The 117492-nt window shown below is 30.1% G+C and overlaps 9 protein-coding genes, 1 long non-coding RNA gene and 2 pseudogenes across 14 annotated transcripts in view; 7 read left to right on the forward strand and 5 right to left on the reverse strand.

The window, feature by feature from the left end:
- LOC119611458 (choline kinase A2) overlaps positions 1-4503 on the reverse strand; it is a gene marked incomplete at its 3' end in the record, with an annotated part of 9498 nt that extends 4995 nt beyond the window's left edge. The window contains exon 1 of the mRNA XM_037967035.1: positions 4138-4503. Within this exon, the coding sequence (XP_037822963.1) occupies positions 4138-4158 (21 nt within the window). The remainder of the gene's footprint in view (positions 1-4137) is intronic.
- A 2804-nt stretch (positions 4504-7307) lies between these two features.
- Positions 7308-13127, reverse strand: LOC119611455 (cytochrome c1). The gene is made up of 3 exons (XM_037967033.1): positions 12797-13127; positions 8513-8844; positions 7308-8390 (listed from the first exon to the last, which is right to left on the reverse strand). Exons 1-3 carry the CDS (start codon positions 12820-12822, stop codon positions 8233-8235), a joined length of 516 nt encoding a protein of 171 aa, XP_037822961.1. The 5' UTR covers positions 12823-13127; the 3' UTR covers positions 7308-8232.
- A 2925-nt stretch (positions 13128-16052) lies between these two features.
- LOC119611456 (adenylate cyclase type 3) lies at positions 16053-28371 on the forward strand. The gene is given in 27 exon segments (XM_037967034.1): positions 16053-16076; positions 16841-17775; positions 18666-18864; positions 18986-19145; positions 19248-19516; positions 19578-19689; positions 21815-21826; positions 21828-21943; positions 22130-22218; positions 22221-22287; positions 22700-22818; positions 22821-22837; positions 23140-23345; positions 23406-23454; positions 23456-23539; positions 23541-23566; positions 23639-23843; positions 23909-24149; positions 24239-24311; positions 25333-25402; positions 25404-25409; positions 25470-25695; positions 25753-25835; positions 25909-26256; positions 26314-26421; positions 26480-26672; positions 26675-28371. Coding segments are annotated over 26 exon segments (3471 nt in total). The 5' UTR covers positions 16053-16076; positions 16841-17507; the 3' UTR covers positions 26800-28371.
- Positions 28372-31102: 2731 nt separating this feature from the next.
- LOC119611452 (cullin-2) lies at positions 31103-37901 on the forward strand. The gene is made up of 9 exons (XM_037967030.1): positions 31103-31246; positions 31465-31589; positions 31667-32353; positions 32413-33028; positions 33087-33204; positions 33269-33378; positions 36513-36881; positions 36957-37070; positions 37195-37901. The coding sequence occupies exons 2-9, from the start codon at positions 31471-31473 to the stop codon at positions 37324-37326; spliced, it is 2265 nt and encodes a 754-aa protein (XP_037822958.1). The 5' UTR covers positions 31103-31246; positions 31465-31470; the 3' UTR covers positions 37327-37901.
- A 4567-nt stretch (positions 37902-42468) lies between these two features.
- LOC119611451 lies at positions 42469-48675 on the reverse strand. The gene is given in 13 exon segments (XM_037967029.1): positions 42469-42605; positions 42665-42748; positions 42813-43252; positions 43327-43868; positions 43926-44236; positions 44294-44488; positions 44548-45052; positions 45109-45498; positions 45500-45552; positions 45627-45831; positions 45905-46124; positions 46948-47130; positions 47223-48675. Coding segments are annotated over 13 exon segments (3267 nt in total). The 5' UTR covers positions 47225-48675.
- A 9491-nt stretch (positions 48676-58166) lies between these two features.
- On the reverse strand, positions 58167-66446 carry LOC119611450 (liprin-alpha-1). 4 transcript variants are annotated; one of them, XM_037967025.1, is made up of 17 exons: positions 66280-66446; positions 65490-65766; positions 65324-65425; positions 65002-65241; positions 64872-64943; positions 64676-64780; positions 64186-64353; positions 64002-64121; positions 63641-63781; positions 62328-63061; positions 61387-61570; positions 60701-61320; positions 60436-60638; positions 60266-60373; positions 59820-60139; positions 59623-59739; positions 58167-59536 (listed from the first exon to the last, which is right to left on the reverse strand). In XM_037967025.1, the coding sequence occupies exons 2-17, from the start codon at positions 65736-65738 to the stop codon at positions 59447-59449; spliced, it is 3573 nt and encodes a 1190-aa protein (XP_037822953.1). In that variant the 5' UTR covers positions 65739-65766; positions 66280-66446; the 3' UTR covers positions 58167-59446. The 4 variants fall into 4 exon arrangements, with proteins under 4 accessions (XP_037822953.1, XP_037822955.1, XP_037822952.1 ...); XM_037967027.1 differs by having other exon boundaries at positions 58871-59536; positions 63653-63781; XM_037967024.1 differs by lacking the exon at positions 66280-66446 and adding an exon at positions 65848-66229 and having other exon boundaries at positions 58871-59536.
- A 1714-nt stretch (positions 66447-68160) lies between these two features.
- LOC119611454 (homer protein homolog 2-like) lies at positions 68161-71221 on the forward strand. The gene is given in 9 exon segments (XM_037967032.1): positions 68161-68316; positions 68929-69217; positions 69293-69353; positions 69416-69438; positions 69440-69780; positions 69848-69926; positions 69992-70267; positions 70807-70944; positions 71009-71221. Coding segments are annotated over 8 exon segments (1182 nt in total). The 5' UTR covers positions 68161-68311; the 3' UTR covers positions 70915-70944; positions 71009-71221.
- Positions 71012-72924, forward strand: LOC119611447 (the record flags this gene model as incomplete). The annotated part of the gene is made up of 1 exon (XM_037967023.1): positions 71012-72924. A coding segment is annotated over one exon (489 nt), but the record flags the coding sequence as incomplete, so codon positions are not given.
- A 79-nt stretch (positions 72925-73003) lies between these two features.
- Positions 73004-74802, reverse strand: LOC119611453 (protein Aatf-like). The gene is made up of 2 exons (XM_037967031.1): positions 73354-74802; positions 73004-73290 (listed from the first exon to the last, which is right to left on the reverse strand). Exons 1-2 carry the CDS (start codon positions 74685-74687, stop codon positions 73188-73190), a joined length of 1437 nt encoding a protein of 478 aa, XP_037822959.1. The 5' UTR covers positions 74688-74802; the 3' UTR covers positions 73004-73187.
- Positions 74803-79565: 4763 nt separating this feature from the next.
- On the forward strand, positions 79566-80764 carry LOC119611460. 2 transcript variants are annotated; one of them, XR_005232066.1, is made up of 3 exons: positions 79566-79917; positions 80097-80289; positions 80718-80764. It is a non-coding gene; the product is annotated as an uncharacterized LOC119611460 (long non-coding RNA). The 2 variants fall into 2 exon arrangements; XR_005232065.1 differs by having other exon boundaries at positions 79568-79913.
- Positions 80765-80924: 160 nt separating this feature from the next.
- Positions 80925-86262, forward strand: LOC119611459 (annotated as a pseudogene).
- Positions 86263-95007: 8745 nt separating this feature from the next.
- Positions 95008-116467, forward strand: LOC119611449 (annotated as a pseudogene).
- The last annotated feature ends 1025 nt before the right edge of the window (positions 116468-117492 follow it).

Here is a 117492-nt window from a genome sequence, read left to right on the forward strand (position 1 = left end):
AAGATCAATTTCAAAATGTTTGCTACCATGATTAAAAAATAAACTAGATAACATTTAACTAACATTGAATTTTTGTTACTGTTTTGGCATTTCAAGTTGATGGACAAAATCTAAGTGGGTTTTGATAATGTTTAGTTAATTTTAGATTAGACTAATTTTATTAGTAATTTCTTTAAATACATAAAAGAAAATAATGTTAACAACTTTATAGTTAAAAGAGCCGTTGACTAGTGAAATCCAGCACATATATCATAATCGTTTAAACTAGCTATTCTTATAGCGAATTTTAAACTATGAACATACATTTTTTTTTAACATTTTTATTTTTTTCTAAATTATTAAAAAAAATCCTTAAATTGCACTAAAATCAAGCTTTTCACTTGATGGATCCATACTTGAATCAAGTATTTTGTACTTAATTTAAGTAAATCTTGCTACGACACCGTTTCAGATTGTTTTATGTACGATATTCTCAATCAAACCATTCTCAAACCATTTATTTTCTATTCCAAACCACTGTCTGTTTATTGTTTGGATAAAAATTTACAAAAAAATAAATTTTAATAATTGTAAAGCTACCTTTTTATAATTTGTTTTTAATCACTTTTCCATATCAAATAACAGAAAATTAATAACAAAATTCATTTGAATTAAACAGTGTGTGAATCATTTCCAAACAACTTCTATTACGTTTTAACTGAGACCATATTAAAACAAAAAATTGTAAAACCCCAAGTATTAAACGTAAATAACTGGCTAGCTGATTTAAATTTTAAAACAATAATTATCTTTTAGTCGTGTTAAACACGTATGTATGTAGTATTATTGCATCCATCATTAATCATATTTATTTATTTCTTAAAAACGTCTGTGTAAAACAACCCGGTATTTTAAAAGTCTTTGACTTTTAAAAAGTATGTACATAAAATATATTGTTGTTCGTGTTCAGTCAACAATGTTGTTATCAGTAGGGGACAAAAGGCCGTTATCCATAGCGCTTTCAAGCAATCTGGCGCGATTTGCTGGTGAAAAAATTTGTCCCATAAACAACTAAAGATAAAGTTCATTGTATGAAAAAGATTAAAGAAAAAATCTAATAACTAACATAAAAAGTTTATATGAATTATCGCAACAAATTGATAAAGTAAATCACCAACTACACTAGAACACATGCCTTAAACAAATGTATGCCTCTAGACTATAATCGGTAATAATTTATCGAAAGAAAAACTATATACCTATTAACATTATTATATTATAGTACTACTAAATTATCTAAGAATATATTCGCAATAATTGAATACATATGCCGTCAGAGATAAGGATTTTGAAACATTGTTGTATAAGTACTTTATTAGAAAGTTATAAAAAATTAGACTGGAAACAGTATAGAACAAGCAAAACGAATAATACAAACATTTAAAAGTATAGGTTTATAACTACAAATGCAAAAAAAAAATGTAATCTTTAAATTATATCTTTTAATTTGAAGTTAATAGCAAAATAATTTTACCCGGCACGCGATAATAAATTTCTACTTTTATTATCGTTTATTTTACTTATCATTCGCGCAAATTTCTTAGTTCTCACCTTGATTTGTTAAGGTTTTAACATATGGAAATCATTTGTTTTCTTATAAAAATTTTGTGGAATTTTTTTACTAAAGCTTTAATCAATTCAAAATATGTTTTTTTCGTAAACTAACGATAATAAACGTATTTATGTTTTCGAACTTTCTTAGAAAATATTGAAATTTGAGAGTTTCAGATAAGAATAGCGCGAGACCTAATAGTTTTTTTATCAATCTTTAATAAAATAGATTTAATAAAAAAATTCTAGAGTTGTCGAAAGTAGCTATGAAGAAATGAATCATATGTTTTTTTAATGCGTAAATTAAAGCAAATTTCAATTTTACTGATCACATTTCAATGTTTTTTTCCGGGAAAATTTCTATTTAAATATAAGTTATTCATTTCTTACCAGAATCACTTTACAATGACTAGACTATAGACTAGACTATAGACTAGACTATATACTAGACTATAGACTAGACTAGACTAGACTAGACTAGACTATAGACTAGACTATAGACTAGTCTAGACTAGACTATAGACTAGACTATAGACTAGACTATAGACTAGACTATAGACTAGACTATAGACTAGACTATAGACTAGACTATAGACTAGACTATAGACTAGACTATAGACTAGACTATAGACTAGACTATAGACTAGACTATAGACTAGACTATAGACTAGACTATAGACTAGACTATAGACTAGACTATAGACTAGACTATAGACTAGACTATAGACTATAGACTAGACTATAGACTAGACTATAGACTAGACTATAGACTAGACTATAGACTAGACTATAGACTAGACTATAGACTAGACTATAGACTAGACTATAGACTAGACTATAGACTAGACTATAGACTAGACTATAGACTAGACTAGACTATAGACTAGACTATAGACTAGACTATAGACTAGACTATAGACTAGACTATAGACTAGACTATAGACTAGACTATAGACTAGACTATAGACTAGACTATAGACTAGACTATAGACTAGACTATAGACTAGACTATAGACTAGACTATAGACGAGACTATAGACTTGACTATAGACTTGACTATAGACTTGACTATAGACTTGACTATAGACTAAACTATAGACTAGACTATAGACTAGACTATAGACTAGACTATAGACTAGACTATAGACTAGTCTATAGACTAGACTATAGACTAGACTATAGACTAGGCTATAGACTAGATTATAGACTAGACTATAGACTAGACTATAGACTAGACTATAGACTAGACTATAGACTAGACTATAGACTAGACTATAGACTAGACTATAGACTAGACTATAGACTAGACTATAGACTAGACTATAGACTAGACTATAGACTAGACTATAGACTAGACTATAGACTAGACTATAGTCTAGACTATAGACTAGACTATAGACTAGACTATAGACTAGACTATAGACTAGACTATAGACTAGACTATAGATAGACTATAGACTAAACTATAGACTAGACTATAGACTAGACTATAGACTAGACTATAGACTAGACTATAGACTAGACTATAGACTAGACTATAGACTAGACTATAGACTAGACTATAGACTAGACTATAGACTAGACTATAGACTAGACTATAGACTAGACTATAGACTAGACTATAGACTAGACTATAGACTAGACTATAGACTAGACTATAGACTAGACTATAGACTAGACTATAGACTAGACTATAGACTAGACTATAGACTAGACTATAGACTAGACTATAGACTAGACTATAGACTAGACTATAGACTAGACTATAGACTACATTATAGACTAGACTATAGACTAGACTATAGACTAGACTATAGACTAGACTAGACTATAGACTAGACTATAGACTAGACTATAGACTAGACTATAGACTAGACTATAGACTAGACTATAGACTAGACTATAGACTAGACTATAGACTAGACTATAGACTAGACTATAGACTAGACTATAGACTAGACTATAAACTAGACTATAGACTAGACTATAGACTAGACTATAGACTAGACTATAGACTAGACTATAGACTAGACTATAGTCTAGACTATAGACTAGACTATAGACTAGACTATAGACTATACTATAGACTATACTATAGAATATACTATAGACTAGACTATAGATTAGACTATAGCCTATACTATAGACTAGACTATAGGCTAGACTGCAGACTTTCAGTTCTGCATTTTAAATGTTTTCATTTACCAGACAAATCCTTTGTTTTTTTATTTAAAACCACTTCCTTGTTTTTGCTCAACCACTGTGCTTAGTTTAATACCCACTTTCATTCTATTTTCGTAATAACAAAAAATGCTTTTAGCTTAAATTCGAAAAAATTTTATTAAAATGCACCTATAAACCATCCTAATATAATGATAACCGGCGCTTTGTGTATTTTAATCGATAACATTCATATTTTTCAAAAATCATAAAAAAAAACAAAAATTTAATAATTACAACGTAAAAGTCTAAAGGAAATTTTTTTTAATAATTACAATTTAAATTATGGTAGAATAATAAAAACAGCAACAGGGGAAAAAAACTTACCGTCTGTAAGGCTGATGACATGTTTTATGATTTGTTTTTGTTTGTTTTAATTTAAAATTCTATTTAAAAAGCAAGAAGACGCGTTGGATTTATATTGGTGGGAATGGTGTGATTAACATTTAATTAGCAAGGGTATATTGTCCGTCTGCTATTGGTAGTAGTTGTTGTTGTTGTTGTTAGTAAATAGATGACTTTTGTTGGTAGAGGGAATTTGAACACTTGTGTCACACACGTATTACTAAATAAATAAATATTTTTACTTCAATTAATAATTTAACGCTTTTTGTTAGGTTTAAAATTAAATTTTCTTTCACAACTGTTATTTGTTATTAAGCTGAAAAAGAAAATCTTCTGTTTTTTTTTTTACTTTTATATTTAAAAATGTTATGTTAATTTGTTGTTTGTGTTTTTTACTTTTCTAATTCTGTTTTTTTTTTTTTTTTCAAAACTTCTCTGAGTAATTATAAGCGTAGCACATGCACTTGTCTACGTTGTTAATGAGCAAATGACACTGATATTTTCGAGAAAAGCAAATCAACAGTGTGAAATAATGAAATAAAATTGAAAAAAATATACATATAAAAACCCGGACAGGCGGCGACCACTTACTCAGAGCAGCCAGCAACACATACATTTACCAACTGGTTTGCTATCGTCTCCTACTAACAAAATTGTTTTGTTATCATTAAATTGTGTTCGGAGAAGATAAGAAATATTAAAACCATACACTCCCTCCATATATAACATACATACGCAGTACATATGGTAGACAGGAATTTGTTGCTCTCTTCTCAGCTCTTTAAAGAAAACGAAAAAACAGTGAAGGAGATAAGCTAAATTTAAAATTGTTTTAATATGAATATTTAAAAAAAAATGTTCTTTCTTTCTGTTGTTATTTGTAAAATGTAATTTTTTTAAATTGTGTTTCACTGAAACAAAATAATATTGAGATTTTATTTTACTCAATAATTTTTATTTTGAATACAAATGTTTAATTGCTCTCTTAGTTTTATTTATAGGGTAATTATATATTCAAGGTGTAAAAATAAATAAATTACTGTTAAGAAACCTTAATAATGCAATGAAATTGCAAAAAAAGTGCATTTACACTGACTTTGAAGGCAACGGTAGACGAAAACAAAACAAAACTAAAACTCAACTGCAAGCTATGTTTTGCTATAAAATCATAAATTTTCAATATTTTTAATTTCGATTACGTTTCCGCATTCAGTTACGCTTCGAGCTAAAAGATGTATTCCAACAAAAAACGGAATCGTAAGAAAAATGTATTTCATTTCAATGCTTTCCGATGGCTTATATTCAGCATTACGAATACTAAAGTTGCCAAACGGAAAAAACTTCAATTCAAATCGAAACGCAGAATAGGACTAAATGTTAAAAAAAACTATCAAATAATTATTTAAATATATGAAAATTTCATAGCATAACTTAAGGGATTAAGTTTAATAGTCATTTAAAATAACAAAAAATTTACACCAAAAACTCGTTTTACCAGATTCTGTATATCAAGCGGCTTACTCTCTAATATGATTTGAAAATTAAAGTTTTCAAATATCATTAATTTTAAAAGTTTGAGTCAAGATCGTTGTTGTTATACATACTTGATTACTTTGAAAACAGATTTCAAATTGAAAATGTACGAATTCATATGTTTAGTGTATACTATATTTTTAAACGAAGATATTTTATTTTGTTTAAGATTCTATAATAACTCATCCCACAAATGAGTCCACGAATCCACGCAGAATAGATTCGATTCTAAAAGAACAAAACTTGGAAAATGCATTTTAGCATTTTAAGTTACTATTTTAACACGATGATGGCATTGGATGGAAGTACTTACCACTCTCTCGGGAAAGGGAGTGGTAAAACTATTGTGCGTTAAGTGTGATGTTAGTCATCCGTGATCGACAAGATGTAAATGCAATAGAGTGCTAGCCTTGACTTCACAAGTATAGTTATGTTGTTTGTATTAGAAAGTAAGCAATTTCACAGATAACGACAATTCACTGGAAATTTAAATACAAAAATCTTCGTTCCCATGAGAGAAATTTTCCGCAACAATGGAAAAAAGGTAGTCCAACCAAAACTGGAATAGTAAAAAAACAAGCAATTCTATTTCTGCATTTCGATTACATTTCCGCGGTCAATCACGATCATTAGATGCAATGTAGTAATGTATGTATATTCGAACAGGCCCGTTTTTTATATCGAATTGAAAACGTTTGGTGTCAAAGAGAAGAAACAGTTTTTGCTCCTGACGACCTCTGTATGCTTTGTAATAGGGATGAAAATGTTGGAAACGTGACAGACGCTTATCCTTTTTGTTGGTTATTTGGTGCAATAAAAATAGGATAAATAGCTTAAAAATTTTGTCGAATTACCTTTTTAAATCTTATTCATAAATCATCAACATCCAATTTAAAAATCCAGTTAAAACAAATTCCTGAGCATCTAAAACAAAATTTACCAAGAAACGACTGTTATCAAACTCTTTGTAAGACCTCTGCTGTGGATTTTAAGTATCAAGTAGTGGATTTCGGAAATCGTTAAGCCGACTCCCTTTTATCTATAAAAATAAAAATACAAAAATTAAAAGAAAACCAAAAAACGAAAACTAAAAACATTTCTTTCGAATCGAAGAACAAAGGCACAATTACATGTACAACGAAATGCGAAATTATTTTTTGCAATCGAGATCTCTTGAACTCGGTCCCAAAAGTTCAGACTTAAAAACATTCGAAGTGGTTCGTTAGACATTCCAAATCGTGTTTTCATCGAAACAGAATTCTTCTAATTTACAAAACCAAAATCGTTCCTTAAAACTATGATCTCTTCCAGTACAAAAAAATCATTTTCTCCATTTATAGGTATAAATATTAAGTAAATTTCTATATTTAAAAACTACAAAGAAGGAAGTTTTACTTAAAAACTAAGTACGAATTTGTTTTTAGTTTCAATAACTTCTTGGCATTACAATTAAATATTACAAGACATGTTTGGGTTTTTTTCAAATATTTTTTGTTTTATTTTTCAATCGAATGTATTTTATTGAATGTTTTTGTTTAAATATATTTTTTTTATTATTTTTACAACTTTTTAGCCTTTTACTTCTTGTCTGGTAGGTAGAGTGGTGTAGTTGTTTCAACTGATGATGTGTTTTTTATATTTATTTAAAAAAAAAATAGTACAAAGAAATCTGAAAGTCAACTATATTTTAAAAAGGTCTTGTTTGGAAAGACATTTTTTAAAATAACTAAAAGTAATTCTTAAAAATAACATGCCTCAACACTAAAACCCCCATCACATTTCCTGGCGAAAAAATGCTAAGCACTCACAAGGAAAACAGATGTTAGATTTTAGGTTTCTGGCACAGGAATTAATAAGAAATTCGAAGTGAATACACAAGTATAATTTAAAATGTATGTATATATAAAAAAATTGAGATATGACGACAAAAGTGTAAAATGAATAAATTTTTTAAAAAAGTTCTTTTCTTTCAAAATATTTTTACAACTTCTGTCTCTACAAGAGGAGATTGTATTGTTATTTCTTTAATATCTTAGGATTATGTATAGGATTTTCTTCTTTTTTTCGTTTTTTTTTTTTAATACACATGCACATTTATCATGAAAATATGACAAAGTACATTTTAGTTTTAAAAAAAAATTTGTTTTTGTTTATACATAAAAAACCTTATAATCAAAATGAAATTTGGAAATTTGAAATTATGTATTTGGATGCTGTGCTGCTCTTGCGTCAATAAATCATATATTATATATCGCCGGCGATCACATCATTTGTTTTTTTCTTTTTAAATAATGTTGATTGATTGTTGGTTTGATGTTGTTGTTTCGGTTTGTTGTTTTTCTCTTTTTTGTAGTAGGTAGTTTACAGGTTTTCTTTGCTTTTTGTAATTTTTTTGTAGGATTTTTTAAGTTTTTAATTTTTTTATAATGTTAATGTAAGTAAATTATTAGAATTAGTTTTTGTTTGTTTGTTTTTGTGTGTTATTTTTTTAATATATATTATATATAGTAGAGGGTAGGTTGTTGTGTGTGTTTAATTAAGAGATTAAGCCGCTACTTCAGATGCCTCCGCACCGTTTTGGACTTCTTCTTTTGAGGTCTCTTCCAATTTGGCCTTCTTTTCAGGTGTCACTTCAGCGGCATCGTCTGTTTTAGCTTCACCTTCGGTGACTTTCCTCTTAACGGCCTCAGCGGGGGCAGAATCTATAAAATGAAAGATAAAACGATTTATAAGAAAATTTGTTTTAAAACTTTTCCTAAGGTATATGAAAGTGGAGGAAACTAGGTATAAGAGGAATATAAACAATAAATATTATATAATTTACCTGTAGAATCACCGTTAGCTTCAGTAGCAGCAGCAGGTTCTTCTACACCATTTTCTTCAGTTGTGGCTGGCGCAGATTCTTCAGCAGCAGCTTCGGTGGCAGCAGGAGTTTCAGCTTCGGCAGCAGCACCATCTGTTTCGGTTTTTTCAGCTGCAGCAGCTTCACTGTCTCCGTTCTCCTTGGCGGCTTCTTCGCTGGGCTTTTTCTCTTCAGCAGCTGAAGCCTCACCATTTTCTGTGGTGGTTGCTTCTTCAGTAGCGGGAGTTTCAGCAGCAACTTCTTTTTTGCCAGCATCAACCTCCTCGGCGACTTTCTCAACAACGGGAGTTTCTCTGCAAAAAAAAAATAATTTAAACAAAAGGGGAAATATAAGAAACAGGTGTATAAAGAAGAAATTGAAAACAATTTATATAGAAATTATGTAAATTTGTTCTATTTTATTGATATGCTAATTATGTGCAAATTAAATTAACTAATTTGACATTTTACTTTTGTTGCTCGTTTGTATTTTTTGAAACTTAACAATCTCTTTTTTCTATAAAATGAAATGGGGCGATCGTTTCATTATTTTTTTTAGTAAAAATGTCTACTTTGTATTTATTATTTGAGATTTTCCTAATTAGTATTCTATAGAAAAAATAAATTATGAAAAATGTAAGATCAAAAGATTTCAATGTTGTACATATTACTAATAATATGTTAACCTAATATTGCTATGTTATGGTTAACATTTATGTTAGGTATGTAAACTTCCTAAAAATCTTATTTCAATAGTAAAATTCTTAATTAGTTACTTTATTTTATTTTTATGAATCATAATTTTTAGTCTAACTTTAGCAATATATTATATTAGGCACAATTGTGTTTAAAACAAATTAATGAAATTATCAGCACATTTGTCTTATTTACTGCACCATGTGACAGCTTGCACTAATAATTTGCTTTATTTTACTGATACTTTTGGTATTTCTTTTAGGTTTTGTTGTTGTCTAAACACAAAAAAATGGCGATAAAAGAAACGAGATAGGGTTTTTTTGACAGCATACTTTCCAAATTAAGTTGCTATGATTAAAAAAGCATATTGCCAAACATTTTTGCGTACTTTTTTTGTTGCAAATGTGTATTTTAACCTTAATTTTATAAATTTTATTATAAGTGTTTTAATAATTAAAATTTTAAATATAAGAAATGTTAAAATAAAAATATACCTTGAAACAATGATAACATAATGAACTTTTAAACGGAGTAGTGGCTCAAAGCAATTAAATTTGACTAATTAAGTGGCAGAGAATCTTAGAAACCAAAAGAAAATGTGATTTTTTAATAGTTTCTAAGCAAATAACACCATTTTAACAGTACTAATTTCTATTTTCTGAAGGGAAAATTCTATACAAAAACCTTTTTTTAAAGGAAATGTGTTGTAAACAATGTTTCCTTAAAACCATTTCTTATAAAAAGGATAATGCACTTTAGAAAAACTGTTATGTACAAATTTGTCTACATGTCCACATGTCTAAATGATACGCACATATTTCTGTGAAAAAGTCCAAAAGTTTAAATCTAAGATTTACTCAAACGAAGATTAATTTGGAATATTTCAACAGTGAGTAAACAATTCAAATTTCATAATAGTATTTAAATTTTTAAGAAAATCACGTTTAGTTTACAGTGGAATTACAAGGAAAAAATTCATGTTATAGCTCAGAGAACAATAAATTGAAATCATACCATATAGGATGAGTAACGAACTTATATTTAACAAAACTTTTAAATTAAGTCTAATCCCAATACTAGAAACCCTACAAAATAAACAGCAAGTTTAAAAAGAAAACCTAAAAACAAAAAGCTCAAACAATGTAAACTAACATTAAAAAACTTTACTTAAAAAGCTAACACACAATGCCAATGATTCAAATCGTTACAAAAAACAACAATAAATTACAACAATAAACAACAACAAAAATTACCCCGAAAACAAAACTACAGAAATAAAGATGTTAACAACACAAATTAAATAAAAAAGAAACAAAAAAAATTACACACCGCTAAAAATAGAAAAAACAACACACATCTGCCAGTTTTACGATCCATTTTACACAAATCGACCGACACTTCTACCGTTCGTCACTTTTATTTAAACACAACATGTGTGTTTTTTCAATACAAAAACAAAATACACAGGCGAAAAACACAAGGCAAAAAACATGACTAAAACACACATACACACAAGCGACAAATACACACATTGCGAAAAAGCGGTTGGAAGCATAAGGGGTGATAAACGTGTGTAAACACACAAATAGAACAAAAGAAATACTCTAATGACAATTTGGTTGAATCAAAAAAAATGCAAAGGAAGTAAACAGAGAGAAGCATGTATAATTAAGTGCTGTTGTTGTTGCGTTTTTATTCTAGAAATAATTAAGAAACTTGAGGTAACAAGGGGAACTAGAATAAATAAAGCAAAACAATAAAGAAGGTAAAAACAACGAGGTTTTAGCGCGCAAAAAACTTTAAGAATACAAAGGTAAAAGGGAGAGTTTTAAAATATAAAGGAGACGAAAAAATAACGGACTTTTTATTAAAGTAACAAAAGAAAGAAATGAAAGAATGCGAAGAGGAAACTTTTTTCAAGTTTCGAAAATATTAACTCCATAGAAAAGAAAAATACTTAAGGCAAAAAAATACTTAAAAGATTTAGATAAAACAAGGAAGAAATAGCAACAAAATATAAATAAAATTATTCATGAAATAGGTATTAAAATATTAAGATATTTTTTGCCAATTTATTTGCTAATTAAACACAAGATTGTTCTGGATATATTAAAGAAAATGTGTATACCAACAGAAAATGGAAAAAATACATATTTTCAGTAGAGCAAAAAGTTTTTTTTAGTTGTTTGTTCAGGAAGTATAAGAAGAAATACATTATACAAAAATACACACAATATGCATACATATTTTATAAATTCAAAAAACCATGACAGACCAGACAAGCGCGCTCTTTTCTAACAAAAACTGGAAAGTTTATTGCGTAGAAGTAACTTTGTACAAAACTACTACCTCCTCCCCCCCAAGACGATACGATACCAAGCAATAAATTAAACTTAACATTTTTTTCTAGTTCCAAGCACATTATTAAACAAAACGAAAGTTTTCTCACACTATACTTATGCTACCTATTATACATTGTTTTTTTTTTTAAGCCGGACACATATAGCAAAAAATGTGTTGGTTTTTTTAACCGGCATTAAAGCGGCCAATCAACCTCAACTCTCTATATTACCAAAAATATACAGCAGCAATGTCGAAAACTACAAAAACAACACCACAGACTCTGATGTTTTTATTACCTTACCCCACCGCGCCAAAATCAAAAAACCTTTTCAAAAAAACCAACCAACTTCTTTGTTTTCTTCTACACAACCATGGTTGTCACAACCAGGGATGGAATTTTAGTACATTTGTTCTTTTTTACATAGAAAAAAATTCAAATTGATTATACTCTTCAATAGAAACTTGACATTAGACTAGTTGACAGACTAGTCAACAAAACAGTTCATGGACTTGCCAATAGACTATTTTAATAACTAATCTACCAACAAATTTACAGAGTAATCCATAGACTAGTCAATAGATTACTTTATGGACAAGTTCAGTAGATCATCTTAGAGATAAGTCTATAAACCATAAACTAGTAGACTAGTTAATACCTAAAATTTACCATCTTTGTAAAAAAGTTAACTTTAAAAAAAATTCAATTTCCCATGCCTGAGGATAACCACCGCAAAAAAAAACAACGCTTGTTTGGCGTCTTTTTCCTACTTCTCCGTTTTCTCTACATCTTTTATAGACCATTTTTTGCTGCTTTTTCACATTTCGAAGAACATATTTTTTAAACGAAAAAAAAAAATGCCGCTTTACTGCTTATTACATTATTGTTGTTGTAGTATATATAACAGCAAATACGAAAAATGAAGCAAAACGAAACAGCCATATTTTACTACACACACGTCTTGTATTTAAACAACACTAAAGAGTAACAAAGACAACACGAGTAAGTAAAGAGACGCCGTAAAATTTTTTCGCAAATGCCGCTGTTTTGTGATACAGACAAAATTTTTAAAATTTTCATCGTTTTTTTTTTTTTTTTTTTTTTTTTTGCACACCAGACTAGATTTTTTCATTTCATAATTACAATGAATTTTTTATTAAAATTCTTTATAAAAACTCTTTAATTAAGCAAATTTTATTTAGAACTTGTAAAAGGCATTTTGTACTCACTTGTTTTCTACAGCAACATCGGCCATTTTGTTTGGATTTATTTGTTAAAACTCGTTTAAAAAATGTATAAAGAGAACGTTAGAAAATTGTATTTTATTGTTTAATTCACAAATAAAACACAATTGCAGTCACACTTTTAAAAAAAGAACTTTGTTGTTTTCTTTGTAAAAATGATTTTCTCTTAGTTAAGCACACACAATATTAGTTGGAGTACTCTAAAATATTTATTTAAAAATTAACTTGTACTTTTTTTCAAATGCTGTACTGACCACTGCACACGTCTTTACTGCTTCGCTGATTAACGCCGAATGATGATCGAATTTTTGTTCGAATTAATTGGCGTCGTTGAGTTTTGCCAACAATGTTGCAAAAAATGCTTTTGCCTGCGTTGGGATGCGTGTGCAAGAAAGAGATGGTGAGAGTATGGTAAACAGAAAAAGGTAATTTCTTGCAGTATTCAAGCAGGTAAAAAAAGCGAATATTGTACCTTAAGGAAATTGTGGCGCCATCTACGCTTGAAATTTGAAAGGAAAACAATATTTAACAAAGTGCAGAATAAAAAGGTTGCCATCATGATTTTGTGGTTGAAGGAAAATTAAACTGCAAAATGTGATAAAAAACTGCAAAATCTATTAAACAAGAAATGTTTTAAAACAAAAACTTTTTATAGAAAATTTTTATATCCAAATTTCCTTTACACAACGGATTTACAGCTCATCTTAAGAAAAATTGTTATACGAAAAATATTACATTGACAAAAAATGTTTTACACAAAACTCTTTAAAACAACCTGTATACAGAAAACATTTCTATTTCGTTAAACTTTTATTGTATAACAGTTTTTTCCAAAAAAATTCCTTTAGGAAAACAAAATATATTTAGAAAAGCGGTAATACTATATAACTTGCTTTGGTTTTAAAAATGCTATACTCCATCTTTTATAAAATCTTCAGAAAAATTCAAAAAAAAAACTTTATACACAGAATTGTCAAATTCTTTTAGAAAATCAGTTATACAATAAAAAAAAATCCTGCAAGAAAAAAGCTACTATAAAGACGTGAAAAGCTAATATAAATATTTTGGTAAAAGAATTTCAAGTAAAAAGAAATATACAGAAAATGCTTAATAATCTGACTCATAAACTAGTGTTTACTGTACGTTAATGATATTTTTCCCACCAACTGTCTGGCAACACTTTGTACTAGTGTTATACTAAAATGACGTCAACGCCATCTGTTTGTCAGTATATATAACGTTTATTTTCGTAAATCATCATCATCTGCTCTTCTTAATCCAATTCGTTATAGAAAGAGAACAAAGTAATAAATCATGATAAAAACACCAGGTGTTTGTGTAAGTAACCGTTGTTGTTGTAAATGCCTTACGCAGGATGTTCTTTTTTAGACAGGACAGATGTAATGTTGTTATTGTAACGACAAAATTAGATTTTCTTTAAAATGGAAAATTTCAAAAACAACAACAAAAACAATACAAACGGGTCATGTTCATGTACTGTGTTGTCAATGCAATGATTTTTTTATGCATTGTTTTTTAAAGAATTTTAGACAACTTTTATTAAGAAATTAATCAATTATTATATTAGTTTTGTTTATTTATTAGTAGATCAAAGTTTTTTTAGTTGAAAAGTAGTTTTTACGGGTAAGAGATGAAATTCGACCAACAGTTTATTATTGCTAATGTTTGCAACATAAAAAGCAAGTTTAGGAAAACTGTACTTTAAAAAATAATACAAAATTTCGCTTAAAAGTAACAGTAAAACGTGGTCATAAGGAAGATTAATCAAATACTAATACTAAGACCCTTTAAAATGTCTTCTTCCAAAAAGCACTCTAACTACTAAAGGAAAATTTCAATTATTTATCGTCTTTGGTCTAGTCTATTGACCAGTAATCATGTCTATTGAATATTCTTTGGTCTAGTCTATTTGTAAGATTATTGATTAGTCTATATGTACATATGTATATAGACTAGCGCCTATGATTAGTATACAAGCTAACATTTGTAATGTAATATCGTAGGAGTACCGCAGTATTTCTCGATTCCAAAAAGATCTGAAAAAAAAGTTCAAAAACATCAACAAATATCTCTATCTAAATAACCATGAAAAAATACCATTTAAAGTTTATTTAGTCATTTTGTTCAAACGGTGTAGTGGTTTATATGGTCAGATAAACCCAATTGAAGTGTTTTGTAAAAATCTAGATTTCAGTAAAGATTTTGAGTAAAAATTTATGTAATTTATAAAAATACCCACAAAAAAATAGATTACCCCGCAAACGCGTTTACAAAGTACTCTGCAAAGGACTAGCACTGGACCACACTAATCCCAAAACTACTTCCTTGCAAAAATTATACACAACATGATCGTATGTAATGCGGGCCAGGATCAAAAATTAACATGTTCCATATCTGCATTTCATAGGACCACTAAACGGATCATGTACTCTAATAATGTATGAGGAGAGTAATTTTACCACATTAATTTTTTATGAAAAAGCAAAATTCTGAAACAATTTCAATTTATGTATGTATATCGGTTTGGAAATCAACTTCTAACAAATCTGTATTCTGAAAAACATGACAGTTACTGTAATATTCTGAAAATAAAGGTTTTCAAAAAGGATTTTCAAACAAAATGAAAGGAAATACAACAAGGCACAATAAAGATCATGCATGTAATACTTGCAGCTGCCTAATTCGGCATTCTTAATGTATTTCTTTTTAAAAACTGCAGTACAAAAGGAATTAACTTAAATTCAGGTAAACATTTTCTTAAATAATATGAAAATTGTTCGTGTTTATACCGGACACATGCAAGTATCTTCCTATACAACACAACCCGCCATTCCAGCCTCTCAAGGGAGTTTCATTTGTTTGGTAAATAATAGATAGCAGTTAAAAAGGTAAATGGCAATGACATTTCTGTCAAATCTCAACAATTTGACACATGTCATTTGGCCACACACATATCCATATGTAGTTTAAGCTTATTTTTCTCTTGGGGCAGAGAAAAAAGCTGCATATAATAAATGTATGTCCTTAAAGCTTTACTTCTTGACTATTTTATCGGAAGGCTGTATTCAAAGGAGCTTTTTTAGTCTTCTTCTGGTAATAGCTTAGAAAACTATAAAAAATATGTACTCAAATTAAAACGGACAACGAAAAGTAAAAAAAATCACACACAAAAAAATAATAGAAAAAATTTAAACAAATAATTAAAGTGGAAAATAACAAAAAAATATTTATTAAAATGCTCAAAGTAAAAGAATTAAAGAAGTTATCTTTAAATTAACAATTGAATGAAAAGAAAGTATGCATATTTTTAAATACTATACACAAATTATATTTATAATATAAAAAATAATATACAGCACATACACACTGCTAAATAGAGGATGGTGTGTATTTTTAGCAAAAAAAAATCTTTAAAATTAACAACGGTTTTTAACAAAAAAGTAATAAAATTTGTAATAAAAAAATGCTAATGAGCCCCTGATTTTTTTAAGAAAATAAATGCAAACTCCTAAAATTTATAAATGTGTATAGTTGTTGTATGGAGGATATTACTTGTTGTTGTAATCATAAAACAACAATGTTGTTGTTGTTGTGAAAATTCATTTCCAGCTTCCTATTGAAAAAAAGAGGTGTACAACAACGGCCATAACTCGATAACAAATTTAAGTTTAATTAACAGTTTTATTACAAACTTTGACTAATAATTAGTTTCTTGAACAGTTGGGGCAGAAAAGAACAAAATCAAAACCAAAAAAGTACACAACATAAACACACACAGGATCAAATTTTTAAAGGATTTTTGTGTGTGTATGCATTTCTTGTGCACATTTCCTTTTTTTCACCAACACGACAGCACGCACAACCATACACACCAGCAAAACAAATTACACACATACATACACGCACTCACTCACAGCTACATACACACAAAATAACTTTATTCCCCATTATCCTTTTTTTATTCATTTTGTTGGTTTATTGAATATTTTGGTGTTTCTTTTAATTCAGGTCCTTGAGCAACATTAAATTGTAAATAATGTATGGTTTTGTGCCAAAGTCAAAGCTCTCTTTTTGTTTGAAGTTGTTGTAAATAATCATTAACAATACATACAACACAACAACAGCAAGAACAATAACAAAAATGACATTAAACGTTAAAAAACAACATGAGGAAAGAAACCGTTATAACAGTAATAACTTCTACACGCAGTGAGTGTTAGAGAGAGTATATTAAATGAGCACTTGTTCAAACAGTAAAAGAGCACAAAAATCTTCCTTTAAATGAGTAAAAACTTCCTTATATTTGTTAGAAAAGCTTTTAAATGAAAACAAAAACAAACGCATAAACAAAAAAGCGCGCCTTATTAATAAACATAACAGTTATTCTCACACAATAACTGTCAGTTAGTCGTAGTTTAACCGCTATTCTTCTCATCACACACAAAGTAAACTCCTTTATTGTTGTTTGTTCTCAAATTAACAGGAAATTTCGTAAAACAAAAATAAACAATGCCGCAAAATTGTAAAGAAAAGGTTGTGATTTAAAATAAAAAGAGGATAACAAAGTGTAACACCAAAAAATTAGCAACAACAACAGTTAACCAAAATCTTAACAGCAATACTAACTAATACGTTTAACAATTTATAAAATTTAAAATAAAAACGAAAAAGCGTTATGTCTGAAACAAAATTAAACAATTGCAATAATATTGAAAATGGTGTGTCGTCCTTAACTTCCATAAATAAAATAAAAAATAAAGATGAAAATAATGAGTCCCCGGAAGGACCCACCGTTACATTGCCCCACTCCATTTTAAATAATTTATTTACAACATTTTATGTCAATCAAAGACGCGAAGCACTTAAATGGTTCCTCCTCGCATATCTTTGCTTTAGTATTTATACACTGGGCATACCGGCGGAGCAGTCGTTTCAGAATAGAAGTAAGTAAATATTTTTAAGGTTCTTTTAATAAAAAGATATAATTTTAATTTATTTAGTTTATTCATATTAAGTAATGAATAGACAGAACTAGGAAATGTTCTAAAAGCAATTTTTTACGTCTTAATATTTCGGTTCTAGTTTAGTTCTAGTACAGTTCTAGTTCAGTGCTAGTTCAGTTCTAATTCAGTTCTAGTTCAATTTTAGTTTAGTTCAATTTTAGTACAGTTCTAGTTCAGCTCTAGTTCGGTTCTAGTTCAGTTCTAGTTCAGTTCTAGTTCAGTTCTAGTTCAGTTCTAGTTCAGTTCTAGTTCAGTTCTAGTTCAGTTCTGGTTCAGTTCTAGTTCAGTTCTAGTTCAGTTCTAGTTCAGTTCTAGTTCAGTTCTTGTTCAGTTCTAGTTCAGTTCTAGTTCAGTTCTAGTTCAGTTCTAGTTCAGTTCTAGTTCAGTTCTAGTTCGGTTCTAGTTCAGTTCTAGTTCAGTTCTAGTTCAGTTCTAGTTCAGTTCTAGTTCAGTTCTAGTTCAGTTCTAGTTCAGTTCTAGTTCAGTTCTAGTTCAGTTCTAGTTCAGTTCTAGTTCAGTTCTAGTTCAGTTCTAGTTCAGTTCTAGTTCAGTTCTAGTTCAGTTCTAGTTCAGTTCTAGTTCAGTTCTAGTTCAGTTCTAGTTCAGTTCTAGTTCAGTTCTAGTTCAGTTCTAGTTCAGTTCTAGTTCAGTTCTAGTTCAGTTCTAGTTTAGTTCTAGTTCAGTTCTAGTTCAATTCTAGTTCAGTTCTAGTTTGTTATAGTTTGGTTCTAGTTTAGTTCTAGTTTAGTTCTAGTTCAGTTCTAGTATAGTTTAGTTCAGTTCAGTTCTAGCTCCAGTTTTAATTAAAAGTGTTTTGTATTTTTTTCCAGCATGTTACATTATATTCGATATAATAGCAGTTAGCAGTTGGTTGCTTATGTTTGCGGCCAGCAAATATGAGAGATTCAAATTGAAAAGGCCATTTTATATAGCCATCTTAATAAGCAGTGCTCCAATAGTCATATGGACATGTTTTATAATACATTTTATAACATATTCATTCGTCCAACAAGTACCAATATCCGCAAGGTTTGTTTGTCAAAAATTGTGTGTGTAAAAATGTAAACATATTTAAGCTAACATGGTAATTTTATACTATTTTTCCAATATTTTGTTTACAATTCAAAAATTCCTCCTGCGTATGATGTAGAGAACTCTTGGGATGGGCCATTTTATTTAATTTTCTGGTACCAGTAAGTTTACCCGTTCCTTTATACTACACTGGATGTTTTATGTGTTTTACAACCTTTTTCGGTTATTATGCCCTCATCTATTTGTCGTCACGTGATGATCCCATGTTCAACGAAATGGTAATTTATAATTTTTCTTAGTTTTTTTTTTTTTCAAAATTAAAATGTCGTGTTTATTTTCACTTAATACGAAAAACAATTTAAATTAATTTGCATTTAAAGTTGCTGGCAAACATGGTTTTGGTTTCGGCGGCTTTAATTATTGGTCTATTGTACTATGACATGAATGCTGCCAAACAAAGACGGGCATTTTTGGAGGCCAAGAAAAGTCTGGAGGTGAAAATGATTATCGAAGATCAATCAGCAGAACAAGAACGTTTGCTATTGTCGGTATTGCCAAAGCACGTTGCCGAAAAAATGCGTCAAGATTTGGGTTCAACGAGTTCAGAACCCTTTAAAAAAATCTACATGAGTCGTCATGAGAATGTTAGGTAATTGTGTTTTTAAATAAATTTAATATAATTTTAATTAAACTTCGATTTATTTTTTTAGTATTTTATATGCAGACATAGTGGGTTTTACCGCCATATCATCTACCTACAGTGCTCAGGACTTGGTTAAGATGTTAAATGAGTTATTTGCCCGTTTTGATAGATTAGCAGAGGTAAATTTTATTAAAATTGTAAGGTTTCCATTTACATTTTCATACACTTCTATAATATGTATACATATGTATGTATGTATGTACATCGCTTGTTTATGGTCTTCAATTTTATTTATCCTTATAGAAGTGATATGTTGTTTTATACCAAACAAAATTAATTTGTTTTATTTTATTTAACTTTTGTTGATTTAATATTTATGTGGTTGACTGACTACCTGCCTGGTTGGTTTATTTTATTTCATTTCGTTTTATTGTGATTTGATTAACCTTTACGTTTACCTTTTATTATTATATACTTGTAATAGTGTACATATGTATTGTATTAAAACCACCAATCAGGGTTATGATTAATGTGACCAACTTTTAATCCTTTGAAGATTTGTTAAGTTCTAATTAAGTTCATTTTATCGTTCAGTTCCAGTTCATTTCTAAATCAGTTCTAGTTCAGTTTTAGTTCAGTTCTAGATCAGTTCTAGTTCAGTTTTGGTTCAGTTCTGGTTCAGTTCTAGTTCAGTTCTAGTTCAGTTCTAGTTCAGTTCTGCTTCAGTTCTAGTTCAATTCTAGTTCAGTTCTAGTTCAGTTCTAGTTCAGTTCTAGTTCAGTTCTAGTTCAGTTCTAGTTCAGTTCTAGTTCAGTTCTAGTTCAGTTCTAGTTCAGTTCTAGTTCAGTTCTAGTTCAGTTCTAGTTCAGTTCTAGTTCAGTTCTAGTTCAGTTCTAGTTCAGTTTCTAGTTCAGTTCTAGTTCAGTTCTAGTTCAGTTCTAGTTCAGTTCTAGTTCAGTTCTAGTTCAGTTCTAGTTCAGTTCTAGTTCAGTTCTAGTTCAGTTCTAGTTCAGTTCTAGTTCAGTTCTAGTTCAGTTCTAGTTCAGTTCTAGTTCAGTTCTAGTTCAGTTCTAGTTCAGTTCTAGTTTCAGTTCTAGTTCAGTACTAGTTCAGTTTCTAGTTCAGTTCTAGTTCAGTTCTAGTTCAGTTCTAGTTCAGTTCAGTTCTAGTTCAGTTCTAGTACAGTTCTAGTTCAGTTCTAGTTCAGTTCTAGTTCAGTTCTAGTTCAGTTCTAGTTCAGTACTAGTTCAGTTCTAGTTCAGTTCTAGTTCAGTTCTAGTTCAGTTCTAGTTCAGTTCAGTTCTAGTTCAGTTCTAGTTCAGTTCTAGTTCAGTTCTAGTTCAGTTCTAGTTCAGTTCTAGTTCAGTTCTTGTTCAGTTCTAGTTCAGTTCTAGTTCAGTTCTAGTTCAGTTCTAGTTCAGTTCTAGTTCAGTTCTAGTTCGGTTCTAGTTCAGTTCTAGTTCAGTTCTAGTTCAGTTCTAGTTCAGTTCTAGTTCAGTTCTAGTTCAGTTCTAGTTCAGTTCTAGTTCAGTTCTAGTTCAGTTCTAGTTCAGTTCTAGTTCAGTTCTAGTTCAGTTCTAGTTCGTTCTAGTTCAGTTCTAGTTCAGTTCTAGTTCAGTTCTAGTTCAGTTCTAGTTCAGTTCTAGTTCAGTTCTAGTTCAGTTCTAGTTCAGTTCTAGTTCAGTTCTAGTTCAGTTCTAGTTCAGTTCTAGTTCAGTTCTAGTTCAGTTCTAGTTCAGTTCTAGTTCAGTTCTAGTTCAGTTCTAGTTCTAGTTCAGTTCTAGTTCAGTTCTAGTTCAGTTCTAGTTCAGTTCTAGTTCAGTTCTAGTTCAGTTCTAGTTCAGTTCTAGTTCAGTTCTAGTGCAGTTCTAGTTCAGTTCTTGTACAGTTTTATGTCAGTTCCAATTCTAGTTCATTTATAATCCAGTTCCAGTTCAGTTTTATTATATTTTTTTATATTTTCTTTGAAATGTCCTTAGAATATATCTTAAGGAGTTATAGTTCTCCAATTCCATTATATCTGGTCACATTACGTATACACCTTGAAAGAGCAATCCTTTTTTATTTGTTTATTTGCGTACTATTTTGTGTTCTTCTTATTTCACTGTTGTAAATTCTTTTTATTTTACATTTTATGTTGCAAACATTTAACAGGCGACAATGACAAAGGCTATAATTGAACGGCCATTTAAAAAGCAGTACCAGCACTTAGTTAACACTTTTTCACTTTATTTCTTCTTCTTTCTTGTCTCTGCCACTTTTTCCTTTTTTCTAACGTGGTGCTGCTGTTCTTGCGCGTCCTAGAAATATCAACAAACTACGTATAAAAATTCTAGGCGATTGTTATTATTGCATTAGTGGAGCACCAGACGAAAGACCAGATCATGCTGTGCTTTGTGTACACATGGGTTTGTCGATGGTAAAGGCTATAAAGTAAGTCTGCTATATAGAGACGTCGACTAAAATAATTTTATAAATAATGGTTGTTGACGATGATGTTGACAGTATGTTTATTCGGGGAGAGTGCACCTTGTTGTTAATGAATGAACACAGCCCATATTTTATAGTCTTGTATTAAATTTTGTATTTTTTTTTTCTTGGTTTCTTTGCCCATAACAGATATGTGCAGCAAAAGGCCAATTCACCTGTTGACATGCGAGTTGGTATACATACGGGTGCTGTTTTAGCCGGAATATTGGGACAGCGTCAGTGCAATTTGATGTATATTCAAAGGATGTTGAATTAGCTAATAAAATGGAATCAAGCGGAAAGGCGGGGTAAGTTAAGACAGTAATTAGGTTTTATGTTTAACACAAGCAGTATAACTATGTATTTTCTGGATTGTGAAAATAGTGTTTAAGTAGTATTTATAACAATGAAAAAATTACATTGTATAACTGAGTTTTTATAAATCATAAGAAGGAGTAACAAAAGGGATAGAAATACATTTCATTTATGGAAACTCGATTAATTTTTAAGAAAATTACTTAGGTTTTGAACAATACTGTAGTGCCATCATAGTGTTAAGGACCTAAAACTTTTCATATGTATATCCTTTATTTTATTTCAGTTCGATTTGGCACTAAATTATTAAATAATAATAAATAACAAACAAATTTATGAAATGCAGTAAATTTCTTTTAATTAATTAAATATCTTGCTTATTTCCACCCCTTTTACTATTTTTAGTCGTGTTCATATATCTGACAAAACTTTGGCGTATTTAAGTGGGGAATTTGAAGTGGAACCAGCATATGGAGAGAAACGTGAGGAAGCCTTACGTATAGCTGGCCTCAAAACTTATTTTATAAAAAAGTTCTGAAGCCTGTAAGTGTCATGGTTGCAAATGGAAGAAATATTTAATACACATACATACAACATCTACAAATAAAACACTTTACAATAATAAGAATAATAATATGACATACAGACAATAATAAACTTTCAATGATTTCTTCCCTTGGCAGGAGAAGAAACTGCGACAGACAGAGAAAACAAACAAATGAAATATAAAAAGAAAGACTGACATCTTTTCATATCACTCACTACATATTTAATGTTATATTGTACTTTTGCATTATTCATTTATTTATTTTTTTGTTTTTTAACCGCATACCATCCACTTATAGTTTGCCTCCCCCAATGCCAAGAAAATCAACGAAACACAGAACGGCAACAACGACGATAATGACGATACTTTGGATGAGGAACTATTGGCTGAAAGTCAAGAGGATAAAATTAAAGATACACAAGCGGAAACGGAAGAAGTTTGTGATAAAGCCACCTTATTTAAAGAGGAACTACGTAATGTTTTACGAGATCGTGACTATTATGCGTAAGCTGGATGCTAGCAAACTTATAGGAACTTTAATAATACAGTTTTATAATATTTCAGACACATTGATCAAGATACCGATTGTTTGTTGAAATTCAAACTTAAAGAATTTTGAGGAAGACTACACAGCCTACCGGGAGCCCTACTCTTCATTACCACTTATATCTGCTTTAATAGTACAATCTATGGATATAGTTTTATTCATTTTTAATATTGCCCAGGTGGTTACAAACAATATCTACAAATACTTTTATTATTTTCATTAATTATGTTTAATTCCTATACAATTTTAGATCTCCCTTACATTTTGTTAATATAGCCGCCCCTTTAGTACCCATATTCATGTTAGTTTTTATAAGTGTAGCAGAAAGTTTTCCCAAATATTTGCCGGATTTCTTTGTCAGCATTAGTAAACGTTACAATGATTTTACTTGTGTAAGAGAACTAACCGCCATTATTATAGTCCTTACCATAGGCCTAAGTAATGTAATCGATGAGGTAAATAGTTTTATTGAAAATATAAACATATTCTAATTATACTTATTATTTTTCTCTATTAAAAGTATTTCTTTGTCGCCTATATAAAATCAGAACATATTGTGAGTGAGAGTGTTTTTAATAAAACCCAAAGTGAGGAAGATTTTCTGGTGGCCGAACCCATGATTGATGCTACACCCGATCCTTTGGATAATGTCATGTATCCCTCCTATTTAAGCAATTTTTGTGTTTTAATATTAATTGCCACAACTGTCATAGCACAGCTAACACATTTTGTAAAAATTCTCTTACTGACTCTAATAACAGGTACAAATTTCAATTATTTGAAAAGCCAATATGATAGATTCCTAGAAATTTAAAACATATTTAAAATGTTTGTTTTCCTGTTTGCACAGGTTTACACTGGTATTTTAATATTTATGTCCTCAACGATTTATATGCATTGGAAGATGATTTGGCCTTCAATCCGTAAGTATATATACTATTTAAAAATTACTCATTAACAAGTTATGTACATACGTATGGAAGTATGTGTGTATGTACATATTGTTGTGGCTTGTGAAAATTAATAATATTACAGGTAGTAAATTATTTATTACAATATCATGGTTTAAAAAAGAAGAATAAAAATTCAGTTAGTCTTTGGTTTTGTCATTTAAACTTGTGTATAACTGCAAATTTGTCATGGAAATTACAATACAACAAATTTTGCAAATAATTGAAATCCTCTACCAAAGTTTTCATTAAGAATAAGGATGGAATTTCTGCAATATTTTTCACAAAATTGCAAATATTAGATATTAAAAAATATGTACATAATCATTTGTTTTAGGGAATATTTCCAAAATAGGCCATAAATATCAGTCGGTGGACTGATAAACTAATCTATAGTCTATACTTAATCTATAGTCAGGATTATAGACTGATCTACATTCAAGACTACAGACTGATCTACTAAGACTATAGACTGATCTATAGTCAAGGCTATAGACTGATCTTTAGTCAAGACTATAGACTGATCTATAGTCAAGACTATATACTGATCTAGACTATAGACTGATCTATAGTCAAGGCTATTGACAGAACAATGGGCAATACTTTATACTGATTTATAGTATAGACTATAGTGTAAACTTTAGTTTGATCTGTAGACTATAGATTGATCTATAGTCAAAACTATAGACTGATTAATATTCAATGCTGTAGGTTATATGTGTTTAAGACTAAATACTGATCAATAGCCAAGACTATAGTTTGATTAATATATAAGACTATGAACTAATCTAAAATCTGTACTATATATGTCAAAAATATATAGTCTTCTTACCTATCACAAGTTTTGGAAACTTTATATGTGTTAATTTTAAATTCGAATAAGGATTTTTGGATAGATGTAGATTTTGATCTGTAATCACAAACATCTATAACAATTTTTCAAAATTGCTTTCACTTTTTTTATTAATAAAATAAATTTCTTTTAATACTACAGAATTGTATCAACCAGCCATATTATGTCTGCTGCTTTGGTATTTATTACCATATCCTTGGCTTTCTGGGCCCCGACATGTTAGTACCGGTTTTGCATTCACTTTTTTAAATATATCGTTAACACTCTTTATCTTACAGATGGATCGTGAAGATCGTGTCATATTTAAATGGAAATTATTGGTTACCGAACAAAAAGAAAGAGCTGATGATATGCGCAAACGTAATGAGGCATTAGTTTATAATGTTCTGCCAGTACATGTAGCCGAACATTTTATGAAGAATACAAAACGTTCACATGATGATCTTTACTCACAAAGTTATGCAGAAGTGGGAGTATTATTTGCCAGCATGCCAAATTTTTCAGGTATATAGAAAATTGTTTAAATAAGCTAATAGTTAAATAGCAATTGATTTCTTGCAGATTTTTATTCTGAGGAAACTGTTAATAATCAAGGTTTAGAATGTTTACGTTTTCTAAACGAAGTTATTTCCGATTTTGATGCAGTAAGTTTTTGTTTAGGAACTGAATAATTATTCAATTGTACAATAAACTCAATTCTTTTCATTTACATTTTAGCTTTTGGAACTCCCACAATTCCAGGATATTATTAAGATAAAAACTATAGGTTCCACTTATATGGCAGCTAGTGGTATTAATTTAAATCGTGATATTAAGCCAGGCGATCCCATAACCAAAAGATGGGCCCATTTGGCTTTATTGGTGGAGTTTGCTTTAGAGTTGAAGAAGACATTACAGGACATAAATGAACAGTCCTTCAATCATTTTGTTTTGAAGATGGGAGTAAATCATGGACCCATAACAGCAGGTGTTATAGGTGCCAGAAGCCACATTATGATATATGGGGGAAATACGGTAAATGTGGCTTCTAGAATGGAAAGCACAGGAAAAGCAGGAGCTATACAAGTAAATTGTTGAAAAAGAAAGAAATAACTCAATTACATTACAACTTATACCTTATAGGTCACCGAGGAAACGTGTAATATCTTACAAGAATTTGGTTATTCTTTTTTGCAAAGGGGTTTGGTCAGCGTCAAAGGAAAGGGACAATTAATGACCTATTATTTAAGAGTAAGTTTGATATGTTTTATTTGAAATTTAAAATAATAATACTTTTCTCGATATCTAGGGTAAGTCTGATAAGAAAACATCTGAACATCAAGTTGAGTATAATGCTAATGAAACTGATACTCCTGTAACTCCTAATGCTGCTACCAATCGTACAGATGATATACCCATACAGCAAGGTATAATTGGCAATATTGTCAATCCTACACTCGAGAGTGAGGTACATCTAAAACTCGATGAAACAGATGCAGATATTAAACTCCTCTATTGAATATCAAAACAAATGCCAACTCAAAGTCAGCCAGTCCAATTAAGGATTGTGCAAATGGTGAAATGACTACGGAAGAAGATGCTTTAATAACTACTGAAGAAACAATGTAAAATCTGTGACAAATTTTAAATTTTTAGCTCATTATAATATAATTAATGAAACCAAAAAATGCCTGATAAGGCAGTTAACATTCAAATTACAACAAAATTATTAGCCATATGCAGATTTAGATAGTAGATATATTTTTGTTTCTTTATATACTTTTCTAATCATATATACAACCTTTTTCTTATACCTTTCCCTCTCCATTTTTCTCATATAGTAGTTGAATCCGTAACAGTATTGCATATTATTCTATGTAACGATATTTTCCGATACCAAAAATTTTTATAATTTTTTGAACATTTTATTGTTATTTAGTTTTATTAGAACTTGGCCTAAGTTAACAAAGAAAACAAAAAATCACTTGTTGTTTAACAAACAAAAAAATTTAAAAAAAAATGGAATCTATTAACTAAGTACCTAAAGTATCAATATCTTGTTTTAAAGTCTTAAATATAAATTAAATAATTTTTTTAGTGAATTAAATATGTATAAGAGAATATGTACATTATGAAATATAGAAATCACTTTAGTAGAACTCTTTCCTCTCCACTCCATTCTCTCTCACTCACTCCAATTTATAAAAACGTAAAAAAGGAAACCACTAAATCCCACCTAAATCCATGATCTGACCATAATAAAAAAGGGTATAAAAAATAAAAAAAATATTTCAGTACACACAGCGAAAATTTGGAAAATATTTTAAATTAACAAAGAAAACAAAAGCTTATTTAAACATGGCGTATACATATAACAGTACATATTCGAATATAAATGTTGAAAACGAAATTCAGTAGAAATTAAGTCTTAACAATAGTTACTTTCTCAACGAATAAACTATTTACAAAAACACACACACACACATTTTCATACACAAAAACTAATTTTGCTACAACAACAAAAATTCTCCCAAAATGTTTAATACCCCTTAACATTTGCATATAACAATTCATCAGGACTTGAGCATAAAGTAGGCCAATAGAGTAGAATGTTTAAAAATTAAAGAAAACAAATAGAATTTAGTGCAAGTGTATACTGAGGGCTAAAAATTAGTTTTTGTTACCGTAAAGTTAATATTGCGTTTAATTACAAAATTCGTTTCTTATCGAATTGTTTTTATTTTTATATTAAAAAAAACTGCTTTAAGCCAAAGACAATCATCCGACATTTTATAGTTTTATTTTAATTGTGTTCATAATTTCGTCTTAAAATAAGTTTTCATTTAAACCACCAAAACCCACCACATTTGTAAGTTTAAAAAAATGACTTTTGCATAAACATTGTAATATTACCGATATATAATACTATTATTTAATATATTTAACTCGTATATATTCAACAACATCCATTTTAATAATTATACTTCATATTTAATTTAAATTATCATCTTATTAAATAAGTTTTGTACAAATATCTAAGTATGTATGAATGTGTGTTTTAAAATTAGTATAAAAATCATTTAGACAAATTTTACTATAAATTGTTTAGTTTAATTTCTTTTAGTTTTACTCAAGTATAGGACTAATTAACTATAATTTTAATAATAAAAACAAACGTAGTGAATGTATTCAAATGTAAAACATACTAAATCTATTATAGAAACTTTAATTAAATATACCGAGAGTCGTATGCTGAAAATATGACCTCGACCATAAAAGGATTTTGTTTTAATTTTTAAAATAATCATATTAATAGATTATTTTTCAATAATTTGATAAGCGTTTAATCATCTTTATTTGTTAATTATGTAGCCATAACGGCAGATGTTATAGGTGCTAGGCGGGAAAGTATTCGAAAAGAGGAAACGATACAATAAATCAGAATTTAAAAGAAAAAGTAATTGTATATTCAAGCATGGCCACCATATGATACCCTACGTCAGTAATTATGACAAAAAGGTGATCTTCTGAATGAGGTGTTCTATGAAGGCAAGTGTAAGTATGGTAGAGGGAGTTACATTTACATTAAAGGTATGTAAGATATTAGTGTTTGTAAATATTGAAATATTAAACTTCAAGCCATTTTCCAAGGAGCCAGGGTAAATGAGGCCCTATAATTACTGCAGTGAAATTTAGATTAATATAAAATTAAGTTGTGCCGATTTTTGTAGAGATACTAGAACATTTAATGTTATTTATTATGAGCTCAAAAGCTCTATTTGGGGTGTTAAATTGCGACCTGTTGGCACAAGATTTACATAGTGTAGAAAGTAGAAAGTGATACTGCAAGAGTCGAAATTCGGGACTGATTTGGAGAAAGCTTGTTTTTCTTGACAAGCTTTCGAATGAGTTGCTTGCACCAATTGAATGTATTACTTCGGACTGTTTCCAGGTTGTGCGTTTTTTGTTTTTATATACCTCTAGTTATGTTGAATTATCTATTGGGGCACTCGCTTAATTGTCCGCACTATTTCACGGTATATACATACCTATGCAATCACAGTTTATTTTAATAATTTTCACTTTTTTTAATATTTCTACGTAAAATATTTGAAAAAAAAACTCTATTGACATTTTTAAAACAGAGTTGTATTTGACAATAAAATAGTTTTGGAAGTTGTTCAAAGAATTGTGCAAGGCGAATTCAGATAAGGTGGTGGCAGTTCTGCAACAACAACATTTGACATGTATTTTGTTTTTGCATTTGGTTTACGTAGATGTCAAAAACCATAAGTACGGCGAATTCATTTCATGAAAAATTTTTCTAAATTTTTTATATTTTATTAAAAATAAAGATAAAGATATCAAAATTTGTGAAGAAAATATATTCTGAATTGAATAATGTTTGTTTCAAACGAATTCTATTCCGGCAGATTAATTTGCAAAATTTAAGTCAGTGCGTGAAGTTAAGTAAAACTTAATTTTTGTGAAAAATAAACATAAAAAAGTACATATTCATGAAAATATTATATTACGAATGAATGAATATTTGTTGCGAATGGATAATTCTACTCCGGCCGAGTAATTTTCAATATTTGTCCATAATGTAGCAGCCGCCGGACGGGTAAATACTTCATATGGGTTTTGTTATATAAAGCGTTCCGGAACAAACTTTTTTTAGTTAATCTCTTTATCTACACAGTGTATATATAAAACAATATTGTTTAATTTGTTAACATTTAATAGATTTAAAAATTAAAAGTAAGCTTCCGCTGTTCGGCTAAATTCTTAATATGTGTTTCTTTTTTTTTAGTTAATCACGTTATCTACACAATGTTAATATAAAATATAAAACAATATTGTTTAATATGTTATCATTTAATAGAAAAAATATTTTTCCTAAATAACATATTTGTATACATACCAATTATGCCATTATAAAATATTAAATAAAAATATTAAATAAAATGATATTTGTTTGCGAGATGCTTGGTATTTTTAGATTTTTTACATAAATAATTCAAAATATTAACGAAGTTTTTCTCCGTTTAACGGAAATTTTTAAATATAAAATGTAAACAATAAAAAACTGTGACAGCTACGTAAACCAGGCGAATTAAGAAAGAAATTATCAGCTGATTGAATAACACCACCTTATCTGAATTCGCCTTGGAATTGTGGAAGTGTTGTTTTATACATATTAATATTCAAATAATGGAACTTTTATTTAAAATCTGAAGAAACATTTTAAAAACTCAAAACGACTTTTTTATTAAAAAGTTAGCAGATTGTACATAAATAAGTAAAGAAAGTGGTATTAAGCCAATAATTCGTTATTTTTTGTTCTTATTTTGGTAAAATGATCTACAATTTTCCCAATTATTGAAGTGTACATTTTTTAACTTTTTTGTCAAGTTTATATTTATATAACTCCAATTAGAAATCGAAAAACACAGTTACGGAAGTTGAGTTTTCTTTAAAAGTTATATTGAATTATAGCAGATATAATAATTTGTGGATTCCGAATATATCTTGTAAATAATATTTTTTGTACAATTTTTTAAGATAATCATCAAAGTCAAGATTCAAAAAATTTTTCAAGTGTGAGGAAACATAAGCTCTTACTCCAAGTCCATATATAAATCTAATAATTTTATGCACAATAAATTTAATTCTTTTTTTTAGTAGTCATGTTACAACGTGTATAAACCTCAATACAATAATTAACATGTGACATAAGTAAAGAATTATTTATTAAACAAATTTAACGTAACGATATATTATCAGTTTAAAAGAAAAATATTCTCATCAATAAATTCCTTTAACAAAAAACATATGCTATTTGAATGCATTTCGTCATTTTAAATCACAATCATAGTCACCCTGTTATTTTTGTTAATGACATTTGAGTTGGTCGGTTTTCGTCGAAATAGATTTTATTGTTTTTTGACAGCACAATGACAATTTGTTAATGAAAATTTTCGACGAAAAATTGCAAAAAAAGAAAATAATCCAAAAGTTTTTCATTAAGTGTTATTAAAATTAAAAAAATTATTTATATAAACAACATATAAAAGTAAGTGAAAAACAAAAACATTCTTTTTCAAAACAGAAGAATGAAATTTTTTTCGGTAACGTTATCAATTACTCTACATATTTTGCTCAATAACTCGATTGTGATGAGAGTGGATGTGGAAGTCTCAGGGTTATTGGGAAATAGAGTGATTAGAGCAATTTGGCTTTAATTTTTTTTTTATAAAAAGGGAATTAATCAAAGTATATGAAAAATTTCAGTTGAAGATGTCCTTAAAACCTAAGAAAGTAAATTTCAATGAAATCTGGACTGATTTAAAGAGTACAGCTGAGGCAGTCATAAAATTAGATAAGGTGGAAAAAAATGTTTGGAATACCAGCTTTACGTGAGTATTTTGTTATGTGTTGCAATAATAAAGATAAACAAATGGAAAACTTTCTAATTTTGTTTTTGTGCTTGCAGAAATGTGTACAATTTATGTGTGGCCCATCCCGAACCATTTGCAGATCTCTTGTATGAGGAAACTAAACAATTTCTCAAGCAACATGTAGATAATATGCTGCATACACGAGTTAATCCTCCCGGCATGGAGGCCAACGAAGGTGAACAGCCGGATCTGTTGAAACGTTACTACGATGCTTGGACCGAGTACAGTAATGGTATTAAACATCTGCACAATCTCTATTCCTACCTAAACCAACAGCATATCAAGAAACAAAAAATCTCTGATGCCGATGTTGTTTACGGCAATCTGACCACAGAGACTTATGAACAAATGGAGATTGGAGAATTGGGCCTGGATATATGGCGCACAAAAATGATTGAACCTCTAAGTTTTGATTTGGTAAAACACATTTTGGATGGCATCAAACAAGATCGTGTAGGCAGCACTGGACTGGACGAAGAACGCGTTAAGATTATTAGTGGCGTTATGCATAGTTTTGTTGATGTTCAGGCCTACAATAAGATGGGCTCATTGAAAATCTATCAGTGGCTATTCGAGTGTCCATTGCTATTGGCCAGCGGCGAGTATTATCACACCGAAGCGACAGCTTTGCTGGAAAGATGTACTGTTAGTCAATATATTGAGGAAGTCATCAAGATTTTAGATGAGGAAAATAAACGAGCTCAGAAATTCCTACATTCAAGGTGAGTTAACTACATCAAAGTTTGAGCATATTCGATCATTTTCTTTATATTTCTATTAGCTCTCTACCTAAACTCCTTAAGCAATGCGAAGAGAAGTTTATTAATGAACGTTTAGATTTCTTGTATTCGGAATGCAAACAAATGGTGTCCCAGGAAAATCGTAAAGATCTACGCAATATGTACATCATTTTAAAACCCATACCAGACCATTTAAAAGGCATGCTTATACAAACGTTTCTAGATCACATTAAAAACGAAGGACTAGAAACAATTTCAACTCTTAAGAGTGAAAACATTCACATACAATTCGTCGAGGACATGTTGAAAGTACACCAGAAATATACTCAATTAATTGCAGAGGTGTTCGAAAATGATCCCTTGTTTTTGAGCGCTTTGGATAAGGCGTGTGCTAGTGTTATCAATCGTAGACCCAGTGATAAGCAACCCTGCCGCAGTGCTGAATATGTGGCAAAGTACTGTGATACACTGCTCAAAAAATCAAAAACCTCTGAAGCTGAAATTGACCAGAAACTGACCAATAATATAACGATATTTAAATATATTGAAGATAAGGATGTCTATCAGAAATTCTATAGCCGTTTATTGGCCAAACGTTTGATACACGAACTGTCGCAGAGTATGGATGCTGAAGAGGCCATGATAAATCGTTTAAAGGTAATTGAAGTGATATTTGTGTACATTTTCTTTTTGTTTATTTAATTTTTATTTGCAGCAAGCTTGTGGTTATGAGTTTACTAACAAATTACATCGCATGTTTACGGATATTTCATTATCGGCCGATTTAAATAATAAATTTAATAATTACTTAAAACAAGAGAATATAGATTTAGGTAAGAAGGAATAATTTATATTGTGCAATAGCATTTACTTTTAATTTATTTATTTTATTTTTAGGCATTAACCTTTCAATAAAAGTTTTACAAGCTGGAGCTTGGCCTTTGGGTCCCACACAGGTTGTTATACCCTTTGCAGTACCACAAGAATTTGAGAAAGCTATAAGAATGGTAAGTGGTCAATTAATTTTTGTTTCCGAAAAGTTGTTTTGTTTGTAAACTACCTTTACTTCGAAAATGTTTATATTCTTCGAAAAATCACCTTTTTATACCCTACACCACTTTAGTGGGGAGGGTATATTGGATTTGTGCTGATGTTTGTAACATACAAAAATATTCGTCCTAGACCCACCTTAAAGTATACCAATCGGCTTAGAATCGTTTTCTGAGTCGATTAAGCTATGTCCGTCCGTCCGTCTGGCTGGCTGGCTGTCCATGTAAACCTTGTGCGCAAGGTACAGGTCGCAATTTTCAAGATGATTGGATAATTGGCACGCACGTTTTATTTGACCCAAGGACGAAGCCTATTGAAAATGGTTAAAATCGGTCCATTATTTCACCTAGCCCCCATAGAACAGAACCCCCCGAAAAGGGCTTCTGAGCTCATAATTATGTCAAATATACAGATATATCGATAAAATACGGCACAGCTAAGTTTTATAGAAGTCTTGATGACCCTTCCAAATTTCATAAAGATCGGGCCCCATTTGACCCTAGCTCCCATACAAAGTCCCCTTCAGAAAATTACTTGAATGTCCCAAATTAACTTATAAACACAAATATCGCGATAAAATTCAGCACAATAAAATATTATGTAAATATAAATATATTCACAAAATTTTATCGGGCTTGGTCCATATTTGCCCCTAGCCCCCATATAAAGCCTCTTTCAGAAAATTAGTTTTTCATCCATAAATTGCTTAAATGTATCGGAACAAGGGAATATTGAAGATAAATGCTTTATTATGAAAAATAAATCACATTTAATATTCATAACTGGTGTAGGGTATCATATGGTCGGCCACGCCCGACTATACTTTCTTACTTGTTTTAAAAAGAAGACAATTCTTTGAATAATATTTTTTGTTCGAAAAAAATATAAATACATAAATAATTTATTTTTCCAAATTACATTTTGTTCTAAAAAATTTCAGTTTGTTTAAAAAAATTAATTTTTTGGGAAAGGTTCCTTTTCTTCGAAAAATTACGGATTTTTTTTAATGAAAAATTTCGAAAAATCAAATTTTCCTAAGTTTTGGATTTTTTTTTTTTTTTTTTTTTGAAAATATATTTTTTTAAATTTAGAAGATTCTTTGAAAATCAAATTTATTTTGATTTTTTTAATTATTATGGAACCTATATAAATAAAAGTATTCTATTTAAATTAATATATATTCGAGTTTTTCAAAATTTTCAATCTTTCCTTTTTCGATATTTTATTTTTGTATATAAAGTATTTTTTCGAATATTTTTCAAAATTTTCTAATTTTCTTCGAAATTTTTTTTTCGAAAATATAAAATTCTTTTAAAAAGGATATTTTCATCAGTGTTTATCCGTCAAATCTGGGCAATTAGGGCATTCTATAGTCTAGTCTACAGTCGAGTCCATAGTCTATTCTATATTCTAGTCTACAGTCTAGTCTACAGTCTAGTCTACAGTCTAGTCTATAGTCTAGTCTATAGTCTAGTCTATAGTCTAGTCTATAGTCTAGTTTATAGTGTAGTCTATAGTCTAGTCTATAGTCTAGTCTATAGTCTAGTCTATAGTCTAGTCTATAGTCTAGTCTATAGTCTAGTCTATAGACTAGTCTATAGTCTAGTCTCGTGAAACATACATATATATGAAATTTTGTCCAATCCGGTGCCTTAGTTCCTGAGTTTATCGATTACAAACAAATATAACTCTTTTACTTGTATAAATTAAACTATAATATCTAAGTAGTCCTACTAAAATTGAATTTCTTAGCACCAAGCCTGACACACTGGTTCATATATGGGCAATTCCATGAAAAGGTAAACTACGACTGAAAAAATAAAACCCTTATAACTTCTGCATTTTTGAAGATAATTCAACAAAATTTGGTATATGATCTTCTGTAGCATCAAAGACGAAGACTGTTGAAAATTTTTGAAATCGGTCTATTTTTACACCTCGGCGCCATACAAACGGAATCGAAAATATCACTTTTTAGCTCATAATTCTGTTAATTATAATACTATCCCTTCAAATCTAAAACGTTTATAAGCCTAAACCTTTATGCCGATTTTCATAACGATCGGACCTCATTTGATCCATCCATTCAAAGTTTAATTTCAGAAAAACACTTAAACGTCCGTAACTCACCTCTAATCACTAGTATTATGATAAAATTTGGCACAAATAATTTTTATATGAATTAAAATCACACCCTAGAATTTTATGAGGAACGGTCCATATTTGACCCTAGTTGCCATATAACTCCAGTTTTTTATTTTTATCTATAAATTGTTTAAACATGTATATAGGTCGGACATGTCCGACTACACTTTCCTACTCCAAAATATATATTTTATAACCTAAAAAAATCAGGAGAAAAATCTGTCACATATGATGTGTCACGTACGATATTTAAATATGTTCATTATAAAATTATATTAATTTCTTTTTTTATTTAAAAATTATGGATTACTAATGAAAAATATGTCCCATAGTGTAAGAAATTAAAACAAAAAAGATACACCTACAGAATTCGCAGATTTTCGTAAATATTTACATGTACTTTAAAAACACTTCCGTTTTTTGTCACGTATGATATCGCTATATTTTAATCCATATTTTGGAAAACAAGGTTCCGAATGGTATGACTCCTTTTGCAAATATATTATTCTATAAATTGGACAGAATGACAAAATTGTTTTCCAAGTACTCCTAATTTTACTAAATCTATACCACTCTGAAGGTGTGCGAATGTCACATACAACCGTATGGAATTGCCCATATGCTCTTTAAATTGTCATTTCTATTAAGTAAAACTATCAGCAGTGCAATTTACCTGATGTTTTAAGCAAATATAATAAAAATTGTTATTTCCCTATAAATTTTTTCCGGTATTTCCAAAAAAATATATATTCCCGGGAATTCCCGGGAAATTTTTTCCGCTTAGAAACCCTAGTTTGTAGTTTAATCTAAAGTCTAGTCTAAAGTGATTAAATTTGTTACATGGTTTAACGGTAAATGATGAACAAATATTGGCAACACTGATTTTCATCTAAAATCCCCAATATCACCGAATAATCTCATTAATTACTTTTTTCTATACTTACAGTTTGAAACCTTCTATCACAATTCATTTAGTGGTCGTAAACTTACCTGGTTGCATCACATGTGCCATGGTGAGTTGAAATTGGGCTATTTGAAAAAGACCTATATTGTGACTATGCAAACCTATCAAATGGCCATGTTGCTGCTATTCGAATCTTGTGACTCAATGACCTGCAAAGAAATACAAACTACACTACAATTGAATGCTGAAACCTTCCAAAAGCATATGCAATCATTGCTTGAATCGAAAATTCTCAATGCCAGTAGTGAAAATCTAGATGATAATACGAAAATTGAATTGAATTTAGATTACACAAATAAACGTACCAAATTCAAAATTACATCAGCTTTACAAAAAGAAACGCCACAAGAGGTAGGTAGCTAGCTGCTATAGCAAGTTTTTTTTTTCTTAAATTTTGTATGTTTTTATTTATTTTTTACTTTGCAGGTTGAACATACGATAAATGCTGTTGATGAAGATCGTAAATTATATTTACAAGCAGCCATAGTGCGCATAATGAAATCTCGTAAAGTTCTTAAACATAATGCTCTAATACAAGAGGTAAGTGTGCAATTTGCATTATCATACCTATTACATATGTACATATATATATATATAAACAATGTGTAATATAAATGTGTTTTTGTTTTCTATTTATAATATTATTATATTTATTTTGTTGTAGATATTATCGCAGCCAAATGTTAGTTTTACACCTAGCATCACAATTATTAAGAAATGTATCGAATCATTGATTGATAAACAGTACATAGAACGAACTCCCAATTCAGGTGATGAATACAGCTATGTGGCATAATTCGACCTCAAGTATATGTATATGTCATCAACTACCACCACCACCACCACCAACACCACCCAGTCACTCACTTACGTTTACACGAACCATCATGTGGAGAGATATAATTTTCCTGTATGATATTAAAGAAAACAAAACCACAAAATAATAAAAACAAACAGTGAAAAATAAGAGAAAAATTTTGCCAGCAAACTATTTAAAATCATGTAATAAAGAACTCACCCTATTTCACTTAACTACTTCCCCCCGCTCCTTCTCCTTTCTAGCTTAGTTACCCCGTCCTTTTAAAGTTGTTTTTCATTATTTTAAGACGATCGCTGCTTTTTATTCCTTAAATTAATATGTTTACTATTGTTGTTTTATTTTTTTCTTTTGGCTTTTAGCAGAACTAGAAAAAAAAAAAACAAATTATTAAATAACACATTATTGATTTTATTTTATATATACAATTTAAAATTTAAATTCAAATGGTAATTATTAATTATAAAACAAAGAACATTTTTGAATTGTTTATTAGTTATTGCTTTTGTTTTAGCCCAAAAAAATTGTCCAATAAAACAAACCAGAATCTATAAGAATTGTGTTTATTTTTACTTAATTTTCTTCTTTTTTTGTTTCATTTCTTTTTTTAATTTAATATTAATAATAATAATTTTTAAGTGTGTTTTGTTTTTATTTTGTTCGTTTTTTTTTCATGCTATAATTAATCAATCAATCCATTGTGGTTATAAATTGTTTATTAAAATGGGTTCAATATATATATAAAGAAAGAAACAAATGTCTGTCTCAAAATGTTTGCGTTTTAGTTTTGAATGTTGTGTTTTTTTTTCTTACTTTTTTTGTTTTTCTTCTTTTTTTTGAAAATAAATATTAAAACTAAAATAAATAAAAAAGAACTACATACATATTAAATATGTTTATTAAGTGGTGATGATTATCATTTGTTTTTGAAAAATATAATACTATAAATAAATATATTATATGAACATTTTTTGTATAATTAATTTTTTTAATAATAAAAAAGTTAAACTTAACTTTATTCTCTTGTCTTGGAATTATTTTCTAAGGTGGCACTAGTTTTTTTTTCTTTCCTTTTCATCTTTACAGTTTTTTTGCTTTAAATCATTTGCATTTAATATTTAATGAATTAAAACAAGTCGTTTTTTAACTAACTTTTTGTTTGATTCTTTCATTTTGAGGGTTTTAATAGAAAAAGTGAGCATTATGTTTAAATTGAATACTGTTGTTTTTCTTTCAAATAAATTCCTTAATTTTTCTTCCTTTAATCTATCAAATATAAAGTGTTTATTAAATGTGTTTTTTAATTAATTTCTTTTTATTTATATATAATGGTGTTTTATTGTATATTTTTTTTTGTAATGTATTAATTGAAAAGAATTGCTTTCAACGTTAATTTTTTTAATGATGTGATGTTATGTAAGTGCTGTTAAAAACAAATATAAATTTAAAAAAATGGCAATTGTGCTACTCAAAAAAAGGTGAAAATTTTTTGAAATTTTTTCGGTATTTGTGAAAAATTTTCTTTGTAATAAAACTGAATAGTCTTGTATATAGAACAATCTAAAGCTTGAACTGTAGAGCACTGTACAGTCTAGACTCTAAAACCGTCTATAGTTTGGGCTAGACTATTGAACAGTCTATAGTTTAGAACATAAAACAGTCTATAGTTTGGACTATAAAACGGTCTATAAAACAGTATATAGTCTGGACTATAGAACAGTCTATAATATGGACTATAGAACAGTCTATAATTTGGACTATAGAACAGTCTATAATCTGGACTATAGAACATTCTATAGTGTGAACGGTAGAACTGTCTATAGAGTGAACTATAGAACAGTCTATAGTCTGAACTATAGAACAGTCTACAGTGTAAACTATAGAACATTCTATAGTGTGGACCATAGAGCAGTCTATAGTCTAAACTATAAACTGTCTGACTATAAAACTGTCTATAGTTTAGACAATAAAACATTCTATTGTTTGGACTTTAAAACGGTCTATAGTATGAACTATAAAACAGTATATAGTCTGGTCTATCTATATAGACTATATACTATAGTCTGGACTATAGAAGAGTCTATAGTCTGGACTATATAGTATGAGCTATGGAACATTCTATAGTGTGAACTGTAGAACAGTCTATATAGTCTGAACTATAGAACGGTCTATAGTGTGAACTATAGAACATTCTATAGTGTGAACTATAGAACAGTCTATAGTCTGAACTATAAAGCTGTCTACAGTTTGGACTATAGTCTATAGTTTATACCATAAAACAGTCTATAGTTTGGACTATAAAACGGTCTATAGTCTATACTATAAAACAGTCTATGTCTGTACTATAAAACAGTCTATAGTCTGTACTATAAAACAGTCTATGGTCTGGACTATAAAACTATCTATTATCTGCTCATGTGGAATAGTCTTTAATCTGGATTATAGAAGATAACTATAAAATCGAGTCCAAAGGTGTTATAACCGGAAAAAAGAAAAGGAATTCATTTCAGTTAAATTGTATTAAAGTGGTAAGTGTGTTGTTGTAACAGTTTTTTTTTCAAAAGATTTGAATTTTCTCTAATATTAAAAAAACGTAAAATTTGAGTAACACTTTTTCATTATCAGTCACTTGTTAGTTGACAAAGATATTTTTTAAATTAATTTTTTGTTTTTATGTTAACATTTTTAATTGTTTTTATTTTATTATTATTATTTATAATAAATGCATTATTATTATCATCGTCTCTTACTGAGGTATACTTCCTTAATTAAATATGTTTTAATATAATTTTTTTGTTTTTGGGTGAAAAATCTATTTTTTTTTTTTTTTTTATTTAATAATTTTACTTTTATGCTAAAATTGTTTTCATTTAATAAATTGCAAAGTTTTGTTAAATCAACGACTAGTTTTGTTTTTGTATTATTTCCATTAAAGCAATTTATTTCATTTTTATCAATAAACTTGTGATTTTCTTTAATTATTTTTAATTACATTTATAATTCATTTTGGCTTTTTGTCATATTTATATTTATTAATTTATGTAAATAATTAAGATGAAAAAGAAAAACAAACACGTAGTCTTAGTGCTTTCACGTTTATTTTTAGACAAAAAGCTTTTAATGTTTTATCTTATTGTTATTATAACAATTAATTTATTTTTTGGTTGTTGTATATTTAATTATTCAAACACTATAAAAAGTAATCATCTGTATAATACATTATTTTTTCTCCTTTGGAGCTGTCAATTTGAAATACACACACACTTATTGCACAAAAAAATCGATTCAACAATTTGTTAAAATATCATTAACAGCTCATTTTAAGCTTTTTTTTTTAAATATTTGCTCTAATATATTTTAATTTTTGGGTTTTATTCTTTTTAAGTTCCTGTAAATTTTCAGAATACAATACTTGTTATATTTAATGTTTTTTATTTTATTTTTCTTAATTTCAATTATTTTCTTTCTAGCCTTAATAACTGTTATTATTTAAACCAATTTTTTGTTAACTGTAATTAACCCAATGTCTTTCTATAAGCTTTTTAAGTTGACTTGAAAGAGAGAGGGAAATAGACCTCAATTTTTATTCTCAGTTTTTTTCAAATTTTATTTTGAATTTATTAGTAGTTATTTATTTTTACATTTACGTATTTTCTCATTCAATCTATAAAAATATTATATTTGTGATTGTAATAAATATTCTTCAACGATTTCCATACCGAAAGAGAGTGGAAATGGTATTGGAATGAACCTATTTTATATTGTGGTCTAAAGAAGCTTTAGTAAAACGATATTTCGATAACAATATCCACTAGCACTAAGCTATACATTATCTAGACTAGAGAACAGTCTATAGTCTGGACTATAGAACAGTCTATAGTCTGGACTATAGAACAGTCTATAGTCTGGACTATAGAACAGTCCATACTCTGGACTATAGAACAGTCTATAGTCTGGACTATAGAACAGTCTATAGTCTGGACTATAGAACAGTCCAAAGTCTGGACTATAGAACAGTCTATAGTCTGGACTATAGAACAGTCTATAGTCTGGACTATAGAACAGTCTATAGTCTGGACTATAGAACAGTCTATAGTCTGGACTATAGAACAGTCCATAGTATGGACTATAGAACAGTCCTTAGTCTGGACTATAGAATAGTCCTTAATCTGGACTATAGAATAGTCCAAAGTCTGGACTATAGAACAGTCTTTAGTCTGGACTATAGAATATTCTTTAGTCAGGACTACAGAATTCTCCTCCTGGAAACTATGAACACTAAATAAAAGATCTCTAAGAAGTCTTTGTTTAATATATTAATATGTATATAATTATCATCTCGAAAACTTGTGGTAGATAATGATGCTATATTTGAATTCGGAATACATCTGGGGTCTTTTGCAGATACCATACTGCTAAATAGACTTTGCTATCTATAAGGATTCAAAATGTACTTTATATAGTTGTAAAAAAGTGCTACAAAATTATTGTTCTTCCAAAATAAGTTAAAAAAATTATAATAATATAAAATTTACGTCTGTATTTAGTATAGATATTTTAAAATTCGTCCATTGCCAGGAATTTAATTTTAATTATTTATGTATTTTTAAAAAATTGTTCAACATTATTCCAAACATTGTTTGTAAGTAGTTAGAATACATTTACGTTACGTTAGAATACATATACGTCTTGCGACTTCTACGTAGTGTACACATTAGTTTCGTTATTTATTCATTAGTAAGTGATTGGTAGGTTTTTTTTTAAGTGTGTTTTTGTGTTAAAAAGTTTTGGTTGACAAATTGCATATAATTTCAGTCTTTGAGATTCCCGCCTTTGTGCATTACATGTAGATAAAAAAGAGTTAAGATATTCTTTTTTGGTTTTCTTTTTGTTAGGATTTATAATAACTATTATACTATAAATGTATACGTATGTATGTATTTAATGTTATGAATTGTTTGGTAATGTGTGAAATAAATTTTACGTTAAGAGTGAATGTTTGTTTGTTTGAGGGAGAAGAGGATGTGCTTAGACTTTTTTGTTTGTTGGAGGGCATTTGGTTAAAAATTCTCATATATAAAAAATCTAATATAGTAGTAGATTAATAAAATAGTTTAGTATTTACTGATCCAATGAAAAATGTTTCGTACGTTTCCATAAAGTTTTAAATATGCCTTTTTTCTTCGGCTTATCAGCGGTATTACTTTGGCCACGTTTTGAGTCTTTTGTTGTTGTATTTGCAGTGCTAACAGAGGAGCCTATAAAAAGCATTATAAGTAAATAAACATGATTTTAATATCAAATAATTTAAACTTACTTCTTTCGATATCTTGATAATAATGTGCCTCTAATGCATGATCGGCTGTATAAGCAGACTTGCTTCTTTTATCCTTATTTGGTTCTGTTGGAGAGGAAAAAAGGAGATTTACTTCTTTATTCCTTATAAATATTTGATGTTTACTTACTTTTCTTGGTTATTAATAAACTAGTAACTCTACGTAAAGCTTCTCTGGGTGATTTATTTAGAAATGATGGTGTCAAATTGGGTGGTAGTGTTAAGGGTTTCCTTGCCTGACCTGTGCCGGTCATACCAGGAGTTCCATCCCATGGTCTCATGGTTGAAATACGATCTATATTCTCTGTAGAGGCTGGACGCATAGAACGCTGTTTAGGATACCAGCCCCGCTGTGGAGCGCCGGCAAGTCTAAGCATTTCATTGGAAGCTAAAGCATGATTAATGGAACGTTGACGACACATAGCCCCACCGAAAGTATTACCACCCGATATGCCCACAATTGAATTGCCCATATTAATGTTATTGGAAGTACTGGATCTAGGGGCCGTGCGAGAACCGCTGGGAGTATTTTCGTTTTGGCGTCTATATGGAGTACGGGGTATGTCACAGCTAAATAATTAATAAAAATGAATGCCTCAAAATATCAAAATTAGAACTATATACATATATTCCAGATAACTTACCCACGAGCAAATATTGGAGTTTCGGGTAGACTACAGGATGTTTGTAAACGATGTTCCTCTCTGGGGGACTGTTTTAAACTGCGTTTAGTTCCATAGGATACATAACGTCTGGTGCCATAACCTCCACCCCCGCTACCTTCGTATGAAGGTCCATGAGAACTAGTGGGTGTTGTCACACCACTGCCATAGCCTCCCATCATACGCGGGGATTTCCGTTTATAATTCGAATCAATTGACCAAGATTTCATAGTATTCGATGAATGACCGTGACGATGCGGTGGCACGGCAGGTGGCAAATTCTCAAATGCTGTTGGAGGTGGTGGTGGCGGAGGTAAAGGCAATTCATCAGACATATGACGGTGAACAGGTCGAGATTTTTCACGTTCCTTTGACCGTTGAGGACGTAATTCTTCTCGCGATACTGACTGGGTATGAACTTCTGCAGAGGTTTGCACAAAGGGTTTGACAGGCGGTTTTATATCATCTTCGCCCACCGAAGTATCGTCTGAGGGCGAGGGTGGTAAAGGCAAATCATTGTAGTCCTGAAACGAAATATAACTTTAAGAACAATTCTTAAAAGTTAAATCTCTTAAACTTACAAAAGTATCCGGGTTGGAAGAGGGCGGTGATGGCGGTAAGGGTCCGAATACATTTTGTGATAATTTCATTTCTTTGGCACTTTCCGATTTATGTACTCCAGGACGAAATTCTAAAGGACGTTTTGCTACAGGCTGTCCTGCTATATCAGCCATGCGTGCCACGGCAATTTCACCACGCAAGAGAGCACTAATATTGTTTTCGATTTGTTTCAAAGGAGCACAACTATAACTCAGATCACTTAATTGCTCCTCATCTTCTTCCAGGGTAGGAGCCAGATCTGTGTGAGGTGTGGTAGAAGTTGAACGCAGCTCTGAAAAAGTGTTAACGTTTTTTTATCAGCATTTTTGTTTATATTATTTTGCCTTACCACTAAAGTCTGCTCCTTTTATGGCACCATTTGATGACTGCTTAAAAACAAACATATTTGTGGGATCTATGACACTGGCTCCCGAAGACTTAAGATCAAAACCACTGGCCTCGTCATGGCAAGGAGTTCTTACAATATTAATAGATTCGGAACTAGTACGACCATCCAATGATTTTAAGCTGCCTTTTTTGGACGCTTTAATTTAAACACATTTAAAACTGCGTACAACTGATAATCAAATTGATTTAACTTACTTTCTATATTCGATTTACTAAGATGCTGTATGGGAGACAGATCCTTTTTTAGTGAATTGTGGTGAGCATGATGCGATTCCAAATTCAATGATAAACGCTCTCTAGGAGAAGTTAATGGTTTTCCTATATCCAAACTATGTCGTATATTGCCATCTTTTATAATATCACATGGTAAAGGATCTTTTCTCATATCATTCGCCATATATTTGGCACGTTCTGATTCAGAATCGACATCTGGTTCACTTTCACTTAAACCATCTTTGGATGTATCATAATTGGAGAAAATATCCATAGCTCGGGGTGGCCGTTTAGTGGAACCACGTCGAATGATAAATGTACCCTTGCCCAGCATACTTGATTGACGGAAAACGCAGGAATTTAGAATTTCAGAACTTTCTTCGAAACAACGAAATTCTTCCTCATTATTAGCAACATTTTGTAAATGTCTGCAATCATCTTTAGATGATTTCAGATTACCCTGTTTTGTATGGGCCGTCGAAGATTTCTAAAAGTATTTGTTTAATAAGTATTCCCTCAGCTTTTATGGAGAGATTGACATACCTTTTTTATTTCACGTTGATGTTGTTTCGTTTTCTTTTTGAAATCCTTGAAATGAATTTCCCAAGCTATGCCCCTAGGTGTCAGTAACGTTGACTCCGAAGAAATAGTTATGCCTGAGGGATCTTCTGCCGAGTCTTCAGACAATTCTTCCTCTTCTTCATCATCGTCGTCTGTGGTATTTTTGAAAAATTTATCCAACGTATTATTAGAAGAGGAGGAATTGGTTTTATGATTCTGATTATCAGAAGAGGTTCCAGTACTAGCTGGTGAACTTGAAGACGATGAAGATGAAACCGATGTGTTACCTGGATTAAGAATATGACAAACTTCCTTGTGTTTATCTACGGAAGCTTGTAAACGTTTTGGCCGACTATTACGCGCCCCAGCAGGGGCCATCTTTGGGACCGGGATATATGGTTACAGGATGCTCATTTAGTATGGGTTCTAGGGCCATGTGAATCTCTAATCATTATTACGTTTAATATTTTTAAAACTATTCAAATTTTTCAATTACTTACCGGGCAGTTTGGCAACACGTCCCTTTAGCACTGCTTTGTGAACAGCACTGATATCAATACCCAGCGCATTCCTTTCACCATTACAGCTGCCAACACGTAGTTTTAGGTCACCAACTGTGTTGGTGGTACGTTGTCCACAACATGGAAGACTAGAATAATTAGAATTGTTGCTTGGTGCCGTTGAGTTTGAAGTACGTGCCTTAGGCTGTGAAAATTTAATTTTGTAATTGTTAAGTTTTTTTTTCCTATAGCCATTTAATCGACGTTTTACTACTCACTAAAGTTGTTTGCACTATATTACTAACGTCTGTTATATTGGCATTGTTAGTGGGCGTTGTGGCTGCTGTTGTTTTCGATTCGATAAATTCTTTGCTACAATTGCCATTTGTCTCAAAACGAGCCAAGTCAACAGCATCAAAACTCTCGTTAGGCGTCACGGTTGGAGCACAACTTGAACTCGTTTGGGACATTTCCTCCGAATCGCGTTTCTCTTTCATGCTGGAAAAAAGTGAAGAATTTAAAAGCAAGTTCATTCGTTTAAATTTACATTTGAAATTGTGAAGACAATAAAAAGATTTTAAGAACATTTGTCTTGAAGAAGCTAATCTATCTATCTATCTATCTATCTATCTATCTATCTATCTATCTATCTATCTATCTATCTATCTATCTATCTATCTATCTATCTATCTATCTATCTATCTATCTATCTATCTATCTATCTATCTATATATCTATATCTATCTATCTATCTATCTATCTATCTATCTATCTATCTATCTATCTATCTATCTATCTATCTATCTATCTATCTATCTATCTATCTATCTATCTATCTATCTATCTATCTATCTATATCTATCTATCTATATCTATCTATCTATCTATCTATCTATCTATCTATCTATCTATCTATCTATCTATCTATCTATCTATCTATCTATCTATCTATCTATCTATCTATCTATCTATCTATCTATCTATCTATCTATCTATCTATCTATCTATCTATCTATCTATCTATCTATCTCTATCTATCTATCTATCTATCTATCTATCTATCTATCTATCTATCTATCTATCTATCTATCTATCTATCTATCTATCTATCTTCTATCTATCTATCTATCTCTACTATCTATCTATCTATCTATCTATCTATCTATCTATCTATCTATCTATCTATCTATCTATCTATCTATATCTATCTATCTATCTATCTATCTATCTATCTATCTATCTTCTATCTATCTATCTATCTATCTATCTATCTATCTATCTATCTATCTATCGAAATTACTGAATTTAACCAATAACTTACTTTTTGCGACTAAGACTCATGTAGCCATCATCTTCTGATTGATTCTCTCCATTGTTTTGTAATTGTGGCCTCAATGATAGATCCTCAAATTCGGATATAATATCATCTAGTACTTTAATGGGTTCGGGTATTTCATCAATAGGAAATGTAACAGCATCTAACATTTCCTCCTCTTCGATTTCCCTTTTGTTTTGTTGTGTGTGTATTTAAAGAAAGAAAATCGTTTAATCTCGTATACATAAAAAAAAAACAACAATAAAAAATACTAAACCTACATTTGTGGTTCTGTTTGGAGAAATGTTCAATAGAATCGAAAATATGATACTTTTGCTGCTGCGGCAGTTGATGAAATGATTGTTGTTGTTTTTTCTATCGAGATTTAGTTACTACCGTAACTATAAATCGAAAGTCCATTTATTAAAGTTTGAATAATAGTTGGCCTCTAATGTTTTTGATGTGTTACAAGGTTGTGAATGATTGTGGGAGCATTATCAATAACGGATGCACTTGTCATTTAAAGTAAAGGACGTGTTGTCTACTTTAGTTTTTGCAAAAGGATTACTTTTTTCCGGTTCTATAAGAACTAATTTTCTATACACTTATTATTTCAATATTTTTTTTTTTTTTTTGCTTTTTGCAGTTTTAAACTTAATAAGAAGAAGGTAATTCGTTTTTCGTTTAATACGTTTTAAATTAAATGTTGTTATGATGTCGTTGTTGTGGATTTTTATTAAATTAAATTGAAAGTTTGTTCAATTGTATTATTATTTTGTTTTTATTATTTTGTTTTAATTATTGAAATCTAAGCAAACATCAGCAGCACATTGACGAATACGATGACTGGCCGCTTTGAAGTTACAGAGTCTGGCATCGATTTTTCATACTTCCCTACATATAGATGGATAGATATATATGTATGTATGTATGTAAGTATGAATATTGTATATGTACTATAGAATAGTATCTGATGGATGATGAGTATTTCAACAGCGGATGTTTCAATATATAAGTATGTATATGAAGTATATGTATACAAAGTTTTTTCTTACTTATACAATGTAATTTTCTTTTTAGAAAAATTTCAAGAAGAAAACTTTAATAATTTTTATTTTGTTTTTTTAGCTTTTGTTGTTGTTGTTGTTGGTGTTAATTTGTTTCATTTTTCATATTTGGTATCTGCGTATCTCTATGATTGCAGTAGAAAGATGTAAGAAGTAAGTGTATTGTTTGTTATATATCATTTGAATTTTTTGTATAAATTATGAGCTTTCATTTTCAATTACGTTCACTCACTTTGCTGTGTTCTGACTTCTGATGATTTAGTTTTTTTCTTTCTTCTTCAATTTTTTTCCAACAGACTGTTTCTCTTCATGCAAATGTTTTAATTTTTTGTATTGGAATTGGAATAAAGTATAAAACATTTTCAATTCATTATTTTCGGGCCTACATTTTGTGAATGTAGTTTGCTATATGTTTTTTGTAGGTTGTTTTTAATATCGTTTTTATTTAAATTTTCATTGCAATCATAACACTTTTAATGTGGGTTTGTTGAATTTTTCTTTTATTTTTTTTATATATTTTATAAATTTCAATATATTTTTTGTTGATCTCACGCACAGACACTTGTGTATGTATTTGATTTAATGTCGTTGTCACATCGTCGTCATATAATATAATATTCCGCTTTTGATTCGTCGGCAATCTTACTTAGTTGGAGGTATTATTAGACTGAAGTGTGTTTCAAAGTTGAATCAGAATGCAAAATAGAGTCGGTCTACTACTAACAAGCAAACAAACAAACAAACAACCATTTCCAACCATTCATCCATCCAACCAACGAACGTACGAACTAAGCGACATTAGTCGATAGAAACATTAGCACCATACAATAAGCACTCATCAACTGACAATGTGTGAGCGAAATTATGAGTTGTAAGCACTATAATGCGGAGATTTTACTTCTTTTTTCCCCATTTTTTGCTATATATTTTTCGGTTCATTTTCATTCCTTCTTATGAAGTAACAATTTTCCCTTTGGGACTGTTGGGATAGCAAAAAACAGCAACAACAACAACAAAAACAATACATATGTTTGGGATATACTAAACTGTGAAAATACCTTACACGTGAACTATAAATCAATGAAATTAAAACACCACCCCCTTCCACCCTTATTGGGCTTTAAATGATTTCAATCAAACCATAACTCTGGTTTATTAAACCTTTAATGTTCAATAACATTGATGTTTTATGAAAAAGTTTGGAATTCTTTTTGAAAATCTTGTAGTTTTAGATGTCATAACATCGGAACAGTTTCAGATTTGAGATCGAGTAAAATATGTATATTGAAAGTTTCATTTTTGTGATTTCGATACAAGAGTTTGATTGATCACCAATTCCCGATTTGTGATTAACCACAAGTAAATTTGGAATTCATCTAAAATCATTAAAAAATTAGTACCAATAATTTAGATTGTTAAATTAAGAATTTTGAAAATTGATTAAGTAGCTGGACATCTCGAATATCCGATTGATAGTAAAACTTTCTTTGCAGAAATCATGAAGATTAAGCCAAATCTTTCGAAATAATGTATTTAACATACAAATTCGAAAATTGTTGTTTATCGAATCGTAAAATAAAACCACCTCAGTATTAAATTAATGAAATCAAACTGAAAATCTCAATAATTTCATTGGGTAATATCATTTAAAATTTGAAATATATGATTTTTTTGACAAAATATTTGGACAATGTTATACCGCTTGTTAGATCCAATATAATTGCTTGATAGTTTCAGACTTCACAGTAACAAACATAGGGTTTAAAAGTACAACTACAGTAGGTAAGGATGTCTGGAAAAGCGTCATCAGATTGCATTGATAAGATGGAAATGTGTTCTAGAAGTTTAATCATTCCTAGTTTGCATTTCAATTCGAATCGAAAATTTCACCATATGTATAAAGAAATATGTAGGTTTCAGATAAGTATGATGCATTTCAATGATTGGCACTGTGAGGACGTTTAAACATCCAAAACACATCTTCTATCGGGAAATCATGCCGTTTTTTATATGATCTACAATGTCGAGGACATCGAGTAAGTGGAGAAAATATATTCGTAAAAATAATCATAATATTCTTGTTATTTTCGATATTAATTCGGTAATTCCCTTCAAGTATTGTAAGTCATCCGCAGGATAAAGTTTAAAGTCATATAGGATTGTTTTCACAATGCGGCTTTTTCCATACGACAGCTCGAACACGAATGCGCCATCAATATGTTGACCCAAACACTACTGAGGTGAACTGACAGATAATTGGATATATTGCAAAGGTATTTGAACATCATCTTATATTTTGTTATATCAGGAGAATAATGTTGTTTAATGACGGATTAGATTGCATTAAGAAAGATAGCATTTTAACATGGAATATACCGTAGAGGGTTAATATACCTTAGAGGGTTAAAATTTGCACAACTTATTACAAGCATAAAAAATCCACCCTCTAAACCTTATAATTATAAACATGAAAATAATAAAAACATTTATTTTTTATTACCACCATAAAAACAACATTAATCATGTTAACACATAACAATTTCCTTAGCCAAGTGTAGGGTCAATCGTAAAACGGTGTTTATCGTTCAAAAAAACACTTATATTTTTTGTTTGCAAATCAGTTTATAAATGTATATAGTTAGACAAAATAAGTGTAGGTACATGTGTATAAAGTAAAAATGTTTTTGTTTGCTGCCTTCATACGCGTGCGCACTAATTAGCTCCAATTCCAAAAGAGCCCAATATGGAATTAAAACTACACTCTAAGAAAAATATAAAATAAAACATAAACAAAAATAGCTAATAATGATGTTTTAAACAAAAACAAACTTAATAACATAATTGTTTAAGTTGTAAGTAAATGAACAAGAAGAAACTTGTAATAAAAGATATTCAGTTAATTATTTTTATTAAAAACAAAAATATTGCAATTTCCCCAATAAAAAGTACTCTCTATTTAGTCACTTACATACACACATTTCAGCCACTGCTCATTAAGAAACATTTTCAAGTCATGTCAAACCAACAAACAGACACGGAATGAACGAAACGACGAGCGAAACGACCAACGAACAAACAGATTTTGTCTACAATTTGTTAATGGGAGTGTGGGAACGAGGAGTCATTACATACAAACAGTCATACTTTCATACATGCATAAATATCAGTATGTATTTTTTTAATATAGACACATACAATACTTACAACCCCTCTATATATTACATTACCAGAAACACCGATAAAATAAAATGTAAATATACAAAAATAAATTGCGAATTGCGCAAAACGGTTGTTTGAAAACAAAAGCAAAATTTCGTTTATTTTTTATTTGTCAGACACACACAACTCACACACACTCTGGGAGACACACTCTCGGTCTCAGTCTCATAAGGTGACAGATACACAGAATAAACGAACGAATACTTTATCATCATTGTAGGTTGACTGGTTATATCTTGTTTTCTTCTTTGACTTTTGGTGGGACTGTGATATTTCATATTTTATTGAATGAAATCAAATGAAATGTCTGTTTGCATAAGTATGTATGAATGTTGGTTTGTTAGTGCACGAAGGTACAAACATGCTTTTTTTGAAAGACCAGTTGGAAAATTGATAAAATCGGACAATAAGATTTTCCCATCTGGGTATAAATTGTAACGAAAGCTCGATTGCATTACCAAAACGAAACAAAATGGAATGGATTCTTTATTTGGTTCCTTTTTTTGTTGGAATACCTCAGTACATATCTGTCTGTCTATTTATCTATCTATTAGGGTGATCGATTATTCGACATTTTCCAAAAACCGGTTTTCGAATAGTTCGAATAGTTGACATTTAAAAAAACCGGTTGATATTTTTCAAATTCAGAAAAAACCGGTTAACCGGTTTTTCATCACAATTAAAAAAATATATTTTAATTTGAAAAACTTAATGTTTATGTTTAAATTTGATTAATAAAACATTGCCCGAAATGATTTTTAACAGTTTAAAGATTATAACTTTAGATCTAGTCGCCTGATTTACATTATTTCTTTAATATAAAAAATTAGGAAAAAAGTGGGACACTTCTGTTAAACATGTAATCCTAGCTTATTTTAAAAGCCCTGTTTAGGAAATTTGCATAGGCATTCCAACGCTTCCATAAAATTTCAGCCGTAAATTAATTATTGTAATTGGAATATAATCTTAAGATTGCTAAATTTTATCAAACAGTTATCCATTTTACAAATAATTTTAATTAATTAGGAAAATCAAAAAAGTTTAACGAAAAGAGCTGTAGAAAAATATACTCTAGTTCCTCGACTCGAATATTTTTAAAATTTAGACGGGCTGTATTATTTACTTAAAAATTTCATTTAAATAATTTTGAATACAAAGCAAATAAAAGTATTCGAAACCGGGGGGGAAAAAGGGAAAAAACCGGGGGAGGCGAGAGGCGAAAAAGCAACAGGAAGAAAAAACCGACGGGGAAAGCAGAAAAAACCGGGGGGAAAACCGGGGGAAAAAGGGAGGCGAGCACCCGACGAGCGAGCGAGCGAGCGAGCGAGCGAGCGAGGAGAGCGAGCGAGCGAGCGAGAGCGAGGAGCGAGCGAGAGAGCGAGCGAGCGAGCGAGCGAGCGAGCGAGCGAGCGAGCGAGCGAGAGCGAGCGAGCGAGCGAGCGAGCGAGCGAGCGAGCGAGCGAGCGAGCGAGCGAGCGAGCGAGAGCGAGCGAGCGAGCGAGCGAGCGAGCGAGCGAGCGAGCGAGCGAGCGAGCGAGCGAGCGAGGAGCGAGCGAGCGAGCGAGCGAGCGAGCGAGCGAGCGAGGAGCGAGCGAGCAGCGACGAGCGAGCGAGCGAGCGAGCGAGCGAGCGAGCGAGCGAGCGAGCGAGCGAGCGACGAGAGCGAGCGAGCGAGCGAGCGAGCGAGCGAGCGAGCGAGCGAGCGAGCGAGCGAGGAGCGAGCGAGCGAGCGAGCGACGAGCGGCAGCGAGCGAGCGAGCGAGGAGCGAGCGAGCGAGCGAAGAGCGAGCGAGCGAGCGAGCGAGCGAGCGAGCGAGCGAGCGAGCGAGCGAGCGAGCGAGCGAGCGAGCGAGCGAGAGAGCGAGCGAGCGAGCGAGCGAGATCGAGCGAGCGAGCGAGCTAGCGAGAGCGATCGATCGAGCTAGCGAGCTAGAGAGCGAGCTATCTATATATCGAGATAGATATCTATCTATCTATATCTATCATATCGATCTATCTATCTATCTATCTATCTATCTATCTATCTATCTATCTATCTATATATCTATCATCTATTTCTGCCCGTCTTTCTGTCTATCCATATATTTTATCTTCTGGATTCTGAGTTATCATGTTATAACACTTAGAATACTTTTCCTTAACATTTCCAACTGTCTACATTTGGCAGTCTGTTCCCCTAGTCTGTTCGTCTATCTGTTTTAGAGCAATCGTAGTCTCATTGTATGATGATGTACATTTACTCTGTGCATGTTTGTGTGAATAATTAACTAATATTTCTCTTGTATGGACGGTTGTCGGTTGGTCACGCAATTGATTTTGATTGTTTTATTAATAATACATACTACTATACTATATGTACTAAATAATTTTTTTTATTTGTTTGTTTACTTATTTTAATGAATAAACAGTCAAGTCGCGTATTAGCGAATTCATGTTGTAAGGAACATGTAGTACGCGATATTTGTTTATTATGAGTGGGGCAAAAAAAAAAAAAACAAAAAGCCATATGCATGTTTAAAGAGTCTATTAGGGATATAAAACTAAAGGGATGATGATTAGTGCATATATCGCATTCGTGACAAGACTGGTATAAGTAATAATTTGCGAATTTGTATCTGAATCTGTTTTACTGTATGATATTAAAGAAACTTACCTTTTTTACAGCATTTCCAAAAAACAATTCCTTTCTTTACCTTTATCACCAGCTTCTTCTATAGATAATTGATTGAAGTATAATACTTTTCAATAAAATATAACGCCAACGCTGAAAACTTTTTTAAATTTACATATGTGTTATACATATGTATGTTAAAGAACTTAAACAAGAATTACACTGTTTTTTAAAGAAACTTAGCAAATGAACGACTGTTATTTTTTATTTTTGTATTAATATTCATATATTTGTTCATTTTTTTTAATATTATTTTTGTATTAAATATTTTTAGAGCGGTTATTTGCTACTTAAGAAAAAAAATTCCAAACATTTCTTAAGTACACCGGGATTGTTAATTTTTATTCAGTTTTAACCGATTTTTTTTTGTTGTTTGCTGATTTCTGTCTTAATATTTGTTAAATATATATTTTTTTTATTTTGTTTGCTTATACATCATTTATTATTATTTATTATTATTATTTTTTACATAAATAAACCTAAAAGGCTTAGTTTTTGTTTTTTTTTCTCATTTTTTTTATATTCACTTTTCTTTTAAATTAATTCACACTATATTTTATTTGTTTATAATGTTATGTACATACGAATGTCTTCTATATAATTTTGTATATAATAATATGTATATAGATAATAATAATTATAATCATAATAGTTAATATATGAGTTAATTTTTTTGTCTTAGTAAAGTTATACTATATTTTTTTATTATTATTAGCATTTTTTTTTTTTGTTTTTAATAATTAGTTTATGAAAAATTTAAAGGCTAAACAGAGTGCAAGTTATTAAGTATTTAGGAATTTAAGAGGGATGGGGAGACTAAAGTTGTTCTAAGGAGTTTGTTAAAACAATAATAACTATTAACAGAAATGTTATTTAACTTAAAACAAAAATATTGTTAGAAAATTATAATACAAAATTAATAAAATTAAGGCCAAGCATGTTATAGGTGGTAAAGTAGTAATAAATAAAAAAAAATTATGTTGTATATATAAAAAAAGTTTGTTAAATAACTTATTAACTGATGTTTATTAAATATTAATAACAAAACAATAATAATAAAAAAAAAATAAACAATAATGGATATGCTTTTATTTTGCAAGTTATTAAAAAAAAATAAAAATTAAATAGAAAAAAAAACTGCCCTTATTTTAATATCTTTACAAGAAAATACTTAAATGCAAAAAAATGTTTAAAAAGTAGCTGCAGAAGTGAAATTAATTTTGGTATTATGTTAATTTGCTTAATATAAGTTTAACAGTCATATAATTGATGATTTAACCATAATATTTCAATGACCTGTATGAAAATATTGCAAATAATCTTGAATAAGCCTTATCACTGAAAACAGGTAAGCGTTTGCAAATGATATTGTTAAAACATAAGCTATTTTTATACTAATTTGCAAACTATATTTTAAATAACCACTAAATTGCTTAGAAATTTGTCATACCTTTATTTATGCTTAATATTAAACATAAAATATTTTTATTGAAATGAATACATTTTGATTTACTAACAACTTGTATGCATAAATAATTGTGTTCATTTCCCAAAAGTTTTAAGAAATGTTAATTTAAATTTAATATTGCATTCACAATAATCTTTAAAAATGTTCAAAATCATCCGTTGCTATATAAAACGTTTTATTTTCTATATTATTTGCATTAATTTTAGGATAAAAATAATTTTAATTGTTCGAATAGAGATAAGTTTGTTTCATTTTCCCTAATTTTCGTTTAATTCACAATAACTCATATTTCGAAACCAGTATTAAACGCTATAAAGTTGTTACTAAATATTCGCCCTAAATTAAATTCTTGAGACTTTAATGTTGTGATGGCATTTTAAAGAATTTATAAGTTTGCTTTTGAAACTAATTCACAATAGTTTTAAGAGATTTTAAAACAAAATTGAAAAACTCCAAAATGTTTTGAATTAAATGTTATAATTTGCGCAAAATGCTAAATTGTTTTAATAAGTTTTACATTTAAAATCATTCACAGCAATTAAAACAGTTATTTTTGTTAATATAATTCACAATAACTTTATAACAAATGAATGGAATTTTAAACTTCCTAAATAACTATTTATCAAAATTTGTAGTTTGATTTAGAATTTCATTCACAATAGTTTTTATAAATATTAAACTATATTGGAAAATACCAATTAGTTTTGAATTTAACTTTATTCTTCGCCAAATGTTTAAAATATTCTAATAAGTTTTCAATTTAAAATCATTCACAGTAATTGAAACTGTTAATTTTTTAAAATTTCATTCCCAATAGCGCAGATATAGAAAACATTGTTACAAATACAAAGGTTTTGCAAATTTTTATGTTTGATTAAGAAAATCATTCACAATAGTTTTTAGGAATATTAAACTAAATATATTGGAAAACATCAACAATTAGTTTTAAATTTAACTTTATATTTTACGTAATGTTTGCAATACTTTAAAAACTTTTCAATTCAAAATCATTCACAGTAACTGAAACTTGAATTTCATTATTCATCATAACGACTTCAAAACTGAATACGTTTATGTTGAGACTAGACTTTTTGGACGTTATTTATTAAAATTTGATATTGATTTCGAACTTCATTCACAGTGATTTTAATAAATTGAAAACTTTATTTACGAAACAACAAATATTTTTGAATCTAGTAAAATGCAGTTACTCAAACTTACAAAACTTTTTTACAATATGTTTACAAAGGGACGGGTTTTAAAGTTTTAGCTTTAGAATTTCATTCACAATAATTTTCATAAAAATTTAAACTGTATTCATACACAATAAAACGTTTTTAATTGAACTTTCTCTGTCTGTGACAATAAGTTTTCAATTTAAAATCATTCACAGTAATGGAAACTGAAATTTCACAATTCACAATAACGTACAAACTGAATACGTTTAAATATGTTGAGACTGGAATTTTTGAACGTTATTTATATAAATTTGTTATTTAATTTAGAACTTCGTGCACAATGATTGCAATAAATTGTAAACTTTATTTAACAAACATCAAATCGTTTTGAATCTAAATTTAGACTTTGTAAAATGCATAAAACTTTATTTCATTCACAATAATTTTCATAAAAAGTTAAACTGTATTCATACACAATAAAACGATTTTAATTGGACTTTCTCTGTTTGTGACAATAAGTTTTCAATTTAAACTGAATTTTCATTATGAGACTAGACTTTTTAAACGTTATTTATACAAATTTGTTATTTAATTTAGAACTTCATTCACAATGATTTCAATAAATTGAAAACTTTATTTAAAAAACATTAAATCGTTTTAAATCTAAATTTAGACGTTGAAAAATGTATAAAACCTTTTTACAAATATGTGTACGGCTGTAAAACTTCATTCACAATATTTCTATAAAAAGTAAAACTGTATTGAAACACCTTAAAGCGTTTATAATACAACTTTCTCTCTCCCTCTGTGTGATAAAAGGTTTTTCATTTTATATAAATTTCATTCACAATAATGTTAAATTAATAAAAAAAAATTTCGTAAAATTTAAATAAATATTATTTAGGTTCTATATTTAACTTTAGTTTAAAGTAAACGTGTAAAATAAGACTCAATAGTTGAAATTTTTAAAGACATTTGCTCTTTAGCATGTCATTCACAATAGTAGTGAAACATTGATTGCACATATTTAAAAAAAATAGTTCAAGTTTATATAAAAATGGTTTAAAATGTTTATGAAATTAAAATCCTTAGGTATAAACTAGCAATTTGTAAAAAAAAACTCATTCACAATAAAGTAATTTGTATAATTTCTTAATATTTCAAAAGACATTTAGAAATATACACTTTTAAGGCTAAAGCCTAAAGAATATAAGTTGTCGTTTATTAAATATGAACTTTTACACTTTTCAAAACACTGTTTTTAACATTTAAGTTTTTCCTAAAACATATTATTTGAAGGGCAGTTTTGTTTTATATAAAAAAAGAATAAATATCCTTTAATAACATATTCGCTTGTTTTTTTATAACTATTTTTTTAATTTTCTAAATATTCTTTTCTTTTTGCAAAACAAATAAAAAAATTGTTTTTATAACTGTATGAAATTTTGTCAAATATTTTTTTTTCTTTTTTATGTATAAATTAACTTATGTTTAATAAATTTAATATGTAGTTATTTTTCATATGTATATATTTTTGTTTTTGTTTTTCAAATGTACGAAACTACAAGTATTAAGGTTAATTTTCAATTTTTTTGTTTTGTGATTTTTTTTTTTCTTTTACCTTTTATTTTTAGTTATCAACGGCGTTTAATGTAGAGTTTAGAAATCGAAATTATGTTTTTGTTAATTAATTATATAATTATTGTTTAGTATTTATATATATTTATATATATAAAGTATGTATGATGTTGTTTGTTATGTTTTTTTTTTTTTTTTTTTTTTTTGTAGTAAAAAGATGCCTTTTAAAGCTGTAATTTCATTTAATAGTTTTGTATGTAATTATATAAATTTGTTTTATTTGTTTATAAATTAATACTTGCTGTTTTCAAACATCATCATATCATTCATTTGCATATCGAGAGATAATGTTGACCGATCTATAGTGTAGTTTTGTTTTGTATTTTTAGTTAAGATTTAAGCTATTAAGTATGTTTGTTTTGAGGATTGTTGATTGGTTTGCATTGGTTTCATTTGTCTATACTTGTGTGAAAAATAGTTGAGTGGAAGCTGCTAAGGGGGATGTTAGGTATACATTTGCGTTGTTTTAAGCATAAATTGTATTGTATACTTGTGTGTGGTATGTTGTAAATATTTGTATATATGAAGAGTTTCTTTCTTATATGCTTTTTGTTCTTAGCTTGGAAAAAGTAATGAACAGGAAGTATCTGAGCGAGTAGCACTGGTATTAGTAGGTATTAGAATGAAGAAGTTTAAAAGCTTAACAACTTTTCTTTGCTCTTAAAGGAGTTAAGGAAAAATACTGTCAATGTTTTTATGTTGTTGTTTAAATTTCTCTGAAGTACTTGTTTAATGTAATTCATTTAGTTAGGTTTAGTTTTCTTTAGTGAATGTTAGTTAGTTAGTGGTTTTAGTGGTAAGAAGCAAGGCTTAAATATATTTAGTTATATTTAACGAATTTTCGAGGAGAGTATGTAGGCATTTGTTATGTTTTTTTTTTGTTTGTTTGGTTTGTTTTTTATGTTTTAAATTTAATCACATACTTAACAAAAATAAGTATGTATGTATGTATTATGTTTCTTTGTTGTTTTATGTATAACAACAGAGTAGTAATAGTAGTTAGTATTGCAATAAATATTTTGTTTTGTTTTTCAAATTTGCGTTACACTTTAAATTTTGGTTTAAACATGAACACACGTAGACGACTTTTTAAAGGCTTCAAAAAGGCTTAGTTTAAATTACATTTTCAGACCCAATTTATGTTGTTTTTGTTGTTGTTTCTATGTTTCTAGTCATGTAATGCGTTTTTACCAAGCTCTATATTGTTAGCCTAAGGATCGCTGGGGGCATATAACTGTAGTTGGTTATTGGTTGGAGAATAAGATCAAGATTTATTAAGTTGCTCATTTTCGGGCCTACGATCTGTGGCAATTTGTAATAGATTATTAAATTCCGTATCTAAAATTTGGCGAGCCTTGAATAGGTAAAAGAAGTAGACAATGGAGTTTTGTTTGAAATTTTAAAACTATAAAAAGAATTACAATTAAACAAAAAAATTACCTGAGCATTTTGTGTTGGTATTTGTAAGGCCAAGGCCATTGCTTGGGCATCGAAACTTTCATCTAAAGCTATTAAAGCTCCATGTACACCGGATTCCAGTAAATTATTTGCATATTCCTGATATTTGATAAAGTTTCAGAACGTTCAAACTTGTAATAAAAGTATGATATTTTTTTTTTATATAAAACTTAACTTACCTTTAAACCAATACTGGAAATATAACGTATAACACGTTCATTACTCCAAACTAAAACATCACACAAACCATTCTCACACATTTTTCTTCTATGCTCGAGTTCATTGCGATCGTAGTTAAGACGTTTTAGGCACGATATGCCATACTGTAGACTTGTACGATGAAAGCTATCAACCATTTTGAGTTGTCCCCTAAGATCTTTTTTCGTTAAATGATCTAGCATACGAGCATCGACTAGACACTCCATAAATGTTGTGCGATATTGCGGTAGGCCCAAACCCGGCAGCCAATAATTACCAATCCATTCGTGATTCATGTCACCTTAAAAATAAAAAGAAGAGAAGAATAAAAAATAAACTATTAATCATATTTGTCTATGAACAATTTTATAATTTATGCCTATAGAGCTATTTTTAACAATTTTATTTGCTATTTTTTTGCACTTACCAAATGCTAAAGTTGTTCGTGATGTTTGCGGCGCCGAGGGTGAAGTTAATGAAACCATTTCCTGAATGGCCAGACGTAATTTAAGTCTGTGCAAGGGATTGCTTATGCCTAAAATGAAATACAAAATAAAGCTTATTTCATTAGTTTTTATAATTATTTTTAAAACTTACCAATTTCTCTTTGTATTTCAGTGTCACTGAGGGCACTCATAATGGCTCCACTTTTAACATTAGCTCTGCAGGCAGCCACATACCAAGCTGGCATACCCACCCACAACTCCAGCCAAGCAACAATGGTGGGTCCATTCCATAAAGCAAATGGTGTGCCCGCTTTCATAGCCTCTCCCAGCAAATCATTGCGATAATCGTGGTCTCTGTTTAGGGAAGAAAAATAACATTTAAACCTTATTTATTCAAAGCTAAAAAGGAAACCTACTTCTTTTGTCTTCCATAATCGACTGAAGATATTTTCGAGCCGGGCACACTAGCTATGCGTGGCATCATACCTCCTGTCATACTCATGGCATCATAGTTTGATTCGGTTTCACTTAAGCCCATTGACAGATTGCCAATCGACATCATGCTAGGCGAACCATCGGGTAGTGTGTCCTTGACACCCTTAACTTTTTCCTTTTTACTAAAGAATCTACCTAAACTAGATTTGATACCCTTTTTCTTTTGCACCACCGACGCAGAATCTCGCCCCACAGCATTTGTGGGCGTCTGCAGCATAGACATGGAACCCATGGTATTGAAGTGACGGCTTAATGATTCTTGGCTGCCATAACGAGAGCTTAATGGCGAGAGACCGTAGCCGGTGTGGGCTATAGTCATGTGACCTGAGTTGTTAGCCATTTGCTGGTTGGGCGATAGGCCCATCGAACGCCTACGAAGTTCTTCTTGGCTGTGAGCCAGTGCCTGAGCAACACGTTCTAAGCGCATTGAGCGTGCAGTTAAAGGAGATGCAGCTCCACCTGAACTAGAGTCACCGGTATTAGATGCCATGCCATGTATGTCATCACGCGAAACATCGCTTGATAAGACGGGGAGATTGAGCTATAAAGTAGGGGATTTTTGAATGTTTCCAATGCTAATTAATTAAAATTATTTGTGTAAACTTACAGTATGATATTTCTGCATAAAATCTCTATTGGGACTATTGGGAGTACTACGACCACTCATGGGTGGACTCTGACGATCCATAGAACGACCACGAGCTAATAGATTAACATGCTCTAAACTACCAACACGTGATTCAAGTTCTTCAGCACGAGCCTCTGTTGATTGTTTCTCTTCTTGTATTAATCTAGATAAATTCAAATTATTTGTATAAAAGCAATAAATTCAATTTTTTTATCGTAATTAGTAGTGTCAATAAAAATTCGGAATTTAGTAAAATTTGAAATTTTAATGAAATTTAACTAAAAAATTGAAATTAGAGTAAAAGTTCGAATCTGCAGTTAAAGTAATGAAAATTCGAAGAAAAAAATTCAAAATTTGAATCAGTTTCAAAATTTTGGTATTCGAAATTTCAATGAAATTTTAATATTTTAGTGAAAATTTGGAATTCTAGTAAAAATTCGAAATTCTAGTAAAAATTTTAGTGAAAATTCGAAATTTTCGTGAAAATTCGAAATTTTAGTAAGAATCTAAATTTTCGTGAAAATTCCAAATTTTAGTATATATTCGAAATTTTCGTGAAAATTCGAAATTTTAGTAAAAATTCTAAATTTTAGTAAAAATTCGAAATTTTTGTCAAATTTCATAATTTTTGTAAAAATTCGAAATTTTAGTGAAAATTCGATAATTTCGTCAACATTTGTGTAAATATCAGTTTTATTAGTGAAATTTCAAAATTTAGTGAAAATTCAAAATTTTAATAAAAATTCAAAATTATAGCGAAATTTCGTAATTTTAGTCAATATTTCGAATTTTGCGGAAATTTAAGTAAATATAAAAAAGTTCGATTTAAAAATTTGATATTTTATATTAATTGGAAATTTAAGAAAAAAAATTGAAGTTTTAGTGAAATTTTAGTCAAAATTTTAACACCTTCTTCTTACCTTATTTCATTATTTATGGCATCTAGTTGCTCCTGCAACATCATGGCTAATGTCTGGGCATCCGTATGACCCGTGGGTGACATCATATCAGCATCGCCAAAGAGAGCTGCCTGAGCCTCTTCACATTCAGCAGCTGCCACCGAAATCTCATAGGCCGCCTGCTGGGCATGAGCCTGTTGTAGCTTCTCCCATTCCTGTTCGGCCATTGAACGATGAAACTTTTCACTTTCTTCCTGCAAACGAGACTTGTTGCGCCGCAAAGAATGAGTCTCGAAACTAGCATGGGAAGCACTGCGTGAAAATGCCTGTGGTCCGTCCACTACGCTACTGGGTGATAAGCTACGCGTAAGAGCCTCTGTTTGTTGTATATTATAGGCTATTTCTTGCTGCAGCAGTTGTCGCTTAAAGTTTTCAATTTCTAAGCGTGTCTTTGAGAGTTCTTTCATAATTTCACTCTTTTCATGGTGCAACTCTTCGGCCACTTTGCGGGCCTTTTCTAGCTCTTGCGTTAGAGCATTCTTTTCGTCCAATGCATGCATACGTTCTTTCAAGTGCACTTGCAAACGCTCATTCGACTCGGACAGTAGCTTGTCAACGGTAGAGGACAATCTTATATTGTGCTCCTCATTCATTTTAAGTCTTTGGTTAAGTCTAACTACTTCCGCATTCTTCTCCTCCAAATTGGCCTCCAGTCTTTGTATACGATCTTCAGCCGAGCCATGGCGCTCTTGAGCCTAAATTTATTTTGTTATTATAAAATAAAAACAGAAAAAATAGAAAATTTAAATGTTTGCTCATGTAATATTTATGTTGAAAAAAAAAAAGAATGTAAATGAAAATCGCAACGAAAATAATGTACTCAAAAATTGTGCATGATATTGTAAATGTATGTTTAAAATGATTTGTGACTAAAAATGGGAATACGATTTAATGTATTTTATACATATACGTATCTATGTATATATATATATTTTGGTGCAATTATGTTGTACTTGTTGTTTTATGTTTGATTTTGTTTTATTTTGGGCCAGTGCGTTCAGAGGAAAAACAAATTTAATTGAAAAGAAAAAAAGTATAACAAATACATGTACAATAATATAAATAGTAGACATAACCAGGAAGTTTTTTGTTGGTATTATTTTTAAAGTATTACATATTTCTTTTAAAACTATGCAAAAAGAATAAAACTTTATAAATAATTGTATATAAGAAAATAATTTAATATAATTTGAAAAAAAAAAAACAATTAAATTGAAATTTACGGTTTTGTTTTCATTGATTTCCTCTTTGACGCATACGATACACATTCATACCTTATTTCCTACCTTTGTTAAAGCTTCCATACGTGCTTTAAGTTGCTCCTCCATATCTGGTTGTAATTTGGCCTGTTGGGCCAACTTCTGTTCCGACAATTCCAATTTCTCTTCTATGGCACTAATCTTCTCCTCGTGTAACTTTAAAAGACAAAAACAACAACATTCAAGCATACAACACACACTTCACATTCACACACATATTTTCTTCAATTTTTTTTTATTTTCTTTTTACATCTACTCTTTTTTTTTACATTTCCAAACCATGTTACAAATGTATGCAAAAAGGGAAGATGACGGTTATGTATTGCATGTGTGATTGCGAGTGTGTGCTGTTTAGTTTTGGATTTTACAAAAGTACCTTTAATTGCGCCTCTTTGTGCCGTAGTTCTTGTTCTAATTTCTCATTCAAATCATGCAATGATGTAGATTCACGTTGTGCATTTAAATATCGTTTTTCTAGTGTCGCTATACGTTCCTCCTGCAAATTTCATAAATGAATTTTATTTTCCATATTATGAATGTCAGTTTGTTTGGCTATTTACCTGATCTTCTTTTTGTGCTACATTTTCTCTTAAATCTCTTTGTAGTTTTGAACATTGTTCCTGGGATTTCATATAATCTTTTTGAACTTTGGCTAAACTTTCATCCAATTCATCGCATTTATTTTTAAGTGCCGATACTCGACGTTGCCATTCGGATAATTCAGAGGTCTGTAAATATATTAAAAAGAGTTAAAATAGCAAAAATATTTAAAGATTTAGAATAAAAAAAGTTTGAATTCTCAAAAGTTTAGAAGTATTTAGAAAAATTTGTAGTTCTTTAATGAGTACTCTCAAAATAACTTCTTATTCTTTAACAATTTCCTCAAGGATAGTGATCTTGCAATTACTTTTGGTTTCCTTTTTATTCAGAAAATTTAAAAAAATAGTTTTAAGCATTTTTCAAAAACTTTGCAGAGGTCTTAGAACGCAGCCCTGATATTATGTAAAAGAAATGTAATCATTAAAATGTAATCTTTAAATTTCAACTTACCTGCTTCTCAATGATTGTTTGCAATTCATGGGTTTTGGCAGCATAATCATTGGCCGCATTTATGGCTGATGATTCATTACTTTCTCCATTTAAGGTTAATGAATTCTAAAATAAACAAAACAACACAAACGTATAAATAATTAAATAACAAAATAAATTCTTACAACACAAATGTGGGTTGAAGTATAAAACGCACCTTTTCGCTGACACCATTTTCAGTATTGTTATCACGTAAAGCTTGCATTGCACCTGATTTGTATTGTTGAAGCTAAAAAAAACAAACAAGAAAATGAAGAAATGGCTTGTAACATATAACAATTGCTTACCTCTTCTTTGGTAGAGTTTAGCTCAGCTTCTAATGAATTGTTACGTTCCAATGATACACGTAGACGTTCGCGAACCTTTTCATCCAGAGCTTTATGATGTTCGAAAAGACTTTTTAAGGCCTTTAAAACTTCTACCTCGCTGGAGACACCACTCTGAGCAGCAGCCTGTCGTTTAACGACAGTCATGCGTAAGGAACGTTCATGCCGCGAAACCAAGCATTCCAAATGTTCCAAAAGCAGCTAAAATATATGTATGTATATAAAAATCAATATTTTGGCCATTAAGTCATCTCAAGTGTTTTTTAGTTAAAGAGTTCATTACCCTGGTATTATTGCGTTCTGCTTTAAGTTCGCCAATTTCTTCATCACGTTCCAATAACGTTTCACGGGCCTGTGTAAGTTCTTTGGTCAAAGTGGCAAATTCCTAAACAATGATTTTATAGAATTATAATTTTCCTTTAGATTTTATACTTTGTACGAATACCAACCTGTGGCAAATTTGCATTTATTTGGCGTTGTAAACTATCCCTTTCCTTTTCGATCTCATGAAGCTTTTGTTCCGTTTCACTTAGGCGTTCTTGGGCCTCCCTTAAGCTGTCCATCAACTTGTCCCGCTCATCGAGCATGGACACCATAAGCTGTTCAAAGTTAGCATCTTCGCCACTAAATTGTGACGATCTTTGGGAGATGCTGTCCTCAGAAATAGTTGGCATCACATCGCACATCATGTTCCACATTTTATGTATACCTCATTCAATATGAAAACTGTTCATTCGCCCAAAGTGGAAATAAATGAAATATATTGTTTGTTAGTTTAATATATTGCAAATATTTTCATTAAATTACATTTTTCTTAAATAATTCCTAACATGGGCGTAGTTATTGCAAGGAAATCTAAACGCCAACGCCAACCTAAATTTTTACATGTCCCATACAAACCACCACCTCTACAGCTAGAACTTTTAAGTTACAATTCCAATTCTTATTTGATTTGTGAACTACAGTTGGATTATGTTAATTTCTTTTAGATTTGGCAAATTTTCCTTGTTTTTACATTTTTAATGGCATTTTTTCTTAATAATTTTTGCCAAAGGCAAAAATATAATTTGACATATGATGAACTAACACACACACACATATAAAGCTGGCTCCTCTGCTTCTGGCACTGTTTTAACTTCTTTTTTTCTTTATTATCTGCTCTTGCTTTTTCATTCTCAAATGTCTACACTACGATTTGCACATTGACACTTTTTTGTGAAAATTCGCCCCTAAACTTACATATTTTTACTTGCTGTTGTTTACAATGCATTCACAATTGTTATCAACACATTTTCTATAGATTTTTATAAACTTTTTTCTTAAAAAACATTAAATTTTTAACAAAAATTATCTTAATGTTGCCCGGTCGCCATATTTTACAAAACTTTTTCTTTGGAGCAGCGTTGAAAATGTAAGGAGTGGTTTTTTGCTACTATTTTCTAAAAGATGCAAAAAATGTAACTCTGCAAATGTTTACGAATGTTGTTAAAGAGAATTAAACAAAATGACAGTAAAAAAATATAAATGTCACTCTCTATAAAATTGCTGTCACCAGATAAGGCAGTGCTTTAAAAATAACGATTTGTCTAATTTAAATGCTGTTATTACACCACGCAATATTTGATATCAAAATTGCCAAATTGAGGTTGTTCTAGGTAAATTTATAAATTTTTAAATTTTAAATTATAAACAATAACAATGATTTGCATATTATAAATCATATTTGAGTAAAATTTTATCCCGATATCTACATTAATTAAAAAATTGTTTACGATTAAGTGATTTTCGAAAGAGGGAGCTATGAATTATGGATCGATTCAGTACGTGGTACGATTTCTATTGATATTAAATTAATATACCTAAATTTTTGTTGTAATACGGATATTCTAGAAGGATTTACATATTCCATTTTTAATATATAAATTTATATGGGAGCTATATGAAATTTTGAACCGATTATAATATTTCAACCATGTTATTTCCTTAAAACTTAATATTTTCAAGGAATTTTGCTCCTCCTCTATTTATGGACCGATTTTACTGAGTTTAAATAGAAAATATCTGCGAGAGATTCGGATCTCGCAGATACATAGTATCTGAGGTCTTCCGAAAATTGATGTATGTATGTTGAATATACAGATAGAATGACATGGCTAATTCGACTCCGCTATCTACAAAGACTGGGGATATACGTACATACTTTACAAAATCGGAAAATTGTATTGTAAAAATTACAAACGGAATGACTGGCAAACTTATACTACAAAGGTGAATGGTAAAAATTGTTTATATGTAGTAAAAAATTTGTAAATCTGGTAACATTAACAGCAAAGTTAATAAATCGCTAGAATATACTTTTCCTTTCAAAATCGCTTGATAATTTTAATAATAAAATAGCTATATTAACGACACTGTCGACATACAAAAAATTTGAAAAATCGAAAAAATTTTCGAAAAATTACAACATATGTAATAATTTTGGAGTCATATACAAAATCATGTTATGTTATGTTATTGAAATCGTCCCACAAAGACCTTTAATATGATACCAAATTTGCATATGGTTTAAGTGCCAGAAATATGTAAAAAACAGAAAACCCTTATATGTAATATGTTCACACATTCGTGTTTTTTGAAACGCATAAAGTTTAAAAAAAAAACACATCAAATTCGACTCGTTTTTCCAAACATTTTTTATGTTCAAAAACATCTCATTCAACGTGTTTAATTATACACACAATGTTTTCAAAACAGGAATGATTTTTTTGAGTACTTAAACATAGAGTAATGTCAAAATCAAAAAATAAATTTACAAAAAAAATAATTTTGTTATTTTAACGATAATAAAATGTTCTGTGAATATGTGAACGTAGTATTATTTTTATCCTTTGATCCAGCTTACGAAATATTGCCGTCAGGACAAACATTTTGAGAATTGGTATCTTAGAATAAACTAAATTGGTGGGAACATCAGCAACTTAAATTTTGGGCCACCCTAATGTACATGCATTATTTTATATTTTAAAGTTTTTTAATTATATAAAATCCCTGAAAATTTAAAAACAACTGAAAACTTAGCCGGCTTACAGTCGATTTTAAGCGGCCGCCGACATTTATAGTGTCAGCCGCCATCGCCGTTAATATTTGTCGGTGCAGGGCTCTGTGAAGCAGTTGTTTGACATACAAAAAATTTGGAAAAATCGAAATCAGTGTAATTTTTGCAAAACTTTTTTCGAAAAGCCGTGAAAATATTAAAATATTTATTTAAAAAATGGGGTAAATACTATTTATTTTTATAACTTTAAAAAGTGTTGTAAATTTATGGTGCGTCAGAGATAAAGTGGTAGAAAAATAAACTTTTCATTTGTTGGATAAAGTCAAGGGGAGTGTAGTAGTTCGAAGAATAGAAAAGAACAACGCCAAATAAAGTAGAAAAACAACCCAAAAAACAGAAAAATCTAAATGAATATTAGACAGCTGCCGTTGTAGTGTATTCAGGTGGTGTTTTTCTATGTTTTTTCCTAATAAAGAAAATTAACTCTTGTTGTTTTTGTTAATTACCAATTAGGTTCGTTCGTTTGAGTCAACAATATGAGTAAAAATGTAATGAAACTGAATAGAATTACAGATTTTAAAGGTTCCCCCGAGAACCATGAATAAGTGAACAGAATACAACACATCACAAAAACAACAATAATAGTAATAAAATCTACACAACAACTATTTTATAGAATTGTTTGTGTAATTTAAAATAGGGAAGTAAGGATGGAAGGTGTAGGTGGGGGTGGTGTATGGTTAGAGTAGGAAATGTTGATTACAAAGAATTTATGAATATGTAATAGATATATGTGGGTTTTCTTAATATATATTTCATCACAATTATTCTAGCGAACAACCAATATTCACCTGCCAGGCGCATGTCTTCCATATTGATCCGAAGACTAAACGCACCTGGATTACGGCCAGTATGAAAGCAGTCAATGTTAGTTTCTTTTACGATTCTTCACGCAACTTATATCGCATTATAAGTGTTGAGGGTACCAAGGCGGTGATAAATTCCACTATTACGCCCAACATGACATTCACACAGACATCACAAAAGTTTGGCCAGTGGAGTGATGTACGGGCTAATACAGTTTATGGTTTAGGCTTTTCTTCGGAAGCTGAATTGACAAAGGTAATTGTTAAACAATTAAATAAAACAAGTGTATACCTAGTAAATATGTGGATTTTTTGTATTTTAATTTTCTAGTTTGTGGAAAAATTCCAAGAGGTTAAGGAAGCCACAAAAAATGCCTTGAAATCGGCTAATGGTAAGTTTGCTATAGTACTTATACTAACTGTATAGATTAATGAATTTGTTTCCAATTTTAAGGCTCCGCCGCCGTGACGCCCACCTACGTCGGCTAATACATCGCCCATTAGTTCTAGAACCGCTGCTATGCAACAAAATGATAATGCTGCTATGGTTGATCCTCATACTGTGGAACCGCCCAATATGTCAAATACTAATACTCAAAATGCAAATCCTGATAGTCCATCTCATAAACTTTTAACGTCAACACCAGAAATAAAGCCAGAACATGTAACAGCTCCTTCCCCAGCACCAATGGTTAATGTTAGCTCTGGCGGTGGCAGTGGCGGCAGTGTAGTTGGCATGCATACTGGCAGTGGTCCACCCACGAGTGAACAACAATTGAAATATGAAAATGAACGTCTAAAGATGGCTTTGGCTCAAAGGTTGTACAAAACAGACGATAGACATTTTTATTTACAAATTCTAAATTTGTTTAATTTACAATTACAGCTGTGCTAATGCCAAAAAATGGGAAATCGAATTGGCTACTTTGAAAAATAATAACCTACGTTTGACTAGTGCTTTACAGGTTTAAAGATAAACTGAATTTTCTATTTACTTTTGCACTTTTTTTAATATATTTATTCTGTTTAGGAATCCACCGCAAATGTAGATGAATGGAAACGTCAGTTGCATACCTATAAAGAGGAAAATATACGCCTTAAACGTGAAATTGAATTAATTCGAGCTGGTGCTCCTGTACCGGCATCCGTAGGTGGAGCCGCTAGTAATGAATTAGTTGAGGAGTTGAGACGTGAATTGGCCGTTCTGAAAGCACGCAATGAATCATTACAAAATGAGCTTATGAATCAAGAACTAGAACTAAAAACTGCTAATTTAAATCTTAGAGAGAAATGTAATGATCAAGCGGTAAGTTCAAAAACTGAAATTTGCAATTTTTATTCGAAGTTTAAAGTTTTTGTATACAAAATTACTTTGAGCTTTAAGCTCAATTTAGAGATAATCAAAACAGCTAAATTTCTTATGATATTCTTTAGGGCATTTTACAAAAAAGCTCTATTTAGAAGCCTTTAATTGAAAAGCTCTATAAAGTTTATATACAACTTTTCACAAAAATCTCATTTTGTTCTTAAGGGCTTTCTTCACAAAAGGCTTTAATTGGAGCTTTTACATAAAAAAGCTCTTATTGGAGCTTTTACATAAAAGGTTTACATTAAAAACTCTAAACGGAACTTTTACATAAAAAGCTTTAGTTAGAGCTTCTACACGAAAAGCTCGAATTGGAACTTTTACATAAAAGGTTCTAACTGGAAAATCTCAACTGGAACTTTTACATAAAATGTTCTAATTGGAGCTTTTCGCGAAGAAAATGTTCAAAAAATCTTACCAAGAAAGCTATTTCTATTTTACATTTACAACTATTTAACAAATTACTTAATATTTTGCAGATGGCTAAAATGAGTGAATTGAATGTTTTGTTTGCTAAACATTTATCAGAACTATTTGGTGTGCAAAAAGATATGGAAAATGTTATACATCCACCCAAAAGCACTTGAGATACAGAGACTATAAATTATTATAAAAAGGTAAGCAAAAGCTTTTCAACAACTTTAATAATATATAATATACGTTTCCTTGTTATTTCCCTAGATTTCTGAAGAAAATGCGGCTTCATTGAGAAATTATTTACAGCCCAGTTTAGGTTTACCGTGTGCAGTGGATACGGAAAGTACACTTTCCAATGTCACCTCTATACAATCCCAGTTACAATCATTATATGAAACATGTCATGATCCTTTGAAAATCTATCAAAGTCTTCAACAACAACAACAACAGCAACCAACAACTCAAATCCATAGCAGTGATAAAACATCATCTCATTTACAAAAGGCATTAGATAAACATACACAACTATTACAGGAGCTAAAATTTCAACAACAGCATCAATTTAAAACTAACCAAACAACATCACAAACTAATAATCCTGCTACTTATGTGCTGTCACCAGCAAAAGGTGCTGCTACCAGTACTGGAGGCACTGCAGCCGGTGGTGTGTCGGGTAAAACTGCTACCATATTGGTTTCAAAATCAAAAACCAAAACTGGTTTACCTTTGCTACTCAAAAATTCCATTAATAATTAGGCTAGTATATGAATAATTCATATTTAATTATTTGTTACCTTCACTATTTATACACAAAAATATTAGAGCAGGTTTTTTGCAAAATGTGAACAAAAATTTAATGTAACGAAACGAATTGAAAACGAGCCCAGTGCAAGCCCACTTTTTTTCTTAGAATATCTCTTCGCACATTATATTTTACACTTTACGTATAAATTTGTATTTTTTATAACGATATATATATACTCGTATATTATTTATTGAATTTAGAGTTTTAGTGCAATATTTTACTCATTTTTATTATTTTATTTTAATTTTTTAGTTTTTATGATATAAGAAAAAGTATTTTCGAAAGTATATTTTTAAATATTTCAATTGTTATTGTATTTGTTTGATTTTCTATTGAACATCACAGTATTTGCTTTTCTCAAAACATTTATTTTCGAATATCTCATAACGAATCTTTTATAAATTTATTTCTAGAATTTGTATGTCTTTTTTATACATGTATTATGCTATTATATGTTTTTCTATAAATTATTTAAGTTAATTTCATTGTTTCTTAATAAAGGAAACGAATAAATAATTGACGAAATATAATTATTAAAATAAAAATTATTTAGCAAATATTAAAACAAAAATCAAAAAGGTAAAACAATTAATTGCTTTAGGCCTAGAAATCTTTAGGTGTAATGGGTTCTGTTTTTAGTTAAAATTAAACAAAAGTATTCTACAAAACCCCTCTGAGGACTTTTGTAATTTCAGTAAAGTCAGTCAAAATTTAAAAGATTTCTCGAAAACAAAAAACATACCAAACTAAAAATTTCATAATCATTTACATAAAAAAACTTGATAAATGTTACGACGAATGAATTAATATAAAATAATATAAATAAACTAAAATAATAATACAAAAAAGTAGTAATATTTATACGATATAAGAAATTATATGGTGAAAAATACAGATAAAAAAGAAACTCCTTAGTTTAAGCAAAAACTAGGAAAGACAGACAACATACAGGCGTTTAAATATAACACAAAACTACAATATTATTAAATTAAATACAGAAAATAATTTATAATTAATAAAAACAAAGTAAAAAAAATATTTATACTTGTAGTAATCTAAAAAAGTAAAAAATAAAATAAAACTGTTAAGTTTTTATTTATACCTAAAGGAAACAAAACATAAGGCTAACAACCAACAAAAAGAAAGAAAACTAACAGAAAATTCAAATTAAAAAACACATAATCCATTTAAAATAGAACAACAATCCTCAAAAACTAACACAATATCCTTATACTCCCCACTACAAACACAACATCTTAACTTACAATGGATTCATAGCTAAGCCCAGCTGGAATTACAACAGTAATACACACAATTTACATTTATACTATTTCTTTAATACTTCTTTAATTTAATGTTTAAATTTATGTAAAGTTTTTATTGTATCAAATGAATGAAATAAACAAACGATTTAGAAATATTATAAGGATGCTTTAAGGCATATGATCACTGATGTTAATGATCGCTCATAGAAACCTCCAAAAAGATACACTTTTTTATTGTACTTCTTTTCCTAATTTTCTTTTTTTTTCAATAATTTTGGAAAATAAAACGAATTATTATTAAATATTAAAATATATTAATACAAAATTTTTCTTTAGATTTATTGCTGTTTTCTATTCAATGTTTCAAGTGAAATTACACGAATAAAGACTTACTTAATTCATCTATAGATTCCATAGTCCAAGTGGAGTTATCATGGGGAGCCATAAAATTAATTAATTTGTTGTGCACAATGTAACTAAAAGGAAAAACTTCTATAAAATAACAATTCAAATAACAAAATATCATTTTGAAAACTCACCGTAATTTCCGGCCTTTACTGGCTCTAGTATCCACCTTCTTTTTCATTTTCTGCCTTAGTTTTTGTAATTCCAAAAATTGTTTTGTCACTTCACTCATATTGCTTGTAGTATTTGCTTTATATTCTATCAATTCTCTTAACTGTTGGTGATAGAAATCACTGTCATCATAAATATTGGGATTACGTTTGTTTTCCTCTTCTGCCTCCACCGTTTGCGTGGAGTTTTTTAACTGTTGTGATTTCTCCTTAAGCACTGATTTATTTATTAAAGCATTATCAATTTTCTTGATAATATCATATTCCTCATTAAAGGTTTTCTTTTTGCTACCAGCTCCCGGTGTCAGAAGTTTAGTACGATCATCCCATTTGAGTAGAACTTCATTGCGATAGGGACGGAAATTTTCAAAGTTTTCTTCTAAATATAATCCAACTTGCTTTAAAGGTGGCTCGCCTTTGTGGTAATCTTTAAAGGGCGATGGTCTTTTTAGGCAAGGTTTCATGGCCTTGTCTACTTCGGAGAATTGTGTGCAGAGATTAGTTTTCAACGATAAAAGGTTTTGCAATAACTGGCAAGTTTGTTTGCACGTTGTTTGCTGCAGTTCCTTATATTTATTGTTATTATGTTCTAAATCTTTTAATTCTTTAGGATCAGGCAATTGATTGGTTTTATTTAGAATTTTTTGTAAATTTATGCGCAATTCTAATAAACGTTCCCAGATACGCAATTGGTTTTGTACACATAAACCTTTTTGTATTTCTGCTTCATGATTAACTTTACTAATTACTTCTGTTTCATCATCATTCTCACTATCGTCGTCTTCTTCATCATCATCATCATCGCCTTCGGAATCTTGCTCTTCCTCAGAATCTTGTTCTTGATCCTCTGCTTCGTCATCATCCTCCTGTTCATCCTCATTTTCAGAGTCACTACCATCATCAGCCTCCTGTTTGTTTTGCTTATTTTTTAAAGCTTTACTGAAGGCATTTAAGGCCTCCTCATTATCAGAAGAATCCGAGTTTTCATATTCTTCTTCTTCCTCCTCTAGTTCTTCATCTTCAATGTCATCCTCCTCTTCACTTTCAAAATCTTTTCTTGAGGCTATTTTTCCTTTATATTTAGCACTTTGTTCTGATAACAACTTAACATTGCGTTTCCTAAACTCTGTACTTCTAGCTTCAGGCAATTCATAGTCTTCATCATTGTATTCTATAACGCGAGGTGCTGTTGCTTCATCGGCGGAATCACTGTCACTACCACTTTCATTTGGATGCATAAGAGTTTGGGCAATTTTGTCTGCCACCGTTTTTTGTTTGTTCTTTGGTTTTTTCAACATTTTAATTGTGTACTTTTAATAAATAATTGAGAAAAATATTGGAAAATTAACAAAATTTGCCACAATTCAAATGCACTGAGAAAATGAAAACAATAACAACAGATGTTTTGACAGTTATGACAGAACACGTGCTAGTCACAGATAGAGTGGCCAGATGTAGTTTTTCTCATATATTCGATATAAAAAATACAACCTTGTTTGGAAAAAAATACATTTTTAAAAAATTCGGTTATTTAAGTATTTAAAAAGAAAAAAAAATAATATTCAATTTAAAAATTAATAAATTATAAAATCACTGTTATAATTCCCATAAAATTCAATTTAATATTCAAAACTTAAAAATCGATAATCTAATTAAAGTCTAGTTCCATAAATAGTATTATCCGATCGAGAAAAGTTTCCATCGCGAATTGATTTTTATATGTAAAACATAAAATCAGTAGTTGTTCCTTTAATACTTCATGAAAATCTAAATTCGTGGTAAAATGTTTTAAATCGTAATAACGATTGATTTCATTTTAAATTAAAAATCGATTTTTTGAAAAATTTAAAATCGAGGTAGTTACATTATTAAAACATTTTTATGACAGCATTAATTAAGAATGGAAAACCAATGTTTACTTTACTTTAATAGGATAGATTTCGGCGGTTGTCGGACTCTGCGAAAGCTAAGAAATATATCCTTTATTGAGATCTAAGGGTGTATTGAAAGAAAAAAGCACTTTGTCAGATAAAATTGACACATCGCCAGTCAAATTCGAAGAGTTTGTGGCCAGCGAGGCTACAAAGATCCCATATTAAGGAGCAGTAAATAATACTCACAGAAACTCCAACAGTTCAGGAGGAAGGATGTGGATGTTGTAACAAATACCGAAGTTCTCAAATCTTTGAAGACAGACCACAATTTTTGGTGACAGCTTGTAAAATATGATCAAGTATTAAAACAACAATGGATCTGCATGGCTTTATAGGAATTAGTTGAAAATAGGCCCATTGGTTATACCAATGTCTTTGGTGTTTTTATATAGTAACAAATTAGTTAAAGAACTGAAATAGTATAGAAATCTGTGATCACTTCCATGGAAAACACAACGATCCTTTCAAACCGAACTCGAGTCCCCTAATAAGAACTTGTCGAAATCAAACTAGAGAACGTTATAATAGCGCAAACGATATTACGTTATAAGATCATTTTGTATTTAAAGTGCAATTGATCGAACTTCACTTTTCATCGAACACCATAACTGAACATTTGTTTGCTTATTGTTGAAATTATTATAAAACTTAACAAAAACTCATTCCCATCAATTATTTCGTTTAACTATTGCTATTCAAATGTAAACTTTTGTAATTATTCTTTTGCACTCAAATAATCTTTATAGTTTAATCTAATTTGGTGGTTGTTTTAGTTGTTTAGCAGAAACATTATTTTCAGTAATCGCCTGTTTTTTATCTTAACAAATTAGACAAATTTGCATGGATTTAATTTTGTTTTGCTATATTAAAATCAAACTGTCGTATAATGAAGCACGATGAATAATAAAGTATTGTTGTGACAGGACATGTCTGTCAGTCATGTTGATATTTTTCTTTATCACTCTCTCTCTTTCTATCACACACACAATACACATTTAATAAATGCTGCCTGGACACTCATTAATGTTAACAAATGTTAGTAATTATGACAACAATACATCTGAAAAAAAAAAAAAACACAATGTATGTCGTTTTTGTAAGTATGTATGTTGTAATAACAATAATAACAAAAAATATGAAAACAACTGTTGATTTCATTTTACATACAATTTGTACAAGGAAAAGGAGGGAGGTAACAGCAGCAACAACGTTAGTGTTGTTGTTTTTACCACCCTCCTATGACTTATCAAGTTTTTTCTATTTTGCAGACTTTAAAGGAAGGCAATGATATGATTTGCTATAAAGTAAATTAACAATTGTCAGAAATGTTCATAAATGTAGATACAACATTTTCTCGCGTTTTGGTTTTATTGGGGAATCTTTATTCCAATGGAATTCCTTTTCTTAGCTTATGTCATCTTAAGTATATTTAAATTCCTTTTAGATCAATAAATTCTTTTAAGACTCTGCTAATATACTCTTAATTTTAACAATTATAGCTGTTTTCGTGTTTTTATAAGACACCAGGCAGGATAAAAATTGATTATTGTAAATGTTTTCATGGTCTATTGCAAAAATTTTCAAGTTCAGTAGCGAAAGTGTTTTTATTAAGTAAACATTAAAAATTATTAAATAAAATAAAAAAAGAAGAAACTAGCATATCAAATAATCACACGAATAAAATAATATAGACAACGCAAAATATTTTAAAATATTTAAATCTTTACTGTTTCATTTGTTATAATTAGAAAAAAATCTAAGTGGAATCGTACGTACATATAATATGTAGGTCTCATATTTGTCTCCAACCTTTATTTAAAAAAAATAAGTCATTTTGATAAGAAAAGTTGCCACAATAAAAAATTAAAAAAATATGTTTGTATGTACATACAAATACCTATTTCAGTGGACTAAGCATCGTGATAAGTTAAAAAAAGTATCTCCGTAATGTTGGCTACAAAAATTTAAATTTTTAATAAAGATTGCAACATTTTGGTATAAGATTAGCTCATAGACTACATGAAAGCTTTGGTCCACTCTATGAAGCAGTATATTCCAGGCTATTAGTAAGAATAGTCCAAGATGATTGACAAGAGTACCAAAATATCAATATAGTCTAAATTGTAGACTATTATCAGTACACTGCAGACTTTTGATACATACATATATTATAGATTATAGTTTAGAACTGAACTAGCAGTGAACTAGAACTGAACAAGCAGTGACCTAGAACTGGAACTAGAACTAGAACTGAACTAGAACTAGAACTGAACTGAACTAGAACTAGAACTGAACTAGAACTAGAACTGAACTAGAACCGAACTAGAACTGAACTAGAACTGAACTAGAACTGAACTAGAACTGAACTAGAACTGAACTAGGAACTGAACTAGAACTGAACTAGAACTGAACTAGAACTGAACTAGAACTGACTAGAACTGAACTAGAACTGAACTAAACTGAACTAGAACTGAACTAGAACTGACCTAGAACTGAACTAGAACTGAACTAGACTGAACTAGAACTGAACTAGAACTGAACTAGAACTGAACTAGAACTGAACTAGAACTGAACTAGAACTGACTAGAACTGAACTAGAACTGAACTAGAACTGAACATAGAACTGAACTACGAACTGAACTGAACTGAACTGAACTAGAACTGAACGAGAACTGAACTAGAACTGAACTAGAACTGACTAGAACTGAACTAGAACTGACCTAGACTGAACTAGAACTGAACTAGGAACTAGACTAGACTAGAACTGACTAGAACTGAACTATAACTGAACTAAGAACTGACGAACTGAACTAGAACTGAACTAGAACTGAACTAGAACTGACTAGAACTGAAACGAGAACTGAACTAGAATTGACTAGAACTGAACTAAAATTGAACTAGAACTGAACTAGAACTGAACTAGAACTGAACTAGAAACTGAACTAGAACTGAACTAGAAACTGAACAAGAACTGAACTAGAACTGAACTAGAACTGAACTAGAACTGAACTAGAACTGATCTAGAACTGAACTAGAACTGAACTAGAACTGAACTAGAACTGAACTAGAACTGAACTAGAACTGAACTAGAACTGAACTAGAACTGAACTAGAATGAACTAGAACTGAACTAGAACTGAACTAGAACTGAACTAGAATGAACTAGAACTGAACTAGAACTAGAACTGAACTAGAACTGAACTAGAACTGAACTAGAACTGAACTAGAACTAGAACTGAACTAGAACTGAACTAGAACTGAACTAGAACTGAACTAGAACTGAACTAGAACTGAACTAGAACTGAACTAGAACTGAACTAGAACTAACTAGAACTGAACTAGAACTGAACTAGAACTGAACTAGATGAACTAGAACTGAACTGAACTAGAACTGAACTGAACTAGAACTGAACTAGAACTGAACTAGAACTGAACTAGAACTGAACTAGAACTGAACTAGAACTGAACTAGAACTGAACTAGAACTGAACTAGAACTGAACTAGAACTGAACTAGAACTGAACTAGAACTGAACTAGAACTGAACTAGAACTGAACTAGAACTGAACTAGAACTGAACTAGAACTGAACTAGTACTGAACTAGAACTGAACTAGAACTGAACTAGAACTAGTCCAGACCATAATCCATAATATGCACTGAAATATAGATAAGACAATATATCACATTATAGACTGGACTACATATCAGACTATGAGCTATACTATAGACCACATTATACCCCAGACTATAAACAATATTTTAGACTATATTGTTGTTAAAACTATTGTCTAGCCTATAATCCAAATTATAAGAAGGATCCTAACTATTCGCCTCACGCTTTCTAGATCACTCTTACTTACATAAATATCAAATGTCTCTGGAATAATTTAAATCATACGTTCTGTGTATGTGAATTATCAATAATACTGAGCTAAGCGTAAAGCATCTACTAACTCCGCCGTCCTCCCTCCACGTTCCAGACGTATGGCCAGTTGAACTTTGAGTCAGACTTTTGGGGCAAAAAAAAAAAAACAACAAATTGAATTCGTATTCTATATAAGCAACGTTTCAATATGCGGGCGGTGTTTGCAAAAGTCTTTATTATCAGCAAAAAAGAGAGATACTACGGGAAAAATAAAAAATCTATGCCAAAATCATCGGCAAATCTGTGGTTCGGTTCGATTTGTCGGCTCTCTATCTGGGCTTATCAGTTAATGATTTGAAAAGAAAAAAAAAATCAAAGCCATTATATGAAAAAATTATAACAACACATAATCAAATATAAGGTTCCTAGATGGAATTTTCAATTTCATCTCGGTAGTCTAAAGAATAACGTGAAATTTGAAAGACGTGAATTTGAATAAAAAATTGAAACTAAAGCAAAATATACAATTTAAAAAGAAAAACTAAAAATAACAAAATGATTAAATTTAAATATTATTTACCTTAACTCAATATTATTTGAGATATTGAAACAAACACACATACATACATACGTACTAATTTCAAATAAGAAAAACAAAAAGTCTGCCAGAAAATCGAGATTGTAATCAACTAAATTAAAAATAATTATAATTTGAAATCAAAATTTGTAGGTAGAATAAAAATAAATTAAAACTAATAAAAGTGAAAATATACAATTATACAAATGTTTAATTAAGAAAAATTAAAAAAAAAAAACAACAACAAAGTTCAAGTTGAACTATTTATTACTATTTTTAATTATATATTTGTATTTTTTTTCTTTCGATACTACAAATAAATATTTATCTAGTTTTAGTGATGTCAAATAAATTCCAAACTAAATTTGTTTGCAGTTATAAATTAAACATTAACCATAATATTTATTTATACATTTCCTTTAACAAAAATAAATTGGCTAAATTAATTTAAACAAAAACTAAAATTTTGCAAAAAAAAAAAAAAAAAAACATCGGCATATTTTCCACAACTTTATTAAAGTGCGTGTAAATAAATATTTGAAAAATATTTCGAATCAAAACAACCACAACAAGAACCAAAAAAAAATCCTATAAACATATTAGCAAAAATATATATACCCACAACAAGTGTTAAAATAAATTTGCTGCTAGCTCCATCCATTACATATTGTATAAAATTATAAAATATAATTTCCGCGAAAATCAATTAAAATTGTTAAATTAAACATTTTAAAAACATTGCCAATGTAAGATCAACTAGTAGACGATCATTGATCATCATTGATACCATCAAGCGATTGTTTGTGATAATTTAGTAAAAAATAACGCAATTGTTGTTGTTTTGATTACTGTCTGTGTATCTCTGCCCATTACTTGCTCTCTCTCTCTATCTTTGTCTATGTGTGTGTTTGTGTCAAATTGTTTGTGAGTACTAATTTTTTCATTTATTGTAGATCAACTCAAAATTGTGTGATTTTTTTAATCAGTTGTTACTAAAAAATAAATAATAATAATAAAAAAAAAAATATACAGTACATATTTGTTCCTTTTAATGTTTGTTGTTGTTTTTTGATCATTTCAACATAATCACAACAAACATAAAAAATATTTTATTGCAAACTGCAACAACAACGTACGACAATATAATAAATAAACACAACACTTTAAAAATAATATAAAAATATAAAAAAAAAAACATGATTAAAATGCCAGAATCAGAGATAAATGAGAAAATCTACGATCATCGTGTCTTAACGGACTGGTCAAATGTGAACAACAATACAAATGGCACCATGCACTATTCAAAGGATATGATATTCAACGATGGTCATCGTTATCGATTACAGTTTATAGGTGAGTTTTCAATGAATTTTGGATTTCGTATATAAAACAAAGAGATCTTTTGAAATCTTGTATATGAATACTGATCATGGACTTGTAGTTAGTCTAGAGGAAAGACAATAATAAGAGATCGTAGAAGTCCAGTTCTAGTTCTAGTTAAATTTAGTTCTAGTTCAGTTCTAGTTTAGTCCTAGTTTAGTTCTAGTTTGGTTCTAGTTTAGTTCTAGTTAGTTCTAGTTCTAGTTAGTTTCAGTTCTAGTTCAGTTCTAGTTCAGTTCTAGTTCAGTTCTAGTTCAGTTCTAGTCAGTTCTAGTTCAGTTCTAGTTCAGGTTCTAGTTCAGTTCTAGTTCAGTTCTAGTTCATTTCTAGTTCAGTTCTAGTTCAGTTCTAGTTCAGTTCTAGTTCAGTTCTAGTTCAGTTCTAGTTCAGTTTCTAGTTCAGGTTCTTCTAGTTCAGTTTCGTTCTAGTTCAGTTCTAGTTCAGTTCTAGTTCAGTTCTAGTTCAGTTCTAGTTCAGTTCTAGTTCAGTTCTAGTTCAGTTCTAGTTCAGTTCTAGTTCAGTTCTAGTTCAGTTCTAGTTCAGTTCTAGTTCAGTTCTAGTTCAGTTCTAGTTCAGTTCTAGTTCAGTTCTAGTTCAGTTCTAGTTCAGTTCTAGTTCAGTTCTAGTTCAGTTCTAGTTCAGTTCTAGTTCAGTTCTAGTTCAGTTCTAGTTCAGTTCTAGTTCAGTTCTAGTTCAGTTCTAGTTCAGTTCTAGTTCAGTTCTAGTTCAGTTCTAGTTCAGTTCTAGTTCAGTTCTAGTTCAGTTCTAGTTCAGTTCTAGTTCAGTTCTAGTTCAGTTCTAGTTCAGTTCTAGTTCAGTTCTAGTTCAGTTCTAGTTCAGTTCTAGTTCAGTTCTAGTTCAGTTCTAGTTCAGTTCTAGTTAGTTCTAGTTTATTTTTCTAGTTAGTTCAGTTCTAGTTTGTTTTAGTTCTAGTTCAGTTCTAGTCCTGTTCTAGTTCAGTTCTAGTTCAGTTCTAGTTCAGTTCTAGTTCAGTTCTAGTTCAGTTCTAGTTCAGTTCTAGTTCAGTTTCTAGTTCAGTTCTAGTTCAGTTCTAGTTCAGTTCTAGTTCAGTTCTAGTTCAGTTCTAGTTTAGTTCTAGTTTTAGTTCTAGTTTAGTTCTAGTTTAGTTCTAGTTTTAGTTCTAGTTTAGTTCTAGTTTAGTTCTAGTTTAGTTCTAGTTCAGTTCTAGTTTAGTTCTAGGTTAGTTCTAGTTTAGTTCTAGTTCTGTTTTAGTTCTGTTTTAGTTCAGTTCTAGTTCAGTTCTATAGTTCAGTTCTAGTTCAGTTCTAGTTCAGTTCTAGTTCAGTTCTAGTTCAGTTCTAGTTCAGTTCTAGTTCAGTTCTAGTTCAGTTTCTAGTTCAGTTTCTAGTTTCAGTTCTAGTTCAGTTCTTAGTTCAGTTCTAGTTCAGTTCTAGTTCAGTTTCTAGTTCAGTTCTAGTTCTAGTTTAGTTCTAGTTTAGTTCTAGTTTAGTTCTAGTTTAGTTCTAGTTTAGTTCTAGTTCTAGTTCTAGTTAGTTCTAGTTATGTTTAGTTAGTTCTAGTTCGGTTTTAGTTCTGTTTTAGTTCAGTTCTAGTTCAGTTCTAGTTCATTTCTAAAACGTCTGTCCAATATAATAAAAATACAAATAAATCCCATTTAGACATCTTAATAAACCATTCATTCTCTCATCTCATGTCTACATCTATTTTATTCCTGTCTACATTTTTATTTGTAACACTAAATAAATATTTCTTGATTTTCAATGCTGTTATTTTTTTGGTTACAGTTTTCTCTTTTGATCTCAGCAATTGGCAACTCAACCGTGTTGTATCTATTAACCAAACGACGTTTACGTGGTCCGTCGCGGATTGACATCATGTTAATGCATTTGGCGATAGCCGATCTAATGGTGACTTTTCTACTGACTGCCGCTAGAGATTGCGTGGGCCTATACAGTGCAATGGAAATCGACAGATTTCGTATGTCGTCTTATGAGTTTCTTTAGAGTATTTGGTCTATACCTATCGAGTTTCGTGTTGGTAGGCATATCGATTGACAGGTAAGCTAAAACGAAAGCTGATCTTGCAACAGAAGCATAATGCTTGCAATGTTAGAGAGAGAGAAACATTACTTTATTAAAAACATCTAATACTTTATTTTTGCAGATATTATGCTATAATTAAACCTTTGAATCTCTCTACAAATCGTGGACCGCATAATGTTGGTCATAGCCTGGTGTAGTTTCATATTGTGTAGTTTGCCACAGGTATGTTTTTTTTTGGAAAATGCGTGTGTGTTTTATTGACAAGTTGGTTGGTTGCATGTTTTGGGTCAGTGTTTCTTCTCACTCACTTAGAGCAACAAACCAACCAACTTTGTCTATAAATTTGGGATTAATTTGCTTAAACATTTCATATCGTTTACAGGCATATGTATTCCACTTGGAAGAGCATCCGAAAGTTAAAGGCTATTATCAGTGTGTAACATTTCATTCATTTGCCAGTGAATTTCACAAATTATTCTATAACATTGCCAACATGTGCGCCATGTATGCCTGTCCATTGATCACTTTTATCTATTGCTATGGGGCAATCTACTTGGAAATTTATCGCAAAAGTCAGCGTATAGTTAAAGGCATTGGTGAGTTATTTTTCTATCTTCTATGTTTTGTGAAGACCTCATGTTACACCCCAAACCACCCAGAAGAATCTGCACTTTTGTGAATGTTCAGTATGGGGAATGTTTGATTGTTTGTGTGCAGGTTCCTCTGGTGTGACAAGTGAACATTTTTATATTTGGGGGGATTGTGTATGATATTTGTGTGAAATAGTTAAAATTCTTTTCATTTCTTTATTTTTCTTTTTAATTTCAGAACGTTTTCGTCGTTCCAATGATGATGTTTTGAGTCGTGCCAAAAAGAGAACTTTAAAAATGACCATCACTATTGTTATTGTTTTCATTATATGCTGGACTCCTTATTATATCATCTGTATGTGGTACTGGATAGACAAATCATCAGTGGATGAGGTCAGTTCTTTGATACGCAAGGGATTGTTTATATTTGCCTGCACCAATTCATGCATGAATCCCATTGTCTATGGGGCATTTAATATACGGGGACGGATAAGTCATAATCATACGGTAAGTGAACTTGAACTAGAACAGAACTAGAACAGAATAGCAGAACTAGAACAGAACTAGAACAGAACTAGAACAGAAATAGAACAGAACTAGAACAGAACTAGAACAGAACTAGAACAGAACTAGAACAGAACTAGAACGAACTAGAACAAACTAGAACAGAACTAGAACAGAACTAGAACAGAACTAGAACAGAACTAGAACAGAACAGAACTAGAACAGAACTAGAACAGAACTAGAACAGAACTAGAACAGAACTAGAACAGAACTAGAACAGAACTAGAACAGAACTAGAACAGAACTAGAACAGAACTAGAACAGAACTAGAACGAACTAGAACAAACTAGAACAGAACTAGAACAGAACAGAAACTAGAACAGAACTAGAACAGAACTAGAACAGAACTAGAACAGAACTAGAACAGAACTAGAACAGAACTAGACAGAACTAGAACAGAACTAGAACAGAACAGAACTAGAACAGAACTAGAACAGACTAGAACAGAACTAGAACAGAACTAGAACAGAACTAGAACAGAACTAGAACAGAACTAGAACAGAACTAGAACAGAACTAGAACAGAACTAGAACAGAACTAGAACAGAACTAGAACAGAACTAGAACAGAACTAGAACAGAACTAGAACAGAACTAAACAGAACTAAACAGAATGAACAAACTAGAACACTAGAACAGAACTAGAACAGAACTAGAAAAACTGAATCCTTTGATAACAATTTCTATTCTGACAATTCTAAGTTTTGATTCCATTTTTACCAAATTAACAGCAGTCCACCATAAGCAATCGTCACACGTCTTTATACCAGCGAGGAGATTCCTCAAATCAGTTGCCAAAACATTTGCTAAATATAAATGGAGGCAGCGGTAAAATACCCACAACAAATTCTTTGGCAACACAGGAAAATAATGGTAATAAATTGAGCAGTTTAACAACAGTGGACAAACATAACAAGGACAATGAAACCACAGCCATGATATGTATAAAGTGAGTAAAAGTTAACCCTCAAAGCTGAAGGTTAAAATGTTTGAAAACAATTAACAGTTTTTATATTCATTTGCAATTGAGTTCAGTTTCACAACATCATTATCATAATAATCATTATCAACATCATGATCATAATCATACAAAAAGCAATAATAATTGTTACCTAATTATAAAATAGTATCGATCTCCTTTAATGGTTGATTTACTCAAATTTTATAGTTTTACAAACAATGTAAAACAACAACAAAAGGTGTTACAATAATTATTATTGATTACAATCAGCAATCAACAATCATTTATTTATTGATTATATGAATCATTGTCATTCGTTTATTAGCTTTGTATTACATTACTAACGATTTTTTAAAGTTTATCTTAATGATGTTACATTTTCACTCTCCCTCTCTCTTTACACATTATTTTTTTATTTCTTTACAGTTGTGGTGACTCTATTGAACTTGCTAATCTTCAAAAATCTTAAAAAAACAGCAACAACACTATATAAAAATGCTCAAAAGTTTTATACAACAAAACATGCTGTTTGTCTGTTTTATTACAACAATTTAATGATCATTAACTGCTAATACAAAAGAGTTAATTAACTCGATTACTTGCATTAATAGACTTTTCTTTAATTATATTTGGCTACCTCTCTCTCTCCCTCTTCTTTATTTGTCTATCTTTTTTAAACACATTCTCTCTGTCTAATTTTATAGTTTTATTTTTACATCATTACATACTGCTACATTATTCTTAATCAATTTAAAAAATATAAAAAAAACAATTTATTATTTATTAAAACAAAAACAACAAAAATATTTATATGTGTTTGTAGTACCAATGCATATTTTGATGGTGGTCGTTGTTAGTGTTAGTTAATAGTTGAATTTATATTTTTAGTTTTAATGATTAAATTAAAAAAAAAAATACAAAAAAAAGAAATATTTATTTATAATAAAAATATCAACAAACACGATTTGAAAGTCCATTTAATTAAGTTGTTTCATTTTAATCGTTTTTTAATTTGATAAAAATATTTTCTGCCGTCTTTATTTGATGCGATCGCTCAATATCAAATCAACACAGTAAATAATCATGAATATTTTTAAAATATTTTTGATTAAATCACTGAAACGCTTCCAAATCAAATGACGACGAGTTTGTCGAATTTTTTTGTCGTTGGCACTTAATTTTGAAGACAAGTGAGATTTTTGGTTGATTTTGTGTGATTTTCATTAAAATTTAATCGATATTTAATTAAGTTTTATTGTAAGGTGTCAAGCATGTCAGAAATCATTAAAAATTGTTTTAAAAGAGAAAAGTTTTAATTTTATTTTTCATTTGAAAAGGCGCCAGTTTTGTTAGATTAACTGATTTATGACAAATGCACAGCAATCTTACATGAAATATATTTTAGGATCCAGAAGGTAAAGTTTCAGGTTGGCATATTGCAGATATTTCGGAGAACTGAACTAGAACTGAACTAGAACTGAACTAGAACTGAACTAGAACTGAACTAGAACTGAACTAGAACTGAACTAGAACTGAACTAGAACTGAACTAGAACTGAACTAGAACTGAACTAGAACTGAACTAGAACTGAACTAGAACTGAACTAGAACTGAACTAGAACTGAACTAGAACTGAACTAGAACTGAACTAGAACTGAACTAGAACTAGAACTGAACTAGAACTGAACTAGAACTGAACTAGAACTGAACTAGAACTGAACTAGAACTGAACTAGAAATGAACTAGAACTGAACTAGAACTGAACTAGAACTGAATTAGAACTGAACTAGAACTGAACTAGAACTGAACTAGAACTGAACTAGAAACTGAACTAGAACTGAACTAGAACTGAACTAGAACTGAACTATGACTGAACTAGAACTGAACTTGAACTGAACTAGAACTGAACTAGAACTGAGCTAGAACTGAAGTGGAACTAAACCAATACTGAACTAGAACTGAAATAGAACTAAACCAATACTGAACTAGAACTGATCAGTCATATAGTATTGATATAGCAAACGATCAATTTATAAACAGACATCAGATTTAACTTTAACTTTGTTATGTAAATGGACGACTAATAAGGCCTGATTAACCATCCAAAACAGGCCAAGTTAAAATATTCACATTAATCTTTATATGTATGAATGCTTACACATAAAACTCTTAATAAAATAAATTTAAATTCAAATATTTTATTAATTTATATTAATTTTAAACTGTCATTGAGGGAATTAAAAAAAATAATTTAAATCTTAGACTTGAATAAAATCAAAATCAAGTGATATTATCTACATAGTTAAACTAAGACGTTGAAAACGTTTGTAATTTTACAAATCATCAACGGACCGTTAAATCAATTTAAAATTAAAACTTATTAATACAAATTAAGTCACTAAAAATTTATGTGACATGTTATTACTTTTTTTTAGTTTTCAATATACAAGTATTTATTTTATTTAACAACATTTTTGTAAATTTTTTTCTCTCTTAATGATTAGTCAAAAACTGTTGACTGCTCGTGCTTATAGTTAGTTGATCTTTCGTACAAACATTCATAGAAACATACATATGTATGTATGTACATCTATAGATATACATATTAACTAATAAATTTAACTAACTAAGCTTAAACGCATTACAACTGTTTGTAAGTAAAGAAAAATACAGATACACTTTGTTGTTGTTAATAGTACGTAGCATTTGAAAATAAATAGACAAGTTTATGTGCTATATGTGGCACAATGTATGTATGATTTGTGTGCGTATGCCTGTGAGTGTCTGGTGTATTTGATATGTACAAAGAGGAAGATTTTTCTTCATTATGTCACATTGTGTCACAGACCATTTTGCAACTAATCAACAGATACAACAAGTAGTCAAAACCACAACAACAAAAACGATGATAAACTAAATACAAAATGTTGTTGGCTGCACTTACACATCTGATAGATACTATTTATTTAAACAGCAACAACTACAACAACACCACTACTAATGGTAGCAACAGGCCAAAAGACACACGCAATGCAGTGGATGGCACAGTACCGGCATCAGCGCTGTTACAAGTCGAACCACAGCGCCACACATGTATGATGTAGATGATGATGATAAATTATCATAACAAGACTTTAGATGACTTTGTTGATGATTTGGAAAAAGACATGTGGTAAAATTTGGGTAAGTGAGACTAAAGGCTAGATCATAGGACTGACTAAAGAACAGACTATAGACTAGATTAAATACTAGACTATCGACTGGATTATAGCCTAGACTATAGACTAGACTAGAATAGACTAGACTAGACTATAGACTAGACATAGACTAGACTATAGACTTGACTATAGACTAGACTATAGACTAGACTATAGACTAGATTATAGACTAGACTATAGACTAGACTATAGACTAGACTATAGACTAGACTATAGACTAGACTATAGACTAGACTATAGACTAGACTATAGACTAGACTATAGACTAGACTATAGACTAGACTATAGACTAGACTATAGACTAGACTATAGACTAGACTATAGACTATACTATAGACTAGACTATAGACTAGACTATAGACTAGACTATAGACTAGACTATAGACTAGACTATAGACCAGACTATAGACTAGACTATAGACTAGACTATAGACTAGACTATAGACTAGACTATAGACCAGACTATAGACTAGACTATAGACTAGACTATATACTAGACTATAGACTAGACTATAGACTAGACTATAGACTAGACTATAGACTAGACTATAGACTAGACTATAGACTAGACTATAGACCAGACTTTAGACTAGACCATAGACTAGACTATAGACCAGACTATAGACTAGACTATAGACTAGACTATAGACTAGACTATAGACTAGACTATAGACCAGACTATAGACTAGACTATAGACTAGACTATATACTAGACTATAGACTAGACTATAGACTAGACTATAGACTAGACTATAGACTAGACTATAGACTAGACTATAGACTAGACTATAGACCAGACTTTAGACTAGACCATAGACTAGACTATAGACTAGACTATAGACTAGACTATAGACTAGAGTATAGAAACTTTGACCCATCAGATTATCTTGATCACTATACCAACTCTTGTGATATCATCTAAAATAAATATTATTTATATTTTTCTTTTATTAAATAAAGATTTGCCAAACAGACCAAATATACTCAAAACAAACCTAATAATTTAATATTTTCAAAATTTATATTTTGTTTTTCTTTATTTTACTAATGTCTTTATCAAAATCACTTGCTGTTGTCTAGCTGACTGACTGACTGACTGTATTTCAAATGTAAATACAATCTGGCACGATTTATGTCCCCATATGCCGCCCACAAAATGCCACACTTCTTCACTCCATGAATTTGACTATTTAATAAAAAAAATGTTGTGATTTTAAATGTGAATGTGTGTAAATACGAATGAATGCATTTGAATGGGTCCCCACCAATGAATGACATTATACGCTCACTCATCACACGCTGTCATTATTCATCATTATTTTCTTAACGTTTTGAATATTAAAGGTGACAAAGGCAGAGATTTTCTATTCATTATTGTTATTGTTGTTAAAATATTTAAATGTCGTGATTTCATTTGTTTATGGAACTGCATACCACCTTTGTTATGATTTGATTGGATTGGTTTTTGGATTAGTTTATTAAGTTATTTTTTTTTTTTTTTCTGAAAATGCATATTAATTAAATGATGATCATTTGGATTACCAGCAGAGTGTTGAAGTTGGAGAAAAAAATATAAATATAAAAATGAGGGAGATGATCATTTAAATAATTTTCACTTTTATTTGAACTTATACGCTTTTACATTTGGAGTTCAGTTTAATTGGTTTGTTTGGTAAACGACGACCACTCGTCATTTGATCTTGAAATAAATAACAATTTCAATACTCAAACTGTCAAATATAAATGAAAATTATGATCATTTTTAAATTACCTTTTCAAGTTATTTTATTGCAGTTTCCCACAACTTGGAACAATTTATTGTTTTTTCTTTGTTACAACCCACCTTGGGGAATCACATTGAAAAATGTTAATTTTTTGTTATAAAAATAAAAGAAATTTAAGAATTTTTTTATTGAAAATGCTGGTGGCAAGAAAGTGTTTGATTTTCAAAATTTATGCGAATTTTTTCAATAAAATAGAAATTTAGTTAGCGATCTTTTGGAATTACTTTTGTAAAGTATGCGATCTTGAGAAGAGAGAATCACATTTTTAACTGGATTTGATCATAGTGCAGATATAGGTGGGGGCTTAGTTATAAGCTACAACTCTCATTCGTAATTCAAATTTAACGGCCTAATTGTCAAAACAATAAAGTCATAAATATTGTTTTAATCTTTTAACTAAATAAAAGAGTTGTAAATTTGTTAAACAAATAAAATATTTGTGTTATTTAAAGTAAAAATTACAAAAATATTTACATGAAATAGTTTAAATTGCAGAAATAGTTTTCGTAGTTTTAGCATGAATGAAAATATCTCATTTAGGTGATATTGTAAAAATTATGAATGGAATTTATATTTTCAAATATTTGAGTTAATAATTTTGAAGAGACACTAAATAGTGACAAAATAACGATAAATAAATATTTTATTAAAATTTGTTTAAGTGTAAAAATTCCTTATTGTCTTGATAATTTTTAATCTCAACTTTAAACAAAATATTTTTGAGTAAGTATTGCAGTTTTAGCAAAAAATGGTCTTGTAAAATTGCAAAGACACAATATCGTAGTCAATTGACTAGTCCATAGAATAGTCCAAAGGCTAGTCAACAGACTAGGTACTTCAGATACTAGTCAATAGCATAGTCCTAGACTAGTTTGTAGACTATTCAATAGGCGAGTCCATAGCCTATAGTCTAGTTCATAGACTAGCCAATAGAATAGTTGATAGATTAGTCAATCGACTAGACGATAGACTAGTTCATATACTAGTCAATATACAAGTTCATAGACTAGTCAATAGACTATAGTTTAGTCTATAGATTCCACAGAATACTCAATAGACTATTCAATATACGAGTTCTTAGATTAGTCAATAGACTAGTCCATAAACTAGTTCATAGACTATTCCATTCGACAGAATAGTCCATTGACTAGTCTATATACTAGTTAATAATATAGTCAATAGACTACGTCATAGACTAAGCAATATACGATTTCATAGACTAGGCAATAGAAGAGACCATAGACTAGCCAATAGACTTGTCCATAGACCAGTCCATAGACTATTCAATGGACTAGTCCACAGGCTATTTCATAAACTCTGCATAATAGTCCATAGATTAGTCTATATAATAGTCCATAGACTACTCTATAGACTAGTTCATAGACTATTCTATAGTCTATTCCATAGATTCCACAGAATAGTCTTTAGACTAGTCTATAATATAGTCAATAGACTAATTTATAGACTAGTCTAGTAAATATACGACTTCACAGTCTAGTCAATAGACGAGTCCATAGACTTGTTTATAGACTAGTACATAGACTATTCAGTAGACTAGTCTATATACAAGTCAATAGACTACTCTATACACTAATCAATAGACTAGTCAATAAGTAGACTACTCTATATACTAGTAAATAGACTAGTCCATAGATTAGTTCATAGACTATTCAATAGACTAGTCCAGAGACTAGTTCAAAGACTATTCAATAGACTAGTCCATAAATATCAGAAACTTTTATAGAGAAGTGTATTGGAAAATTGAATCTTTCTTTGGACATAAAACTAATTCCTAACATTAAATTACTTTCAAAATTGACTCAACTATTTAAAATCGTAAAATAGTAACGGTTATTTAAAAAATTCTAACTATTTTCTCACTTCTTAGAAAACGAAAACCAAACGCACGCACATGTTTGTTTTACTTTTTTTCCAGCTCGTCCATAATTCTTGTTACCAGTTGCTCTGTTCTTTGTTTTTCTTTCCAAAACTGAAATAAATTTCCATTTTACTACTTAAACTTGTAAACAAAAGTTTGTAAGATATACGAGTGTGTGTGCGTGTGTAAATGTAAACATAATGTTAGTAAATCTTAAGCTTCCAAAGACTGAATGCTACTGATTGGCGCAACAAATTCGATTTGTTGGTAGACCGGCAATAATCCACTACTGCATATACTATGAACACAGAGATACAAACATGGATTTGAAATTATTATTATTTGTTCGTACTCTTTGCAGCAGCCTGAACGTACATACATACGTACAAAAGTATTAGCAAAGTTGGATGACATTGCTCACCACAAATGACATACGACAGGCTGTCAGAGGATCTAGTTTTATTGTTTTTCTTCTTCGCATTTGCAATTATTTTACAGCCTCTGCATTTTTTTGTTGTTTCTGTTATTAAATGCAAATATCACTCTCTGTATATCAGTGGTTTAAGTTGTTGTTTTTGTTGTTGTTGTTATTTGTGTGAGTGATCGAGTAAACAACAACATATAAAAATCAAATCAACAGCAGAGCCAGTGGTTCCGGCAGCCATAGTAGCTTTTTGTGTGCTCCATCAGCAGCAGCCGCAACAGCAGAAATAGCACGTGGGCGTATGAGAAAATATCGTAATAATGATATTAAAACACGAGAGATATTGTATCTCTGAGTTGAAAATGCAATACTTGAAATAAAGGTAAACAATTTTTTGATAGAGTTGCCAGCGGATTAAGTGAAATGTTCAAGTTTTGCAAAGGTAAAATAAAATGCCTTGAGATTTTTTTTTTGAAATTGTTGCTTGTTTGTTATACATTTTGGGACCTGTGGTCCTTAGACCGATGGTTTTAATAATACTTCCTATCTAAGGATGCGTCTGAAGCGTTATTCTATTTGCTAGTAACGGTTTTTACTAGGGCCCTAAGATTTTTCTGGCTATAGTATCTGGATCGAATGGTGGGATCTAGTTTATACTACCTATCGCGATCACCCATAGATCTTTTTGACAATACTTCACTATTACTAAAATGAACCGTGTGATTCTTCTGTTAATCGACTCATTTAGACCATCATCGAATGTTAAAAACAATATTCGTCGTGATGTCTGGTGAACGAATTCTTATTTAGAAACTGCATTGAGGGTGTGTCCCTAAACCTAATCTCGTAACTTATAGTCCGAAAGTCATTGGTCCGCTTGCCATAATAACATTATTGGCGAAGTCTCCAGAAGTTACATCAGTATTCCACATAATGCTTGAATCAGCCACCTCCTATTCGTCATTTCAGATCTTCATTCTCCTACTCCTCTAGAAGAAATAAAGGTTTCTTTATAAACACTAGGATGTTAGGATTAGGATTAGAGAAATCTAGTTCCATAAAGTCGAAACATCGAAAGTTCTCTTTTTTGATTATGTTACGTCAGATCTTTCTTCTCATTCTTCGCCAGAAGAATGTGAAGAATCTAGTTTCGTAAGGTAAACCACGAAAGTTTTCGTTCTTAATCAGCTAAGTTTGTTCCATAAAGTATATCATAAGTTTTCGTTCCTAATCAGATAACGACAGATCTCTATCCTCCTTTAGAAGAAGGAAAGGTTTCTTTATTTCCATTAGGATGTCTAAAAGATAGAGGAATCTAGTTCCATAAAGTAAACATCGAACGTTTCCATTCTTGATGAGATAACGGCAGATCTCCATCCTCCTCCAAAAGAATAGAATGGTTTCTTAACTTTCATTAGGATTTCTAAATGATAGAGGAATCTAGTTCCATAGGGAAAACATTCAAAGTTTTCGTGCTTGATCAGATAAAGAAAGATGTTCCTCTTCCGCCAGAAGAATGAACGGCTTCTTTATTTTCAATAGGATTTCTAAATGATAGATGAATCTAGTTCCATAGAGAAAACATCAAAAGTTTTCTTTCTTGATCAGATAAAGGCAGATGTTCCTCTTCGGCCAGAAGAATAAAAGTTTTCGTTCATGATCGTTAAAGGCAGATAATGACAAAAGGCTCTGGTTCCTTTAGTAAATGTTGGAATATACGTGTGAAAGAGATCATGAAGAGTTCAAATGTTGTTTCAAAACTGTATGCTTTTAGCAAATTAATCGACACACATTTCAGGTTTACCACCCCACCCCCAAAATAACAATAAAAACAAAAGCAAAGAAAACTTTACATGGCAACTTTAAACATGAGAATATTCGAATAGAGATCAATACTCACCGCCAACAACAACCACAACAAATTCGAGCATAACTAAAAGAGTAGATAAACAAACTTTGTTGTTGTTTTTGTTGTTTATTATTGATTTGTTTTGTTGTTCCTTTACTACAACAAAGAGTATGTAAGTATTTATGCAACGCACCACAAAAACAACAACAGCAACAAACACTTAATGTATGTGATTTAAAGTATAAGAGCGAGTGAGTATGTGTGGATGGATAGATCTCGTGAACTGGAAATTATTATAGCTCTTGGTAAACACTAAAGGGAGTAGTGGTGGTTGTTGGTAAGAAAACAGAAAACACAACAAAAACAGCAGGCGTTCAAATGTTCGCCAACATGTGTAAGTGAGCACCTTGTTGCCTTCAACAGCAAACAACAACATCATCATCATCGCCATCGTCATCAGCGTCAACGTTGTAGTGAGTAGGAATAATAAAAACATATTTTATTCTTACGATGTTGTTTTTGTCTTGACTTGTTGCTTGCTGTTGCTCTGTTATGATTATTTATCCATAGAGCCAGTCAGTCAACGTTTATACCTTGACCAAAGCAGTCGAGTATTCTTAACTTTATCTCAAGAAAAGAAATCGTATCAAAGAAACGAAAAATTTAGCAATAAAAGGTGAAACAAACGCGAGTGATAGTTTAAGTATTTTGTTTTATTTATTAATAATAAATCGTTTTAATTAGTTAAGAAAGAAAGAAAAAGAATTTAAATAAAACTATAACAATTAAAAAGGTCATGTCATAAAAATGGATCAAACCCTGACCACCTAAGATTAACAATTTATATTCGCCTCTGCTTTTTTTTTGTTACAAATGAGTGATGATACTATTTGGCACTAGTGATAGTTTTGCTTTAAAGACTTTTTGTGTGTTGGAAAATGTGTAATTTGAATGATGGCCTTAACTCATCATAGTGTCAACTAAATAAAGTTTTTTTTCTTCGTTCTTCTTCTGGTTTCTGGCTGTAGAGGTGCGTCTGCCAGCCAGTGTGCTAATGGAATATTATTTTAATTTTTATGTCTTTTTTTTTGCTGCACAGACTGCGCAAGATTTCACAAATCACTTTTGGCACTTTAAATAGGATCATCATTATTATCGCGTCCATATCAAGCAAGCAGCATAGAGCAAAGAGTGGGTTGTTGTGGTACTACATCGCTTGTTGGATTGATAAATAAATGGTCCATTGCCAGGTTGTATGATCAACAAGTATCTGTGTAAATCTTGTGAGGTGTTTGTAAATTACAAAAATAAAAACTAAATCACAACGTTTGTTTTGTCGTTGTTCATCTCTGTTGTTGTAGTTGTTATTATTAGTGTAAATTACGAAATGTTAATGATAAATGTCTATGCTTAAGTAAATATGTTCGAACGGAACTATCTACTATGATCAGTGTGTGTTTAAGTGTGTTTGCTCTATAAATAATGTTTGATAATTAAATTAAAACATTAAAAACATTAATATCAGACAAAAACCAAAAAAAAGAAGACTTTGCAATTTAAACTAAAAACATTTATTTAACTCTCACCACACGATTTCTTAATCTAAATTCTTTTTTCCCCTGATTTTTAACGGTTTAAATTTTTCTGCTTTTTTCATTTTATATGTTGTTTGTTTGGCAATTGTCAGTTGTTGCTTATGACGATCATTAAAGTTGCGTGTGTTAAAATCAGACCTGGGATAAATGCATTAAATGTGTTAATGCATTAACAATTTTTTCTACATTAAAAAAAATTAATGTTAATGCAAGTTTATTGCATTAACATTAACATGGGTACATTTAATGCATTAAATTTGCATTAACATTAAATATTTTTAAATTTAATGCATTAATTTTACATTAACATTAAATATTTGTGAAATTAATGCATTAATTTTGCATTAACATTAAATATTTTTGAATTTAATGCATTAATTTTCCATTAACATTAAATAATAAATAATAAAATTAATGCATTAATTTTCCATTAACATTAATGTATAAAATAATTTATAAAAATAAGAATACAGCGCTAAAGACCTCGGTCTAACAAAATTCAAGTAAAATTGAATGTGTTAAAGTCCTTTCTAATAAGTCCTATACTCGATAATACATATTAGAAGAATAGTATCACTTCCCAGATATTCCATTTTTAGTTTATTTTGTTAAAGTTCTTTCTAATAAGTCCTATACTCGATAATACATATTAGAAGAATAATATCACTTCCCAGATATTCCTTTTTTAGTTTATTTTGTCTGTGGAATCTTATATAAATATCATATTTAAAACACACAAGTTTGAATGGAATATAGGAGTTATTAGAAAGGACTTTAACCTATTTAATTTTAGTTGTTTAGTTAGATCGAGGTCTTTTGAGCTGTATTTTTATTTATGTTTATCAATTTTTATATATATTAATGTTAATGGAATATTAATGCATTAATTTTATTGCTTATTTAATGTTAATGTAAAATTAATGCACTAAATTCAGATATATTTAATGTTAATGCAAAATTAATGCATTAATTTGAAAAATATTTAATGTTAATGTAAAATTAATGCATTAAATTCAAAAATATTTAATGTTAATGGAAATTTAATGCATTAAATTTTAAAAATTTAATGTTAATGCAATATTTTTTACATTAAATTAATTTTTTTTTAATTTAATGTTAATGCAAAATTAATGGAAATCGCCCAGGTCTGGTTAAAATCATTTAAAACCTATAAAAAAGTGAAAAGTTTTGTAACGAAGGTGTAAGGGAAGTGGATTAAAGGACATTACTTTTTAGCCAGAGCGGATCAGAAAAACAATCTGGAATTTAAACTTGTCATGATAAAATGTAAGTTTTGTATGTATTTAATTTTTTAATTCCTTAATGATTTCTGTTTAATTTAGTTGCATTTTTTTGGGAAATCTTACTAAGTTGAAGTTTAATTTAATTAAGATAATTTAAAACAATTTAAAATAAAATATTGACTTAAACTAAGAAAACTTTCAGTGAAAATTAAATTTTTAGAAAAATTTCAGATTTTTAATAAAATTTGAAATTTGTAATAAAATTTTAAATTTTTAATAAAATTAGAAATTTCTATTAAATTTTAAGAAAAATTTTAAATTTTTAATAAAATACATATAAAATTTTTAGAAAAATTTAAATTTTTGGAAAATTTTGATTTTACTTAACTTAAAATTCTTTTAAATATTTAAATTTTTAGCAAAATTCAAATTTTTAAAAATCGATTTTTAGTAAAATTATTTATTTTTTTAGAAAAATTGTATTAGATTTATATTAAGAATTTGTTTGTAATTTTTTGTAAATTGGGTTTTTAGTAAAAAATTTTTATAAAAAAATTTGAAAATCGAATTTTTAGTGAAAAATCGAAACTTTAACGAAAAAAAACGGATTTTTAGTGAAAAATTAAGTTTTTAGTGAAAAAGCTGATTTTTAGTTAAAATTTGTTTTTTTTTGCAAAAAAAATATTATTTTTTTTAAAGGACTAGTCATAGTCTAGTATCTAGTGTAGTCTATAGTCTAGTCTATAGTCTAGTCTATACTCTAGTCTATAGTCTAGTCTATAGTCTAGTCTATAGTCTAGTCTATAGTCTAGTCTATAGTCTAGTCTATAGTCTAGTCTATAGTCTAGTCTATAGTCTAGTCTATAGTCTAGTCTATAGTCTAGTCTATAGTCTAGTCTATAGTCTAGTCTATAGTCTAGTCTATAGTCTAGTCTATAGTCTAGTCTATAGTCTAGTCTATAGTCTAGTCTATAGTCTAGTCTATAGTCTAGTCTATAGTCTAGTCTATAGTCTAGTCTATAGTCTAGTCTATCGTCTAGTCTATAGTCTAGTCTATAGTCTAGTCTATAGTCTAGTCTATAGTCTAGTCTATAGTCTAGTCTATAGTCTAGTCTATAGTCTAGTCTATAGTCTAGTCTAAGTCTAGTCTATAGTCTAGTCTATAGTCTAGTCTATAGTCTAGTCTATAGTCTAGTCTATAGTCTAGTCTATAGTCTAGTCTATAGTCTAGTCTATAGTCTAGTCTATAGTCTAGTCTATAGTCTAGTCTATAGTCTAGTCTATAGTCTAGTCTATAGTCTATAGTCTATAGTCTAGTCTATAGTCTGGTCTATAGTCTAGTCTATAGTCTAGTCTATAGTCTAGTCTATAGTCTAGTCTATAGTCTGGTCTATAGTCTAGTCTATAGTCTAGTCTATAGTCTAGTCTATAGTCTAGTCTATAGTCTAGTCTATAGTCTAGTCTATAGTCTAGTCTATAGTCTAGTCTATAGTCTAGTCTATAGTCTAGTCTATAGTCTAGTCTATAGTCTAGTCTATAGTCTAGTCTATAGTCTAGTCTATAGTCTAGTCTATAGTCTAGTCTATAGTCTGGTCTATAGTCTAGTCTATAGTCTAGTCTATAGTCTAGTCTATAGTCTAGTCTATAGTCTAGTCTATAGTCTAGTCTATAGTCTAGTCTATAGTCTAGTCTATAGTCTAGTCTATAGTCTAGTCTATAGTCTAGTCTATAGTCTAGTCTATAGTCTAGTCTATAGTCTAGTCTATAGTCTAGTCTATAGTCTAGTCTATAGTCTAGTCTATAGTCTAGTCTATAGTCTAGTCTATAGTCTAGTCTATAGTCTAGTCTATAGTCTAGTCTATAGTCTAGTCTATAGTCTAGTCTATAGTCTGTCTATAGTCTAGTCTAGTCTATAGTCTAGTCTATAGTCTAGTCTATAGTCTAGTCTATAGTCTAGTCTATAGTCTAGTCTATAGTCTAGTCTATAGTCTAGTCTATAGTCTAGTCTATAGTCTAGTCTATAGTCTAGTCTATAGTCTAGTCTAGTCTATAGTCTAGTCTATAGTCTAGTCTATAGTCTAGTCTATAGTCTAGTCTATAGTCTAGTCTATAGTCTAGTCTAGTCTATAGTCTAGTCTATAGTCTAGTCTATAGTCTAGTCTATAGTCTAGTCTATAGTCTAGTCTATAGTCTAGTCTATAGTCTAGTCTATAGTCTAGTCTCTAGTCTATAGTCTAGGCTATAGTCTAGTCTATAGTCTAGTCTATAGTCTAGTCTATAGTCTAGTCTATAGTCTAGTCTATAGTCTAGTCTATAGTCTAGTCTATAGTCTAGTCTATAGTCTAGGCTATAGTCTAGTCTATAGTCTAGTCTATAGTCTAGTCTATAGTCTAGTCTATAGTCTAGTCTATAGTCTAGTCTATAGTCTAGTCTATAGTCTAGTCTATAGTCTAGTCTATAGTCTAGTCTATAGTCTAGTCTATAGTCTAGTCTATAGTCTAGTCTAAAGTCTAGTCTATAGTCTAGTCTATAGTCTAGTCTATAGTCTAGTCTATAGTCTAGTCTATAGTCTAGTCTATAGTCTGGTCTATAGTCTAGTCTATAGTCTAGTCTATAGTCTAGTCTATAGTCTAGTCTATAGTCTAGTCTATAGTCTAGTCTATAGTCTAGTCTATAGTCTAGTCTATAGTCTAGTCTATAGTCTAGTCTATAGTCTAGTCTATAGTCTAGTCTATAGTCTAGTCTATAGTCTAGTCTATAGTCTAGTCTATAGTCTAGTCTATAGTCTAGTCTATAGTCTAGTCTATAGTCTAGTCTATAGTCTAGTCTATAGTCTAGTCTATAGTCTAGTCTATAGTCTAGTCTATAGTCTAGTCTATAGTCTAGTCTATAGTCTAGTCTATAGTCTTGTCTATAGTCTAGTCTATAGTCTAGTCTATAGTCTTGTCTATAGTCTAGTCTATAGTCTAGTCTATAGTCTAGTCTATAGTCTAGTCTATAGTCTAGTCTATAGTCTAGTCTATAGTCTAGTCTCTAGTCTATAGTCTAGGCTATAGTCTAGTCTATAGTCTAGTCTATAGTCTAGTCTATAGTCTAGTCTATAGTCTAGTCTATAGTCTAGTCTATGGTCTAGTCTATAGTCTAGTCTATAGTCTAGTCTATAGTCTAGTCTATAGTCTAGTCTATAGTCTAGTCTATAGTCTAGTCTATAGTCTAGTCTATAGTCTAGTCTATAGTCTAGTCTATAGTCTAGTCTATAGTCTAGTCTATAGTCTAGTCTATAGTCTAGTCTATAGTCTAGTCTATAGTCTAGTCTATAGTCTAGTCTATAGTCTAGTCTATAGTCTAGTCTATAGTCTAGTCTATAGTCTAGTCTAGTCTAGTCTATAGTCTAGTCTATAGTCTAGTCTATAGTCTAGTCTATAGTCTAGTCTATAGTCTAGTCTATAGTCTAGTCTATAGTCTAGTCTATAGTCTAGTCTATAGTCTAGTCTATAGTCTAGTCTAGTCTATAGTCTAGTCTATAGTCGTAGTCTATAGTCTAGTCTATAGTGTAGTCTATAGTCTAGTCTATAGTAGTCTAGTCTATAGTCTAGTCTATAGTCTAGTCTATAGTCTAGTCTATAGTCTAGTCTATAGTCTTTCTGCACCTGCCTTATTGAATAAAAGTCGGGTCGGTACAAAAGTTTGAAAGTGTCGTGTTTAAAATATTAGACCTTTATCATGAGAACTTTTATGTTTACAAATATTTCAACATTTTAGAACTTAGAAATTAAAAGAAACTTCGCACCAATTTGAGAAAATCACAACTTAAACCTTTCCGTTCCATAAACAACTTTTATTAAACAATTTTTCTTTCAAAATTCTTCGAAAATATTGAAATTTAAATGTTAAACATTTGCTGCTTAAGACTTTGAAGGTTTTATTGGGATCGTATGTTAGTTGTTGTTTTAAGATTTCATTTAAATAAATAACTACTTAGTAATTTTCAAAACCTAGCTGAAGATTCCTATAATTAAGTTATAAATCTATAATGATGATAATATTTTATCATTACAAAGCTAAAACTTCAAATTTATCAATTTCTAATTACAGGGTTTCATAGATTTGGTTATAGAGAGTTTCTTAAGTAGGTAGTAGACGAAGGTAATGAAATAATAAATCCCTTTCAAAATAGAAAACAACAGACAATTAATTTGATGTCTATACATTTTTATTATAACTTAACTTTTAAATCAAAATAAATATTAACATTAACGCCCTCTTGTTTATATAACTAGGTTTTTTTTTGTTTCTAAACAAGTACCCTATAATAGATATTGTTTAAAAAATTGAAATTGTTTAAATAATAGATTGAAATTTTTTCTCATTATTATTATTATTTAACGGAAATACCAAAATGCTTAGTTAGTATGATTCTATTTAGCATGAACCGAATCGAGTCGTTTAACTTAATTTCTAAATGATAATTAAATATTCAAAGATTTTTTTATAAAGATTTTTATAACTTTGTTAATTTGCCTGTAAAAATATAAAAATGTTTTAAATAAACAAGTAAATAAATTAATAGCTAAACAATATAGAAATAATAAATATGTATTAAAAAAAAATGTTAAGCTAAATTTCATGGTGGGCGTTGAAAATAAATTTAAAATAATTTTATTTTACCTTATTTTGTATATTTAATTATAATCAAAGAAAAGTAATTAAAAAAGTTTAAAAAAACCAGATGAAAAAAATTCAAATTAAACAAATAGGGGAAAACAGACCAGTTTTTCTAAAAACAAATCTGAAGCGTAAGGTCATATGATCTAATTGTTGAGAAAGCTACAGATTTCTAATATTTTTAAATCATTCTTAAAGCTTTTTTTGGTATTAAAAAAGCTATTTGGAAACAATAGCCTAAGTTTAATTTTCATTTAAAATAAAAATTTCAAATTATTAGCAATTGGTTTTCAACATTTTCTATGTCATCAGTTAAAAGTGCTTTTTGCCGGCATCATTTGTTTTACAAATTTATTATTGACATGTCAAAAAACAAAACTCTTTTAACATGTAACACTTTATTCTGACAACCACCAAACCAACAACAATAATATTTCCTTCAAATTTAATGCCTGAAAAGTTTTCAAATCACTCCATCCATACATACCGGAAGTTTATTGTTTAAAAACGTTAAGTGTCAAAAAAGTGTTCAAACAAATAGACAAACACACATTCCCAATTCCCAGAAAGCGCCATCTATCACTTGTTTAAGCTGAGATTTTAATACTTTTTTAAGTTTTCTGTTGTGTTGAAATTTTAATCATGATTGACCGCAAAATAAGCAAATTGTTGCTGTATTTTTTCTTTTGTGAAACATAAAATACAAGATTAAATGAAAATCTCCTAAAGAATTTAACAAAACAACAAAAATTCCCCAAAACCAGTGTTGAACTTTTTTCTTCTTCTTCTTCTCTCTAAATAAAATTTATGCGTAGGCGCCAAAATCTTTACAACTTGAATTTGGAGTCAAGTTATTTGATTAACAGCAATAGCAACACGGCATACTTTAACAAAAACAACAACACCCATTTGAATTTGAAAATCTATGAGAGTATGTTTTGAACATTAACATAACTGACACATGTTTCATTGTTGTTTTTGGTTTTGGGTAACAAAAAACTGTAAGTCTTAAATGTTTTACTCTCATTTTATTAAGTGAACACGACAAATGAGAGTAATCTTTGTTGGAACACATTCGTAACATTCATCTTTGGGCTGTTACATAGTTGTGTTGAAAACTGATCATTTATGTCTAGGAAAATTTTCCTCAATTTTGGTTTACACTCAAAAGGAAAATGTTGGTTAAATATAGATAGATAGATAGATAGATAGATAGATAGATAGATAGATAGATAGATAGATAGATAGATAGATAGATAGATAGATAGATAGATAGATAGATAGATAGATAGATAGATAGATAGATAGATAGATAGATAGATAGATAGATAGATAGATAGATAGATAGATAGATAGATAGATAGATAGATAGATAGATAGATAGATAGATAGATAGATAGATAGATAAATAGATAGATAAATAGATAGATAGATAGATAGATAGATAGATAGATAGATAGATAGATAGATAGATAGATAGATAGATAGATAGATAGATAGATAGATAGATAGATAGATAGATAGATAGATAGATAGATAGATAGATAGATAGATAGATAGATAGATAGATAGATAGATAGATAGATAGATAGATAGATAGATAGATAGATAGATAGATAGATAGATAGATAGATAGATAGATAGATAGATAGATAGATAGATAGATAGATAGATAGATAGATAGATAGATAGATAGATAGATAGATAGATAGATAGATAGATAGATAGATAGATAGATAGATAGATAGATAGATAGATAGATAGATAGATAGATAGATAGATAGATACATAGATAGATACATAGATAGATACATAGATAGATACATAAATAGATACATAGATAGATACATAGATAGATACATAGCTACTGCTGTGAATCATTCATTCATTCCATCCTAATTTTCTGAGTGTAAATTTGAAAACCGTATATATACGAGTAGCAGTAACTATTTTCGATTTTAGGTTTGGGCGATTTAAAGTGGCGCAAAAATATAAATCTATCTATACATAAACATACAACAAACTCGTCTTCCTACACACTTTTTTTCTGATTTCATACCAAAACTTTTTTTGCTCAACTAAATCTTAAACAAGACCAAGTCAGCTAACAACCAACCAACCAGCCATATGAGTTAAAGAAAAGATTTGCAAAAGAAATAAACTACAACTGACTGAGATTGATAAAAACTAAAAAAAGAGTAGTAGTAGAGGTTGGTAGATGCTGCATAGATGGATATTGTAGCTGAAGTTGTTGATCATGAATGTCTGATCGCGTTTTCTATATCGGCGTCAAAATCCACATAAACAGCAGCTGGTAAGCAACAGCAACAAAAACGCTCACACATTTCCTACGGTTACAAACAGTTAATAAAAATGAAAATATTTATTGAAAAAAAGTATCTGTTGAATACATAGTATATGGTATACAATTGCTGTATGTTTTGGAATACATATCACCAATAACCAATATTGTGTGGACGTAGACGAGTTGTTGTTGTTGGTTTATAGTGTCCAAAGAAAAAGCTTCTGTAAAGATAACTCTTTGACTGCGTCTTTTCATCTTTCAGTCTGGACATGTTGTTAGAGTGGTTGCTCGGCCACTCAATCACTTTCGGGCTGACAAACAAATGAAAACAATTTAACGACAGCTTTTTTCTTCCCGGCTATTGAATGATATGTTTTTAGTATGACTTGGAATGTTGCAGCCATCTATGACTGACGCAGAGTCTGTGTCCACGAGATTAATTTTTGTTTAGTTTTAGGGTATTTGTCTGTTTTATTTTGTTTTGTTAATACTTATGGTTGTTTTGATATTTTGAGTTTGGGTGTTGGACATTTCAATATAAACTTAAACTACAACTGACAAAATATTTAAATTTTCAAATGATTGAGAAGGTTTGAATGTGTGTAAATGCCCGTTGGCTACTACATATTAACTCAAAGTGCAATAGGAAATATTCAATGGGAAAATAATTGTAAGGTAATACAGTGTGACCAAAGATATTGCTGACATTTTATAAAACAGATAAATATGGGAAAAAACTGGAAAGTTTGTTACGTAGGAGGGGAAAAGCTTTTGAAGTTAAATTTAAAATGTTAAAAAAGTTTCAGTTATCGTATCAATTCTTCCTCATCACTCTGTTACTCTTTTGATATTTTCCACAAATGACGTGCGCCAATATAAACACTTATTTATACTAAAAACACACTTGTATATAGACTGACAGACGTTTGAATGGACAGACACATTTCAATCAGCACTCTTATTTCAGAAGATCCACCACACACTATAATATTTACATAAATTTTCATAAATTTACAAACAACAATCATCATTCAATTCAATTGTTTATTATTATTGTAATTGAAAAAGAGCAGAAAAAAAACAATCATTTTAAAATGGTCAATTCCATCAGATGTTTGTTTATAAATAGTTTTCCATAAATGATTTATAATTTCATCAAAAATTTCTTAAAGTACTTGGACATTTATTGTTTTTAACATGAAGAAGAAATATGAAGAAAAATTATGGGTTTCTAAATTAGTTTTTATTGATCACAGTAATTTGCGCACTGACTAGGAAGAGAAAGTTTAGAAGGCCTCATTAGGTAATATATCATTGGTAGGCACTTTTTTAAATAAATGTAGTTTTTTGAGGCCAATTGCTTACTGAAAAATACTTGTCTCTTGACTATGATTTATTTGCTTTAAAGACTAGACTATATACTAGACTAGACTTGACTATAGACTTGACTATAGACTAGACTATAGACTAGACTAGACTAGACTATAGACTAGACTATAGACTATACTATAGACTAGACTATAGACTATACTATGACTAGACTATAGACTAGACTAGACTAGACTATAGACTAGACTATAGACTAGACTATAGACTAGACTATAGACTAGACTATAGACTAGACTATAGACTAGACTATAGACTAGACTATAGACTAGACTATAGACTAGACTATAGACTAGACTATAGACTAGACTATAGACTAGACTATAGACTAGACTATAGACTAGACTATAGACTAGACTATAGACTAGACTATAGACTAGACTATAGACTAGACTATAGACTAGACTATAGACTAGACTATAGACTAGACTATAGACTAGACTATAGACTAGACTATAGACTAGACTATAGACTAGACTATAGACTAGACTATAGACTAGACTATAGACTAGACTATAGACTAGACTATAGACTAGACTATAGACTAGACTATAGACTAGACTATAGACTAGACTATAGACTAGACTATAGACTAGACTATAGACTAGACTATAGACTAGACTATAGACTAGACTATAGACTAGACTATAGACTAGACTATAGACTAGACTATAGACTAGACTATAGACTAGACTATAGACTAGACTCTAGACTAGACTATAGACTAGACTATAGACTAGACTATAGACTAGACTATAGACTAGACTATAGACTAGACTATAGACTAGACTATAGACTAGACTATAGACTAGACTATAGACTAGACTATAGACTAGACTATAGACTAGACTATAGACTAGACTATAGACTAGACTATAGACTAGACTATAGACTAGACTATAGACTAGACTAGACTAGACTATAGACTAGACTATAGACTACTATAGACTAGACTATAGACTAGACTATAGACTAGACTATAGACTAGACTATAGACTAGACTATAGACTAGACTATAGACTAGACTATAGACTAGACTATAGACTAGACTATAGACTAGACTATAGACTAGACTATAGACTAGACTATAGACTATAGACTACTATAGACTAGACTATAGACTAGACTATAGACTAGACTATAGACTAGACTATAGACTAGACTGTAGACTCGACTATAGACTAGACTATAGACTAGACTATAGACTAGACTATAGACTAGACTATAGACTAGACTATAGACTAGACTATAGACTAGACTATAGACTAGACTATAGACTAGACTATAGACTAGACTATAGACTAGACTATAGACTAGACTATAGACTAGACTATAGACTAGACTATAGACTAGACTATAGACTCGACTATAGACTAGACTAGACTATAGACTAGACTATAGACTAGACTATAGACTAGACTATAGACTAGACTATAGACTAGACTATAGACTAGACTATAGACTAGACTATAGACTAGACTATAGACTAGACTATAGACTAGACTAAAGTCTAAAAGTTTTGAACTAATTTTTTAAAGATACAGAAAAGTACTATTTTCCAACTTTTCTATAATTTTCTCTTTGGTTTTCCCTTTTCTAAATAAGTGCACTTTACCTTCTCCTATTTACTCCTCTATTTTACGATCACTATTAAATATATCAAACATTTTATTCTAATTGCCGTCATAAAACAATTCCCGATTTTTGTCTACGGCGTAAACGTAGTTGTGTGTGAGTTTTTTCCAAAACTTTAGAATTTATTTAAATTGATCTTAAATTAAACTTTAAAACATATACAAATAAATTTGTTTATATAACTAAAGCGTTTCATGTATGTTTGGCTTAAGTAGTAACGTGTATAGGACAGATCATTTGCTATATGGTTGAGCGAGCGTTTGTTACTTTTTATTTCATTCGTGGGTGGCTAGCTGGTGCCATGTTTCTGTTACAGTTTAAGATCGATTGCCTTTTTGTAGAAAAAATTAATTAGTTTGTCGGCGGCAATTAGTAGCTTTTTATATTGAAGCGATTGCTGAGATTTGGTTTTTATGATCTGTGGCTTTTTTGTTCGTCTTGAAACTAAATTAAATGATCGAGGTAAAGAGGAAATGAAAGTTTGTGGTAAAGGTGAGTATGGTATATGGCAACAGATGTTGCAAGGTTAACGCCTTAGGTTATAAAATTAATAAGTTAAAAGCTATAACTAAAAGTCAACTCCTCAAAAGTTGTGGGGATTTATGACATATTATTTTAAGAAACTATTCAATTCCTTCTACATCATTATACGTTCTGTCAAATCAAAATCCCTTCTTATTTGATAAGAAAATAGTAAGTGACATCTTTAATAACTCAAATCTTAAGAAATTCTTTATTTACTAAATAAATTCCAAAACAAAATGACAGTTCTTTAAATAAATTTCAAAAAAGAAGAGATCATAAACCTTTAATTTTATTAAGCTTTTCCGAAAGCTTAATTAAACCTCAAAAAGTATTATCTAAGAACAAGATCTTCAAATAGGAAAACTTAAAAAACCAATCAAAGAAAATAATAAATACCTACATAATTTATTTGATTTTCGTTTTTTATTTTAAATATCACCAAACATATGTAACCTTGATACACGGTATCAGACACAATTGACACCTTGTCAGACAGATTATTATAAAACCCTTTTTAAAATGGAATCAAAATTTAAATTTCTAATAACCAAAAACATTAAACAAAATGTTAGAAATTAGAAAAAAATAGGTGTCTTATTAAAATGATCTAGGAAAAGAGATTAAAATTTTTTAAATTTGACACTTTTTGTAAATGATCTCCATCCATGAGGCGTAGTAGCAGCAGCAGCAGTTAGAGCTGAATGAATGGAATGCCGCTTATTTAATTTAAGCTAAACTTGAAGTTTAGTTTTTCTATTTTGTTTTTGTGGTTTATTTATTAATTCTTTTCTTGTGAGTAAGTGACCCAATATGGTAAAGAGATGTTGACGTGATCCACAGCAACAACGACAACAACAACAACGACAATAGCAATAATGAGAAAAATGTTGATGATTTTGAGGTTGTTGATGATTTTAATGTGTTGCATTGAAAAACTAAGGCCGGGCTTATGATTTTTCTTTAGATGGTTATATCATGTTTTGATGATTATAATAAAAATGATGTTCAAGTTGAAATGATGATGATGTGTGTCGTTGTCTACTTGGTTGGTGTGTTGTTGTAATTGTTAGAGATGTTGACAACTGGATTTATATGGACTGTTTTGGTCTAAACTAATTTTGGCGTATACGACGAGTTTCTACATTTCTATAAATATCAACTGACTTAAGCTGCCTAATGATTGTATAAGAATCTCTTTGATTTTAGGAGGATAGTATGAAAAGTGATCTTGAGACTACTGGTGGATTTTTAAAAGTGAACTAGATCTGAACTAGATCTGAACTAGAACTGAACTAGAACTGAACTAGAACTGAACTAGAACTGAACTAGAACTGAACTAGAACTGAACTAGAACTGAACTAGAACTGAACTAGAACTGAACTAGAACTGAACTAGAACTGAACTAGAACTGAACTAGAACTGAACTAGAACTGAACTAGAACTGAACTAGAACTGAACTAGAACTGAACTAGAACTGAACTAGAACTGAACTAGAACTGAACTAGAACTGAACTAGAACTGAACTAGAACTGAACTAGAACTGAACTAGAACTGAACTAGAACTGAACTAGAACTGAACTAGAACTGAACTAGAACTGAACTAGAACTGAACTAGAACTGAACTAGAACTGAACTAGAACTGAACTAGAACTGAACTAGAACTGAACTAGAACTGAACTAGAACTGAACTAGAACTGAACTAGAACTGAACTAGAACTGAACTAGAACTGAACTAGAACTGAACTAGAACTGAACTAGAACTGAACTAGAACTGAACTAGAACTGAACTAGAACTGAACTAGAACTGAACTAGAACTGAACTAGAACTGAACTAGAACTGAACTAGAACTGAACTAGAACTGAACTAGAACTGAACTAGAACTGAACTAGAACTGAACTAGAACTGAACTAAACTGAACTAGAACTGAACTAGAACTGAAACTAGAACTGAACTAGAACTGAACTAGAACTGAACTAGAACTGAACTAGAACTGAACTAGAACTGAACTAGAACTGAACTGAACTAGAACTGAACTAGAACTGAACTAGACTAGTTCAGTTCGAACTGAACTAGAACTGAACTAGAACTGAACTAGAACTGAACTAGAACTGAACTAGAACTGAACTAGAACTGAACTAGAACTGAACTAAACTGAACTAGAACTGAACTAGAACTGAACTAGAACTGAACTAGAACTGAACTAGAACTGAACTAGAACTGAACTAGAACTGAACTAGAACTGAACTAGAACTGAACTAGAACTGAACTAGAACTGAACTAGAACTGAACTAGAACTGAACTAGAACTGAACTAGAACTGAACTAGAACTGAACTAGAACTGAACTAGAACTGAACTAGAACTGAACTAGAACTGAACTAGAACTGAACTAGAACTGAACTAGAACTGAACTAGAACTGAACTAGAACTGAACTAGAACTGAACTAGAACTGAACTAGAACTGAACTAGAACTGAACTAGAACTGAACTAGAACTGAACTAGAACTGAACTAGAACTGAACTAGAACTGAACTAGAACTGAACTAGAACTGAACTAGAACTGAACTAGAACTGAACTAGAACTGAACTAGAACTGAACTAGAACTGAACTAGAACTGAACTAGAACTGAACTAGAACTGAACTAGAACTGAACTAGAACTGAACTAGAACTGAACTAGAACTGAACTAGAACTGAACTAGAACTGAACTAGAACTGAACTAGAACTGAACTAGAACTGAACTAGAACTGAACTAGAACTGAACTAGAACTGAACTAGAACTGAACTAGAACTGAACTAGAACTGAACTAGAACTGAACTAGAACTGAACTAGAACTGAACTAGAACTGAACTAGAACTGAACTAGAACTGAACTAGAACTGAACTAGAACTGAACTAGAACTGAACTAGAACTGAACTAGAACTGAACTAGAACTGAACTAGAACTGAACTAGAACTGAACTAGAACTGAACTAGAACTGAACTAGAACTGAACTAGAACTGAACTAGAACTGAACTAGAACTGAACTAGAACGAACTAGAACTGAACTAGAACTGACTAGTAAATGACTACTAGAACTGAAGTAGAACTTACCTGAACTGAACTAGAACTGAACTAGAACTGAACTAGAACTGAACTAGAACTGAACTAGAACTGAAACTAGAACTGAACTAGAACTGAACTAGAATGAACTAGAACTGAACTAGAACTGAACTAGACCTGACTAGAACTGAACTAGGTTCTTTAATAGAAATGAAGTAACTAAATTCAAAATCTGCTCTTTACCTTTTAACAACTTTTCAGTCTAACCTCCATTTTAACTCACACAGGTTTCCTTCTCAAAGAACATGTAATAATTGCATTATTGTTTTTCAATCATTTTCATTTAGACAATTGATGGTGTAACACTTACAGTTAAAGTGAATAAAGAATTTAAAAATTTATTAAACTAAAGTGTTGAAATAAATATTGATTTTTTACAAAAAAATGCAACTTTAAGATATGAAATAACAAATTTACACAAAATCTTTAACTAAATATCATAAAAAACAATTTATTTAATCTTTACAGTTTTGGACAAGATTGTGCATATGAAAATAAAATAAAATATATTTTGGGAAAACAAGCAAGAAATCAATAAAGATATATTTACTGTTGACACATCAATAACACCAACAACTGAAAAATCTTCGTTTTCATAACAGTTGTTGACTTTTCAACAACGAACGCAAGAGCTATAGAGGAGACACTTGGGAAACCCACTGAAAAACAACGAAAACCTAAATAAATAAACGCCAAATCATAATGAATTGGCTGAGTTTTAGTGTATTGACGGCGCTGCTTTGCCTGACCCAAGTGGCGTCACTGTCTTTAGATCCAGGTAAGTGTGCTAAGCGTTGAACACAGCAAGATATCGTTTTTAAACAAATGTGATGAATTTTTATTGAATGTCCGTCCATTGATCGGTCTGTCCTATTGTCTGTCCATTTGAGTGCGTGAAATTGTTACTTAATAATAAACAATTGATTACACGTAAGATAAAAAGGGCATTTAAATATTTATTTCCTTATATGAACAACCACAATAACTGACAACTCTTTATATTTTGGTTCCTTTTTTTTTAATCTTACAGTGGCTTCATCAGAACTGGAACAACACATTAAAAAGGGTGATTGTGTTATATCGATGCGTCATATAAGGTGAGTAGTGAGTGAATGAGTGGTGACTCTTAGATTTTATTTATTTTTTTGGTTTTAAACATGATTTAAGATAAATTCAACATTTTAAAAGATAACATTTTCAAGTAGCCGTTTTGTTTTCTTAGACGGCACATAAATAGTGAACAAGGACGTTTAAATTTTGTTCTTCCTTCCTAGACCCCGTCGCAAATTACACATTTCGATTGAAGCTTTGTTCATGATCGATTTTCCCACCCTTAAACACAAAATGTCTTTCTTTTTGGATCGCAAACAGCAAAGGGTCACTTTGGATATTAGTGCTGCTGGAGATGTGGAATCGTTACACTTCGATATACCTCACACCAATGAGACCAGCACTATACGTTCCTTAGCTTTACACTTTCATAAAAATCGTATTTCTTTGTTGGTGGATTGTAAGGAAACCTCTTCACATGAAGTGGATATGAATCTGACGAAATTGTATACACCAAATGGATGATCCAGTGGTTAAGGTTGGTAAGTGTGAACAGAACTAGAACAGATCTGGAACAGAACTAGAACAGAACTACAACAGAGCTATAACAGAGCTATAACAGAACTTGAACAGAACTAGAACAGAACTAGAACTGAACTAGAACAGAACTAGAACAGAAGTAGAACTACAGAACTAGAACAGAACTAGAACAGAACTAGAACAGAACTAGAACCGAACTAGAACAGAACTAACAGAACTAGAACAGAACTAGAACAGAACTAGAACAGAACTAGAAACAGAACTAGAACAGAACTAGAAACAGAACTAGAACAGAACTAGAACAGAACTAGAACAGAACTAGAACAGAACTAGAACAGAACTAGAACAGAACTAGAACAGACTAGAACAGAACTAGAACAGAACTAGAACAGAACTAGAACAGACTAGAACAGAACTAGAACAGAACTAGGAACAGACACTAGAACCGAACTAGAACAGAACTAGAACAGAACTAGAACAGAACTAGAACAGAACTAGAAACAGAACTAGAACAGAACTAGAACAGAACTAGAACAGAACTAGAACAGAACTAGAACAGAACTAGAACAGAACTAGAACAGAACTAGAACAGAACTAGAACAGAACTAGAACAGAACTAGAACAAGAAACTATGAACAGAACTAAAACAGAACTAGAACAGAACTAGAACAGAACTAGAACGAACTAGAACAGAACTAGAACAGAACTAGAACAGAACTAGACAGAACTAGAAACAGAACTAGAACAGAACTAGAACAGAACTAGAACAGAACTAGAACAGAACTAGAACAGAACGAGAAACAGAACGAGAACAGAACGAGAACAGAACTAGAATAGAACTAGAACAGAACTAGAACAGAACTGGAACAGAACTAGAACAGAACTAGAACAGAACTAGAACCAGAACTAGAACAGAACTAGAACAGAACTAGAACAGAACTAGAACAGAACAGAACTAGAACAGAACTAGAACAGAACTAGAACGAACAGAACTAGAACAGAACTAGAACAGAACTAGAACAGAACTAGAACAGAACTAGAACAGAACTAGAACAGAACTAGAACAGAACTAGAACAGAACTAGAGCAGAACTAGAGCAGAACTAGAACAGAACTAGAACAGAACTAGAACAGAACTAGAACAGAACTAGAACAGAACTAGAACAGAACTAGAACAGAACTAGAACAGAACTAGAACAGAACTAGAACAGAACTAGAACTAATAATTCTTAATAACTTATTTCCTTCTTTACTTTTATTCAGTTCCGAGAACGCAAGTATCCCTTACATTTTGATGGCAATGTTGATAGTGCTTTACAAAGAGCCAATTGCCAAAAGGGTCTTAATCGTAGAGGCAATAGACGCATGTTAAAGAACAAAATTTCAGAAAGAGGTAAGTTTATTAATAAATAAACAATATACTTAAGCATAACTGACATTTAAACTTAGATTAAGTCGAAATCATCGATTAAATTTAATAATTTGTATTTCGTTTAATAATCGGTTTTTTTATTAGAGAAAAACAAGAAACGTGATGTACGCAATTGGTTTAATCACGAACCCGGCACCAGTGCTGAACAATATCAACAACAAATACCCTTGGACATTGATCGTAGGGGTGACATACCCATAATGAGTGGTGATTGTGAAGGTAAGATAATGCTAAATCCTAAACAAAATGACATATTTTTTCCAGCAAAGAATTAAAGATGGGGTGTGTAGTTGTCACTCGTTTGATACAACTGCCTTAAAATGCGAAAATGAATCAGCTTAAAAAGTACTTAAAGATTAGCTAAGCAATCAACAAACAGCAATCTAAATACTGTTGCAGTCAGTTCTGTTCTGTCATTAGCAGCATCTGCTGCACAGCGCCATTAAAATAATCAGCAATAACGAGCATATATGCTGTAGTTACAAAATGATTAGTAGAGAGAAGAGTTGGTTGTATGTATATCTGTAATTCCTACCACTTACAAGTACATTTTTTGATTCTATGACTGTAGTTTTTTTTAATAGTTTCATATTTATGTGTATTTACGCATGTTTGCATAAATGTTGTTGTAGAGTTTTTTTTTTTTTGGTTTTGTATCTATATATCTGTAGGTTACATGGCCTTAATCTTGTCAGTTTATTCTGTAAAACCTCTACATTAGATGCTATTTTATGATTTTTTAAATTTAGTTTCGATTTGTTTTGTAGCGTTTTACACCGGAGACTTGAGTGACAGGTTAGTTAAGAATAGAGTTTGGATTAGTTAAGAACAGGCATAGAAAATTTAAATTATAAAACTGTGTGTCAAAAATTGCTTTGGACTTGTCTTTGGACAAGTCTATGGACTAGTCTTTGGACTAGTCTATAAACTAATCTTTAAACTAGACTTTGGACTAGTCTATGGACTAGTTTTGGGCTAGTCTATGGATTAGTCTTTGGAAAAGTCTATCGACTTTTCTTTAGGCTAGGCTTTGGACTAGTATATGGTCTAGTTTTTGGACTAGTCTATGGTCTAGTATTTGGACTAGTCTATGGTCTAGTCTTTAGACTAGTCTATATACTAGTCTTTGGAATAGTCTGTAGACTAGTCTTTGGAATAGTCTATAGACTAGTATGTAGAGTAGTTTTTGGACTAGATTGTGGACTAGCCATTGGTCTATCGACTTTTCTTTAGACTAGGCTTTGGACTAGTCTATGTTTAGTATTTGGATTAGTCTATAGACTAGTATATACATAGATTAGTTTTTGAACTAGTTTGTGGACTAGACATTGGGCTAGTTTGGGGACTAGTCATTGGACTTGTAAATGGACTAGTAATTCGATTAGTCTAATGACTTCTCTATGGAATGGTTTACTAACTAATCTATGCAATAAAAACAAAGATAATATGGTTTAATCTTCTCTTAGTAGGTTAAACTAAGTTTAACCATCCATAAACGAGTTTAGATTATTATTTTAATCAAAAATTAGAAAGTTAATTATACAATGCTAATACTACATAGCAATGTTTAGTTAATCTTAACTTAGCTTAGTTTAAACTTAGTTAAATGTGGCTAAAATGAGTTTTAACTGCGGGTAAGGAAATAAACTGCATAGAGTTTTGATACATATCAATATTACATCATAATATATTGAATAAACCACACAAAATAAGAGTTAATCTTAAATTAATTTAGTTTAAACTGAGTTTAAACCAAGTTTAAACTTGCTCAAATAACATTTTCAACTGAATTAACTTGATTTAGACTCTAATTCTAGCAAATTTATAGAATCATTTCGTTAAAAAGAACAAGTCTTGCAAATTAACCAGACGTAAAAAATGGTTGCAATGTAAATGTGTAAGTGTTTAAAAAGTATAGTAAATAGATGTTTATATACCCGACTATTGACTACTATAACAATGTATACAAAAGCAACATATGTTAAACTTTAGTTATTGTTATTGCTGCTGCCATACAATTGCAATACTGCAACCTACACTTTAAATAGGTTGTATGTCGTATGAGTAATTTTTGCGATTAGTTTTATACAATTTTATTCAAGATTTTTTTTGCAAGGTTTTGTGACATATGTCACTGTAAGGGTATGAATGAATATAGTGTATGTATACAAAAACACAACATTTTATTATTTTTTTATTTTAAAGTTGACTTGTGGCAACTTTTAAATACTACTATGGTATATTTACTATAGTAATGTTTTTTCAGCTGAAGTTTTTGTTATATATATTTTTACAAAACTTACCTGGTTTATTTAATTCCTTATTTTGTTTTCTTTTGTTTTGTTCTTTTGTAAACTTTGTAGACGCCCTCGCAAAATCACTGAGCGATTTAATGGCTTTAGTAAAATTACTACGTGAAGATATCGCCCACCAGCGTCAAGAGATTTCTTATTTGCGCATGCTCCTTGAGAATTGTGCCGGTTGCAAGGAGCCCAAAGGTGATAATAATATACGCATTGAACCAACATGTCGTACCTCAAATCCTTGCTATCCTGGTAAGTAAAACATTTTAAAAAAATTTTTAATTAAAGTAATTTTTCTAATAGTTAAATAATAAATTATTTATTAATAAACCAGTTTGGTTGTAATGTCCATTAATGTTTTAAATATCAGTTTACACTAGTCCTAAATTGTCTTTCAAAGACAAAGGGGGTTCTTAAAATTCCTATCTAATAAATTTTTGTCGGCATTGCAAAAGTTTTAAACTTGTTAGTTTTTTTTGCTCGTTTGTTATAAATTTATTAAAATTTATTTAATTTCACATTTAAACGTTTTATAATCGTTTGTTTTTTTCTGCGCCATAAAATGTTCCATTTCAAACAATGTGGGAGTTTTTTTCCACCTCTAGCACCACCGCCACCATCACTGTTGAAATACATATTTTCTAATAACTAGAAATATGTCTTTTTTTATTACCAAATTGGGAAAACTATGTTGTTGTTTGTAAGAATTATTAAAGAAAATATGTATCTAAATATGAATTGGTCATAAAATTTGATCTATAGAAATATTCCAAATATTTAAATAGTTTGTAGTATTTGGAAATTTGTTGTATTGTGTAAATTTTGTCTATTTAATGGACATAATGATGATTTATTTAATATTCTTGTTTAGAAAGCTATATAAACTATAATAAGTTAATGATTTATGAGATCGAGGTCTGTTTTATGGGGTTAAAATTTAAGAAATAAAACTTATTAAGAAAGAAATTTAGAAAATTTGAAATATTATAAGAAATTTATGATTTTTAAATAAAGTTTAAGTATGTATTCTAAGTAAATTTTTATTTTAATTAAAATTCATTGTTAAACTTGTTTTATTGCAGTTTAAACTGAGTTTAACTAAACTATAATGGTTTAATTTCTTAAATAAGTTTCATTTTAGACTTGCTAAACAATTTATTTGACGTATTTGCACAAAACATGACTTAAAACTTGCTATAGCTTAGTTTAAACTTAGTTTAACTATCTTGATTTAAGTTAGTTTACTAAATCTGGTTTAACGTCATATTTAAGTAATT

Source organism: Lucilia sericata, unplaced genomic scaffold (genome assembly GCF_015586225.1).
Source record: "Lucilia sericata isolate MDLA Ls3-8-SP2 unplaced genomic scaffold, ASM1558622v1 Contig001453F_arrow, whole genome shotgun sequence".
Taxonomy (NCBI): Eukaryota; Metazoa; Arthropoda; class Insecta; order Diptera; family Calliphoridae; genus Lucilia; species Lucilia sericata.

Excerpts from the sequence above, each read along its gene's own strand:
- LOC119611453 (XM_037967031.1), bottom strand. The coding sequence starts at position 74,687 with ATGTTGAAAAAACCAAAGAACAAACAAAAAACGGTGGCAGACAAAATT. Across the intron at positions 73,291-73,353 it reads AGTAAAGGCCGGAAATTACG|TTACATTGTGCACAACAAAT; the intron begins GTGAGTTTTCAA and ends TTTTCCTTTTAG.
- LOC119611455 (XM_037967033.1), bottom strand. The coding sequence starts at position 12,822 with ATGGCCGATGTTGCTGTAGAAAACAA. Across the intron at positions 8,845-12,796 it reads GATGTTGCTGTAGAAAACAA|AGAAACTCCCGTTGTTGAGA; the intron begins GTGAGTACAAAA and ends TTTTTTTTGCAG. Across the intron at positions 8,391-8,512 it reads AGCTAACGGTGATTCTACAG|ATTCTGCCCCCGCTGAGGCC; the intron begins GTAAATTATATA and ends TTCATTTTATAG.
- LOC119611452 (XM_037967030.1), top strand. The coding sequence starts at position 31,471 with ATGTCCTTAAAACCTAAGAAAGTAAATTTCAATGAAATCTGGACTGAT. Across the intron at positions 33,205-33,268 it reads ACAAGAGAATATAGATTTAG|GCATTAACCTTTCAATAAAA; the intron begins GTAAGAAGGAAT and ends TTTTATTTTTAG. Across the intron at positions 36,882-36,956 it reads AAAAAGAAACGCCACAAGAG|GTTGAACATACGATAAATGC; the intron begins GTAGGTAGCTAG and ends TTTACTTTGCAG.
- LOC119611450 (XM_037967025.1), bottom strand. The coding sequence starts at position 65,738 with ATGTGGAACATGATGTGCGATGTGATGCCAACTATTTCTGAGGACAGC. Across the intron at positions 65,242-65,323 it reads CAGAACGCAATAATACCAGG|CTGCTTTTGGAACATTTGGA; the intron begins GTAATGAACTCT and ends CATATATTTTAG. Across the intron at positions 64,122-64,185 it reads TAGCACAAAAAGAAGATCAG|GAGGAACGTATAGCGACACT; the intron begins GTAAATAGCCAA and ends TGAAATTTGCAG.